The sequence below is a fragment of the Vanellus vanellus genome (assembly GCF_965231255.1).
Source record: "Vanellus vanellus genome assembly, contig: HAP1_SCAFFOLD_63, whole genome shotgun sequence".
NCBI lineage: Eukaryota > Metazoa > Chordata > Aves > Charadriiformes > Charadriidae > Vanellus > Vanellus vanellus.
In genome coordinates, this window is record NW_028127298.1 from 757,366 (window position 1) to 898,550 (window position 141,185).

The 141,185-nt window shown below is 53.8% G+C and overlaps 2 protein-coding genes and 1 long non-coding RNA gene across 3 annotated transcripts in view; all 3 read right to left on the minus strand.

Annotated features, from left to right (window-relative positions):
* LOC309685365 overlaps positions 1-115 on the minus strand; it is a 534-nt gene extending 419 nt beyond the window's left edge. The window contains exon 1 of the long non-coding RNA XR_014270438.1: positions 84-115. This is a non-coding gene — a long non-coding RNA (uncharacterized lncRNA). The remainder of the gene's footprint in view (positions 1-83) is intronic.
* A 767-nt stretch (positions 116-882) lies between these two features.
* On the minus strand, positions 883-5,795 carry LOC309685362 (uncharacterized protein; the record flags this gene model as incomplete). The annotated part of the gene is made up of 6 exons (XM_082501138.1): positions 5,507-5,795; positions 5,219-5,385; positions 1,819-1,860; positions 1,441-1,525; positions 1,282-1,335; positions 883-972 (listed from the first exon to the last, which is right to left on the minus strand). The coding sequence occupies exons 2-6, from the start codon at positions 5,269-5,271 to the stop codon at positions 883-885; spliced, it is 324 nt and encodes a 107-aa protein (XP_082357264.1). The 5' UTR covers positions 5,272-5,385; positions 5,507-5,795.
* Positions 5,796-27,585: 21,790 nt separating this feature from the next.
* Positions 27,586-108,261, minus strand: LOC309685363 (electroneutral sodium bicarbonate exchanger 1-like; the record flags this gene model as incomplete). The annotated part of the gene is made up of 27 exons (XM_082501139.1): positions 27,586-27,673; positions 28,184-28,281; positions 28,697-28,831; positions 28,932-29,105; positions 30,370-30,438; positions 31,888-32,139; positions 32,736-32,897; positions 33,251-33,364; positions 34,067-34,228; positions 35,117-35,222; positions 35,325-35,570; positions 36,460-36,593; positions 36,728-36,900; positions 37,384-37,477; positions 37,642-37,788; positions 38,226-38,313; positions 38,688-38,845; positions 38,977-39,086; positions 39,232-39,420; positions 40,372-40,532; positions 40,724-40,859; positions 41,263-41,406; positions 42,125-42,206; positions 106,396-106,593; positions 107,067-107,212; positions 107,479-107,744; positions 108,083-108,261. 27 exons carry the CDS (start codon positions 108,259-108,261, stop codon positions 27,586-27,588), a joined length of 4,011 nt encoding a protein of 1,336 aa, XP_082357265.1.
* Positions 108,262-141,185: the final 32,924 nt, after the last annotated feature.

Sequence of the window (141,185 nt, forward strand, 5' to 3'; positions counted from 1 at the left end):
CCCCGTCCTCGGCGCTCCTCAGGACACTGCCCCTCCGGAGCAGCCGGAGGGAGGGCTGGGGCCCCCTGTCCAAACTGGCTTACCTGGATGGGCTGGGGCAGCATGCCATCATCCCCACAGAGGGCTGCAAGGGGCTGTCCAAAGAGTGCCCTGTGGCAGTCTGCCTGCCCGGGAGCCTGGGCAGCGAGCGGGGTCCGCCGCAAAGCAAAGGGCCAGGGCAGCCCTCTCCTCCTCCTCCTCCCTGTCCCTCCTGCCACAAAGGAAAACACAGCAAGAGCCCCTCAGTGGAGACCACCGGAGCAGCACTCTTGGAGCCTGCCCTGCCCTGCCCTGCCTGCAGCGCGGTGATGAGTGGTGCAGCAGGACGGGCAGGGAGCCAACAGCTGGAACCGCCTCTGCTGCTCAGCGGCTCCAGCTCGGAGGCTCCTGACAGCCAGCGTGCCACTGGGACAGCCTGGCCCAGCCCTCACCCTGCCCTCCACCCAGCTCTGCGCAGCAGCAGAGGCTCTGTCTCCTCGGAGAACCACATTCAGCAGCCGTTGCCCAGCGAGTGTCCTTCCTCATCCAGGTGACATCCTTCTTTGGGGGGCCAAACCTGCATGGCGACACTCAGAGGACAAGTGAGCAGAGCTCCTGCTGACTCCAGCCGAGGGGCAGAGAGCCATCTGCCTGGCTCTCGGGATGGAGCAGAGGCAGGCATCACCTCGAGCGCGCTGCCCTGCACGCAAGGGACACATGTCAGGTGGGAGCGAAGGGACCTCAAGGGCTCAGCTCTCTCCTGCTCTACAGCGATGGGGACCGACTTGCTCAAGGCGAAGAGCAGCTGCAGCAGCATCCCGTCTTCTGCAGAAGTGCTGGTTGCAGAAGCAAAGGTGCCTTTCCTCACCTTTTTTTCAAAAACTCACCTTCCGAGTGGCAACATCCCCCTTCTTTGCCAGAAGGGACTGGCAGAGGCCCTTGCTTGAGATCATCCTGCAAGAACCAGGCTGTGCTTAGAGAGCAGCCCTGCAGCAGAAAGGGCCACCAGCGAGCTGCCACCCGGCACCAGCAGCCTGAGCGTGGCAGAGCTGGGACCATCAGCCCTGCCAGACTCTCTGCCCCGTGCAGCAGGTTTCCTCCCAGCGTCGCCAGCAAGGACGTGCCAGTGTTCCTGGTGGCTCGCCAACCCTCTCAGCTCCCCAGGTGGCACCTTGGGACCCTCCCGCAGAAGCTCACCCCACTCGCCAGAGATGCCTGCCACTCCAGCACAGCGAGAGGTGGGTGAAAGGCAGCCACTCTCACCTTTGCCTGGCCCTCGATCAGGGTCTCCAGGCTCCTGGTGCTTAATGTCCTCCACTGGGCAAGAGAGAAGGAGTGGAAGAAGGTGAGAAGCGATGCCTCTGCTGCTTGGCTGGAGGAGCAGTGCTCAGGGGACAGAGCTGAGATGAGAGAGACACTCACAGCATGGCGGTTGCTCAGCTTCTTCTCTAGGAGTTTGAGGGAGGGCAGTCGCGTCACCCGGGCTCTCTTCACTCCACCTGGTGGCCTATGCAGCAGAAGAGAAAGAGTGAGCCCCAAGCCACCTCTTCTCTCTCCAGTGAAAGGGATCCTGACCCTCCTTGGGTACCACCCCAGCGCCAAGCAGAGAACAGAGCTGCCTGCAGAGCTCCTGCCTGCCAAGCACTCCACCCTACTTCTCCCTCTTCTCCTCCTTGCTGTAAACAGAGGAAGAAGAGGCTTTCCGTTCCCGCTCATCCCTCGCCTGCCCAAGAGCTGCCCACAGCCATGCACAGCTGTGTTCCCCCATACGGATGCACCTGGAGCATCCCCTCCGCTTACCCCAGCAGCGTGTCTACCCACAGCTCCTTCACCACACATGAGCTGCAGAAAGAGAGGAGAAACAGCGTCAGGCCCCACTGACCCCCAGCCCGTGGGCAGAGTGTGTGCCTGCACAGCCCTGCCCTGTGGGGAGGGACACAGTGGCAGGATGAAGACCCATGGGGCAGGACAGAGGCGCTGCCAAAGCCCTGGCTCCCTCTGTCATGCCAGAGCAGCTGCTTTTGGCCTTCCCTTCTGGTGACCAAAAGGTGACCAGGGGATGCAGGACACAGAAATGCCCCCACCCCTCTCCTTCCAGCTGCCTGCAGGCCCACCCCTCAGCCCTCAGCCCTCACCCGGCCAACCCGGCCTCCCTCCTTCCCTGCCGGTGTACTGCCTGCTCCCTGCCCAGGGTCTGCACGGCGGCCAGAGGCCCTTCACAGGATGGCGTGGGCATGGTAGGGATCCTCTCCTGTTTCTTGCCAGCCCTGACTGCAGCTGCCAGACCCCAGAGACGATGGGGGCCAGCACCGCCCTGCACCGCCCAGCCCGTGGGATGTGGCATCATGACTTACTTGAAAGTGGCAAGGCAGTAGCCAACGGAAACTCGGGGGGGGACCTGGGGGCAGAGCTGGGCTGGGGGTTCTCTCCAGTAGGGCCATGTCTGTCTGGCACTGGGGAGCCCAGGGGTGGACGCAGCAGAAGGTAAGCATCACCTCCCTCCACCTGCTGCTATGGCTTTGCCTATTGCAGCCCAGGACACAGTTCACCTTCCTGGCCCTGAGGGCACTTTGCGGGCTCCAAATCGGTCAGCACGGGGTCCGCTGTGAGCCCAGGTGTCCAGCTGGGTTTCCCCAAGCATATACTGGTGCAAGGGCTCGTTCCTCCCCGCGTGCAGGACTTGGCTCTTCCCCTTGTTGAACTGTACGAGGTTCCTGCCAGCCCCTTTCTCCAGCCTGTCAACCCCCTCTGCTTGGCAGCACCACCCTCCAGTGCATGAGCCTCTCCTCCCGGTTTTGTGCCACCTGCAAGCTGTCTGAGGGGGCGCTGCCCCATCCTCCACATCACTGAATGCCAACAGGACCCACATCGTGCAGCGCAGGGGGTTGCAGACATGCACCTTGATGTGGCACGACTTGTCACAGAAGGTTCAGAAATTTAGGGGAAAAATCCATGTGATTTTTTTATTATCTATACAGTGCTTCCCCTTTTTATTCATTCAAGCTATTAAAAGGTGTTCAAACTGTCTCATTTTTCATTTGAACATCACGTCTCTTCATAGTTCTGATGTTACGTGGAACATCGGATCAGGTTGTATTCTTGCATAGATCGTTAGACAGTAGGTAGCCGAGATTATTTGATAGTAGGTAGCAGATTACCTGCATTAGTTGTGCTAACAGCAGTGGCAGGAGGTTGCATTTAGCGCCTGAGCCAAAGGATAAAAATCCAAGGGCTCCACTGAACTCAGTGGGCTTTTGATCAGCAGATTGAATTCGCCACATTCAGAAAAAGAAAAGGTACATGAGAAAGGCGTGTTCTACCTGGACTGTCACAATGCACGTTTTAGGAGGTATGAAGATAAATTATTCTAGCCCTTCCCTTCACCCCCTTCCAAAAAACACAAAGCACTAGAAAAAAAAAAAACAAAAACAACTTCCAGAGCAATGGGGCTTCTAATAGCCAAGTAATTTTCTCCGTATCATTCCCATTCAACGAGCCACTTTGTCTGCTGGGTACCAACGTAAGACTCTTCCAGGAAAAAGTAAACAAAGAAAAAAACTTGTTGCACAGGCAGTTACCGCTGCTATGCTATGGAAGATGCAGAATTCCTCCCTCATCCAGAACGTTCCACCTACACGCAAAACCGTGCTAACGTTTTCCTCCATCTCAACAACTCACAGGTGCCTCTTCCCTGGGAAAGTCTTTCCTCTGTCACGCTGTGGGGATGGCTGATCATAGGCAATGCAAGCCCCAAGCCTCAGCTGCCATCTGAGGCCACCATCCTCCTTTGGCCATGAGCAACAGCTCAAATTCCTTTTCAGTTTTAGCACAATCTATTCCTGAATAGCCACAGTTGCTAAAAGCTTTCTGTGTCCTGGATTGGTGGTTTGCAGGACCACCTCCTGGCTCCACGTGAACCAAGGCTAGCGACAGCTGGATTTCAGGGAGGTCATTCAGGTTTGATCCTTTGTCCCCCGAACCATCCCCACAGGCCCAGCAGCACTGAAAGTCACAGCGGGCTGTGCGTGAGCAACCTGCTCCACTGGACTTTTGCCTCAGTCTTCACTGGCAAAGACTGCAGCCACACTACCTGTGAGGCAGAAGGCAAAGGCAAGGACTGGGAAAATGAAGAACTACCCACTGTAGGTGAAGATCAAGTCTGAGACCACCTGAAGGTGCACAAGTCCATGGGATCTGATGGGCTCCAAGGAGACCTTAGAGCCCCTTCCAGCCCCTAAAGGGACCCTACAGGAGAGCTGGGAGGGACTTTTTACAAGGGCATGTAGTGATAGGATGAGGGGGAATAGTTTCAAACCGGAAGAGGGTAGATTTAGATTAGATATTAGGAAGAAGTTTTTCACTCTGAGGGTGATGAGGCTGCCCAGGGAAGTTGTGGAGGCCTCATCCCCGGAGGTGTTCAAGGCCAGGTTGGACAGGTGGAGCAACCTGGTCTGGTGGGAGGTATCCCTGCCCAGGGCAGAGGGGGGTGGAACTGGATGATCTTCAAGGTCCCTTCTGACCTAAACTGGTCTGTGATTTTCTGATGATAAGGAAGGAGCGAGACAAAAAGGAGGATGGGTACAGGGAGTGAGACATACAGGATGAGAGAGAAAAAGCAGGACAGGGAAGAGGCCAGAGAGACTGAAAAACAGAGGGATGCAGAGCGGGACAAAGAGGCAGAGAATGAAAAAAAAACATCAATGTGCTTCAGGACAGAGACAAAGAAAGAGAAAAAGAGGAGCAGGGAGCAGGACAGAGAAGGAACAAGAAAAAAAAAAGGGACAGGTAGAATGGAAGAGAAAGAGAGGGGCCAGAGACTAGAGCAGGGGCAGGCTGCAGGATACAAGAATCGCCAGATGAAGAGAGGTACAGGGAAGCAAAAGAGTGACACCAGCAAGGGAAAGGCCGGGAGGCACAGCCACAGGGAGGGACCCGGACGCGGCAGAGGGGCGACACAGCCCCAGGGGCACAGGACTCAATTCAGTTCCTGCTCTTGGTGCTACCAGCAGAATTTGACAGTTCAGGCGCTTCTGTCTCTACCTCTCTCAGCTCTTACAACACGAAGCTTCCCAGAGACACAGCCTCGCACATGCACACTCACACTATATGGCCGTACCATACTTTTGGTTACGGATATGGACCCCACGGTGCATGTTGCGATCAGGTCTGCTGAGGACCACTCACAGGGACCCTTCCTCACCTGGAGAGGGCGGCTGTCTCTTGTCTGCAGCTGGGGGCAGCTTCCAGCTCCATCCCCTTTGTGTCCTTCTCCAGCAGCTTCACCTTTTCTGATCAACTTCAGCCGGAGCCAGAGGCAGCCACCAACATCCCACGGGGAGGGACGGACAACTGAGCCCTCAGCGCGGCCTCAGGGAGAGGGAGAGAACGGCGATCCCCTCAGCCGGCTCCGGGCTGGAGCCCCTCCTGCTGCAGGAGCTGCTGCAGACACCGCTCCTTCCCCGCGCGGGCGCTGACAGCACTGCGTTACCGGGGATGGAGCGCGCCCGAGGCCCAGCTGGCTGCTGCCAGGACAGGCCGTGGGACGGCCTGGGGCTGCGGGAGAGCCCTCGGGGGAGGCGCTGGGGCCGGGGCAGCTGAGGGGGGTGAGCGGGGCCGGGGCGGCTGAGGGGGGCTCAGGGGGTCGGGGGGCCCGCTGCCTCTGCCCGGCTCCGGCTGAGCGGGACCCCATCGCTGCGGGCGGTTCGGGGCAGCCCCAGCCCTCCCCTCAGCCTGCGGGGCCACGGCAGCTGCCGGAGTGCCCCGGGCAGGAACATGGCCGCCGGGCAGCCCCGTGCCCCGGGACTACAGCTCCCGGCATGCCCCGGGGCGCGCCTGCTCCCAGCATGCCCCGCGTGCACTTTCCCGCCCTCGGGCCCTGCGGGACACCGCCCCCGCCCCCCGCAGCAGCCATGGCCGCCTCCCCGGGGCTGCCCCGGCCCAGGGCCAGGCCCCGGAGCCCCGGTGGGGCCGGGAGGAGGGGCGGGAGGGAGGGGGAGAGCGGGGAGAGGGGTGGGACGGGGCGGTGGGGTGGGGTGGGTGGAGAGGGGCGAGAGATTAGAGAGGGAGGGGAGAATACATAGGGGAGAAGGACAGAGCAGAGAGAGAGGAGGGGGACGGGGAGCGGAGAGGGACAGAGGGAGGTGTGAGAAGCGCCCTCACTATTGAATTTTAGTCCGGGGCAAATTCGGTGGAGCAAAGAATATTTATTACAGTGCTGGGAGTTACACAGGGGATTTCTCCTCCTGTGGCTCCTTTTTCCCTTTACAACCGCTTGTTTTTATTTCGTATTCCTTATACTTATTCATGTTTCTTCTTGGAACATAATTTGCATAATCAATGAGTTTTCGGAACATAAACCAACCCTTAATTACATAATCAATCAGTTCTTGAAATGCAACTCAGCCGTCAATTTACATAATCAATAAGTTCTTGCAATGCAGCCCACCCCCGAGCACGCCCCTCCCAGCGGCGCAGGCGCTGTTCCTCAGGGGTCTCCTGGTGGTCGTTGGAGGGAGGTTTGAAGTCTTTATCGCCATGTCCTTCTTGTGGCTTCTTCATTCCTTACACTCCTGTGGTTATCTTAGCTAACAACACCACCCTTTGTTCTGCAAGTTTCTGTACTTCCAACTGTTGCTTTCGTCTGATATCCTGTCTAACACTATCCCTTTCCCAAACACACAGCGAGCACAGACCCATCTTAGCTGAAGCCATAGTGAGCACACATTCATTTGAGCTGAAGCAAAATTCTTTTGCTAAATTATTTATTACAACAGCAACACACACTGACACACCCCCCGACTGCATAGGAACACACACACTGACTACAGACCAACACACACTAACACCCCACACACGCCCCCACCACACATGGAACACCACACGTAATGCACACAGTGCTCGTGCACGTCATGCACAGAGCGTGGAAGGCATGCACATGCAGCACGCACACACACACACAGTGCGGGCACACACAGCCTGCCAGCATACGCACAAAATGCGCGCGCACACGGCACGCGCTCGACCCAGTGAATGCATACCTGCAGTGCGCACGCTCACAGGCTCATCTACACCACACTGCACGTAAACAGTGTGCACCCACCGTGTGGGTACCGGGACACGGAGTGCACCCAGACACCGAGTGCACCCACACACAGGGCACACACGATGCGTGCACACACAGAGTGCAGCACACAAACTGACGCGCCGGCATTTCCCAGTCCCTGAAAGGGCCGACAGGAGAGCTGGGGAGGGACTTTTTACAAGGGCGTGTAGTGACAGGATGAGGGGGAATGGCTTCAAACTGGAAGAGGGGAGGTTTAGAATAGATCTTAGGAAGAAATTCTTGATTGTGAGGGTGTTGGACCCTGGCGCAGGTTGCCCAGAGAAGCTGTGGCTGCCCCATCCCTGGAAGTGATCAAGGCCAGGTTGGTCAGGGCTTGGAGCAACCTGGGCTGGTGGGAGGTGTCCCTGCCCAGGGCAGGGGGGTTGGAACTTGATGGTCTTCAAGGTCCCTTCCAACCTAAACCATTCTGTGATTCTGTGTGTGCGCCCAGGCGTGCGCATAGGTACGGAGTGCAGCATGTGGGGGTGCTGGACTCGTCCCACACGCACATCACTGCTTGCCTGCTGCGGCTGTAGCCAGATGGGCCCCTCAACACCCAAAACCGTGCATGCTGCCTGTAGCACTTCTGTTCTCTGGTGTATGTGTTTTGGGAAGGCCCTGGTGGCACAGGGCTGCAGAGAGCGGGGTGGCAGTGAACTTCCCCAAGAGGCCGCGATGCCACACGGGGTTTTTTGCTGCCAGCTGTCAGCAGGCAGCGCTCGCAGCCAGGCGCTGCTGCCTGCCGCGGGGCCTGCACAGCCGCGTCCCACCGGCAGAGCATTCAGCCGGGGTCTGTCGGGGGTGTGCCATGCCGGCTTCTGCCTCCCCTCCTGCCGGGAACCCCCCATGGTGCCCCCCCTTCTGCCAAGAGGCCACCGGGCCCGGTGCCCGGAACCAGCGACTCTGTGACATCAGCCCCGGGAACAAGAGCACCATGGGCAGCGTGAGCACTGCGGGCACTACGTCGGCTGCGGCACTGGTGGCGACAGGCCCTCGGTTCGCTTCTTGCAGGTGCCACGTGCCGCCACTGGCAGCAATGAAACTGCTCCTCGTCGTCGTCCTGCTGGCCCTGTGCTGGCCTGTGCAAGGCGCGTGGGACAGCTGTGGGTAAGTGGCCCCAGGCTCTGGGGGGGAGCTTGGGCAACCCTGATGGGGTTCACTGGAGGGAGCCCGCTTGTCCCCCGTGGCCACAGCTTCCCCAACCCCGCCTGGGAGCCTCAGATCCTGGCCAGCACCCCGGCTGCTGGCACAGCTCCTCTACGGGGCTCAGGCAGAAACAGGGGCGCCCGCCCGCCCGCCCCAGGGGGTTCCCTGGCCCTGCTGTCCGTGCAGCGCCTTGTGGGGAGGGAAGAGGGCTGACCTTCAGCCTGAAGCGCAGCACGCCGTGGAGCAGGACAGTCATGAGTTTCTGGTTACAGAGGGACCTGCGGGCTCCGGCCCATGGCTTACCAGTACGGCATGTCGCGCGTGGTGGGTGGCACCGATGCCCGTCCAGGAGCCTGGCCCTGGATCGTCAGCATCCAGGACCCCTGGGAAGCAGGCACGGGGCACATCTGCGGAGGGTCCCTCATCAGCCCACAGTGGGTCCTCACGGCGGCACACTGCTTCATCGAGGCCAGGTAAGGAGGGCCAGGGAAGGGGGCTGTCCCCACCACCCTCGCGGGTGCCCTGCGTGCAGCACCGCCTGCTACTCCCATCCCGGTCCCTGCCAGTACGCCCAGTGCCTGGGCACTGCCGAGCCCAGCCCAGAGACTGCTCAGGAGAAGGCTGGGCTCGGGCCACTGCTTCCTAGCAGCCTCCAGCGCCACATGGCTCGTGCCTAAGGCATGCCAGGGCGGTGGCAGCCTGCGTGGCACTGCTCTCCTCTCTGCCCTGGGAAGCAGAAGGCAGGGAACGGCGGGGCTGCTGCAGCGCGTGGCTCCGCTCCCTCTGACCCCCCTCTCCATCTGCCTTCCAGGCACATCAGCATGTGGCGCGTGGTGATCGGGGCCACCCAGTTGACTCGGCTGGGCCCCGGGACCCAAGTGCGCCATATTAAGCGGCTGCTGGTTCACGAGCACTACAGGAATATCACGCAGAGGAACGACATCGCCCTGCTGGAGCTGGACCAGCCGGTCCAGTGCAACTACTACACCCAGCTTGCCTGTGTGCCCGACGCCTCACTTAGAGTGTCAGAGCTGCGCACCTGCTACGTCAGCGGTTGGGGCGCCACCACTGCAAGATGTGAGTTCCCCAAAAGTGCTGGTGTCCTGAGTGCAAGCTCGGCACACTGGGGAGAGGGGTTGGGCTTCCCGAGAGCAGAGGCGAAAGCCGCAGTCAGGCTGCGGGGACGTACGCCTCCGGGGAGAATGGGCTGACCCACCGCCCAAAGCCAGACAGAGGGGAAACACGGGCACAGTGCCTTCAGGACGCAAAGCCAAGCCCTAGGGAAGGGGTTCACCCAGGCAGGGTGGGAGCTGCTGGGGCTTCATTGCTTTCTGTGCTCACAGCTGCAGGGTCAACGGATGTCCTGCAGGAGGCCAAGGTCCAGCTCATTGATGTCAACCTCTGCAACAGCAGCGGGTGGTACAGAGGGGCCATCCACAGCCACAACCTGTGTGCTGGCTATCCGCAGGGTGGCATCGACACCTGCCAGGTAGGACGTGCTGCAAGTCAAGCCCCAGCAGCACCGGCAGCCCTCTCGCAACGCCCAAACATCGCCCGGCACATGCTTGGCCTGGCAAGTCACCCTGCTACTGCTGGGTCTCCACCGCTGCTGGGGCTCACCTCCCCTTCCCCAGCTGCAGGTCCTTGCCCAGTGCCCGCCTTGTCCCAGAGCCCGGGGACGCTGCCCAGAAAGCCCATCCTGTGCTCCCGGCAGCCCATAGGTCCAGATCCCAAAGCATCCCCCTTCCACACAGCCGGGAGCACTGTGCAGAGATGAGAGAGCGCCCGACCTTACAGGCCCTCCACCCCCTCCCACACGAGGCTCTGTAGGCTCCAGCGCCGGAGCAGAGCCGTTGTGTGTAGTGAGCAGAGCTCTGGCAGGTGCTGGGAGAGAGAAGGAGCCGGCCAGAGTGCTGACAGCGGCCACCCAACACCACCTCAACCCTCTCTCCTCCCCTGCAGGGTGACAGCGGTGGTCCTCTGGTATGCAAAGACAACAACGCGGACTACTTCTGGCTTGTTGGGGTGACCAGCTGGGGGAGAGGCTGTGCCAGAGCCAAACGGCCCGGAGTCTACACCTCCACCCAGCACTTCTACGACTGGATCCTGGTCCAGATGGGACTGAGCCCAGCAGTAAGGGGTACTCCAACAGCACGGGCTTGGAGTCATTTTCTCACTGCCTCAACCCCCTATCAGAGGCCAAGGCCAACACCAACACCACCGGGCACGATTAGCTCCTGCCCATTTCCACTCCAGAAGTTGGTGGAATTCTTTACTCGGGTGCAGGAGCTGCTGCAGGTCCTGTGGGGGAAAAAGGCTTGAGCAGCGTGACGAAGAGGCTCCAGAGCAGGCCGCCCTGTTCCACGACCATTTCCTTCCGGGGCAATGCCTGCTGAGCCAAAGGCAGCCTCAGTGCCAAGGCCTGCTCTGTCCTGCCCGCGCTCCTCTGAGCGCAGAAGGGCTGATCTTGACTCGGTTGTAGAAATAAAGTTCCTGATTTTCACAGCTGAGCGTGCTTGAGTCCAATTCAGTCTCCGGTGCAAGGCAAGGACTTGCATGCCCGGCGCCTGCCGACGAGGCTGCAGGCAGACAGCAGGGCACGAAGGGAAAGAGTGACTCCCAAGGGCTGAAACGGTGCCTGGTCAGAGAGGAGGGTGCTCAGAGCCACCATGGGTGGAGAAGACTGGCACATGGAGGATAGGAAACAGTGATGTGCAGACAACTTTAGGCGGACGCTTTAAGGCACACAGCTGGAGATTAGGGTCCAGCGTAAGCCATAGCTAATTGAACATGGGCACAGCAGGTTTAAATCAAGGGCTGGGAGCAAGAGCGGCGTCCAGCATGGGCAGGGGAGCTGGCTCTGCTCCTTCTCCACATGAGAAATGGTGGTTTGCAGGTAGCATCTGGTTGCACTTGCTGGAACACAGAGCAGGAGAGAGTTGTGTCTACTGCCAGGGGAAGTTTCTGATGGATTTGGGACATGGAAGAGTTGACGAGGCTTTGGGTTGGGTTGACTTGGGTTGCTTGCTGCTTTCCCCCCTGTCCCCAGACCAGGTCTTGGGGGAACATCTTCCTCAGCCTTGGCTTTCTCTTCTCTTGGACCTGGAAAAGTGAAACGATGATGGAAATCAGAGCCAAACCAGACATGGTGCTCAGTTCTCGCCAATCCCCTACTTTCTGTGCAGGGGACTGATGGTGGTCACAGCACGGTTTCAGCTTTGCGGGGTTGCGGCTGCTCTGAAAGGCCGTTGGGGCCAGTTTCCCCCTACAAAGGCAGGACACAGGCAGAAACATGGCAGCGGGGAGGAACTGGGGGTACCTGGGTGCCCCCGTCCGCCTCCCAGCCCCGTTGTGCTGGGTTGGGGCCACAGCTCACCCCAATGCACCCTCGGGTGCCCCCGTGCTCCATGAGGGGGGGTTTCAGGGCCTGAAGGGTTGTCCCCGTGTCCCTGCCGGGCTCATTGTGGTGGCACGCTGCTCTGCGTTGGGCTGGGGGTGGCTGGGAAGGGTCTGGCACTCTGGGGCCGTCACTGACCCTCGTTTTCTCTCCCACCATAGAGCTCCTCGGCGTACCTCTCGGGTCTGTACGGAGCCCCCCTGGCCGGCGCCTGCTCCAGGCTGAACAACCCCAACTCTCAGCCTGTCCTCCCAGCAGAGGGGCTCCAGCCCTTCCAGCATCTCTATGGCCTCCTCTGGCCCTGCTCCAGCAGGTCCATGTCTTTCCTATGTTGGGGGCTCCAGAGCTGGACACAGTACTCCAGGTGGGGTCTCCCCAGAGTGCAGCAGAGGGGCAGAACCACATCCATCGCCCTGCTGGCCCACTTCTTCTGATGCAGCCTGGGATACTTTCTGGGCTGTGATCACTCGTTGCCATCTCATGTTGAGCTTCTCATCAGTCAGCACCCCCAGGTCCTTCTCCCCAGGGCTGCACTCCATCCATTCTCCACCCAGCCTGGATTTGTGCTTGGGATTGCCCGAACCCAGGTGCAGGAGCTTGCACTTGGCCTGGTTGAACTTCATGAGGTTGGCATGGGCCCACCTCTCCAGCCTGTCATTAGTAGAAGGCCAGGCCTGCAGCACCCTGGTTATCACCCTGGCTCGGGTGGGAGGGGATGCTCCTGCATGGGGGGGTTGTCCTGCGTTGGGGGGGTACATCCCACCGAGGGAAGGTCTTGCCGAAGTGGGGGCCGCGCTCATGCTCCCTCTCCCCCATCCCTCCCCAGATCGCCCCGGCAGAAGGTCCCGAGGCCAGCGAGCGGATGGTCATCATCATGGGGCTGCCCGAGGCTCAGTTCAAGGTGCGCTGGGTGGAGGCTGTGGGTGGGGGGACAGTAGGGGCCAAGTCAAGAGCGTCCCTGGGGTCACCACTGTGCTGCCAGCCTGGCTTGGCCTCCCTCAGCGCCGGGGGAGCTCTTTGCTGGGTACCATGGTTTTGATGCTGCTGGACGTGGGGACATCATCAGCTTTGGGGATGGAGGGGCACAGCGGGCGCTGCCTGATGGTTTTCCTTCCTGTCCGTCTCCTCCCCAGGCCCAGGGGTGAATATTTGGGAAGCTGAAAGAGGCAAACTTCTTTAACTCGAAAGAAGAAGTGAAGCTTGAAGCCCACATCAAGGTGCCTTCCTTCGCCGCCGGCCGTGTGATACGCAAAGGTGGTGGTGCCCCGGGGACGCAGAGTTGGGCATCACCCATCACCCCTGCCCACCCCAGGGGGAGAAATCCCGGGTGCACAGTGCTTTCAGCAATGTCTTGACCCTCAGCCCCCATGTCCTGGTGGTGGTTCTCGTTGGTCCCAAGGAAGGGGGAGACACACAGGGTGCCTGGTGTCGTGGTGACAGCAGCATTGGAGGATTTTGGGTCTTCCACAACAGAAGCCTCTTGTGATTTGCTCCAGGTGAATGAACTGCAAAACTTAACCAGTGCGGAAGTTCATGTGCCACGAGACCAAACCCCGGACGAGAACGAGGAGGTCATTGTTAAAATCATTGGGCATTTCTTTGCCAGTCAGGTACAGTTTGGCCGTGGCTTTTCCCGATCTTCCCTGGCCGCTTTCATCCACCGAGGAAAGGCGCGGGGTGGCTGAGCCCAGCACCACCCGAGCGACCTGCTGCTCTTCTTTTGGGTGGTCCCTGTGCCCCCAAGAGGCACTGAAGGTGTTTCAGTAGCTCCCCCCAGCTGTGTGAGCGATGAAATTGAAGATTGGCTTGATTGAGCTAAAATTGGGTGTTTTGGATGCCATGCAGAGCAGCACCCAGGGTGTGAATGGACTCCCCGGTGCGGGCAAATCCATGCGCATCCCACCTGGGTGCATCTTCCATAACCTTGTCTCCTGTCCACTTCGGCGGGATGGCGACCCCCCCAAAAATTCAGGCTCTCTCGAGGAGTGAAGCAGAAGTTAAAAAAAAACAAAACAAAACAAACAACCGGAAATTAATTACAGCTTGTTCAGAGTGACAAGTTGGGAGCAGCGAGATGCTCGGTGGGGGCTCGGGAGTTGGTGGTGGGGGGAGAAGCAGTGCCCTGACCCCCACCTCTTGCTTTTCCCCTCTCCTCCCCAAGACTGCACAGCGCAAGATGAGGGAAATGCTCCAGCAGGTGAAGCAGCAGGAGCAGAAACACGCTCTGGGAGCCCCGGCCTCGCAGCACAGCAAGGGAGGCTCCCGCCGTGCCGCCCAGCACCGCCCGATGAATGTAACCCCAACGCCGGACATCCCCCCCCTCCCAAACCCTCCTCCCCCACCCCCAGCAGGTCAGGGGAGCAAACCAAAGACCCCTCCCAAACACCCTCCACCCCCCCCATTCCCCGCGGCGCTGTGAGGATGCACAGCCGAGGGGTACGGGGAGGGCTCTCTCCATCCCACAGCCTCCCCCTTCCTCCTCCCTCGCCTCCCGACGCTCTCCCTTTAGTTGGACTAACGTGGGCAGGTTTGGGTACCTCAGCACCTCACGCTTGTGTCTCCCTTTTAGAGATTTTGTATGCCTTGGAAACCTGAGAGTTGGAGGGTTTTTTTATTAATTTTCTAATAAAAAAAGAACCGAGTTGGACAAAACGATGGGAATAGGCAGCACTCTGGTCATTCTCTCCGGGGCGTTGTGGAGGAAGGCTGCCAGTCTTCCTCCCAGTGTACTTTTCCCCGTTGGCTCCAGACTGCTGCTGGGGCTGAGCTCTGAGCCGCCAGAGCGGTTCTCAGCAGACGGTCACTCGGCGCAGACAATGAGGCCCTGAATAGCCCTTCCTGTGCTCTTGATGGCTCCGGACGGCTCTGCTCCTCTGCTGCTTCTAAGGTGGGGCTGCCCCAGTGCCCTCACTCAGGAGCCCTTTGTCTGTGCAGGTCTCACTTGTGACAGGGGGTGGGGGTGTTGCCAAACTAACTGCTGTGTTGCGATGTGTGAGTGGGTGTTCCTGCCCGTGTCAGTGCCAGAGCTCTTCCGTAGGCTCCTTCTGCCAGCGGAGAGCCAGGGGCCGCTCCTTCGGGAGAGAGCTTGTTTAAAAAGAGAGGAAAAAAAAAAGGGGGGGGGGGGGGGGGGGGGTGAATTGTGGGAAAAGAAAAAAGGGGAAAAAGAGAAAAAAAGGGGAAAAAAGTGAAAAAAGGAGAAAAGTGAAAACGGGGGAAAAGGTGAAAACAGAGAAAAAAGGGGGGGGGGGAGCAAAAAAAAGGGAAAAAGAAAAAAGGGGAAAAAGAGAAAAAAGGAGGGGGAAGCAAAAAACAAAAGGGAGAAAGAAGAAAACCCCACATATTAAAAAAGGTAGAAAGGAAAAAAAAAAAAACCAAACAAACCAAGGAAGGAAAGTGGGAACAGCCGCCGGGCAGGAGGAGGGACAGGAGCCGGGGGAGGGGGGGGCGTGGGGGGAGGTGGCGGTGCCAGCGGCGGCCCCGGGGGCTGCGACACCACGTTTTTGTCCTCTACTGCAAAGTGTTCTGTGAAAAACAACCAACCAAATCCCACCCACCGACAACATCAAAACCCAAAGAGAAATCTCTCCAGCTCACACGAGCCTGAGCTCGCTCTCCATTGCTCTCTTTCCAGTGTCTCGGGGGGGTCACGGCCGAGCTGAGATTGGGGGGGGTGGTGGTGGGAGTTTGCCCCATGGCTGTGATGGGGGGAGAAGGGGTGGGTGGGGAGTGGGGGATGTGGTGTGGGGGTTTTTTGGGGGGTGGTGGTTTTTTGCCAGGCGCAGCTTTACCCAGTGGCTCGGGGAGGTGTTGGCATCAGGAAGCCTGTGCTAAAGCGGGGTGGGGGCCTCGCCGCAGTTGGTTAGCAGAGCCAAAGTGGTTACTAATGGTTATTAACGGCACAGTAATTAGGCCCGTGTAATGGGGAAGCTCAGATGCCCCCTAAACAACCCCCCCCCCCGGTGCTTCTCTAGCCAGGCGAGCGCTGGGCGTCCCCCCCGCAGGAGAGGAGCGCACCTCCAGGGTGGGTGGAAGGGCATCACCCAACAGGGAGAGGACCAAGATGGGGCTTGGGTGTCCCTTGGGGTGGCCGGGTGGCGGGGTAGGGCTGCTGGGGGCTGCCACGATGAGGGACACCCCCACGCCTTTCTCCATGGCTCCCACAGCTCTGCTCCCTCCCTCCCTCCCACCCATCCAGTGCCACCGGAGAGGTGGTGTCCCCCCTCCCGGGGTGGGCAGGGGCTGGTGCCACCCCATCTAACACCTCAACGCACCAAAGCACCTCACTGGGGGAGGGACCCTGTGCCTGGTAGCCCCGTGCACCCCAGCACTGTAAGGATGGGGCTGAGGCCCCACCACGGCCACCCTGTGCAAACCAAAGACCCCCCCAAACACACAGCCCCCCATTCCCCGTGGCGCTGCGAGGATGCACAGCCGAGGGGTACGGGGAGGGCTCTCTCCATCCCACAGCCTCCCCCTTCCTCCTCCCTCGCCTCCCGACGCTATCCCTTTAGTTGGACTAACACAGGCAGAGAGACAGAGACAGGGACAGAGAGGTTTTATTATTCTTTTTTTTATTATTTTTTTATTTCCTAAAAGCCACCGGTTTTCATCCCAGGCATGGCCAGAGGAGCTCGCCCAGCGTTGAGGGGGGGAGGTTGGGCTGCGTCACGCAGCGCAGCGGCTCATCAGTTTTTAGAATTAATGTAACGATAACGAAACTAACGGTGATTTTTAAGTTTTGTAAGGATTATAATTATTTATTTAATTAATTTCAGAGCGGGTGGGGGCAGGGGCAGAGGGGGTGTTTGTTTTTTAGCACAAGCCGGCTTTTCTAGAGGTTAAAGGAAAGGCCGTGCTTGGATATAAATGCTTTGGGGAAAGATCCCGGTTGCAAAGAGAGAAAGGGGGAAGAGCCAGATTTCCAACAGGTTGTCAGCCCAGGGCTGGGGGGAAAAAAAAAAAACAAAACACTAGCAAAATTATTATTTTTTTTTAATTTCAAAAGTAACACACACACAACCCCCAATCCCAGGTGACACACACATCCACACACAAAAACTACCTCAGGTTTTCGTACCTCAGCACATTGCGCTTCTGTTTCCCTTTTAGAAATTTTGTGTGCCTTGTAACACTGATAGCTGGAGCATTATTTTTGTTTATTTTCTTAATAAAAAAAAAAAAAAAAAGAGTTGCAAAACACGCTCTCTACTGAGTGCGAGGCGGGAGAAGGAAAGCAATCCCACGGGTGCCAGAGCTCTTCCATAGTCTCCTTCTGCTGGCTGAGAGCCAGGGGCCATTCCTTCGGAGAAAGCTTGAGAGATGTTTTTTTTTTCTTTTTCTCTTTTTAAACAAAAGAAAAAAATGGGGGGAGAAAAAAAAAAAGAGGGGAAAGAAGAACAAAGAGAAAAAGAGATAAAGGGGGGGAAGAAAAAAGGGGGAAACAGAAAAAAAGGGAAAAGGAAAAAAGGGGGGGGGGAAGATAAAAAAAAAGGAAAAGGAAACAAAACCCCCAAATATAAAAAAAGAAAGGTAGAAAGGAAAAAACAAAACCAAACAAACCAAGCAAGGAACGGGGTGAAAGCCATCGGGAAGAGGAGGGACAAGAGCCGGGGGTGAGGTGGCGGTGCCAGCGCCGGCCCCGGGGGCTGTGACACCACACTGCAAAGTGTTCTGTGAAAAAAACCAACCAAACCCCACCCAACGACAACATCAAAACCCAAAGAGAAATCTCTCCAGCTCACACGCTCAGGCTCGCTCTCCGTTGCTCTCTTTCCAGTGTCTCGGGGGGGTCATGGCTGCGCTGAGATTGGGGGGTGGTGGTGGTGGGAGTTTGCCCCATGGCTGTGATGGGGGGAGAAGGGGTGGGTGGGGAGTGGGGGATGTGGTGTGGGGTTTTTTTGGGGGGGTGGTGGTTTTTTTGCCAGGTGTCGCTTTACCCAGTGGCTCGGGGAGTGTGACAAAACGGGAAAAAGGGCTTCACTGAGAGGTTCAAATTAACAATTTCTTTGGACTTCGCTCACAGGCCCAATACGTCACTATTGCAAGTTCTGTGTGTGTGATGGCGATTACACTATTGCGGTTTAAAAGAAATTAGTGGAATCCACTATTGCGAGCTACAAATGACCCCGACAAGTAGCAACACAAACCACAAGGGCGCTAGATATTAATGCCTTAGAAGAGTGCACCAGTCACAAACTCAATCGCATGCCCTATACCGTACGGATGTTTCTTAGTCACTTACCCTCTCTCTCTCAGGTGAGGTCGCTCCATCCCGGGGAAGTTACCCTGTAACGTCCAGCATCCTGGATGGGGGGGACAGATCTCCTAGGTGCCAGCTGTATCCTTGGAGGATTCCCCATTTGTCTCCCCAGACCCTGCGGTTTATATTTCCTGACTCGGTGAGGGTGCAGGATTATGCCCGAGTGGATTACACTGTCTGGGATATTTCCCTCTGGTGGTGCCATAGCGAAGTCTCTGTTGCCAATTTGTGATGTCCAGTGCTCAACGTCACGGGAAGAGTGGTGGGATGGGACTCGGGGCATTTTGTTTGTTAAGGGCCATTTGGTTTTGGTTGTTCTGTGCCATCTTGAGATAAGCCCGGGCTGAGCTGTTTTGCAGCTCCCCCCAAGTTCTCTCTGCACAGCCAAGGCACGGCGGGGATGGAGCTGAGTGGGATGGCAGCTCCCTGCCTCTCACCTCTGGTGCTCCGAAACCGGCTTGGCTGGCTGCTTCCACACAGTGTGTTACTGGCTTGCCCAGCAGGTAAAGAACCCAGATTTGGGACGCCACTGGGGTGTCCGTAAGGGGTCCTGGGGGGGACTCTTGCAGGCCAGAGGGTGTCTGGGGCAGCCCTTCAAGGATCTGGGGGTCCCCTCTGGTGCCTCTGGGGAGGCTTTTGTGTCTGGAGAGGGCCGAGCTGGTTGCAAGAGGTGCTTCCTCCCTTTCTCCAGCCCACCCAGCTCCCCTGACACCACCCCCCCCCCAGGTTGGTGGGTGCCAGCAGTGCCAGCCTGTCCCACTGGGTCGGGCACTGAGGGGGGCACAGCCCCAGCTGCGGGATGGCAGGATGAACCACAGCACCAGGGATAGAGACCGACATTTTATTTCTTTAACATTTCCCATGGGGGGCACCCCAGGGTTGCGCGGCTGCACCGCAGCTGGTGCCAGGAGGGACTCCAACGTCCCCCCCACAGCTCACCTGGCTCCGCTCATGATGCTTTTGATGGGGCTCAGTGCGGTCTCTTCTGTGCTACGGACCAAGCGGCTCCAGGTAGGCGACTGCTGCACCGCACTGTGCCGCAGCGTGGGGAGGGGTGGGGGGCTGCGGCGCGGGGCTGGGAGCTGCTCCCGTCTCACCCAGCTCCCGGGGTCCTGCAGAGGGACTGGAAGAAGCCAAAGCAAGGGACGACGGACGCGAGAGCCCGCCCAGAGGAGCAGAGCAGTGAGTGGCCCTGGCACCGAGCACCATGCAAACAGCCCACACCCCACGGCAGCCCTGAGCCGGGGCTGTGCCGGGGGCTGCCGGCCGCTCACTCCGTCCCCTCCCTCAGCAGCTTCTCGGCTAGCGGATGAAGGATGGGAGGCTCAAGTCGACACAGGAGAAGCAGGGAGTGTGGGGGAGACCCCCAGATCCTGCCCCAGACCCTCAGCCCGTGCCCTGCCTGCGCTGGGCAGCCCTGCCTGCCTGCTGAGGAGGGGGTGCTGCCCGCGGGCCCCGACGGAGGAGACGGGGTGCAGCGGGTCTCTTCTCTCTCCTCCTCTGCAGGGCAACCGAGGAGGGAGCACCGGGCCCCACAGGACCCACTGGGCTCCCTGCCAACCATATACCATCTGAGCAGTGATGCCTCTCTCTACCCCCCCCCCCCCCCAAGCCCCCAGGTCCCCCTGCCCTCCTCTGCCGCCTATAGGTCCTATCAGTGGGGACAGCTCCTTCTGGTCCAGGGAACCCCCCGGGATCCTGGGCCCCCCAAGGGCTACCGCAAGAGCCCCTGCAGCCTGTGCTCGCTGGCCAACTCGGAGGACTGCAGCAGCCTGTTGAGGAGCAGCTCCTCTCCCCAGAGCTCCCTCTACCACTTCCTGGAGCCCTGGCCCAGTGCAGCAACAGAGCCAGTGGTGCTCACACACTCAGGACACCCCCGCTCTCCCATGGCTGCTGGTGGGGCAGTGGGGAAACTGGGGCTGGTCCTCGGCCAGGAGCCTCCACAGGAGCTGCCAGCAGGGACCAAGAAAGAGCGGGTTCCCAGGCAGGGAACGGAACTGAGCGTGGAAGCATACGCTGTGGGGCTCTGAGCTGCTGCGTGGTGCCAGGTCTATCCAACGTCAGGCAGTATGTTCCCAGGAGACATCACCGCTGACAACTCTTCCAAGGAAGTGGGGCCATTTCTGTAGTCGTAGCCTGCCTGGAGAAACAGCCCCACGGAGCCAATAGTCTGCTGAGCAGCAAGGGAGCAGAGTCGCTGACTCTCAACCAAGGACTGAAGTACAGCAACTCACTCTATTGCCTTCCCCCTTCGCCCGCTGCCTCCCACAGTTTGGAAGAAACCAACCAGGGAGCTCCAAAGGAAGGGACCACTCCCCCACTCTCCCAAATCTGCCCAACATCCCCAAAGCTCCCCAAACATACGGGACTCCTCCCACACACCTCCACTCCCCACACCGCCAACCCTCCCCCTCCCCCAACGCTCCAAAAAGCAGCAGTCCTTAGGGCAGACTCCTTAAGCTGACTCCACAGCTACGGCTCCCCGTCGGCTCTGGGGGAGACAAGGGGGCCCCGGGGGGTCTCCGTGGGATTTGAGGGGGTCCCAGGGCTGCCCACGGGCTCCCAGCAATGCCCGTGCCCACCACCCACCCCCGCTTCAGGGGGCCCAGCGCTGACACCCCCCGACCCATCTCGGGGGTACCTGGGGGGACTCGGCCGTGGGCTGGAGGCGGGCGAAGGGGGCACGGCCGGGCTGACCTGCCGGGGGGGGCTGAGAGCGGAGCCAAGCGCCCGGCCAGGCCGGCCCCGGGCACCCTGCGCTGCGGCCGGGGCTGCCGCCACCTGCGGGGAGCGAGCGGGGGGTGAGGGGGCGGCAGCGGGGGACGGGGGAGCCTGAATCGGCCCTGTTCTCCCCGGGGACCCCCCACTCGGCTCTGTCCCCCCCAAAGAGACCCAGGCCGCACCCCGAGCCCCCCAGCCCGGTCCCGCCACCCCACAACCCCCCGAACTGGACCCGGAGACCTCCGCACCGCTCCTGCCGCCGCCGCCGCCCCACCCCCACCCCGCTCCCGCCCCCACCCCCCTCGGCCCCGGTCCCCCCGTCTCTCCCGGTACCAAACGCCGCAGCTCCCGACCACCGCCGCACACCGGAAACGTTCTCCTTCGCGTCCGCCCAACCGCGCATGCGCCATGGGGCAGATCCGGGCCACGCCCCCCAACGTCGCCGAGGCAACGGCGGGCGAGAGGGGCGGGGCCGCGCCGAGGAGAACGAGGCCCCCTCAGCCCCGCACCACCGCTTCTTTCCGCCCCGGGCACTGCGAGGCCGAAAACAGCGCAGCCCTCCCCCAAATGCGCCGGGACCCCCCTAAACCAGCCCAATCCTCCGCAAAATGAGCCGGGACTCCCTGAAATCAGCTCAGCCCTCACCAAAATGAGCCCCACATCTGCCTGCAGAGCTCCGCCAGCCCTCCCGACGGACATCACGGGGATGGGGGGAAAGAAAACAACCAGAAAGGTACTGAAAACAACGTGGAGACGGTGCTTAGAGATCCTTCTGAGAGGCAAAACTCGGCCTTTATCCTCATTTTTGAACACGGGGTTTCGCAGTGCTTCGCGGGCAGTGGTTATCCAGAGGCATCAGCTATCCCGGGAAGCGAACGTTCCCATCCCGTGTGGCAAAAGTCCACTCGCATGAATAACTTAGACAAAACCAGCCCACAAAAGGGCAAGAGGCACCTTTGGTCACCTTTTCCTTGAAGCTTCGCTAAAACTGTATACTCAGATTGGCCCTGTCCTGCAGTTTCTTTCCCAGAGTTTTGCCCCAAACCCGCGCTTCTAGCCCCGCTCCCCAAGCCCTCCCTCGGGGCCCACCACCTTTCCCCAGCCCAGCCTGTCCTTAAAGCTTTTCTTTCCACACACAGCCCTTTCCACTCAGCTCCCCCCGGGGCCTCCTCTCTCACAGACACCTCACAGCCCTGCAAACCTCCGCTCCTTCACCTCTCCCGCTCACGAAAATCTATTCCCCCCTCACAAACATCCATTCCCCTCACTCCCCCCTCACACGCTCACTCCCACACCCCCAACCATTCCCCCCACCATTCTCCCCTCCCCCCTCGACCCACCTCTTCTCTTCTTCTCCTTTTTTCTTCTCCTACCCCTCTCTCTGCCCGTGGGCAGCCCTGGGACCCCTTTAAAGCCCACGGAGACCCCCGGGGCCCCCTTATCTCCCCCAGAGCCCACGGGGAGCCGTAGCTGTGGAGTCAGCTTAAGGAGTCTGCCCTAAGGACTGCTGCTTTTTGTAGCGTTGGGGGAGGGGGGAGGGTTGTCGGTGTGGGGAGTGGAGATGTGTGGGTCCCTTCTGCCAAAGTGCAGTGAGAACCACGTTCACTGAACCCCCATTCTACATGGACAGGGTCAGTTGGATGTATAGGACCAAGTTGTTGGAATAACCTCAGCTCTTTTATTAGCAATTCCAAGGCATTGGTATGTTGGTCAGTCCATTCCCAGGATTTTCCCTTCCTGAGCAAATCATCAAGGGGCGAGCAATGATGGAAAAGCCAGGGGTGTGTTTACGCCAACAGCTTAAAGTTCCTAGAACTTGCTGTAACTCCTTCACACTGGGTGGATTCTGCCCCTGTTCTGTTTTTTTTAGGGTATCTTGAGGGACCGAAGCAGCTCCTTTAATCCACCAGAGCCCCAGGAATTGCACTTCCTGCGCCGGTCCTTGACACTTGGTGGGGAACGGCCCCAGTTTCAGATCTGACCTTGGGGGACGAAACCAGGCTTGGGTCTAGTGGGAGGTGTCCCTGCCCATGGTGGGGGGGTGGAACTCCATGATCTTCAAGGTCCCTTCCAGCCCAAACGGTTCCGTGAGTCTATGATGGTGTCTGTCCAGCTGATGAGCTCCCACCCGAGTTTCACTCGGCGAAAAGCAGCAGCCGGTGCTTGGGTACCCAAAGGCTTCTTTTACATTTTCCCTCTTCTTTGTTTCTTAACTTTTTCAACTCAAACCAAAGGTGTTGGAAAGGGCGGCCCCGTGGGCAGAGAAATCATTCCTCCCTGCGAGATGGGCTGTGGCACCACAGGGCCATCTCACCTGAAAGGAGGAAACCCACAGGTCACTCCTTTGGTCCAAAGAGTGGAAAAAAATAGAAAAGAGAACCACCACCACCACCACCACCACCCCCCACCCCCCACCACCCCCCACCCCCCCACCCCCAACCACCAAACCAGCCCCTCGCTGAAGGCGTAAGGTGGGAAATACTGCAACAACTGTATTTTTTGCAACAGCCCCACTTAAAAAACGCTGTAATGATTCATAACGACCCATCCGACTAAAACCAGGAGTAGCGGTGACCTACCCGTCAGCTTTTAGCATCCTGCTAACCAGCTTAAAGGCACCGGTGAGGAGAAGAGTTCAGCCACAACCAGCTCGAAGGAGGAAAAGAGGATCTTGCTTTTAGGGGAACGGCTGTCTTTGCAGAAGGTAAGTGCCCCCGCGGCTCGACCACCCCTTCAAACCTCGATTTCTCCAGCTCAGTTTTCTCTGTAACTGCTCCCACAGCACTGCGGATCCTGCAGCTTTCCCTAAATCATAATAAAACCTTCCCTAAATCCGGCTGCCGGTTTCTGACGTCTCCAACGCCTCCGAGCATCGCGTGGGGATCCCGCACACCACCGGTCTCCTGGGATTTCCAGGCTCTGACCCCTGGCTTGGCTCAGGTGCCCTCTTTTTTCACTCAATTCCTCAAGTTTTAGGTAAAAGGGCACTGGGGATGCGCCTGCCTGACCCCACAGACCTGTGCCAGAGGGGGGGTTGAAAGAAATGAATAAAAAAAATACTATATGAAAGATAACTAGAATCTCTTTGGATTTAATGTAATGCTAATTAACTATTGCAGATGGGCAAAAATATACCCCCAAGAACGTAGGGAGGAAGAAATGCTCAATTTCTGTTGTGCGCCAGCCCCTCCCTCCCCCCAGTCCCCTTTCTGAGCTCCCTGAGCACCCCACGGTCTGGCAGAGGGGACACGTGTGACACTGCTGTCCCCTCCCTCCTGCAGCACAGAGCTCATTGCAATTACTTGCACAGAGAAACAACCAAAATTATATAAAAAAAAAAATTAAAAAATTTAAAACCCCAAATTAAAGTAAACAACAAAATTTAAACCCCCAAATAACCCAAATTAAAAAAAAAAAAAAACACAAAATTTAAAAACCAAAACATAGTTAAGTCATTAAATTTTTCAAACCCCAGACCCGCTAATTTCAGCCCTTTCCCCAGTCAGCTGGTTCCCCACCCCCAGGCAAATGGGCTTTCCCCCAAAAATCAGTGCTGCCCACTCCCCCGTCCCCTCCAGCCCCCCCCCAAAAAGCTTCGCAGCCCCCTCCGCCTCCTCCCCGCCCTCCCAAAGACAAGGCAGCGGCACAGTGAGACAAACGAGAGGTTTATTCCATTATTTTTCCCATAACGTTCAATGGGCAACAAGAGAAAAAGGGCCGACAGTCCCGGCTCCGGCGGGGGGAACCCCTCAGTCCACAGTGACGCTCCACCGACGGGACCCACGTGACAGCAACAGGGATTTGTGTCATTTGTGTTCCACAGAATGAACCCAAAATAAATTAAAAAAACCCAATGAAACAAAAAAACTAAAACCAAACACAAAACCACACAAAGATTCAAAGTGATAACTAACACAGATTCGCTTGGGGGATTCCCCCACCCCCAGTTTTATTTACAACACGGAGCCTTTCCAAACTAGGTCATATCTTACAATAAAAAAAAAATATATTTCAGCATCTGCGCAACAAAAAGAATTGCTGTATTTCGACATGTAGTGCACTGGGGGGGGGGGGGGGGGAGGGGGGGGAATTAAAATAATTAAAAAAAAAAACCACCCTTTTTTATTACCTTTTTACATTACCACCCCCCACCCCGCTTAAGGATCTCTATTATGCGCATCATTTTAGGAAACTTCTTTTGAGGGGCCCCCGGGGGTGGGAGGAGCTGTTTGAAGGCACCGAAGCGCACAGCAGCCCCCGTCCCGCCTCGCTGGGAAGGGGCTTTGCTGCCAACTAAAGCATTGCGGGGCACTGCAGGGATATCTCTTTTGATTCCTAAAGCGACTCCAGGAGCAGCTTTGAGAGGGATTTTTCCTCCCGACTCCTCCCCGTAAAATTCTCCTCTGCACAGGGAAATATTAAATCCTCCCAAAATACGGAACCGGCTGTGGGATCACGGGGCACGAAGGGGGGGACAGGCGCAGTACTGTGTCCCACAGTCAGCCCGGGGGGTTACAGCCGCCTTTTAGGTGGCTCAGAGTCACGTTGTTAACCAAGGCCTCAGCTTTCATTTAATTAAATACATAAATACATAAATAAATAAAAGATCTTACCCTGTAAGCAGCAAAAACCCCCGAGCTTCGAATGCAGAAGAGGGCCGCGCCGGGGAAATCTGCTTTGCTTTTTAAATAAGGAATTTTGGAGGCAGCCGCCAAGGTTTTGTGGCCCCTGGGGAGGGGGGAGATGTAGAGCCGGACTCAGCCCGCTCTGCCCCAAAACCGTCCGCGTTTTCCCTCCAGGGTGATTTTCTTCCTTTCTGTCTCTGCCGGAGTGATGCCCGGCACGTGCTGAAAACCATCCCAGGCTCTGGCCCCGGTCCCGGCCAGGAGGGAGTGAAGCTCAGCCCCGCTCCCTCCTTTTACAGGGAGGAAAACAAAATGGAAGAAAAAAACCAAATTGTCCTATATTCGAAGTGTATAATTCCGTTTTAGAAGTGTATAATTCCATTTTAAGGGCAGGGCAGCAACAGGGCTGGTACCACAGCCCCACAGCCACTGTGGGTCACCAGCGTAACGATTAAATTAAAGTTTCTTTTGGGAAGGGGGGAGAGACGGGGACTCTCCTGCTCTGGGACCTTTCCCCTCCGGGGAGGCAGAGCCGGAGCAGCGAGCACGGTCCTGCCCGGAGGGCAGCGTGGAGGGGACGCGCACGGGCATCCCGGAGGAACAGCAGCAAGGAAACCCGGTGCTGCACCTTTCCCTTCCTCCGAGCCTTTTTCTTTTCCTCTTTTTAAGGGCTCAACCAGTTTCTTCCCCCTCCGACCGTCACCGTGGGGCACTGGCACCAGCCGCTTTGCAAAACCCCATCCCGTAAAAGCCGCCTGATTTTGGCCCTGTTTGGGGATGCGCCGCTTCCATCCTTACAGAGCAAACTGATAGATGATTTGTTTTTCTCCCCCCTCCCCATTTAGCAAGAAGCACCAACGTGCCGTTGTCGCTTTGGGTCGGTTTGCTGCAGAAAAAGGCTCCCGCAGGGGACGGGATAAGCCGATGGCAGGAGGGTCCCTGCACCCATCCCACCGCTGCTGGTGGAGGGCGGCAAGGGGACCTTTTCTTCGGGGTTGTCCTCTCCTCCCGGGCTCCGCGGCCCCACACCGCAGCCCAACGACCCCCCCGAGACGGGAAGAGAGCACGAGAACCATCTCTGCTCAACAGCTTCTTCCTGCAAAGGGGCAGGAAAAAGGAGGAGGAAAAGGCACCTTCCCACTTGCCTCCGGGCTCATCCCACCCTGGAGAGAGACGCGGCTTTGTGAGGAGAGGGGAGGAGGAAAAAACACCACAGCGAGAGAGCCAGGGAGGGAAAAGGAAGGAAAGCGGAGGGACAGCGGAGGGGCCGCCCGGGGACACAGAGCCCCAGGTCTCGCCTGGCCGCTCCCGCCACCACCCGGCGGATTGGAGGGGTTTGATCTGAAGCGCTGCCTTATATTAATTTAACAGCCGGGGGAGGAGAAGGCGCCGTTTCTGCCTTTTGCAGCTTCCAGGCTGACGGCAGAGCCGAAGGAAGAAAAATAATTATAATAAAAACAAACAAACAAACAAACAAAAATTCCGAAAAAACTCCAATGTAAAACTGGAGCGCAGGGAGCAAATGCTTTTCCTTCGCCTCGGCCCAACCGCTCGGGCACTCCGCGCTGCCCCCCCACGGAGGGCATATCCCTCTCCTGCCAGGGAGAGACAGGAGGGCGAACTGAAGGCAGGACCCCAAACCAGACCCGAGAACCTGGTCGCGATGAAGAAGAAAGTGGAGAATGCGTCACATACAACAGAAACATTCAGAGTTTATTTTGGGGGAACAAAAAAAAAAAGAGAAACAGAAGAGGAGGAGTGAGATATTAAAAAAATAGCACTGAACGATGAAGCGGCAGCAGTCCCTCTACCGCTACAAAACGGCAACAACCCACACACGAACACGCGAGGCGGAACACCACTGAACTCCCACTGACTGTCATGTGCACCTCAGTTTGCTGCTCTGGAGAGAGGGAATGCCTGAAGCACACCAAGGACAGCTGAAACCATCGCCGTGGCTTAAAGGGGAATCCGCCAACTGGAAAACAAAATAAAAGCGGTTTCTGCCCATGTCTGCGTGGGCACATCCCCGAGTCACATTCTCACGCCTCTCCTTCAAAGTCAAGATTCCTACACATGAAAACTGGAGTCGGGGGGGAGGGAGGAGAGAGAAAAGGAGGGAGAGCGTCATCAGTGGGGCTGTTGCCCCGCTCGTGGGACCGCGCCGGCAGAGAGGAGCTGGTTCGTGTGCCGCAGCCCTCGCCGCTTGCGCGGCATTGCCAGCAAAAAAATACAAAAAGCCGTAGGCACGTGCCACTGCTTGCAAAGGAGCACGGCCACGTTCCCACGCGATCCTTTACCTCTTTCCTCCCCAAATTCAGACTGTTTCCGTGCTCATAGTGAGAGCCTTCCACACGGGTGTTTTTGATATCTCATCCGAGATATTAATCTCCGAAGGATCAGTCCTGCAATAAATATTTGAGACAGCAATCTGTGACTGTGGGAACTGACGCCACCCAGCGCATCAGCACCAGCAACAGGAACGGGGGGGAGGAGAACCAAAGCTGCGCATAAGCACAGCGGGTTGGGCGGGATGAGGAGGTTTGGAAGGCGAGCCGGAGAGCCGCAGAGCTACAGCTCTGTGCAAAGGCTCTGCACAGAATCCCAGACTGGTCAGGGCTGGAAGGGCCCTCTGGAGCTCACCCAGTCCCACCCCTGTCAGAGCAGGGGCACCTACAGCAGTGGCACAGGACACCTCCAGGCGGGTTTGGAATGGCTCCCGAGTGGGAGACTCCCCCACCTCTCTGGGCAGCCTGTGCCAGCGCTCTGCCGCCCGCCCTGCCCATAAATTTGCTCTTCCCACCAAGCTGAGTGCATGGCGCTGGGATGCTCAGCAAAGATAAACGTGGAGAAAATTCTGCCAACCCCCTTCAGGCTAATCTTGCCGGGGGTCCTGCTGCTTGGTGGGGCTTTACCTGTCGCTGCTTGGCTTTGGGATATCCGCGCTGCTGGTCTTGCCCAGCTGCAGCCGAATGGAGTTTGCAGCAGCAGCTTCCATCATCTCCTGGGACTCCTGACATAAAAAGGGACAAATCAAAGTTGTCTGTCTATGATCGAAGTGGAGATAAACTAAAGACCCAGCAAAGCCCACGTGCTGCCCTCTCCTTCTGACCTTCTGTTAGCGCAGCCGGGGAAAGACCTTTCACTCCAAACATTTTGGGGGGGGTTAAAACCACCCTTATGAGCAAATCTTTCCATCATAATGATAATGTTTATTATAAATGGCACCTTTAAAAATTATACCGCTATTCAAGTGTTAAGCTCACTGCTAATTTAAAAACAAGGTTATGATGCGGGATCCAGGCTGTCAGGATCTATTTCTATTGAGTTCGGATCTTCCCCCAACATTTCAAGAGAAGCTCTGACAGAAAGAGGCAATCTCAGAGCCCGAGGGAGACATCCAGCCCCGAGCACCCAGCAAGCATCACCTCTTCTTCTTTGGCTTCATTTTTGGCATCGGACAACTTCTTCCTGCTTTCTGGCATAAGGTCATCCAAAAAGCTGAGCTCCCGCTTTGAGAAGCAGAAGTCCATCACTTTCCGGACAAACACGAGAGCCAAAACCTTCACAAAATAAGAAGGAAGAGGGGGTGAGGTCTGAGATGATGCTACGTCTCACTCCGACGCTGCAAACGTCCCGCTGCTGAGCAGCACCGGCTCTTACCATCATGGGAAAGATGATGGCAGCACGGGACACCTTGATGGCCCAGAGCAGGACGAGGCAGATGAGCTGGATCAAGGTGAAGAAATGCACCTTCCGCAAGGGAACGTGCCGCAGGTAGATGAAATCCGGCTGGTGTTTTGCCGGCATCCAAAAGAGCTTCAAGCGGTCAAAGAACTGCAAAATAAAAGCGGAAAAGTTACCCCTTGGGGCTGCGGAAAGTTTCCGGCCCTGTTGGGACATGGAAGGAGTTTTCAGGATCTCGCGTGCAGTGAGAAATCCTGGATCCCACTTTGTTCCTCCCAGGAGCAGCACCCGTTTTCCCTTTGCTCCATCTATAAACCAGTGTGTCCATGAGAGCTGCCCACCAAATTGCAATTATTCCACATCCTTCTATTATAGAATCACAGAAGGGTTTAGGTTGGAAGGGACCTCGAAGACCAGCCAGTCCCACCCCCTGCCCTGGGCAGGGACACCTCCCACCAGCCCAGGTTGCTCCAAGCCCCGTCCAACCTGGCCTTGAACACCTCCAGGGATGGGGCAGCCACAGATTCTCAGGGCAACCTGCGCTGGTGCCTCACCACCCTCAGAGTGAAAAATTTCTCCCTGATATCTCATCTCAATCTGCCCTCTGTCAGTGTCAAACCATACACCCTCGTCCCATCGCTCCCCTCCCTCATCCAGAGTCCCTCCCCAACTCTCCTGGAGCCCCTTTAGGCACTGGACTCCCCGGAGCCTTCTCTTCTCCAGGCTGAACACCCCCAACTCTCCCAGCCTGTCCTCCCAGCAGAGGGGCTCCAGCCCTCCCAGCATCTCCGGGGCCTCCTCTGGCCCCGCTCCACCAGGTCCATGTCTCTCCTGTGCTGCAGCCCCCCGAGCTGGAGGCAGCACTGCAGGGGGTCTCCCCAGAGCAGAGCACAGCAGAGGGCACAATCCCCCCTCGCCCTGCCGGCCACACTGCTGATGCAGCCCAGGATGTGGTCGGCCTTCTGGGCTGCGATCGTGCATTGCCGGCTCACGGTGAGCTTCTCATCAGTCCGCACCCCCAGGTCCTCCTCAGATCATCTCACCCCCCCTCCCTGTTCTTCTATAAAAATATATTTTTAATATATTCTATTCTTCTGTTTGTTATTTGGCATTTCTCAGCCCACTGAATCCCCCAGCGAGGATTCCCACCGGCAGTAGAAATCGCCTTCGCTTTGCACTGAATTCCCCCATTTTCACCACACCAAACACTGCCCTGTCCCAAACCGTGACGCAGAGTGCGCTGAACTTGCCTGGTCCTCCCACCCTACGTACCTCCTGTGCCCCCACCAATCTTTTCCTTATACAAAATACTTTCACTGCCTGCTTTTGGGGAGGTTTTCTCCCACACCACTGCTTTTTTCCTGCTTCTCTGGAGATGACACAGCAGGGAGCTGCACGCTGTAAGAGTCCGTACCTGAATCCCTCTGAGCGATGACACGCCCATGTAGAGAAAGACACCGTAAAGCACAGGCATGGGTATAAACTGGGAAATTAAAAAAAAAAAGAATGCAATAATTTATTTTTTAATTGCTTTTTCAGTATTAGTGCTTTCTTCTAGAGGCACTGCCTAAAATTGCCTAAAACTTTCCAGTTTCCACAGGGTTGGAGATGTGTCACCTCTTAACCTGTAGAGGTTTTGTGCGTGCGAGTGAGTGAGTGAATGCTCTGCTTTAGGCTGAGCTTCTGAGTTACGTTTCATTAGAATAATCCTATTTTCCTGAAAGGTTGGAGGAAAATAGACCATTTCACCCATGCTACTGTACACCACGTTCTGTGACGGCAGAAGAACATTTCTACACATTCTTGCGGCAACACCCAAAAGCGAAGTGCCTCCTTTTAGCCTAGAGCTGAGGTGACTTTGTGGGAGTGTCCTGGTTTGAGAGACACAGGACTAATTTCTCTTCTAATGCTTGGGAAAATCTTCGCTTTTTTAGAAGACTCCAGTGTCTGAATTTGTGAAAATATTTACTTTACAGCCAGCTGTGGTGTGTGGGTCTCAAGGTCTCAGTGTTTTCGAGCTCGCCAGGTGCAGGGATGAGGAGGAACGAGACCCGGGCACTTGACCCAAGCTGGCCAACAGGATTATTTCATACCATCAACATCACACTCATTATAAATTAGAAAGTTTGCTGCGAAGTTCTCTCTCTCCCTTGATGGCTGCCATCCTGAGAACTTCGTGCCCTGGTGCCGGAGCCCTGAGGCCTTCCCTTCCTCCTGAAGCCGTAGCACTCGCAGTGTCCGACATTTGCTGTCCACTGCTGGGAGTGCACAGCTTCCTACTGATAGAATTGGCTGAGTATAATCTTTGCATATTCTGTATTGGTGTCGGGATCAATATCAGTTCTTTAGTGCTGTTAATGTTAATTATCTAATCTTATTCTATTAAATCTGTTTATACTTCAGCTCTCGGGTTTTCTTGTTTTTCCCAATTTCCCTTTCCCAGGTGGGGAGGGGTCATCGGGTGATAGAATGATTGTCTAAATGACAACAAATTGTTATGGGTCTCTCAAACCGTAACAGGGAGGAACACACAAGGAAGCCCACGGGGATGATTTTGGTGTGTTTAGCTACTGGGAAAGGCTGTTGGGAGGCATTTGGGGGAGCAAATTGCATCCCATAAGGTGCTGCCTGCTTGAAAGAGAGCAGTGTACTGGTCTGAATCCGCTTCATCGGAACCCATAAACACAGGTGGGCCTGAGAGACACCTGGGAATTAAAGCAGTTGTCCTGCTCGCTTGCCTCGAGGACACCAAACTGGGGTGTGAAGGGCTGGAAAGGGTAACTGAGGCTGCTTCCCACCGTGGGCCAAGCCTCAAGGTTTGGGATTGCCTCCTCCTCTGCTCCACACCTACTCAGGCCTGGATGGAGGGGATGTTTTTTGTATAACCTCCAAAAAGTTCACGCTTGTTGGGCGTTTTGCATTTTCCTCTTACCTTTAACACCGAAGTGAAGAAGACAGAGCAGCCCATGAGCACAAAGATCATCAAGCCGGTGACTCTCTGCTCTCGTATCCCCAGAAACTTGGGTTGTTCTCCTGGAGCTGAGCAGCCAGACTCCACTTTGAGGCTATTGACGTGGGTGATGGACAGGACAGTCGCAGCCACAAACCAGGGCAGCCCCATCACAGAGCACACCCCGAGCATCACGGCCACCATGAAAAGGTCCAGGTGGTACCCGCATCCTTTCTGTGGGCAGCAAAACAAGGAACAGAGCATCCCACAGCACAAGAGCGAGGACAACGTCGCGACTCAGACTCAAACCCTACTTGGGCGCAAGTCACCCTCTTGAAAATTTAAGAGAAGAATTGGCAAAAATAAGGATGGATCCGGTCTTTGCGCAAGCACCTTGCATGAAAATCTGGCAGGAGTTCAGACCAAGTGGATTTGGGAGGTTTGTGCAATAGCTACTTCTCAAACAAACACACAAACAAACAGACTATTTTCATTCATAAAGAAATTTCTACTGCTTGTAAGCAAGATGTGACCCTGAGTTATCCCTGGCAGTGCGTCAAAACAGTTCGTTCCCCCAGCTCCTGCTGGCGTTTTGAAACAAAAATACGCTTCTATAGTGCTCGAAAATTAATTTGCTCCTCCAAAAGATTGCTCATCTGAACTGCCCTCGTTTGCTCCCTGTGACATCACTAATCCAGCAGAGCATCCTGCCACACAGCCTGACATTGTCCCAAACCAACGCCTTCACAAAGCACTTGGCATAGGAGCTTCTCCCCACACCTGCAGCCCAGAGTGGGGTGGGGATGGGGTCAGCTCTTGCAGCCCCTTACCTTCAGCTTGTGCTCCTTCCTGTTGACAATGACAGCCGTGATCTGCTGGTCCATGAATATCAAGATGGTGCAGAGCAGAGCTGGGATGGGCGCGGCCAACACCGTCCACCAAGGGTTGGGCCCTATGGGGTTGACCAACCACCCGCGGTCGTCTCTGGTAGGCTGCAACAAAGCCAAAACACACATCAGGATCAACTCCCAGCCCAGCCACTTCACTGGCTTTGATTTTCCTCTCCATCGCTGTGCCGCCTCATCTCCTGGCCCTGCCTTCATGTCACCCTCTCCTACGGGGTTCAGCAGTGCCAGCGTCCTCATCGCAAGCACCTATACATACTTCTGTAGGTATCAAGTTTTGGGGCTGGCGTCTTCTTTCCAGAAGGAAACGATGCATTCGGAGGTGGAAGAGGAGATGGTAACACCACCAGCATCCCCAGACTCAGCCCTGTCCTGTCCCAGCATCACCCTGTGGCATCCCCAAGGGCCGAAAGCGGCTCCACACCAAAACACCCCATTACCTTGAACATGTGGGGGACGTGGAGCTTCGGCGACGGGATCCCAACCAGGAAGTCAATGAGCACCATGATGACGATGGTGAGGAAGACACCAAAGTCACTTACTGTGGACCGTACCTGGAGCAAGAAAGCAGAGCTGAAAGGGACAGCACAAACGGGGCCATACCGTGAGATGGAAAAGTTAAAGACATCAACAGCATTAAGGCTGGTTAACAAATTCCCACCACTCTGAGAAGATGCAGCCAAATCCCTCGGTTAGATACTGTTGCTGTGTTTGTACCTGCGAGATCTGGTGTCAGGCAATAAAAAAAGTTTAATTAGGTGGAAAAGGGTGGTTTAAATTCAAACTTAAAAAAAAAGCCAATAAATATTAAAAAATAACGGAACAGACGTCTGCCACTACAGCTGCACTCACAGCTACAACGGGAATAAGGCACTGAGGCATCATTTGCTCCTCAAAAGGAAGAAACGGTGTCTTTTGTGTCTTTTTCTATGGCAGTTCCTCATTTGAATCAACTTTCCCCTTGGGCACACCAGGTGAAAAACACCACAAATGAAAATACAACAAACAACCAACTTTGGAAGACCGATTTCCCACTGCCTGGGCAAAATACCACTCCGGGGCAGGTCGCGAGGCAGGTGGGAAACGCTACGATCGTTTTGCACTCCTGGAAATGAGTGAGGGACATCCAAGTTTGGCCTTCAAGGTCCAATATTTCCCAGTTTGACCAAGCGGTGGCAAACACTGCTTAGTGCTCCGGGAAAGCCATTTTGGGAAATGAGTGTGGAGACTGCTGCTGGCCACCGTCTTCTACCTACTCTGGTCGGGAAGTAGCGGCTGGTTTTAAACTTCTTCAATAAGCCCGACAGGACAAAGGTGGAGAAGAAGAGGATGCAGCACCAGAAGAGGACATCGGGCGTGTAGGGGCCATCGTGTCCACAGGCAGGTCCACGAAACTCTCCATGCAAATACCGACATTCCTGGGGAAACAGAGCATCAGGACACAAAGGTAGTGCACATGCGTCAAGGAAACCTCGGATAACTTGGGGGTTTGGAGGATCTTGCTCCAAGATCTGTGACCTCGGGACTGCTGCAGCTAGCGGAGATTTATATTTAACGATCAACAGCAGCTGAATAAGTGACACATGGAACTACACAGACAGCAGAGAGAGGAGATGTGATGGGACACTGTACCACAGACCTATGGCACATCCTCCGCTTGAACGGCAGGTAACCGTGGCTGAAGACACCAGAGGGGAAGGAAACACTGGGAACTCTTGGGGAGAGCGAAAGAGGGAACGGGGAAGGAGGGCTAAGACAACAGCGACAGGAAAGGAGAAGAGACAAATTGTCCCTTCCCAGGGGCGGGTTCACAGGACACGGCCAAGGGGGGTGAAGATGTCCATAAGAGCGTCCCACCCTGTGCCTGAGCTCTGCTTCCAGCAACAACGGCCCAAGGGGCTGCTCAGACATGCAAGTTTATGCACGTACCTTCAGACAGCGCTGAGTAAGAAAGCAAGGCCTGGAGTTACTAGGAACCAATTAAGGAAGCTAATTACAGCCTTCAAGCATGAACTTAAGTCCTCCAACTTCTCCAATAACCAAAGCACCCACTGAACCTTGCTCCCAGACAGAACCGCTGTCCTGAGGATAACAGTTATTGCCCACCATGTCGGGGATGAGGTGGAGAGGTGGACTCTCCTTCCCAGGCCCAAGGAGGTTAAACACACTGAAGTAATGACTTTTCAGAGCAGCACTGGCACAAGTTGAAGCCCACCATCACCTGAAGGGCTCTGAGCTTTGCACCAGGCCAGTGCCCCTGGACCCCGCGGCCGCAGCACGAGGAAGCAGTGACTCGGGGCACTTACAGTCACCGTGAGGTTCTCCCAGGTGATGCCAGACACATTGATCTTGTTGCTCTCCCAGAACTGCAGGGTTTCATTGCTGGGATGGGTCGGTGCCTCACACTTACAGCTGGGAGGAGAGAAGCCAAGACGGGGGTGAGGGGAAGGCGATGGAGGTGCAGCCCTGAGCTCCTGCCAAGGGGCAGCGGTGTTTTAGGAGGAAGAAACCCACTAGGAGACGGTGAGGAAGTCCAGCTTGCTGTGCGTGTGCACAGGGTAGGTCTCTCGCAGGTGACTCAGCTTCTCCAGAGCCTCATAGATGAAGATGATGCAGATGAGGGAGGCGAAGGCTTCTTCGGTGAAGCGGGTGATATAGCACACCAAAGAGCTAGCATCAGTGGCCACCAGCACTATGCAGAAGAAGGCGGTCCACAGACCAATGCATGCCCGGAGAGAGAGATAGGAGAGCGCGTAGTCCCTGGGAAAGCAAAAGAAAACGCAGGGTGGAGAGGGCAGCAAGAGGCTCCGAGCCGTGCCTTCCTTCCGGGAAAGTCGGCAGCAATTCAGGAGCGTGTCAAGGCTGCGGATGGTAAATGCAGTTTCCACGTCCTACGACAGACAGCCTCAGGGCTGCGGCACAGGGTGTGGGCCCGCAGGAGGAGAGGCTAATTATTTAATTATCCTTATTTAACAACGACCTTGTGTTAATGCCTCGGAGGCTAACTGAGGTCAGGTCCCTGTTGTGGAAGGTGGTGTTCTCCCACATCACCCCGATGCCCTAACAGCAAAACCGGCTGGGTTTGCACCCAGTTACCTGCTGCCAGCAAGTTGGGGCTTCATAATAAATTTAATTGCAATAAGGGGGTTAATCTCCCATCACAGTTGCCACAACAAAAAGACTGTCATGGAAAATATCCATTTTGCCTGAAAAGCTCCTGCTTTCTCAAAAATCATCAAAACATTTGACCAGAAAACTCTTTGGATATGTGGGTAAAATATATTTCCACTTCCAGCAAAAATCATGCAAAAAAGTGCCCAAGTTTGTACTGAGAGGAAAGCAAATCTTCCCTCATTCCCAAACCAGAGTAATTTGTCTCATCTTCCCTGTGCAGCCCATCTCGGCCATCCACATCCTTGTGGTTTCTCCTCCTCCTGCTCTTTCACTTTAACCCTAAAAAACCCGAACCACCCATCCATCCTTCAGAGACCGAGGGCTCCTGCACCGTCACATACTAAAGCAGCAGCGCGTGATGTCTGTGACACAGAAGACAACTTCAATCTACCAACTACCACTAAGAAAAACATCTTTTCTCCATCCCTGCCTTCCAAAGGCGCTCGCAGCACCTGGCCGCAGCAGTCAGCCTTACTTGCAGAATTTGTAGAGGATCTTCTCGAACACGAGGACGGGGCCGGTGCTGCCGAGGATGGTGAGAGGTTGGCCAGCAAAGAGGGAATACACCACGCCGGTCATGGATGCGCCCAGCAGCGACTCCATGGCACTCTGTCCGGGGAAGAGAGGCAGCAGTGAGTAATTAAGTCATTAGAGGGAAAAACACAAGTGCAAATTCACTGCAGCAAGGACTTTTGCATGAGTTTTGTCCTCCCCCATGCCACCCAACAGAGAGAGGTGCTCACTATGTGGCCGTTGGTCGCCTCCCCCAGCAGTCCCCCGAAGGTGATGATGGGGGACATGCAGGCACAGTAGAGAAAGAGAAAGGACGCCAGACACTGCAGGCTCAGACCATCCCGAAAGTCACTCCAGAACCAGGGGGCTTTTCGCTTCACATCCCGGATCAAACCTCCAAAGAGCCCGGAGGAAGGAAAAAAAAAAAAACACAACATTTTCGTGGAAGACCGCGTTAAGTTTTCTTGGCTGAGGAAGGACAATCATAAGCACAGAGTAACTTCCGTTGCTAAAAAGAAGTCTCCTTCTCCCATTTTAGCCCCAGTAGAAACTGAGGCATACAAAAAACCCCTCCAACAAAAAGAGACCAAACCTGAGAGCCCGTCCCCTCTTATTGCAACAGTCCCTCACTTTGAGAAGCAGCAGAGCTCTACCTGGAGGTACTTACACATCTGCTTCCACCCCAAAGCAAGAAAACCTCTGTGCAACCACGGTGCGGCTGAGCCCAGCTGCCCAAATCTCCCACCCACCCAGCCCAGGGGACCAAGCTGGGAACCTGGAGCCCCTTCACTGACCCAGTTCACCCCAAAACTCTGCTAGAAGGGAGGTGCACACTCAGATTTTAGGGGCAAACAGAAAAACACCCCACCAAACTATTTCAGTTCACACCTTCCTGTCCGCTCCAGTTCAGGACCGCTGTGCTTCTCCGGCTTGCTGTGAGAAGCGCTGTCATCGAGAGCTTCTGGCACCTTCCTTTTTTCCTGTTAAAATGGAAATAAGATAAAGATATGTCTTTGCAGCCACTGGCTTGTTTTGCTTTTTGGGCTGGGTACGTGACCTGTGAAGTTGGGCCCCTGAGCAGCACCCCCAGCCGTGCTGCCCTCCTGCCCGTCCCCCTCGTGCCTCCTTCTGCTGCAGCACCCACCTGCGAAGGGACGTTTTTCGGGGGCTCAATTCGGATGGAGGGATCCCACTCTCCTGGCGGCAAAACCATGACCTGATCCAGAAACTCATCGATGCCAGCCACCAGGTCAGCCTGGTTCTTGGCTTTATAGGCAACATCGTGGAAAACCTGCCGTAGGAGACAACCTGGTGAGAGCATGACCCATCTCGGATGTCCTAACCAGTGCAATAAGCTCTTGGCTAAATGCAAGGTCATTTCCCCCAAATCGCCTGTTGGAAGTGGCAGGAAATATTCCCCCCAAAGCAAAAATCTGTGCATCACAGTATTTGTAACCATCTCCACCAGGCTCCCGTCCCCCATGGCACACCACAGCCTTCTGCTTCAAGCAGAGAAGTTTCACTGGCCCTGGCAATGCCACCACTGGGGACAGCGTGCTGGGGACTCTGGGGAGAAGGATGAGGCGCGGGCTGCAGCCCAGGTGGGATTTTAGCCTCCAGCAGGCAGCTAACAGGGACAGCAAACCCTCTTCCTCACTACTACAGAGACAGGGAGAGGTGAAGAAAGCCCCAAAAAATGACCCGGAGATATCTCTTATCTCGTCACACCTCATCCGTCATGATAGTAGCCATGGACCTGCCGATCTCATGGTACTGATGGGCTTTTCCTCCTGGTCCAAGCAAAACAAACAGGAACCTAGGCAAGAAAACCAAAATGAGAGAGAAGAACATGGCCTCACTCAAAGGGCGCCCAAGGAAATCCCTGGGAGCTCCCAGCCCAGAGCGTGGCTCCAGGGGGGACGTGTAGGCTCACCGACTCCGGTGATGAATTTGAAACGCATCAAAACCAAACACAAATTTGAGGTTTGGGCCAACTTTCATTAAAATTGGCCAATGGGTTTAAAAGCTCCAGCAGGGAAGGGAGGAATGAAAGCACGGAGATGTGGGTGGGAGAAACGTGCTTGCTCCCACTGGCTGTGTTCTCCTGGGACGCCCAACTGATGCATGAATTTGGTGTTTTGTTGTGGTGTTTTTTTTTTTAAATAAAAACTTTGCGCTTCTCATTCAGACCTCGTTGGGATGGGAACTTCCATCATGCCCGAGAGGAGGACAGCTGGGGTCAGGCGGACAAATGCCACGATGGGCTGGCGAAGGAAATCCAGCTCTCCTACGAGCACGCTGCACGCTTCAGCCCCGGTAGGAATTTTCTTCATGAAGCGCAGCTCCGCCTGGGCATGACAAAGGATTTTCAGGCCATTACCCCAAAAGTAAAGCCCACCGCACTCTGCAGAACACTCTGCAGCCAAGTTTGCAAGAGCAAATCTGGCCTAAAAGCGTAAGAAAGCTACGAGTGTCTCACCTTGCTTAGATCCATCGGATGGCTGTCATGGTTCACCCCATTTTTAGCTTCTGCAGTGGTGGGAGATGGATGAGGAGTGAGTGTTTGGGTTGGGAGGAGAAAGAAAGACACTGAGAAAGACAGGCAAGGAGCAATCGGGACACTTCTCCTTTGCTGGGAGAAGTCTAATGGGGCCAAGCCCTGCAGAAACCTTCACCTGGTGCCAAAGCCTGGCAGAAACCCTCACCGGGTACCAAACCCTGCAGGAACCCTCACCTGGCTTGTCAAGGGGATGCAGGTCTAACTGCTTCTTGCTCATGTCAGCAAATGAGCAGACGATGGGGAGAAGGTTGTTTCTTTTCTTCTCGTTCTGATGGTGATGCTTCTTCAAAAGCACTTCTCGAACTTTCGCCCGCATGCGCTCATCAAACCCCGCGGACTGCTCTTGCTGGCCCAGGATCATATCTGGAGATGGCAACGGGAAACGAAGCCGTCAGAGCAGAAAGTCCCCAAGCCCCGACCCCTCAAGCCCCCAGCGAAGGCTGCGCCACGCAGGATACCCTAACGCGGGCTCAGCCTTGCTTAGCAAGACGTTTTAATGCAGTTCAGCCTTTGCAGCGAAAGGAAGAATTCTCTTTTGCTAAAAGCCATCATCAAAGTGCTTATTCATCACTCCGCTCAGATAATTATTCCCCATCCTAGATAATGACATTTTTTTGCCCAATCTGGCGTTTCTAGACAGACTCTCTAGACTCGACACATTTCAACAAATTATAAGCAATCTCTAGCACAGACTTTCCCAGAGTTTCCTTTGCCCATCAACTGCAATTTGCCAAACACAGGGAGAAACGTGCTAAGAACGGCTCCGACTTCTCCAGCTCTTGCAAGGGCTGAATGGAGACCTGCCAGTCAAAGATAATTTCTCCAAAGCCGCTTTTTCAATTAACTTCAATTATCTTCCCCACAGAAATATGCTGCTTGGTCACCTGCCAAATAAACTCTGCCTTTAAAGCTCTTAAATCCTGGATGTTAAGGCAAGAGGAAAAAAAAAAAAAACAAAGAACGGGAGGAAACAGCTTGTAGTAAGCAGTTTATTTAAGGAGGTTCAGCTCTTACACAGACTCCGTGTTCCTGAGAGCAGCCTGCCAAGCCCTGACACTCCTTTCTGGCAAGAGAATATTCTCTAATCGCCTCTCTGACCCCACAAATTGCTTTCAAAAGGCTCCCATACTGGGAGAAAAAGCTGATGTGACTGTTGTACACCCAGTCTACATCCAAAAAGCAACCCACCATTTAAAAACACAGCGGAGGTTCTGGAAAAGGACGTGCCATTGGGGCAGGGTTTGATACGGGAGTGAAGGGCACCGCGGCAAATTGAGCTCGGCTGTTCCCGGCGGGACGCAGCGTGCTCAGTACCTGCGATCTCTTCAATGCTGTTGGCACAAACGTCCAGCAGCACCATCCCGTTGCTGATGCAGCTCCGCAGCTCAAAGAGGCTGTGCAAGGACAGCGTGGCCACGTAGGGCTTGCTCCAGCGCTCGCCGCCATCTTCCACGTCCTCCTCAAACTTCAGCCACCTGCGGACATTGGGCACGATCAGCCCCGTTACAAGAAAACAGCCTCAGCTCTGCAACCCCTTCGGTGCAGCTACGGGGCGGCAAGAGGAGAAGGCTCCGCGCATCGGCACCTGCAGCTGCAAAAGCTTCACGTCCCGGAGAGCGGAAGGCAGAGCCCACGGCCGCCACCGCAGCCGGCGGCAGGGATTTACCTTGCCGTTTCCTTCCACTCGGCATCTTCACCCTCCTTCAGGAAGATCTCATCCAGCTCAGTGAACAAGTGGTGGGGAACGTGCTGCTCATCCTCCTCGGTGCTGAGGATGAACTGCACCCGCTGGGATGGGGTGTCTGGGGGCAGAAGATAAATCCCGTTACCACACCTGCATTCGACCCGTCACGCTCACACGCAAAGTGGCCATCGATCGGCACCAGTTCAGCCCTAAATATTGGGCTGGCCCCTCTCCCCCAGGTCTGGCCGGGCTTGCACAGAGCCACGGAGAAGGAGAAGCATCTATTGCACCTCTGCATAAGGACGGGCCACTTTCCTTCCCCACGTTTCCATTTTTAATGGCAGGATCCCTCTAAGGAAGACCAGCCTCAATCCATTATGCCTTCAACTGCCTCCCAAATAATGCCACTTTCCCTCAGAAGAACAGCAAACCACACAAATCAGCCACACGGACCTGCTTGCAGAGGACCCCGGCACCCACGCAGCCCCGAGAAGGCTCGTGAACGCTGCGGCGGGACTTACAGTGGTAGCCCTGCTCCATCGGGGCACAGTCCTTCTCCCGTTCCTTCTTCCGATGCTTCTGGCGGTGGGGTCGGTGGTGCCGGTGGCACCGGTGGCTTTGCCTCACCAGTGGCATCTGCACGCCCACGGACAGGGTGCGGTGGCCTGCGAAAAAAGCAGTGTTCGCATCACTCTCGATATTGCGGAGATGGTTGACACCGCTGCCACGATTAAACCAGCGCATCCATCCCAGGAGGAAACACCAACTTCTCTTCATTTTAGTTTCACTGCATCCCTGAATGTCAGAGACCCCTCCCTTTTTCCAAGCCTGTTTTACTCTAACTTTGCAACAACAGAGCAACAACAAGCGATGGCTCCGGGTCACCTAAAAGTGCCCTGAAAATATCAACCCTTGTCTAAAATTCCAGCTTTGGCTGGACAACACTCAGACCTGCTCATTAAGCAGCCACAGAAGGTAATTATTTTTAAAATCTTTGTATGGCACAAGGCAACAAGAGGAGATCCAATCAGTCCTGTGATAATGAAGTCTGGAACAAAAAAAAAAGAAAATCACAGCCCCGTGTCTGCAGCCATCAAATTATTCTCCTGACCTCTCCAAGCCAAGAGCAGCCTCTGAGAAAACAAGCTGGGAACTACCAAGCTCTGTGGCCAACGCTCACACCGCAGATGCCATGGGGGCTTTTTCCCCTCTGTCTAAAAGCCATAATATTAAAACAATGTGAAAATAACTGTGCTTGCTTATTTAGAAGCATGCCACGTTTCGCTGCAGGTGATGCATACGCTGAGCACAGGACGCGGCAGGGACTTAGCGCGACGGAAAACGGAAAAACGCGTGGGGCTGGTGGCACCTCTCCCGACTCACCTTCCAGCTCCTCCTTCTCATAGTGAATAGTGACAGCGGTGCTCGTTCTTCCCTGGTCAATCACCGCCTCCTCGTCGTGTCTCTGTTTAGTGAGGAGAAGAAGATACAAGTTGGGACCAGGTGAGGAGAGCTCCCTTACGTCTTCCCAGTCATCACCCATCCCTGCGGCCACGTGAGCCCAAGAGCATCACACCTCTGCGTGTCTCCTCCTCCAGGCACAGCCCTAAAAACACGGACTTGGAGGTTTTTATTCCCATACCCAAATAAAACCACCTGTAATGTCACCTGTATTGTATATACCGTGAGTCTGGAAGGATTTACTAAAAGGGGAGACAGTTGAGTGTTTCAAACCAAAACCAAACCTCCTGCTTCGTTCTTGTGGTTCCTTTCGAAAAATTAAAAATTAAAAAAGGGATTTCCAAACTGGGGTGGAGTGGGGTGGGGGAACCCAACTCCACACTTTTGAGCACAGCCAGTTTCATTCTCCAAAAGTGATACCTGCAGATACTCACTAGATGGCACTTGGCCACAGGACATGGCCACCATCAACCTCCAAAGGCCCTCAAGAACCTGCAAGGGTGAAGCTGCGACTTCAACCCAACCAGGCTCGGGCTTCTCTTGCTGCAAGCCTGCTTTCCACACAAAACTGCGTTTTTCTCCTCAAAAGAAAAGCCAAAGACTAACAGCTAATGCCCTCCTTGGCTGAAATACCACTGCCAGTGCTGCACAAAGAGCATCTGTGCCTTAAAAGCTGAAGGAGAATTACAGGCGTTCTCTTCTCCCCTTGCCCCTGGGCTGGGGAAGGGCATCACCGGGATTACCACGCTCAAAGAAATAAAAACCCAACCACGTCTCACACTCGAGTCACAACTGCAACTTTGAAAGGGCCTCCAGGAAACCCTTCTCTTTAGAGAAGAGCAAAATACCGGAAATCTGCTTTTTATCCTCCAAATCCCTGCTTCGACTGAATGGCATCATCTGCTGCCGCGCAGCAGCGACACTCGGGAAGCTCACACCTCCCGCTCACCAGTTAATTTAATGAGCAAAAGGAACAAATGTTCCCATCTGGGAATGAGTTTTTTCTGGCCCCCGAGTACTAATTTCAAAGCTGACTTGCTGCGACCTCCCCGCCACCTCCCGGCACTCGCCCGCGTCACCCGGCAGCCGGATTATGACACGCCTGTGGCTTTCCCGTCCTCTCTCCCACGACGATCTCCACCACCCTCCGTCCCTTCTTAGCAATGCGTCTGCTCCCCTCCAGATTTACCGGAAAAAAAACTCAAAAACCCAAACCCCATCCTCAGAAAAGGCACGGGACAAAAGGGGCTTAATCAAATCGCTTTAAATGGCAATTTTAGTAAAATCATTACTTAAGTAAAACACCAATTTGAATTAAATCACAATTTAAGTAAAATCGCCACCGAAATAAAACCCCAATTTGAATTAAATCACTGTTTAAATTAAATCGCAACTTAGATACAATCACAATTGAAATAAAATCGCAATTTAAATACAATAGCGAGCTTGAGTGTGTTACAGGGGTGTCAGAGTGGGAATAAACGGAGCGATTTGGGCATCACAGCTCCCCAAATCCCCCCCGAGCAACATGGGGAAAGTCTGCTTCTCTCTCAGAAACCATTTTGGCTCCGTGCTCCCACCCACGATGCTAAACCTGCCCCCGGCAGGGCACAAAGCATCGTCCCCCCGCATCCTTCCCTGCTCTGGCGACATGCCAGTGGGATTTTGGGAAGTCTCCCCCCCTTTTTGGGGGATGCGCAGACCCTTGGCACAGCCCTCCCACCTGTAACTCTTCCAGAAGTGTCATTTTGGGACGCTCCTCCTGCTTCATCCTCAAGTCGGTCACCGGTTTTGGGGGATAACTGAGCCTCCAGATCAATCAGAGGACCAAACCCTCCGACTGCAGCCCAGTGACTCCCAGTTTGCACCATCTCCAGCACATAAACAGCGACCGTTGCTGGGATCGGAATGTTCAGGGTGACCCTGGCAGTTATTTAAAGCTATACACCCCAATACTGATCCCGCTTGGAAAACTTAGCGGATGGGGAGAAACCTGCTCTGTTTTGAGGAAAAACTATCCAGAATAGAGAAAAGGGGTGGAAACGCTGCATCTCGGCAGGGCAAAAGGTGTTACACAGTGTTTGGGTGTATTTGAAAGCCCAAACTGCCAAAAGACCACGTGAGGCACAAACCCTTGGGGAAATGCCCGTTATGGGGCAGCCCTGATTTTCATCAACATTTCCTGCATCAAATCAGGGTGTTTCAGGGAGGTCTCCCTTCGGCACAGCCTCCGTCCCTTCGCGGCTTCCATAAACCCTCGTTAGCCAGACCAAGTCCTACGCCGTACGGAAATGGCCAGAGAAGCCCCATGTTTTACTCTCCTCGCTTCCGCCAGCTATCTCCAGCCCTACTTTATGTTCCGAGTGGAGCTAATCCCTCATTTCCAGCCTACAGATTCATTTGCTGTCATGAACTTCCTCCCCGGCGCTGCTCAGCACAAAGGTTAACGGCCCCGGCTCGCCCTGAAAGGTGACATGGGATGTAAAATAACACAGCGAAGGAGGGTGACAATGAGGTCTAATCCGTTAAAATCCCATCGGGATCCAAGCTCAGATCTCTGCTGCTTTTTTATTATTTAGTATTAAAGCTTCAGGCGCAAATACAGGAGAAAGAAGCCAAGCGGGTCCGTGGCAAGACACTCCGAGAATCCCATCGCCCTTCCCCAGTTGTTGCAGCAGAAATCGCGGCAAACCTCGCACAGAGATGCCACCGAAGGAAACGGTGCCACTCAAAACCCTCTTTTTCCCAATTAAGACACCCAAATGGACTCAGAAAGGTTATTTCATTGAGGAAATAGCTGGAGGATTTAAGGATTTAATAAGTCTATGGGATCTGTGGACGTGTGGGCTTGGGATGGGATGGAGCAGGATGGAGAGATGCCTCCAGAAAGCAAATTATCCCATCCCAGGATGGGTACCAGCACTTGCAGACACTTCGCCTTCCCTCTTTGTCCTTCTCCGCTGCTGCCAGGCGCCTGGAAAACATCAAATCATCGAAACTGGGCTGGGAAAGGGGATGGCGAGCTCACTTTTGACTTTCGGAGCAGAGAGTGTTGTTCCCTCTCAAGAAAACTTCTCCAAATTATTATTTTGCTGCAGGGTTTTTTTTGTCCCAGCAGGAGAGAGAGGGATTTTTGACTGTCCTGCCTCAGTTTACCTGTCTCAGTGCAACTCCTCCAGTTAGAAAGAAAAATCTTTCCCTGGGGAAGCTTTGGTGTAATTGAGGATGAGGAAAAGCACAAAGCAGAGGTTCAGGTCCGGCTTTGAGTCCTCCCGGTGCCAGGGGAGGCCAAAAGCATCGCACGAGCAGGCAAACTTCCCATCTCAGCCCCCTCATTCCGTCACTCGCAAGCTGGACTGGCCACCAGCAGCAGGAGGGAGGATTGATGTAATTAATCTCGCGCAAAGTGTAATTAATAACACTGATCCCAGTGTTATAAGGGGATGAGGGGCCAAACCGGGGGAGCTGCTCTAGTGGTGGAGCAGGAGACCCCCCTCCTCGCCCCGCTCCATCTCCATCCTACCCAGACAAAGCCACCAGTCCTGTGGCTCCCTCCTTTGCTATCGTGGGGGTCAGCACCATCCCCTGCAGGGACCCCTCCGGCTCCTGAGCCAGGATTTGGGCTGTGACGGGGACTGGACCTGGGAGAGGACACATCTCCAGAGCCCCAAAGTGGGGCTGTGAGGGGGACACACACGCAGGTCACAGCTGAGCATCACCAGGACGTGACCGTCTTCCCTTGCTGGCAGAGACGCAAATTCCTCTCAGTCTTTCCCGTGAGCTGTAATTTCAGGGCAGATTAATTAATTCCCCACCTCTCGTTTGCCCCCGAGAGCACCTCCTGCAGCTGGGTCCCATGGGTGCAGCGGGGGGGCGGACAGGCCCTCCCCCGGGCCAAGGAGATGCAGAAAGAGGGGGGGACCACCCAGCCACCTCCTGCCTGCACCCCAACACCGGGCGCATCCGTGCAAGCGCCCGGTGGGACAATAGCTGAGGTGACCGGGTAGCATGGGGCTCTGTGGGGACAGTGGCCTTTGTCCCCCTGCTCTGAAGGGCCACAGCATCACCAGGGGGTCACATCGAGATGCGGAGGAGGGGGGGTCTGGTGGGGAGACCCCCAACAGGCATTGCCCAGGTGCCTTCCTCCCCTCCTCACATCCCTCCCGCACCCAACTTGGGTACCCCTCGCCTCCCCCTTTGAGCCCCCACCCCTCTGCCTTGCAGATGCCTTGCTGATGCCTTACACCCCCTTTCAGCGGCCTGCTGTCCCCCCTCCTTGCACACCCCCAGCACCCTATTTTAGACACCTACCACCCTCCTTACCCCCTCCAACCTTGCAGATGCCCTTCACTCCCCTTTCCATGGCCCTCACAGCCCCTTGCAGATGCTTTGCCTCCCCCATTCACCCCCACCCCCTGCTCCCAACGTGTTTCCCCCCAGCCATGAGAAATGCCGCAGTGAGCAGCCATGGAGCATTCTCCAGCCACACCGTCGGCATGGCCCGCCCGGGGGTACCAGGCATCGCCCTCCCTGCCCTGGTGCCGCTGCCCCCCACCTGACAGCTGAGGATCCCATCGGCCCGTTGCTGCTGGTGGGCATGGCGGGGCTGGGGGGGAGATAATTGCTTGATAACGATACTCTTAAGACATCCAAACAAAACACAAACAAAAATCACTACGATCACAAAAATGAGTAGGTTTCACAATAGGCTTTGCAGCTGTCAGCTCAGGGCAAAATCAAAGCCATGCAAGATTTTGTTCAACCATCCGACTTCTATTGCCTCTCGTAGATTTCTGCCATCCAAGTAGAAAACAAATTAATTTTTCTTATTTTCTCTTTTGACTGATTCCCTGTCCAATCAATACACCAAGGAGGAGATCGCGTGTAATGCCATTCTCCGTGTTCTGCCGTCTTCCAAACTGAAGGGAACTGCATTCGAGAAAGTGCTCGAAAGCCCAGCAGTTATCGCCTCTGTTTTGGACCCGCGCTTCAAGGAGATGCAGTTTCTCAGCCCCAGCCTGAGAAGCGAGTTGCACCAGTCAGTGAGAACCACGCTGTTGTGGGTTTGCAACCACCAGTCCCCATCTGCCACCCAGTCTGGGGTGCCAAACTCAGATTCCAAAGCCACGGGCGCAGATGCCGGCAGCCAGCTGCCTGCTCGCAAGGACCCATGCGCCAGCGCCCCGTCTCAGAGTAGCTACGACATCCTTCTGGGGTAGGACCCGATGGAGAGCATGCCTGAGATCCACCAGCAACTGGAAAACTACATCCTGGAGCCCCTCTGCAAGTACAGCACCAGCTGGTGGAAGAAGAACGAGCATCGCTTCCCGGCCGTGGGGCGGCTGAGCCGGCAGTACCTCGCCATCCCCGCCACCGCCCTCCTGCCAGACCAGGCCTTCGCTGCTGGGGAAAGCGCCCTGGAGCATCGGTGCACTGTCCTGGTGCCGGAGAATCTGGTCCAAATTCTGTTCTTGCATCCACATTCTGATTTTTTAGAATCAATGTGAAACAGCAACAAGACTTGGAACAGGAACTGGCACGTGGAGCCCTTCCCTGGGTCAGTGGGGGGTTAAATCGACCCACGGGGTTTTGGACACCACAGTTAGATAGGGTGCCGGGTATTTTTCCCAAACTCCCGCCTTTTTGGCATCGCTTGGGCAGCACCGGCAGTGAGGAGCAGGCTTAGGGAAGAGGTGTGAACACGCCGATGGCTCTTCTGACTTTTAGGGTAGTTTTTTTATAAATACAAGTGATGGGAAACAAAAGGAGAATGTTCGTACCCGCTCTGCAAAGCGGGCGCTTCAGGGAAAGAAGTTTACCATGGCCCAGACCTGAAGATCAATACTTTAAAGACAAAACAGAACCAAAATACAGATTTGCCTCAACCGGGCGGGAATATTCAGCCACACAAAAAAAAAACCAAACCAAACCAAAACAAAACAAAAAAAAACAAACAAAAAACCAAAGCCATGAAAATCAGGTGGCCTGGCAACGAAAAGTAAACCTTTTCTCCCTCCCGGTACACCGCCAGCAGAGACCAGCCCCCTTCTTTAGATGTCATTCCCTGAACTAACCCAACCACCATTGTCACTGCCAAACGCTGCGTTATTTGTGCAAACAAACACCGATGGGCGCTACAGCGCAGCACGAAAGGCCAACGCCGACTCTGGCAAATAACCAAGAGGCCTCGCAGACATCCAATGCCTTCACCCGCCCCAATCCTGCTGCTGGCTTTGTCATGGCAGTGCCGCTGCGCTCTCCAGTGGGAAAACCAACCCGGGAACAGCACTGTGTGGCGCAGGCCCAGGTTCTCCTTTGCTTCGCACCACCAACCGCACAGAATGGGTTTTGACGGCTTCGATTATTTCTGGCTCAAACCCAGCAAGAGCAGCCCCAGGACTTGAACGTTCAACAGCTCAATTTAATAAATTGAGGAGAACACATAAAAAAAAACCTTACTCCTCTCAGAAGAACAACAAACCTTACTCCTATCAGAACAACACTAAAGCCTAAAACTAAGAGCTAAAAGATGCCTAACTAAGACCGAAAATCTACACGTCACTATCACCTAAGGGGGAAACACTATTAAATACAATACCTTATTCTCTGCTGTTCTTATCTTCTGGGTCTTTCTGGAGTGGGGGTGACCTCGTGGTGGTGGACCCTCCGCAGAGCTCAGGCGCTGCTGGAGGCGAGAGATGGTGGGTGAGGTTTTCTTAGTGGTGGAAAGGGACCTGGTTGCTGGGCTGCACCGGCAGTTGCCCAGTTGCCAACGGGAGGAGGTCACCCTCTGGGCTTCTGCCGGCTTCGCCGCCCTTTGAAGACGTCCCCAGGGCCTTCCGATCCTCCCGTGGGCGATGGTATTTCACATGCGCGTTCCTCCCGTTGACTGTCCCAAACACCCTGGAAGGGAAAAAACAAACGGGGATTTTTAACTCCTTTTCTAAGAAAAAAAAATTTGTTAGACGACGTTTTATTACTTCTAATTTTGTGAGTTTCTTGTGCGTTTTGCTGCGTGGTGCCACACAGTCTCTGCCGGTACCCCCGGCTGGGTGGGACCTCGTTGGTTAAACACGGCAGATCATTGGGGATTAAAATAGGAGAATTAACATCACGATGGATCAAAATCGGGTCGGACTGAAACTCGAGTGGCTCTGCGTGGCACGAGCAATGTCGCTTGGCACGAGCGACTGCAGCGCAGGAGACCTCGGGCCGCAAACCGCAAGAAGGAACTTCAGTGGAACCTTTTTCTCAGCCAAACAAAGGAGAAACGCTGGGATTCTCGCCCAAGGAGATGAACCGCCCCGAGCCTGTAATGGGAGGAAAGGGCCTTCAAAGAGAGAGAGAGAAACCGTTGAGGCTGCAGTCAGCGGGAGACGGAGGAGCCCCGAGTGCAGGGGAGACGGGAGGAGGATGGAACTGAGCAGGAACAATCCCGACAGGTTCGTTGCTCCAACAGGCGCAGAGGAAAAGCGGCTATTAAACAAATGGTGGTGACAACACGTGGCCATGTGCGGCATGGGACAGGTGCCCCAACACCTCAGGGAAGAGACCGTGAGGCCTTCAAAGGCACAGGAAAACACAGCGGTTTCAGCTAAAAGTCCAACAAAAGCAGCAGGTGGCGGCGGGACAGGGGGAATCCTCCAGCTGCCCTTAGTTCTGCTCCCCCCCAGACATCTCGGAGAGTTTCCATCTGTTTGAGCCCAAAGCAGTGAGTTTCAAGAAGAAAAAGCGAGCAGCTCACCTTCCACACTGCCCGCAGGGAAACCCAGCTGCATCGCCTGCGCCTCCAACCCCGCGCGGAGCGTCCCCGGGATGGCGGGAGGGACTGCCTGTGCCACGGGGCGTCTTTTCGCTGCTCTTCTGCTTCTTGGTGGGCCCAAGCTGGCGCCTCTTCTTTGGGCTGCAACCAGCCTGTAAACCAGACAGCTTGTGCTCATTTCTCCTGCTCCTCAGCAAGGGGGACAGCTAAAGCGAAAAACTGGCTGGAAACATCCCCAAACGGCCCAGGCAGTGAGGGGTTTATTTGTGTGCTGGGTGGAACGCGTTCTATCAGCCCCAGCCTGCCCCGCTGAGCTCCTCCGAACGCTAAAACAGCCAAAACAATGCTGAAATTCGACGGGGAGGATGGGGTGCAAAGACAGATGGTGAAAGAAAAACCGTATTATTTCTACTGTCCTCAGCAGAACAGTAGAATTACAGAGAACTGAAGTGACATGCTTACCCAGTGGCTGCCATCAAAAAAAAAACCCTAAATAATATGTATTTCTGTGAGCCACATTTCTGCTTCCTGGCAAGGAACATTTTGGCAACACCCACACAGAGGCGGATCACCGGCAGTTCCTGTGACGGAGCACTGGGACGTCATGAAACATCCCCGAAAATCATCAGAAGCAAGTTTAATGCGAAGGGGATCGTTTCCCAGAGCCCGAGACAATGCGTCCATGGGGCATCTCGCACCCACCCCCGGCAGTTCTCTTACCTTCTCTTCAGCCGCCTCCACCTCATCCGTGCCTCGCTGGAGCCTTTTGGCTGTCTGTCCTGGTCGGGTGGCGCCAAACCTGACGTGTTTTTTCCAGGTGTAGTAATATTCCACACACTGGGCCACGGTCTTCGTCTGAATCTGTCAGGAAAAAAACAGAAGCGATCGATGAGGGAAATACTGCAGGAAAACACTGAAGGCACAGATCCACAACAAATCTATCCAGTGCTCTTTGTCTGTCCCCCCCTCTGTCTGCAGTCCCCACAGCACAATGAACAGGTGAGATCAGGCCGAAAACGAGCCCCCTTCTTCTGAAAGGGCCGTAAAGAAGCCTTGGGAGGGCAGAACTGTACGTTATATGCCGATGGTCAGCGGAATGTGTCATTATTCTTTTAATATTTCCCATATTTTGTACCGGAGAGATTCAATTTCTTTGGTAATTACACATTAGGAAAATTATGTTTCGTACCGGTGTCTTTTTAGCATGAAGCTGCATCCCAAGGACAGGATTCCGACACGCCGTTCAAAAGATGACTTTTCTGGGTTAAAACTCCCCTCCACACTAACAACCCGCAACCCGCCTTGGTCTAACGGCTTTACCTTCTTCTGGATCAGGTGGAAATTCTTCTTATGCACATAAAAAGCCTCTTTAAACAACTGCTCCTCCAGGGGCGTCCAAGTGTCTGAGCCTGGGAAGAAATAGCCACGTGCAAATGATTAGACCACTCGCAGCCTACCTGAAATCCGCACAAGTTATTCATCACACATCCACATCTCTCCTCCTGTGGAAAGTGATTAGCCAATGCCGCAGGGAGTTCGTTAGCACGAGCAGTTATGGCTGCCAGCAGAGCTGCCGTGAAGCCGGCGTGTGAAAGGAGAAGCGTACAGCAGCGTGGGGCATCACTGTACAGGACAGCAGTGGGCTGGAATACAGGGACAAGGCACTCCCCATGCCAAAAGACCCCCGGAACAGATTAAAACAACTATTTTCCCTGCCCCGAAGAACATGAACCGTTGCTCGCACGTTTTTAAAAATCACTTCTTTCAATCAGAACAAAGGGAACGGCAGTACCCGCTCGCATTCCTGGAGAAGCAACAAGCTCTGCTTCCGCTTTACCTGCGTAATGATAATCAGCCAGGGGATGGGATTCAGGTCGCTGGGGTGCCCCAGACTGCAACATCTCCAGACCCTCCTGCAGGAGTTCAGAGAACAAGACTTAGATTCCCCCTCAGGAGGGACCTCAACTCTTCAGCCCACTGTAGGAAGACGGTGCTCAGTCGATGCTCAGCAACAGCGCGTCGGGGTCACCTCCGCCCACGGCAGTCGATGGGAATATTTCCTCAATCCACACTGATGTGTTTTAAGAAACTAGAACCCGCGCAGATCTCCGGGGACCAAGCTGTGGCACCCCAACGGCCACTGCTTGCTGCTGGAGTCCTTCTGGGCTCGTCCCCGCTGCAGGCAGAGCTGCCTGCAGGAGTAGGAGGACTTCTATTCTCCAAATTGTCAGAATTGACAAGAGACAGAACAAGCTCTTATTGATACACAGGGTCTGTCATCCCACAAGACCTTAATGCAGACGGCGGCCAACAGGCAGCACGCAAGAACTCTGCCCCTTTAGCAAAGGGATTCGAGCCTGCGGAACAGAAAACTCAGGAGCGACTCCCAGCTCACCCCAGTAATTAAGTCTGTCCTACTCCAGCAGGAATTCGAAAATAGCTGCTTCTTACCAGGGCTTCATGCAGGCGGTGCAAGGCGTGCTCCAGGTTGCCTCTTCCCCCCGGCACCACATTGGAGCAGGCGAAATTGAGCAGATTTGTCACTAGAAATGCAACAAAAAACAACAGAAAGTCAGTTCCCATCAAGAAAGAGGAAAAGGTACGATACAAGGCCGAGGGCAAATAGAGCACACAGACTGGAGACCCAGAAAAGCCACTGCAAAAAAGGCAGGTTATCCACTATCGCTCTCTCTCCCTTCAGAGCAGCTTTGGGACCAGAAGCTCCAGAGACAGATCTCCCCTCTACCGAGGTCGCTGCAGTTGAGGTGGGACAGCTACAAACACCCCTGACCGTCTCTCCCAGAGGACGCGACTGAGAGTGCCACCTGTTATCTGTTCACTGTCCCATCAGATCTGAGCACCCTCGGGTGCTACCAGCCACGAAGGCAGTCAAGGAAAGGAGGGAGAGGGTCCCAACGGACAAACAGCTGCTGTGAAAACGTGCAGTTTTCGACCCTTAGTATCTCGGGGGGGAACTGACAAGAAAAGCATTAAGAGAAACCTCTGTCCTGTGTTTCCGGGTTCGTTGCGATGTCTCCCCAGGGCTTCCACACTAGCGACGCTCCCTCCTCCTCCTCTTCCAACCGGGATCTGTCCTGCAGGTCTGGGATCTCGGCCTGAAAGTCGCTGCCAATGTTGACATGACTGAAATTGTTAAGGCAGAGGAGGTGAGAAAGCAGAGCTGGGAACAGCACGCTAGCACGCACCCGCTTCGAAGGAGGGGACGTGTCAGGTATGGCAGTTATTTCCCAGCACAGCATCACCAACTGCCCTCTGACAACTCCCACAGCCCCTTCTCGCCACCAACAGCATTACCGTTCCACCACGTGAGCCCTTTTGCGCCCCATCGGGCAAGAAAATTGCCGCTTCCTTCCTCAAAAGCCTGAGCAAACTCGCAAAGTTCACTCCGAGACCGACAGCCAGCAGCAGAAGAGCTGCAACGGTGGGCCAAGACCACCGTCGGAATGTTGTGTAGAAGGCGGGAGGCCGGCAACCGGCATCATGAGGTCAGCCTGAGTGGCAAGCCCAGCCTGGGCTAGCTCTGGCCATTTCTGGCCAGCACAGGGGTATACTCCAGCCAAAAATAACCCTCCATGACCCTCCGCAGTGCTGTGGGGCAGTGGGAGAAGTGGCCGATCCACAGGGAGAAGGTCAACGGCAACAGCGACGGCTGGCAGAGCCCCGGCGCCGAACCAACCACGCACCCGCTCCTCAGCCCCCTTTCCCCAGGGTTTGCAGTTATTCTGACCGCTGGGCTGGAACTCATGGCCCAATGCGGATTTTAGAGTTGACCTTCATCGGCCTAAACACAAAGTCCCCGGCCATTCTGCCCAAAAGATATATGAAAAAACCCACTCACGGTAAAAATCATCAAGACCATCCTTTAGCCTTCCTCGCCACCCTCATCATTGCACCACTCCCCATTCTCCCAGAACTTCCCTCTTTTCGGGGAAATCTCTCACTGGACACGGAAGGTGTGGAGATGGACCCTCCGGATCTCCTGGCACAGCTGCCCCTCACCTGGGTCACAGTCGGCCCCACAGGGATTGAGCCGTTTCGGGCTTTTTCCAAGCCAAAGCCAGGAGCGGAGCAAAAGCCCGGTGGGCTGTTTCCATCCCCTCTGACACAAAAGCAATCCCAAAGGAGAAAGGCACATCCTTTTTCACTTTTCCAGACTTTCTTTGGAAGGCAGGAGTCTTTTAACAATATAGTTTAATCACAGTCAACGTTAGATCTGCACTCGCATTCCCTCCGTAGAGCTCACTGCCTGTCTAGCTGGAAAATCTCTGCCGCTCAATTAGCCGCAAAAGATGGGAACTGGAGAAAAATCTCCAGCGGGACATCAATCCCTGGCGTTATCAGGATACAGCCTGAAATAAGAGATGCGGTTAAGATCCCTTCTCCTTCCAGCGACTACGTGAATTGCACCCATTGACAAATATGTACAAATATTTGTTTCAAAGTTACAGACGTCACTTTTTAATTGCGACACCAAAAAGGAATGACCTGCATTAAAAGTTCCAGGAGCGTTTTCTTCCCATACCGTGCTGGAATTTCTGAAAAATCCTGTTTCCTGCACAGAAAATCGCATCATTTGTGGATAACAAATGGCAAACTCAGCGTTTGGGGAAGGTGAGCTCCAAAGTGCTGAGGATCCATCTCTCCATTCACAGGAGGAAGATAGCAAAGGCAGTCAAAGCTTCCCAGCACAGCATCCTTACTGCCTGCCTGTTCCTATAGCCCGGGAGATCCTCGGAGCCTTCCCACAGGGAAAGGGAGGAGGGGGCTGACCACTAAGGCCGGCTGGACCGGGTAACGATTGTCACCATATTCATTTCTTGCCAAAGAACAATAAAATTCATCCATCTAACAACATAGCAGGTCCCTTCCCTGCCATGGTTCCAGCGCTGGAGGAAAGGTGCCTCTCCCAAGGCTGCATTGGGATGGCAGTGCTGCACAGAAGGACAGAGATTTTTAAATCTCTTTTTTTCCTTCCAGGGAAAAACTTGCTTTCTCATTCAGTAAAGGACAAGCTCCCCAGGCCGGGCAGGAAGGCGGCACAGCCACGATTTACTTACAGAGAAAGGACCAGAGGGGTGTGCAGTCCCTGTGCCCAAGGAAAGCGGCCATTGCCAAAGCAGAGGGAAGGACGTGTCTCATCTTCAGCAGAGAGAACCGAGTCACAGACTCACTCTAAAGGAAAAAAGCATTAACCACAAAATTAGCTAATGGCTTCCCAAACCTAAACTCAGGGCCTGTCTCTGTGGTTATAATGCAGTAACGGTCTTAACAGGCAGGCAGCTCACCAGGAATGAGATGGAGAGTGACCCCTGTATTCCCCTGGAAACCCTTCGATGAGGCAAATCCCTGAACGCCCTCCCAGATTGTCGGTTCTTTACCTCCACGAGGAACTTGTGGCCTTTTATTGTCATATTGGGTGACCAGAACAAGCCCTGCCATTCCTTATTCCAGCCTTAACAGCCTTCAGCGTTTCACTCCGGTCACCTCCCTGTCCCACTTCTGTCCCTGCACAGTTTTTAAGACGGCAACTGAGAAATTAGGTCTTGTGGTTCCCATTGAAACACCCATTAATTCATACAACCAAAAGCTAGGCAAATGAAAAGGCCATGTTAAACCTCAGCCCCCCCCAGGGAAAAGAAATGTGCCCAACGAGGTGCTAAAAGGCGCTCTGGCAAACCACCCCCCTCTCCAAACTGCAGTTTGCTCCAGGAAACTGACAAGTTTTCTTCCTCTGCGGCCTTAGCGAGGCTATAGAATTTTCCCACCCCGCAGGGAAAGAAACAATCCTCAAAAGCAGATGTCATTCTGCCTGCAAGGAAAGCTTTAAAATAGGCATTCTGCCTTTAAAAAAAAGAAAAATAAAGGGAACATCTGAGCTGGTTTCTCCATGAAAATAACACTTTGCACTTGCGCAGCAAAGCAACGCTCATTAACCAATCTCGTAAAGCTTCACAGGCATTAAGAAACACTCCAAGTAACACACGTGCGTGCACCCTGTAAGCACACGTGCACAGAGGAATCCCCGTTTACACACCCCGGCTATATCAAACCGCACTATTTCCCTCACAAGCTGTGATGGAAACGGGCCACGCTCCCATTCCTCAGCTCCAGAGCTCTGTCGATGCCGGGATCATGCCGACCCTCAGCTGCTGCGGGCATCAGCTCTGCTAACACCCCGCTGACGGGTCAGTGACAGGAATCTGGGAGCAGGAAGGGGATTGTACCACCCAGGCTCCCCAAAATCCCCCGCACTTAAGAGGAATGCAAATCTCAGGCTCCCCTAAGCCAACACATTTCTCACCGTGACCGCCGCACTAACACCCAGAGCAGTTTTTAAGCAGCACACACTGGGTTTAGCCTCTGCACTTGAGAAAGTCCCTGTCCTGAAGGCTGCCGGTCCCCTCGGCCCAATGCAGGAGGCAGCAGCAAACCCCTCCAGACAGGGCAAGAGGTGCTTCTAAGAGTGACATCCAGCTAATAACCAAAGAGCACTTAAACCAACCCCAAACTTTGGAGACATTTAGTCTCGGGCCGGCAGCAGCATGTTGCTCAGTAAGGCACGCTTCCACGACTCCCCTCAATTAACCGTCACCTCCAGAGTGCGACCTCTGAAGGTGAGAAGTTCCTTTAGGTTGACTCTTGACGTCCCTTTCCCTCCCACAGGCAACGAGACCCCAAGTATTTCCACTTGAGAGTGCAGTTCCCCTTCCACGGGCACCCAGCTCGCTCTGCAGTTTTGGATTATCACCGACCTCTGTGCCAGCTCCACCAAGAAGCCAGGTGAGAGGCTCCGAATCACGTTACTAAAGATCCCAAGGCTTGACCTTGTTCCATTTATTTCTAAACCTTTGGCCCTGGATTAATGAGTTCATTGTTTTCAGGGAGTTCCAGATGTAAGCGCTGAGTACTGTTATTGGTGAATCCAGAACTGTCAACAGTGATAAAAAACAGAGTGCAGGAAGACAGTAAGGCCTCCGAGTCCCAAACTCAAATAACAGATGGCTAAAAGGGAAGGAGGAGCACACAGACATACTCAAATCCTGCTGAAAATAGTCAGCCATGGCCAACAGGAGCCGAGGAGGCAGTGGCCATGGCCACCTGGCTCGGGGGAGCCGCGCAGCTCAGCACGTATTTCGAGAGCTTTTCAGAACAAGTAATAAAAGCTTGACAGCAGCAGGGAGTGCGGGAGTCGCGGCAGCAGTTGCATCGATAAGCAATCTGTGCAACACTTCCTAAAACAGGGGCTGCCCACAATCAGAAGTTGACTCTTTGGTACAAACTCCCTCCACACCAGTCATCACACAGGGGAAAAAAAAACAACCAAGCTATTGTAGGGCTCAGTATTACCCATTTCTCTGCAGCTGGACAGAAATACACACTTCTGCGGCTTTTCCCACACTGGAAAATTCAAAGCACCCAAACAGGGCGCGCTTTTAGAGACATCAGCAATTAAGTTCTCTGTCCCCTCCAGAAAAGCCTTTTCCTAAAGGCGCTCTCCTCCCAAGGGCAGACCCACAAAAAGAAGCCCTCTCTGCTTAATCCATTTCACAGAGAATTTGAAATGCAAACAAGAATTAAACAGGACGTCTTTTCCCCGCTTCAGGAAAAGCCACTAATATAGACCTCGGCAACATATTTAGCAAATCTGTCATTGTAATGCCTTTGCATTGCCCATTTCCACCTGGAGAGCAGGCTGAAAGGACTCATAAAAAAAACCCAAACCAACCACAAAACATATTCCTGTCTAGGGGGTAATTTTATGAAACGATTTGAACACCTTAACGATTTGAACATCTTTTTACAGGTACAAGGCAACAAGAAACATTCTCGAGGTGAAAAAAAAAACAAACCACCTATTCACCTCTTTACCCCAAAGATCTTTTCACCACACGGATTCCACCACCAATACACAGCTGCTAAATATCCCCACTGCTGCCGATCCGTAAGAAACCCTTCAAAATACAAGAGAACGCTGAGCCCAGCACGCTGACGGTGCTGCCAGGGCTGTGAGTCGGAGCCCCTGAGGACGGAGTCGCAGCCCCTGAGGTTGAAATCAGCCCCACACTCAGGCACAACCCGGGGTTTTAAGCCTCGCTACAAACCAGCCCCCCGCTTTTCAAGAAAAACAGGGAGATTCACCTCAAAATAAACCACGTTCTCGACGCCAAAGGGGCGCTGGTCCATGGCCGCCGCCGCCCTTAGGGCCAGTTCCATGGGGCTTCGCTTGACCTGGAGCAGAACTCGCGGGCGTGAGGACAACGAGCCCCCTACACAAAATCTGAAAAAAAGGAAAAGTTAAATAAGATTTGCTGTTACTCACCCACCAAAGCCTAACCACTACAACTGGCCCTTTCACAACCATGCCTGATGGCAGAAGAAAACTGAAATATCCCAATTCCTGCTTCAAACACAAGGCGTGGAGCTGCCCAGACCCTACGTGTGGGCTGGGCAGACGGGGGGCTCTTCTTCTCAAAAGCCGCAGGAAGAGAAAGGGCAGGAGTGTTTTCCCAGCCCTGGAAGAGGCTGTGGGGAGAAGGTGGGAGGGAGGAAAAGGCTGCCCAGGAGTGGGGTAGGGGGAAGGAGAGGGCTCCATCCATGGGGGAAACGCCGTTCCTGGCCACACAGGCGGCTGTGGGACCACCCTGGGGATGGATTTGAGGGCTCTCCCTGAGGGAAACACTGCTCCCAGCCATGCAGAAGGCTGTGGGACCACCCTGGGGATAGGTTTGGGGATGAGGGGGGATCTATCCCTGAGGGAATCACTGCTCCCAGCCATGCAGGAGGCTGTAGGGCAATGACAGAGATGGATTTGGGGGCTCTCCCTGAGGGAAACCCCATTCCCGGACACACAGGAGGCTGTGGGGCCGCCCAGGGGACAGATTTGGGGGCTGTCCCTGAGGAGAGCCTGTGGGGAGGAGGGAGGCGGGGGCCGCCCCAGGGAAGGGGGGGGATCTCCAGCCGCCCACGCGGGGCTGCCCGAAGCCTGAGGAGATGAAAAGAAGAAGAAAAAAAATTCCCTCCCCGCCATCGCCTCTCACAGCCCCGGCCCTCCCCGCCGCGCCTCATGGCGGCTGTGTGCGGTGTCACCTGAGCGGGGGGCGGGGGCTGAGGCAGGAAAAGGCGGGAGGGGGAGGGAAGGGCCATTTTGAATGGGAGGAGAGGGGAAGGGGGGGTGAAAGATGGGGGGAGGGGGAAGGGAGGAGAGAGGATGGGGGGAGGGGTGGGAGCGAGTGTGTGAGGGGAATAGGTGTTGCGTGAGGGGGGAGCGAGGGGGGAATGGCTTTTCGGGAGAGGGAGGTTTGCAGGGCTGTGAGGTGCCTGTGAGAGAGGAGGCCCCGGAGGGAGGTGAGTGGAAAGGGCTGTGTGTGGAAAGAAAAGCTTTAAGGACAGGCCGGGCTGGGGAAAGGCGGTGGGCCCCGAGGGAGGGCTTGGGGAGCGGGGCTAGAAGCGTGGGTTTGGGGCAAAACTCTGGGAAAGAAGTGCCCGCGAAGCACTGTGAAACCCCGTGTTCAAAAATGAGAACAAAGGCCGGGTTTTGCCTCTCAGAAGGATCTCTAAGCACCGTCTCCACGTTCTTTTCAGTACCTTTCTGGTTGTTTTCTTTCCCCCCATCCCGGTGATGTCCGTCGGGGTGCTGGCGGAACTCTGCAGACGGATGTCCGGTTCATTTTGGGGAGGGCTAGGATGGTTTCGGGGGGTCCCGGCTGATTTTGGGGAGGGCAGGGATGGTGTCGGCTTCGCATTGCCCGACGCGGAGAGAAGCTGTGATGTGGGGCTCGTTCTCCTCGGCGCGGCCCCGCCCCCTCGCTCGCGTTTGCCGCGGCGACGCAGGGGGGCGTGGCCCGGGTTTTCGCCTCGGCACATGCGCGAGTGGGCGGACACGAAGGGGACCACTTCCGGTATGCGTCGGCGGTCGGGAGCTGCGACGGTTGGTACCGGGGGAGAGGGAGGAACCGGGGCCGTGGAAGGCGGGAGCGGGAGCGGGAGCGGGAGCGGGAGCGGGAGCGGGCGCGGGCGGGCGGCGGCGGCGGCGGCGGCAGCGGCAGGAGCGGTGGTGCGGAGGTGTCCAGGGCCAGTTTGGGGGGTTTGTGGGGTGCCGGGACCGGGCTGGGGGGCTTGGGGGGCGGCCTGGGCCTGTTTGAGGGGGGCAGAGCCGAGTGGGGGGTCCCCTGGGGGAACAGGGCCGATTCAGGCCCCCCCCCCTCCCCCGCTGCCGCCCCTTCACCCCCCGCTCGTCCCCGCAGGTGGCGGCAGCCCCGGCCGCAGCGCAGGGTGCCCGGGGCCGGCCTGGCCGGGCGCTTGGCTCCGCTCTGGGCTCCGCTCTCAGCCCCCCCCCCGGCAGGTCAGCCCGGCCGTGCCCCCTTCGCCCGCCTCCAGCCCACGGCCGAGCCCCCCCAGGTACCCCCGAGATGGGTCGGGGGATGTCAGCGCTGGGCCCCCTGAAGCGGGGGTGGGTGTTGGGCACGGGCATTGCTGGGAGCCCGTGGGCAGCCCTGGAACCCCCTTAAAGCCCACGGAGAGCCCCGGGGCCCCCTTATCTCCCCCAGAGCCGTCGTGGAGCCATAGCTGTGGAGTCAGCTTAAGGAGTCTGCCCTAAGGACTGCTGCTTTTTGGAGCGTTGGGGGAGGGGGAGGGTTGCGGTGTGGGGAGTGGAGATGTGTGGGAGGAGTCCCGTGTCTTGAGGGAGGTTTGGGGATGTTGGGCAGATTTGGGGGAGTGGGGGAGGGGTCCCCTCCTTTGGAGCTCCCTGGTTCTTTTCTTCCAAACTGTGGGAGGCAGCGGGCGAAGGGGGAAGGCAATAGAGTGAGTTGCTGTACTTCAGTCCTTGTTTGAGAGTCAGCGACTCTGCTCCCTTGCTGCTCAGCAGACTGTTAGCTCCGTGGGTTGTTTCTCCAGGCAGGCTACGACTACAGAAACGGCCCCACTTCCTCGGAAGAGTTGTTAGCAGTGACATCTCCTGGGAACGTACTGCCTGACGTTGGATAGACCTGGCACCACGCAGCAGCTCAGAGCCCCACAGCGTATGCTGCCGCTCTCAGTTGGCTCCATCAAATCCTCCGACCTGAGAATGCCAAAGGTACGGAGTTGAAACGGGCCATTCCTCACCCGCTGAGTCAGATGAACCTTTTTGCGCCCAAGTCGGCTGGGGACTGCTCCTGCCTTGCCGCCTTCAGGTGGAGCATGGCTGTGAGCAGGGGAGCTCAACACACAGTGCTTGCTGATTGCAGCCTGCTCCCTCGGGGGAGCACCCGCAGCCGTGGGATGGGAGGAGGGAGGACTGCACGAGGGCTAGAGACAAACATTTTATCTTTAATGTTTCACATAGGGGGTACCCCAGAGGGGTTCCCGGCCCCACACGCCACAGCCGCTCAGTATTCGGGGCACTGTTGGTCTTCTGGGCCTGGCGCTGTCACCACTTGCAGGGCTGGCGGAAGCAGACACATCTAGTGGCATCTCCACCAGCCCTTCAGGTAGCCCCACAGCTGGGCGCAGCCCTGCCGCAGGCACCTTCCTGCCCTGCACAGCCCTGGGTCTGCCTGGCCACACTCCCTGCCGATGGTCTTGCAGGACTCCTCCGTCTTTGCGTTCAAGGCCTGGAAAGCATACGTGATCTCCCGCACCCGCTCCACCTTGTCCATGTCCATGGCTGGGGGGCTTCCGGGGGACAGGTGCTCGTCCATGGGCCTCTGTGCCCTGTCCATCCCCTGCCGGGGAACCCACTCTTTCTTGGTCCCTGCTGGCAGCTCCTGTGGAGGCTCCTGGCCGAGGACCAGCCCCAGTTTCCCTACTGCCCCACCAGCAGCCATGGGAGAGCGGGGTTGTCCTGAGTGTGTGAGCACCACTGGCTCTGTTGCTGCACTGGGCCAGGGCTCCAGGAAGTGGTAGAGGGAGCTCTGGGGAGAGGAGCTGCTCCTCAACAGGCTGCTGCAGTCCTCCCAGTTGGCCAGCGAGCACAGGCTGCAGGGGCTCTTGCGGTGGCCCTCGGGGAGCCCAGGAGCCCAGGGGGTGCCTGGACCAGAAGGAGCTGTCCCCACTGATAGGACCTATAGGCGGCAGAGGAGGGCAGGGGGACCTGGGGGCTTGGGGGGGGGGGGGGGGTAGAGAGAGGCATCACTGCTCAGATGGTATATGGTTGGCAGGGAGCCCAGTGGGTCCTGTGGGGCCCGGTGCTGCCTCCTCGGTTGCCCTGCAGAGGAGGAGAGAGAAGAGACCTGCTGCACCCCGTCTCCTCCGTCGGAGCCCGTGGGCAGCACCCCCTCCTCAGCAGGCGGGCAGAGCTGCCCAGCGCAGGCAGGGCACGGGCTGAGGGTCTGGGGCAGGATCTGGGGGTCTCCCCCACACTGCTTCTCCTGCATCGACTTGAGCTCCCATCCTTCATCCGCTAGCCGAGAAGCTGCTGAGGGAGGGGACGGAGTGAGCAGCCGGCAGCCCCCGGCACAGCTCCGGCTGTTTGCATGGTGCTCGGTGCCAGGCCACTCACCACTCTGCTCCTCTGGGTGGGCTCTCGTGTCTGTCGTCCCTTGCTTTGGCTTCTTCCAGTCCCTCTGCAGGACCCCGGGAGCTGGGTGAGACGGGAGCAGCTCCCAGCCCCGTGCCGCAGCCCCCCACCCCTCCCCACGCTGCGGCACAGTGCGGTGCAGCAGTCGCCTACCTGGAGCCGCTTGGTCCGTAGCACAGAAGAGACCGCGCTGAGCCCCATCAAAAGCATCACGAGCGGAGCCAGGTGAGCCGTGGGGGGGACGTTGGAGTCCCTCCTGGCACCAGCTGCGGTGCAGCCGCGCAACCCTGGGGTGCCCCCCATGGGAGACGTTAAAGAAATAAAATGTTGGTCTCTATCCCTGGTGCTGTGGTTCCTCCTCCCATCCCGCGGCTGGGGCTGTGCCCCCCTCAGTGCCCGACCCACTGGGACAGGCTGGCACTGCGGGCACCCACCAACCTGGGGGGGTGGTGGTGTCGGGGGAGCTGGGTGGGCTGGAGAAAGGGAGGAAGCACCTCTTGAAACCAGCTGGGCCCTCTCCAGCCACAAAAGCCTCCCCAGAGGCACCAGAGGGGACCCCCAGATCCTTGAAGGGCTGCCCCAGACTGCCTCTGGCCTGCAAGAGTCCCCCCCAGGACCCCTTACGGACACCCCAGTGGCGTCCCAAATCTGGGTTCTTTACCTGCTGGGCAAGCCAGTAACACACTGTGTGGGAGCAGCCAGCCAAGCCGGTTTCAGAGCACAAGAGGTGAGAGGCAGGGAGCTGCCATCCCACTCAGCTCCATCTCCGCCGTGCCTTGGCTGTGCAGAGAGAACTTGGGGGGAGCTGCAAAACAGCTCAGCCCGGGCTTATCTCAAGATGGCACAGAACAACCAAAACCAAATGGCCCTTAACAAACAAAATGCCCCGAGTCCCATCCCACCACTCTTCCCTTGACGCTGAGCGCCGGACATCACAAATTGGCAACAGAGACTTCGCTATGGCACCACCAGAGGGAAATATCCCAGACAGTGTAATCCACTCGGGCATAATCCTGCACCCTCACCGAGTCAGGAAATATAAACCGCAGGGTCTGGGGAGACAAATGGGGAATCCTCCAAGGATACAGCTGGCCCCTAGGAGATCCGCCCCCTCCATCCAGGACGCTGTACAGGGTAACTTCCCCGGGATGGAGTGACCTCACCTGAGAGAGAGAGGGTAAGTGACTAAGAAACATCCGTACGGTATAGGGCATGCGATTGAGTTTGTGACTGGTGCACTCTTTTAAGGTATTAATATCTAGTGCCCTTGTGGTTTGTGTTGTCAATTGTCGGGATCATTTGTAACTTGCAATAGTGGATCCCGCTAATTGCTTCTAAACCGCAATAGTGTAATCGCCATCGCACACACAGAACTTGCAATAGTGACGTATTGGACCTGTGAGTGAAGTCCAAATCAATTGTTAATTTGAACCTCTCAGTGAAGCCCTTTTTCCTGTTTCGTCACACTCCCCGAGCCACTGGGTAAAGCGACACCTGGCAAAAAAACCCACACCACCCTAAAAAACCTGACACCACATCCCCCGCTCCCCACCCACCCCTTCTCTCCCCATCACAGCCATGGGGCAAACTCCCACCACAACCCCCCCCCCACTCTCAGCTCCGCTATACCCCCTTCCCCTTCCCCTTCCCCCCCCCCCCCCCCCCGAGTCACTGGAGAGAAAGCAACAGAGAGCAAGCTCAGGCTCTTGTGAGCTGGAGAGATTTCTCTTTGTTTTTTGATGTTGTTGTCGTTGGGTGGGTTTTGGTTGTTTTTTTTCACAGAACATTTTGCAGTGTGGTGTCACAGCCCCCAGGGCCGGCGCTGGCACCGCCACCCCACCGCTGGCTCTCGTCCCTCCTCTTGCCGGACGGCTTTCACCACTTACCTTGCTTGGTTTGGTTGGTTTATTTTTTCCTTTCTACCTTTCTTTTTTTTATATTTGGGGTTGTTGTTTTTTTTTCCCTTTTTTTTTTTCTTCCCCCCCCCCCCCCCCTTTTTCCTTTTCCCTTTTTTCTTTTTCCCCCTTTTTATCTTTTTCCCTTTTTTCTTCTTTCCCCTCATTTTTTCTTTTATTTTTCTTTCTTTTTCTCTTTTTAAACATTTCTCAGTCTTTCTCCGAAGGAACGGCCCCTGGTTCTCAGCCAGCAGAAGGAGACTATGGAAGAGCTCTGGCACCCGTGGGATTGCTTTCCTTCTCCCGCCTCGCACTCAGTAGAGCATGTTTTCCAATTCATTTTTTTTTTATTAAGAAAATAAACAAAAATAATGTGCCACTTATCAGTTTTGTAAGGCACACAAAATCTCTAAAAGGGAAACAGAAGCACAGTGTGCTGAGGTATGAAACCCTGAGGTAGTTTTTGTTTGTGGTTGTGTGTGTGTCATCGGGGGTTGAGGGTTGTATGCGTTTTATTTTTGAAATTAAAAAAAAAAATTATTTTGCTAGTGTTTTTTTTTTTTTTTTTTTCCCCAGCCCTGGGCTGACAACCTCTTGGAAATCTGGCTTTCCCGCCCGGCCCCTCTTTCCCCCTTCTCTCCTTGCAACCGGGATCATTCCCCAAAGCGTTTACGGCCGAGCACGGCCTTTCCTTTAACCTCTAGAAAGGCCAGCTTGTGCTAAAAACAAACATCCCCCTCCCGCCCCCACTCCCTCTGAAATGAAATAAATAAAGAATTAAAATCCTTACAAAACTTAAAAATCGCCGTTAGTTTTGTTATCATTGCATTAATTCTAAAAACTGATGAGCCGCTGCGCTGCGTGACGCAGCCCAACCTCCCCCCCTGAACACTGGGCGAGCTCCTCTGGCCGTGCCTGGGATGAAAAACCGGTGGCTTTTAAGAAATAAAAAATTTAAAAAAAAAGAATAATAAAAACTCTCTTTCTCTCTCTCTGCCTATGTTAGTCCAACTAAAGGGATAGCGTCGGGAGGTGATGGAGAGAGCCTTCCCCACACCCCTCGGTTGCGCATCCTCACAGTGCCATGTGGAATGGGGGGGGGGGGGGGGCTGTTTGGGAGGGGTCTTTGGTTTGCTCCCCTGACCTGCTGGGGGGGGGGGGGGGGGGGGGGGGGCGAAGTCTGGCAGTGGGGTTACACTCATCGGGCAGTGCTGGGCATCATGGCGGGAGCCTCCCTTGCTGTGCTGCGAGGCCGGGGCTCCCGGAGCGTGTTTCTGCTCCTGCTGCTTCCCCTGCTGGAGCATTTCCCTCATCTTGCGCTGTGCAGTCCTGGGGAGGAGAGGGGAAAAGCAAGAGGTGGGGGTCAGGGCACTGTTTCTCCCCCTACCACCCACCCCCATGCCCCCACCGAGCATCTCGCTGCTCCCAACTTGTCACTGCAGACAAGCTGTAAGTAATTTCAAGGGGTTTGTTTTGGTTTGGTTTTTTTGTTTGATTTTTTTTTTTTTTTTTTTAAACCTGCGCTTCCTCCATCGCTCCTCAAGAGCACCTGAATTTTTCTGGGGGGCCACCATCCCTCTCAAGTGGACAGGAGACAAGGTTATGGAAGATGCACCCAGGTGCGATGCGCGTAGCTTTGCCCGCACCGAGGAGTCCATTCACACCCTGGGTGCTGCTCTGCACAGCATCCAAAACACCCATTTTTAGCTCAATCGAGCCAATCTTCAATTTCAGCACTCCCACAGCCGGGGGGAGCTACCGAAACACTTTCAGTGCCTCTTGGGGGCACAGGGACCACCTGAAAGAAGAGCGGCAGGACACTCGGGTGGTGCTGGGCTCAGCACACACTGCGCCTTTCCTCAGTGGACGGAAGCAGCCGGGGAATATTGGGTAAAGCCACGGCCAAACTGTACTTGACTGGCAAAGAAATGCCCAATGATTTTAACAATGACCTCCTCGTTCTTGTCCAGGGTTTGGTCTCGTGGCACAATGACTTCCACACTGGTTAAGCTTTGCAGTTCATTCACCTGGAGCGAACCACAAGAGGGTTGTGTTGTGGCAGAGCCAAAATCCTCTGCTGCCGGTGTCACCACGGCACCAGGCACCCTGTGTGTCTCCCCCTTCCTTGGGACCAACAAGAACCACCACCAGGATATGGGGGCTGAGACATCGCCGAAACCACTGTGCACTCGGGATTTGTCCCCCTGGGGTGGGTGGGGGTGATGGCTGATGCCCAACTCTGCGTCCCCAGGGCACCACCACCTACCATCTTGCCACCTTTGCCTATAACATGGCCAGTGGCGAAAGAAGGCACCTTGATGTGGGCTTCAAGCTTCACGTCTTTCGCGTTTTCCTCTTCCAGCTTCCCAAAATATTCACCCCTGGGCCTGGGGAGGAGACGGACAGAAGGAAAACCATCAGGCAGCGCCCACTGTGCCTCTCCATCCCCAAAGCTGATGATGTCCCCATGTCCAGCAGCATCAAAACCACTGTACCCAGCAAAGAGCTCCCCTGGCGCTGAGGGAGGCCAAGCCAGGCTGGCAGCACAGTGGTGACCACAGGGACGCCCGCGACTTGTCCCTTACTGTCCCCCCCACCCACAACCCCCACCCAGCGCACCTTGAACTGAGCCTCGGGCAGCCCCGTGATGATCATCCACTCACTGGCCTCGGGACCTTCTGCCGGGGCGATCTGGGGAGGGATGAGGGAGAGGGAGCACGAGCGCAGCCCCCACTTTGGCAAGACCTTCCCTTGGTGGGATGTACCCCCCCCAACGCAGGGCAACCCCCCCATGCAGGAGCATCCCCTCCCACCCGAGCCAGGCTGATAACCGGGGTGCTGCAGGCCTGGCCTTCTACTAATGACAGGCTGGAGAGGTGGGCACATGCCAACCTCATGAAGTTCAAGGAGGCCAAGTGCAAGGTCCTACACATGGGTCGGGGCAATCCCCAGCAAAAATCCAGGCTGGGCGGAGAATGGATGGAGAGCAGCCCTGAGGAGAAGGACCTGGGGGTGCTGATTGATGAGAAGCTCAACATGAGATGGCAAGAGAAGCTGTGGCTGCCCCATTCCTGGAGGTGTTCAAGGCCAGGTTGGTCAGGGTTTGGAGCAACCTGGGCGGGTGGGAGGTGTCCCTGACCAGGGCAGCAGGGTGGACTGGATGGTCTTCAAGGTCTCTGTCAACCGAAACCATTCTATGATAATTTGGGGAGCAACACTGTAACCCGCAGACTCCCATTCCCTGCCCTCGGCAGTGGGGAGGGGAAACTGAGGCACAAAACACAGGACCAGCCCCGCGGCCTCTTCCTCACCTTGATGGAGGCACCCAAAAACCACACCAGCTGCTTGATGTGCTGCCCCTTCTTCCCGATGATGGCCCCCACCGCCTGCGTCCCGATGAACAGGTTCACAAACTCTTGCTCCGGCAGCTGAAGGGGCACAGAAGAGCGAGAGGGTCAGGGGACCGGCCGGACAAGGGACAAGGGAGGTGGCTGTCCCCATGCTACCATCCCATGGTAGTAGCTGCTCACCCTCCCAAGGTGCCCAAGCGAAGATCTCCTGGAAAGGGGTACCAGGCACTTACTGGGTGCTGATGGCAGAAGGCACCGGCCGGTGGGGGCTCCATACACACCCAAGAGGTACATCGAGGAGCCCTATGGTCGGAGAGAAAACGAGGGTCAGCGACGGCCTCAGCGTGAGACCCTTCCCGGCCACTCCCAGTCCCACGCAGACCAGTGTGCCACCACCGTGAGCCCAGCAGGGACACGGGGACAACCTGTTGGTTTTCTATCATGTTCTTACATGGCCTGTCTTTGTTTTTTAGATTATTCCATCTCTGAACAGAAAGAGAAAGTTTCTGCTGTGGTGCAGTTGCCGACCAAGGCAACCAAACGCCCGGCGGCATCCGTCAGCGAAGATGCTCCATTCACAGAGTGTACGGAAGAGGTTAGCGAGGGGTTTGAAATATTAGGGTCTGTGCAAGGTGCGAGAGCAAGCGGCTCTCCCTAATGCATCTTGAGGTTGAGCCTGCTCTGAGCCTGTACAGCTGTAGGTGGTTCTTTTCCATTTCTAGCAGGCAGCTATAATGTGGGCTGGGTTTGCCTTACTCAAGTCTGCGTTATTCTCTTTCTCGAGTTTGTGGTTAAGGAATCAAAATACACTACCTTACAAGAAAAACTGCGTACTTCCTGTGGATAAACCTCTTTCTGCTCATTAGCCACCAGCCCAGGAGAGGATTCCTGTAGGACTTTGGCTCTGTAAAAATGAGCCACCTACTGCTTGACTCCCTAGTTTGGTTCAAAGGTGTAGTGCTATTTTTCTTATTACCCCATGGAATTAGAGGCCTAAGAGACTGTCGGGCTCTAATTCTTCATTCCTGAGAGAGTCGTTAACTCTTATTTGTACAAAATATATTTTTCAAGGGCTGAATTATCACACTTTGGAATGTTTAGGAGCTGACTGCACGTATGAGAGCCTGTATTCAAAAATTAAAGCGTACCTGTCAAAGGTCCTGCAAAGATTGGCATTCTTCTGCAATCTGACCCAGCAAGTCATGGTCCGCAAGTCATAGCAGAGCTGACTAAGTCTCAGGAAGTGTGTTTGCTTGGATTCTCATTCAGGTTATACTCACATTGGTACTTTTTTTTTGTTTTCTTTTAAGATTCGGTCCACTTCTTTTGAGCCTTCAAGTAAAAGACCAAGATTTTCATTGCTCGATGTAGCAATGCTACAAATTGGTAAGGCTGACATCAAGTTATACGACTTGTTTCATTTTCACCCTACCTTGTGTACCGTCCAAGCCTACCCCTGGGGTTCTGTACAGATTATTGCAGGCACAGGACGAGGCGGCATCTGGGAAGACTTGAGCGTGACCTCTGTTTCTTACCTGCATCCTTGCATTGCTTCTGGAGTGGGGCCGGGCATTTATCTTGTCATCTCAGTACCAGAGCTGCCTTGGATGCAGTCCTTCCATTCTGATAGGTCCACTGTTAGCTTGCCAGAAGTAAATTGTTTTCAATGCTTCTTTTAGGTAGTAGATCCCGAGAAGCCTTTTGTATTTCAGGTTTTGGCTGGCAATACCTTGTGCGCACAACTTGCTGTAGTTGCCGGTGTGAAAACCTGAAAATGTCCTCAAGTGACATAACAGAAATAATATGATGATGTGAGAGAGAAAATGACAGTTTATCTTTGTTGAAGCTCGTTACTGTAAACTCATGAACCTCTTCAGTTTCCTTTTAGAGTTCCTGATGCCTTATGCTCTTCCCTCGTAGGTCAGATGCCGTGTGGAACCCATGCTCACCTGACGAAGGAACCACTATCCCATCCTCACAAGATAATTCCACGTCTGAGGTAAAAATCCTTCTGTTTTCTTTGACTTCTTCCCCAAAAGGTTTACTGCCTATGGTAAGGGAGGTCTCCAGCTGCTTCCCCCCTGAAGAACCAATTTTCAACTTTTTCTTTAAACCCAGCTACTTAATTGACGCAGGAGATTAGGTAGAGATTAAAGGTCTGCGGTAAGAGGAAGTGTTGAACTTGAGAGGAGGCTGAGGACACAATCAACAGCGTATCTTCATCTGAAAGTCATGAACATCTCGTGTCTGTCTCCATCATCATCGGTGTACGTGCTTGACAAAGTAGTTGGTGGTGGAGGTGCATATTGGAATGTTCTCTGGATACCATTTCTTTTGCCGTTGATGTTTTCAGCACAATCCGGAATGGCAAACAGAGCATCAAAGCTGGTCCAGACAGCTTCTTACCCCTGAGGCCGCCCATTAAGGAGCGCGCTGCGCCAGAATCCGCCACTTCAGATGAAAATCCATATCATGAAAATGATACAGAAAACAGTTTCTCATGTAATTTTGTGTGCACTGAGTTTAAGCGCACTGCATTTGAGAGCGGGTCAAGACTCTGCTTTGGGCGTCTCATCTGCCAGTCGTTGCTTATTGTGGTTTGGCTCATATTTTGGAGCAGATCTGGAGCATGAGAAAGAGATTCCTTTCAGAGGAATGTAAACCAGAGAAGGTTCCTGGGGAACGTGTCTAATGCACTCCAACTGCTACTGAGCATATAGTCCCTGAGGTCAGAGCAGGGCAGGTCTGAAGTAAAATGTCCCAGCAGTGTGGATGTTGTGGACATTGCCATTCTCAGCGTCAGCATAACCTTTAACAAATAGATTGAGCAGAATTGGTCAAGGCTGGTTGAAATGAACGCTGTCTTGTCCCGCAGAGTAAAGTGGCCTCCTCAGGTTGATGCAGATATTTGTCGGATGTGCAAAGAATATTTTTTTCTTTTCAAAGAAAAACCCCAAAAGCCACCGTGAATTGGTATACACTGATAACAAATGCCCCACATATAAAAATTGTGATTCTCCTCTGTTGTTCTTTCCTGCCCCAAAGTGTTCAAGCCTCCTCTAAGGAACCAGTGACGACTGTGAGTCACCTGGAAGAACCAAAATACGGAGGAGAGGTCTATCCACGTGCAACACTCAGGACCGGTGAGTATCCCCATGATTCCAATCCGTTCCACTTTGTAGGTAGACTTCAAATCGGAATAGGGCATTTCTTATACACTGGCAGATGATGTTCAAAGCGCTTGCCAGAATTCAAACTTCCTGACCATACAGTCAGCATTCAAAGTTTCTTGTTTTCTTACTACTGCTTTCCTGTGCAGGTGTCGAATGTATAGATGTTTGCTGCCCGCAGTGGTCGCAGAGAGGTGATACGATCAGGTAGAGTCTCTTTTAATGTAGTAATGAGTAGCTACCTTGCGGCTCCGGAATTGCTCGCAAGCCAGTTGCATCTCCAACACAGCTGCCATGTGAGAGCCGTGCTGCGTGACAAAGAGGGTTGTGCTGGTGTGGTGTTTGCTGTGGGAAGAAAGCCAGTAAGGGTGCGAGTGGTGGCCGTCCCAAGTTGTCCTTGGATGTGCAGAATCCGTTTTTGTTTGTGAGTCGTTCTGCCGAGCCATCAATGAGCTGACATTTCATTTCTTTCACTTGGAAACTCGCATCCTGAGCATAAGGATTAGAGAGCTTGTAAACCCTGGTGGGACTTGAGGCAGTTTTTGGGACTTAGAGGATGCGTGGGGTTTGACTAGGAGGGGGAAAAAAGCAGCGTGCGGTTGGGTTTGAGAGGCCAGCAGCCTCTCTCAAAGGGGTCTTTTGGTGACAATGCGAATTCTTGTTTTTGAAGCAGGGACATATATCTGGACAACTTTAATGTCTGTGTATTTGTTTGCTCTTCAGAGTCTGTGTGGTTTGAATGACAATCCTCTCCAAATGGGGATAGTCACTCTCTTGACTGGCCTGTAGAAGGCAAGTAAACATCCTGTCGCTGTCCCATTTGGAATTCAGTGTGCTGGCCTTAGTTTCCCGAAGCTCACTCTGTTTGGATGCAAGTCTAGTTGCAGATGTTCCTGTTATACCTTGCAGTAGAACACCCAGCGTGCAGTGTTTATCAGCAGTAGATCACAAAGCACTCGATAGAGGAAGTGCTGGTTGCTTCTCTGTTTTCTAAATAATGCAACTGATAAAGAGAAGGAAAAGGAGTCTTGTACAAGTAAATGGGAAAAAAAAAAATTGCAAAGCTCCCAGCTCTTCATTCTATCCCAGTCCTGCTGCTAAGAAAGAATGGTGCTGGACGTTGAGGCGATATTGTCACGTGTTGATGTGTGCAACTGGGGCTGTAGTCAGAATAAGCCTTGAAAAAGCCTTTCTTGTCCAGAAGGTGAATTCCTGAGAATTCCATGGGAGAGGACAGATACAAAGCTCACTTCTCTCTCTCCCTCTCCTGGCAGGTACTGCACACCAGAAGAAAACTCTCAGGAAGAGGAAGGAGCAGCGAAACAAACCATCGCGGGGGTAAGCTTGCGTTATTCACAAGGAAAATAGAGCTATTTGTGATCAGAAACTTCAGCACTCTCCACTTCACGTGACTTCCTCAACAATATCTGTATTTGCCCAGGTTGTTTTTCCCCGGGAAAGCGGGAGCGTTATTTGATGAGTAGCGCTATGGCAAAGTGTTTTCCGCTACCGTTAATTTTGTTTCTGGACTATTAGGAGCACGCTACACTATAGCATTTTGATTCTTCCCCTTTCATGTGTTGGGTATAGCCTCAAAATCTTTACTGCACAGCCTTAGTTGACCTGCAAAGCTGGACTGGGGTGTCTTTAGTCTTGCTGGGATGGGAAGTACATCCCTGACTTCCATCTCTGGTCAGGATTGAGGTCAAAAATAAAATTTTAATCATGGAAATCATAAATAGTAGTCTCACTCTCAACTTAATACCTACACGTGGAGGCTTTGCTGGGGTTCTTAACGCTAGCCCAAGCCAAACGAGCTCTCTGCCTCTCTTGCCTCCAAGTGCAGCACTCCATGGGTGCACAGTTGGAATGCAGTCGTCAATAAAAAGTCACTTTGGGGTTTGCTGTTTGGATGTGTGTACAAAAACTCTTCCAGTTTTCTGTCCTGTCCCCAAGCAAACAAATCTGTGCTTGATTGCTAGCTTAATGTCCGTTTGTCTAACAGAGGCAGCATGGAGCTGAAATCTCAGAAGATGCGTTATTCCAAGGACATCCTATACCTGTTCGGTCCAAAAAGTCAGCCAGCCTCACCGTGGAAGGAAAGAAAGTGCCAAGCTTGGGAAAAACAGCGGAACGCTTTCCTCCGCTCACAGAGGTACCACAGCCGACAGTCTGTTAGACAAAAGAGAAGGTTGTGACAGAGCTGCAGGGAACTCCTCTTATTCTCGGTGGTTCTTGAGGCTTTTTGAAATCTGAAGAACTTGCATTGAACCTGTTAGCGAGTGACTGCGGCTGTGACTTTGCAGTGCGAGGGTCAGCACTAAAGCTGGTTTGAAGGATTTCGTGTGCTCCAGCGCTCCTTCAGTTGTGCTGCCCTGAGGGTTTGTGGGCCTTCTGTTAGCAGGACAAAAAATGAGTCCAGGTTGAACACCAGTCTCCAGAGCAGTGCTAACCCGACTCATCCAGTTATATTGGATGTGCCTCTTGTCCTACCGTGGTGATAGAACCTGAAAGATCAGCTTGTGCTGGTCCGTGATGCCGTTCCCCAGGGAGTGGGAGTTCAGTTTCCCCTGCTTGTATGAATTTTGGCTGCTTTTATTCTTTGGAGTTGCAGTCTAATTGAGCTCCCCCCACCTTTTCCTGCCTGTTGAGGATGGACTTGGAAAGGGCGGGCAAATGCAGAGTTTACAAAGTCTGCAGAGTTGATGCTGGGTACAAGGGAAACCGGGTGGTTTTCTTATTTTGCTCGCCCAGATTCAAGCAAGAAGGAGATGCTATTGCAGATCAGAGTATTTTATACCACCATCCGTAGTGGTTTCTTTGCATTCCCCGCTGGGATTGGCTTAAACCTGGGTATTGCGAGGGCCGCGGCAGCACGTGGGAAAGGGGTTTGCCAGAGTTGTGTTCCATTTTCAGCTGCTTTAGCGTGTTTGCTGAGTTGACGGGTTTTATCCCCACGTCCTTGGTGAAAAGAAACGGCAGCAAGCCTGGGCTGTGAAGTTCAAAGTTAGGATGCTGAAACCAACCAAGCAAGGCAAAAGCGCTATCGCTCACTGAGGCAGGAAACCGTCGGAGGCAGTTTCTCTGTCACCTGAGCTGAATTTACAGGCCGTGTTTCAGTGGAAAGCTGCCCCCAGGTCAGCGTGCTCCATGCGCTGTTTCACAAGTCCTTCCCCATTGAATTGTTCCTTTCAGGCCATGGAGAGAGAGGTCAGTGCCGCATTTGGCAGAGGTGAGCCAGATGAGATCATGAGCAGTGCCTTCAAACTAAAGGTCACTCGCGAAGACATCCGCACGCTCAGGAACCTTTGCTGGCTAAACGATGAGGTAAAACCAGCTGCAGCACAGGGCTAGTCTCACTCAGCCTTTATTGAAAAATACCCCTCTGCCGTGTACAGAAGTCCCGTCAACGTTCTTTGACGACCTCCGTGGCAGAGCCTAAAAACCTCTGTAGAAGTCTTATTTGAGGTGTTGAAGGGTCGAGCGTTTCTGGAAGTTCCGTTACTTCTTGTATGACGCAGCTTCCCGGAGTTCGTCCGGGTTTTTGGTGTGGGGGGCAGGTGTTTTGATCAAACTGACGATGTAGCCCCGTGTGAAATCCTGGGAACAAAAGCTGACAGCTGAGGCTGGAGTTCTCTCCGCTGCGTGCTTAAGGGTGGCCAGAACAGAGGTGGTGCTGTATTTTTCGTTGGGGAAGGCAGCGTCTTATTTTGACACCTCACGTTTCCTCTTTATGGTACAGGTGGTTAATTTCTACATGGGTCTTCTGATGGAAAGAGGCAAGAAGGAAGGATATCCAGCGGTCCACGCTTTCAGTACTTTCTTTTATGCCAAACTAAGATCTGGTGGCTACGATGCAGTAAGAAGATGGACCAGAAGTGTGGATGTCTTCAAGCAGGACATCATCTTCGTGCCTGTGAACTCGCGAGCACACTGGACACTAGCCGTGAGTCCCACGGGCTTTTTCTTTAGAATTGGACGGGGAGCAAAAACTGGCAAGAGAAGTCATTTAGGTGTTGGGGGGTGTGCGGCAGAAGGTTGTGCTTTGTCTAATGGTCACCTTTTAATAACAGGTCATAGATCTCAGGAGGAAGACCATCATGTACTTGGACTCGCTGGGCCAGAAAGGGGACAAGATTTGTCAGACTTTGCTGTAAGTAACCGCTCCGTCACTGCTTTTATGGTGTGAATGAGGAGAGGGATTTTAGATTGAGTCCCTGTAAGGCGACTGCAAGTTTTCACATGGCTTGTAGATAACCAACCCGGAATCTTGGCGTTGCTTGCTGCGACTTGTCTGGCATCGGCTGCTTATCTGGTGTCACAGCGTCCCCTCCGCCCAGGGTCTGGGGTGCCTGGATTCTGCCACCTTCCCGTGAGAGGCACAGCCAAATCCACCATAGCCCCGTGGCACACGTCTACCGGCTTTGTTAGTTGGATCCCAGTATGTGGGATGAAGGCACACGGTGGAATTATGGCATTACAGTTCCTTGCTTGGTTTGTCTCTTTGTCTTCTGATAACATGTGATTTGGGGCTTTTTGACCTCTCTGAAGCAATGGAATCATTGGCCTTGTTCTTGACCATTAGCTCACAGCCTCTCCCCGTGTTTGTAAGTTTCAGATTGGGATTTTTCCTCAAAATCAGCCTTAAATCAGCTGCTGTGAGGATCCTCTGACATTTTACTGTCCTGCCGTTTGTCTTCCTGTGATCCTTCAGCCACTTTATTTTGTTGTTGGCCTAAATTACAGAGATGAAAAGGGATTTTTTTTTCCCTTTTGTTTTAACCAGCCAATACCTGCAAAAAGAAAGCCGGGAAAAAAGAAACCTGGAGCTGGATGTTTCAGAGTGGACTCTTCACAGCATGGAGCCACGTGTACGTGAGCACCACTTGGGTTTGAAATGGGAACTGTAAGTGCTTCTTTGGGGCCCAGATCCTGGCCCGTGACAAAGAAAGGGTTGAGCTGATGTTCCTCGAGGAGTTGATAGTAAAAAGCAGTCCCTAAAGACCGGATTTAAGAAAGGTCACTTAAGAAAGAGGCGGTGCGAACCTTGAGACACCTCGCAGGGGGGAGGGCTGCTGCACCTTCTGGGCCTGCCAAAAATTTGGATCGTAGTGTCCGAGTCCGGGAGGCAGAGGGGAGGGATGGTGAGCAGTGAACTGGGTCTGTTCCTCGTGGGCGGGAGTGGGTATTGGGGATTACGCAAGTAGGGTCAGGAGTGTGCGGTGAGCGCAGTGTCGGTGTGGGTAATGTGCGCTGCTTCCAAGTTGCTTTTCTTTTGAGACAGAGGGAAATCCTCCATCTTCTTTGCATTCCTTAGGAGATCCCTCAGCAGCTGAACGGAAGCGACTGCGGCGTCTTTATGTGCAAATACGCAGAGTACATCGCCAGAGAGAAACCGTTCAACTTTACCCAGGTGAGTGAAGGTCATAAACCCCTCCAGCCCCTTTCGCGCAGGGACAGGAGCCGGGGAGGTTACGCAGCAGCTCTTAATTGTGTCCGGGGCAGGGGCTGAGGTTTCGTGCCCCGTTTCGGTGCGTAGTTGCTGGGATCAGAACTTCCAAGTGGCCTGGGCAGGGCAGAGCTGTGGTTCTCCATCCCCGCCTTTGGGAGCTGCTGCCGGTGAGATTCCTCTTGGGCAAGGTACTGCCGCCAGCAGGTTTGGCATATCTGGGCTCGTATCTTTTGGAGAAATGGCTTCTACCCTTTGACCAGTCAAGACAGCGCTTATTTTTATTGATTTCATTTTACACCGGTCTTTTATTAGCGTGCTTGTAAGCTGTCGCACAGTCAAGTCAATCTGGTTTTGTCGGGTTGTCGTGTCACCCTCTTAGGAGCCGCGTGGGGTGTTGTACCCAAACGGTTGACAGTTCTTAAAGGGAACTTCATATTAAGGACTCCGCTGGGCGTTTATGCCTGTTTGCCGCCTCTTTCTACCGTGATGTCATTATTTAATGGATTTCTCTTCTCTTTTCAGACTCACATGCCATACTTCCGCAAGAAGATGGTGTGGGAGATAATCCACCAACAGCTGCTGTGACACATGGACTATTAGAGTTCTTATTTTAATTACGTTTCTTAGACCTTAGTTACTTTTCTTAGACCTTTAGTTAGTTTTCTTAGACCTTTAGTTACATTTCTTAGATGAATTTTCCTCTTTAGGTTATGAAGTAGAAGTTAAGATGGTTTGTTCCCCCCACCTCCCTTATTTTGGAGACAGTAACTCTGGGGTTTTGGTACACAAGTTTTCCTCTTCAAGTTATGAAGTAGTGGTTAAGACAGTTTATTTCCCCACCACCACCCCCCACCCCCCCCCCCTTATTTTGGAGACAGTAACCCTCTTTGAAATTAGCTAACGCACCTTAAGCAAGAGCCAGAAAGATGGGTGTGACCTCGTTAAGGGCAGAGTGAAGAAGGAACATCGTCAACTTCCATGGCTGAGCCGCACGCTCGCGCCTCGCAGCGCACGCGACCACGTTACAGACAAATGGGAAACATCTGTGGTGGTGGTTACAGTTGTGTTTGCCCAACTTACCTTCCCAAGGACAACGTGCTGAACTACCGTCTCCTCAAAGAGAGTTTTCCTCTGTTTCTGGAATATCTACCGTCTACTTGATTCCTAAAACTGGATTTGTCATGACCACGGAAAGAAAGCGTTTACCATCTCTTGATTTCTCACCAAAGCCCCTGTCCTTTGGGCTGGTTTGGGGTTGTTTGTTTTTTGCTGTCTCCAGGGAGTTATCTAATGTGAAAAGAGAAGTATTTATTTCTTTATATAATATAAATATTTATTTTAATAAAAAGAGCCTTAATGGAAGGAAACTCTCCCTGTGTCCTGGTTTGAGGTAAAAGAGAACCAATTTTGTTCAGTAACTTGGCTTCTTAGCTGGGCCTCTTCTACCAACTGAAATTAACTGCCTATTGTGCCGTCAGCGTTCACTCTCTCAGAGCGATAAGAGCAATGTTTACAGCTGATGCCCAGGCATGGGATGCAGAGAGGCTCTTGCTTATACTCATTGCTATAACCCCCACGGCCAACCAGCTTTGTTATTTGCCCCGTTGGAGGGTCGGAAGCGGAAAAGCATAGTGGGGTCCCACCTGCGGGGAGGAGCGACAGGACAGGTGACCCAAAACTGACCAACAGGGTATTCCATCCCATCTGCCTCATGCTCAGTAGAAAAGAGACCAAAGGGATCAAAGGGTTCTTCTACCTGGGGAATGTTTACTTCGCCCTTTGATAATTATGCTGATGTGACCCCATCAGAGCTGGGGCATGGCAACCTTCTGGGCTCTGAGGATAAGGACTGGTACCTTGTTAAGATCGTGATTTTGTTGTTGATGCTCCTGAATGTGGTGCAGGGGTGGTTTCTTGTGAAACATCTGTGCAGGGGCTGCTGGAGGGGACCGTGCGCTGCCGCCACTCAGACCCGCGCAGCCGCTCGGCGATCTGCAGCGGCGCGAACCGCGGCCCCGCCCGGCCCGGCCGCAGCTGTCCCCCCCGGAGCAACGGCACCACCGGCAGCCGCCTCCCCCACGGCACCGGCGCCACCGGCAGCTGCCCTCCCCCGGAGCAACGGCACCACCGGCAGCCGCCTCCTCCACGGCACCGGCGCCACCGGCAGCCGCCCCCCCCACCGCCACGGCACAGGCGCCTCCGCCGCCGCCTGCACCGGCACCGGCACCCGCACCACCGGCAGCCGCCCCCCCCATCGCAACACCATCGGCCCCTCCGCCGCCCGTCCCGGCACAAGCCGCGCCCCCCCCTGCAGCGGCACAAGCCACGCCGCCGCCTCTCCCGGCACAACCTACTGCAGCCACTACAACCAGTACCAAAACTACTCCAACTCCATCAAAATCGGTACAAGCCGCCCTGGTAACCAGGAGCAGGAAGAGGAGGTCAACTCCTTCCCCTGCCCCTTACCACAAAGACCACCTCAAGTCACATAGCTTGGGGGAGAGTTCTGAACAAGATCCAGGGGAGGGTCCTTCAAGACCACAGAAGGGAAAGAGACCTTTGAAAACAGACAAAGGCCAGAGTCCTTCTAGAGCAGATGCTGGAGAGGCCCCTTCTGGGGCAGCCTCACCACAGGAGGACTCAGATGTAGAGGGAGTTGTTCAATCCTTCTCCGTGAAAGATCTGAGAAGTATCAGGAAGGACTTTAGTCGTCATGAAGGCGAAACACTTGTCTCCTGGTTGCTCCGATGCTGGGATAGCGGGGCAGATACCCTAGACTGAGATGGCAGAGAAGCTAGGCAATTGGGAAACCTGTCCAAGGATGGGGGGATTGTACCTGAAAGAAGTGCCTGTGCGAGAGGTGATTTATAGTGATGGGCAAGCGATAGTAGACCCTGATGAAATGCCATGCAAACGATCTCTGCTCAAAAAGTTTGTACAAAGTGCACCATCAACATATTCCCACACATTGTCAACAATGGTCTGGGGAGGATCCGATACTGACACACCAACTGTAAATGAAGGGGTTAAGAAGGTACGACAGTATGAAGACAGTCTCTCTGGTCCCTTCTCTCTGGCAGCCATAGAAAAGCTGACTGTGACCACCGAGAAAATGACTGAGAAACTGACTGAGAAAATAGAGCAAATGACCCAGAGATTAGTTGAGCAAACCCATAAACTGTTTGATAAACTAACCAAGGTGGAGGAAAAACTCCATGCTTTCCCTGTACAGACTCATGTTGCAGCTGCTAAGAGGAAACGCCCTCCTACTCAAGAGAAAAACCACCCTCCGACTCAAGACAAATCAAAGCTGATGCGAGATATCCTGTGGGTTTGCCTCTGTGAATATGCAGAAGACATGAAGAAGAGGGATGGAGAACCTACCTCAGCCCTACAGGCACAGGTGCTTGAGTTGCAAAATGAAGCCGATAGAAGAAAGGATTCTTACAGGAAGAAGGTTGCTCCAACCTACGGTAGGCGATCCTACGGACCAGGTAGGAACCAATCTGATAATCGTAGGTACTACGGTCAACAGTAGAGGTGCCCTGCCTCCAGCCAGGAGGAGGAGAGGGACAACCGACTTTATTGGACTGTGTGGATTCGATGGCCTGGCACATGAGAGCCACAAAAGTATAAAGCCCTGGTGGACACTGGTGCACAGTGGTGTTGGGTTGTTTTTTGCTGTCTCCAGGGAGTTATCTAATGTGAAAAGAGAAGTATTTATTTCTTTATAGAATTTAAATATTTATTTTCATAAAAAGAGCCTTAATGGAACGAACCTCTACCTGGTAATGAGAGAGGGTGATTTATTCTTTTTTTTTTATTTAACTGAAAAAAAGTTGGATGTAGCGATGTGGATTTTCGCTCCCTCACAATCCCCCAGGAAGAGGATTGGAGCCAGGAGGAGCATCGGAGCACAGAAGCCGCGAAGCGATGGTCACACAGTGCTGCAGGGGCAATCGGGGTGTCGTTCAGTGATGAGATGAGCAAGCAGCATCCCGAAAATCCGCCCCTGGAGAGGGGTCAGTGGTGTACGGACGCTCTCTGTGTTCTGTAAGCCCCCTTTGGGGAGCCCCTGCTGCCCCCTTGGCAGCGCCCGGGTGGCTGTGACTGCTGAAAGCTGGTTTGGTGTGTTGAGGTGTTAGGTGGGGTGGCAGCAGCCCCTGCCCGCCCCGGGAGGGGGGACACCACCTCTCTGGTGGCACTGGATGGGTGGGAGGGAGGGAGGGAGCACAGCTCTGGAAGCCATGGAGAAAGGCGTGGGGGTGTCCCTCATCGTGGCAGCCCCCAGCAGCCCTACCCCGCCACACGGCCACCCCAAGGACACCCAAGCCCCATCTTGGTCCTCTCCCTCTTGGGTGATGCCCTTCCACCCGCCCTGGAAGTGCGCTCCTCTCCTGCAGGGGGGGACGCCCAGCACTCGCCTGGCTAGAGAAGCACCGGGGGGGTGCTTAGGGGGCATCTGAGCTTCCCAGTTACACGGGCATAATTAGGGCGCCCTTAAGAACCATTAATAACCACTTTGGCTCTGCTAACCAACTGCGGCGAGGCCCCCACCCCGCTTTAGCACAGGCTTTGTGATGCCAACACCTCCCTGAGCCACTGGGTAAAGCGACGCCTGGCAAAAAAACACCATCACCCAAAGAAAACCCCACACCACATCCCCCACTCCCCGCCCACCCCTTCTCCCCCCATCACAGCCATGGGACAAACTCCCACTACCACCACACCCCAATCTCAGCTCGGCTGTGACGCCCCCAAGACACTGGAAAGAAAGCAACCGAGAGCAAGCTCAGGCTCCTGTGAGCTGCAGAGATTTCTCTTTGGTTTTTGATGTTGTCCTTGGGTGGGTTTTGCTTGGTTGTTTTTCACACAACACTTTGCAGTAGAGGACAAAAACGTGGTGTCGCAGCCCCCGGGGTCGGCGCTGGCACTGCCACCTCCCCCCCCCAGCTCCTGTCCCTCCTCTTGCCCCGCAGCTGTTCCCACTTTCCTTGCTTGGTTTGGTTGGTTTTTTTTCCTTTCTACCTTTCTTTTTTAATACGTTTTCGCTTCCCCCTTTTTTCTCTTTTACCCCTTTTTTCTTTTGACCTTTTTTGCTTTTTCCCCCTTTTTTTCTTTTTCTCTTTTTTCTTTTCCCACTTTTTTTTTCCTGCTTTCCCTTTTTTTTTTTCCCCCTTTTCTCTTTTTAAACATTTCTCAAGCTTTCTCCTGAAGGAACGGCCCCTGGCTCTCCGCTAGCAGAAGGAGCCTACGGAAGAGCTCTGGCACTGACATGGGCAGGAACACCCACAAGTGAGAACTGGATAGACAAAAGGCTCCTCAATGATGACACTGGGGCAGCCCGACCTTAGAAGCAGCAGAGGAGCAGAGCCACCCAGAGCCACCCAGAGAACAGGAAGGGCTATTCAGGGCCTTATTGTCTGCGCGAAGTAACCATCTGCTGAGAACCGGTCTGGCGGCTCAGAGCTCAGCCACAGCAGCACTCTTGAGCCAAAGGGGAAAAGTACACCGGCAGGAAGACTGGGAGCCTTCCTCCACAACAACCCACAGATCATGACCAGAGTGGTGCCTATTCCCAGCCTACACTAATGAATACGTACGCCTTTGCATCAGAAAGGAACGCTTGCTTTACCAGCCCCTGGGCGAGTTGGGAGCCATCCCCCTTGCACCCAGCGCTGCAATAAACATGCTGCTTTGTAACTCGCCCCGAGTTGGGGAGTTTCTTTCCGCACGTCAGCACCCCTGGGATTGCTTTCCTTCTCCCGCCTCGCACTCGCTCGACATGGTTTTTTCCAACTCATTCTTTTTTATTAAAAAAATTAATGAAAAAATGCTCCAACTCTCAGTTTTACAAGGCACACAAAATCTCTAAAAGGGAAACACAAGCGTGAGGTGCTGAGGTACCAAAACCTGCCCCTGTTAGTCCAACTAAAGGGACAGCGTCGGGAGGCGACGGAGGAGGAAGGGGGAGGCTGTGGGATGGAGAGAGCCCTCCCCGTACCCCTCAGCTGCGCATCCTCGCAGCGCCTCGGGAATGGGGGGCTGTGTGTCTGGGCGGGTCTTTGGTTTGCTCCCCTGACCTGCTGGGGGTGGTGGAGGAGGTTGGAGGGGGTTGTCCGGCAGTGGGGTTACATTCATCAGGCGGTGCTGGGCGGCACAACAGGAGCATCACTTGCTGTGCTGCGAGGCCGGGGCTCCCGGAGCGTGTTTCTGCTCCTGCTGCTTCACCTGCTGGACCATTTCCCTCATCTTGCGCTGTGCAGTCTTGGGGACGAGAAGGGAAAAGCAAGAGTTGGGGGTCAGGGCACTGTTTCTCCCACCACCACCCACCCCTGAGCCCCCACCGAGCATCTCGCCGCTCCCAACTTTTCACCCCGGACAAGCCCTAATTAATTTCAGGTTTCTGGGTTTTTTTAACTTGTGCTTCCTCCATCGCTCCTTGAGAGAGGCTCAATTTTTTGGGGGGGGCCGCCATCCCGCTCGAGTGGACAGGAGACAAGGTTATGGAAGATGAACCCAGGTGGGATGCGGGTGGCTTTGCCCGCACCGAGGAGTCCATTCACAATGTCCTCACGTCCAGCAGCATCAAAATCATGGTACCCAGCAAAGAGCTCCCCTGGCGCTGAGGGAGGCCAAGCCAGGCTGGCAGCACAGTGCTGACCACAGGGACGCTCTCAACTTGGCCCTTACTGTCCCCCACACCCACAGCCCCCACCCAGCGCACCTTGAACTGAGCCTCGGGCGGCCCTGTGATGATGACCATGCGCTCGCTGCCCTTGGGACCTTCTGCCGGTGCAATCTGGGCAAGTATGGGGGAGAAGGAGCGTGAGTGCAGCCACCGCTTCAGCAAGACCTTCCCTCGGTGGCATGTCCCCCCACAACGCAGGGCAATCCACCCATGCAGGAGCATCCCCTCCCACCCGAGCCGGGCTCATAACCAGGGTGCTGCAGGCCTGGCCTTCTACTAAACACAGGCGGGAGAGGTGGGCCCATGCCAACGGGTACAGGAGAGCTGGGGAGAGAATTTTTACAAGGGCATGGGGTGACAGGACGAGGCGGAGTTCCTTCAAAGTGGAAGAGGGGACATTTAGAGGAGATAACAGGAAGAAATTTTTCACTGTGAGGGTGGTGAATCACTGGCCCAGCTTGCCCAGAGAAGCTGTGGCTGCCCTAGCCCTGGAGGTGTTCAAGGCCAGGTTGGACGGGGCTTGGAGCAACCTGGGCTGGGGGGAGGTGTCCCTGAACAGGGCAGGGGGGTGGGACTCCATGATCTTCAAGGTCCCTTCCAACCTCAACCGTTCTGTGATAAGTTGGGGAGCAAAACTGCTCCCCGCACACTCCCATTCCCTGACCTCGGTAGTGCAGAGGGGAAACTGAGGCACGAAGCGCAGGACCAGCCCCGCAGCGCCTTCCTCACCTTGATGGAGGCACCCGCAAACCGCACCAGCTGCTTGATGTGCTGCCCCTTCTTCCCGATGATGGCCCCCACCGCCTGCGTCCCGATGAACACGTTCACAACCTCTTGCTCCAGAAGCTGCGGGGGCATGGAAGAGTGAGAGGGTCAGGGCACCAGCTGGACAGGGGACAAAGGAGGTGGCTGTCCCCATCCCACCATCCCATGGTAGTGGTTGCCCACTCTCCCAAGGTGCCCCAGCAAAGATCTCCCGGAGAGGGGGGACAGGCACCTAAAGGGTGCTGATGTGGGAAGGCGCTGGCTGGGGGAGCTCCGCCGAGAGCTGGCTGAGAGCTCCGCAGAGGAGCTCTATGGTGGGAGAGAAAATGAGGGTCAGTGATGGCCCCAGCATGCCAGACCCTTCCCGGCCACCCCCAGACCCACGCACAGCAGCAAGACACCACCATGGGGCTGGGAGGCAGACGGGGGCTCCCAGTTACCCCCACTCCCCCCACGCTGCCACCTTGCCGCCCGTGTCCCGCATCTGCAGGGGAAAACCACGACACAACTCTCTCCTGCTCTGCATTCCAGCAAGTGCAACCGGATGCTACCTGCAAACCACCACTGCTCAGCTGGAGGACGAGCAGACCCGGCTCCCCTGCCCAGCCTGGACGCCGCTCTCGCTCCCAGCCCTGGAAAAAAAGCCTCTCCAGGACGGGGCTGCAGCAACAGCCGCACATTTCCACCCCACAGGAAACAGCTCGTTAACGAGGGGCGAGCACCGCATTTCAAAGCCCCCTTAGGAGCAAGGCAGCGCCCCAAGAGCCAGCCCAACCCCCCAGCACACAGCTCAGCACTCACCACACGCTCGCCGGCCCCCGCAGCAGCGGCTCGAGCGGGGCTGCCTGCGGCCGGCGGTCGGGCGCCGCTCCGTCACAGCCGCTCACCATGGTGGAACGCCGAACGCAGTCCGCGTCCTTCCAGTCGCACCGCAGCCATGGCGCAGCCGGGTGCAGCGAGCGCAGCTCCCCGCCAGAGGGGCGCAAAGCGCCGTGCGAGCGCGCAGGAAAGGGCTCGGTAAGCCCGGGATTGGCATTCCCTCACCCACCGCGGGCAGAGGAGGCAGGAGGGGGCGCGCGAGAGCCCGCGCCGCCGGGCGGTGCCGCTCGCCTCAGGCCTGCGGGACGCCGAAAGGCTTCTCCGCTCTCCGAGGGGCCCCTCCGCTCTCTGGGAGGCTTCTGGGGGGCCCCTCCGCCTCTGGAGGGCTTCTGGGGGGCCCCTCCGGCCTCCGTGGGGGCCTCTCCCCGAAGGCCTCTTCCCCTCCTCCGGGCACTCCCCGGCCTCCCGGCGCCCAGCTGCCAGCCGGGGCCCGGCTCGGGGCTTCCGGAGAAGGGCAAGCGCCTCCCCCAGACAGAGCAGGGACGGGCGGGACGGCGCCGGCCCGGCCCCACCGCAGGGCAGGGGCAGAAGCGGGCCGGGCGGCCGCTAACGGCTCCCTCAGGCAGAGCACAGACGGCGGCGCGCCTGCGCGCGCGCACCCACCGCCCCGCCCCTCTCTCCCCCCTCAGCCTCCCCTCCACTAATGGCTGCGGGGGGCCCTCGGCGCCCTCCTCGCCGCCCCCGGCCCCGCCGCCGCGCAAGAGGCCGCCCCCCAGGGCAGCGAGCCGCCCCGCCGCCTCAGGGCCGCCCCCGGGCATCGCCCCGGCGCCCACTCCCCCCCCATCTCCCCGGCCAGAAGCAATGCTATCAGCAGGGGTCGGGGGCATAACAGTTCAAGAGAAATTCCTTTGTGTAAGAAAGACCAAAGAGTTCTTCAAAGGATCCGGCTGTCCTGACATTTGGGGGGGCAAAGAGAGGAAAAAACCCACCTCGGACCAACCTGTGTGCTCCATTCCCAAAGGACAAAGTGATTGAAGTGGGTGTATGCCCGAGTTGCTTTCCCACCTTTTATGTCCTGTCCTCCTTAGACTTTTCTTTGCAACTCAGTGTAGGGATTTCCGAAACGAACTTAATTTGTTGGCGATAGGAAGAAAGGTAAAATGTTGGGAAGCATTAACGGAATGAGCCAAAGAGGCCTAATGTGCTGCAGCGGGATCATTAGCTCTCTGCGAGCGGTCGTTGGCTGGGAGAGGTTGGGGGGTGTTGAGGAGGGCTGCAGTTAGGTGTATGTGCCTGAGATGATCCCAGGGGCGCTTGGAGGGGGAGACCTTTGGGATAGGAAAAGTAACTTGGGAAGTTTGGGCCCTGTGAAGGGAAGTCAGCCTGCTGGGAGCTTCCCTAGGGCTGCAAAACACTGTTGTGTGTGTTCTTTCCTCAGCGTTTGCATAGTTGTGGATGATGATGATGACGAGACTCCGCTGAAAAAGCAAAAATCAGGTATCGCGCATTACACAAGTACTGAATATGCCCGATTTTTCTGAGGTTTCGTGTCCCTTGGAAAAGTCTGGCTTTTGTGCTCTGGCATTGTTCCTGAAACGGTGGCTTTTCAAGCTGTTGGCTTCTTGCCTTGTGGCTCTCTATGCCTATAGCCAATGGCTTGAGGGTGTCCGGTAGGGCTTAGCCCTATAGATGACGGACGTTCTCTGCGGTGACTGTGGCAGGGCCCAATACTTTTACTGCCAGCAGGAGATAGCCCAGGTCTCTGGCGCTGAGCCCGCGCCTGTCAGCAGAAAGAGTATCTTAAATCCAAGCTGTGTGCTCCCTCCTGTCTGTATTCGCAATGTACCTCTGTTGGTTTTCTAGCCTGTTCTTATACGGCCTGTCTTTGTTTTTTAGATTATTCCATCTCTGAGCAGAAAGAGAAAGTTGACGTTTCTGCAGTGCTGCAGTTGCCGACCAAGGCAACCAAACGCCCGGCGGCTTCCGTCAGCGAAGATGCTGCCGGCACAGAGTCTGCGGAAGAGGTTAGCGAGGGCTTTGAAATGTTAGGGTCTGTGCAAGGTGCGAGAGCAAGCGGCTCTCCCTACTGCATCTTGAGGTTGAGCCTGCTCTGAGCCTGTACAGCAGTAGGTGGTTCTTTTGCATTTCTAGCAGGCAGCTCTAATGTGGGCTGGGTTTGCCTTACTCAAGTCTGCGTCCTCTGCTCCGGCACTGGCAGCTGCAGAAGGAGCAAAATGTTTGTTGTCTTCCAGATACTTGACAATCGTTCAAGTTTATAGTTTTAGTGTGTTTGTAAACTGTTATTCTCTTTCTCAAGCTTGTGGTTAAGGAATCAATATACACTACCTGACAAGAAAAACTGCATACTTGCTCTGGATAAACCACTTTCTGCTCATTATCCACCAGTCCAGGAGAGCGTTCCTGTAGGACTTTGGCTCTGTAAAAATGAGCCACCTTGACTGCCTAGTTTGGTTCAAAGGTGTAGTGCAGTTTTTCTTATTGCCCCATGGGATTAGAGGGCTAAGAGACTGTTGGGCTCTAGTTCTTCGTTCCTGAGAGAGTCGTTAACTCTTATTTGTACACAATATATTTCTCAAGGGCCGAACTATCACCCTTTGGAATGTTTAGAAGCCGACTGAGTGATAACTCAGTGACAAGACTGTATTCTTTTAATTGCTGCACATATGAGAGCCTGTATTCAAAATTTAAAGCGTACCTGTCAAAGGTCCTGCCAAGATTTGCCGCCTTCTGCAATCTGAACCAGCAAGTCATGGTCCCCAAGTCATAGTAGAGCTGACTACGCCTCAGGAAGTGTGTTTGCTGGGATTCACATTCAGGTTACACTCACGCTGGTGGTTTTTTGTTGTTTTCTTTTAAGCCTGGGTCCACTTCTTTAGAGCCTTCCACTAAAAGACCACGATTTTCGTCACTCGAGGTAGCCGTGCTGCAAATTGGTAAGGCTGACATCAAGTTATACGACTTGTTTCATTTTCACCCTACCTTGTGTACTGTCCAAGCCTACCCCTAGGGTTCTGTAGGGATTATGGCAGGCACGGGACGAGGCAGCATCTGGGAATACTTGAGCGTGACCTCTGTTTCTTACCCGCATCCTCGCATTGCTTCTGGAGTGGAGCCGGGCGTCGATCTGGTCGTCTCGGTACCAGAGCTGCCTTGGATGCAGTCCTTCCGTTCTGATAGGTCCACTGTTAGCTTGCCAGAAGCAAATTGTTTTCAATGGTCCTTTTAGGTAGTAGATCCTGAGGAGCCTTTTGTATTTCAGGTTTCGGCTGGCAATACCTTGTGCGCGCAACTTGCTGCAGTTGCCGGTGTGAAAACCTGAAAATGTCCTAAAGTGACATAACACAAATCATATGATGATGTGAGAGAGAAAATGACAATTTATCTTTGGTGAAGCTCGTTACTGTAAACTCATAAACCTCTTCAGTTTCCTTTTATACTTACCGATGCCTTACGCTCTTCTCTCGTAGGTCAAATGCCGTGTGGGACCCATGCTCGCTTGACTAAGGAACCACTCTCTCGTCCTGACAAGACAATTCCCCGTCTGAGGTAAAAATCCTTCCGTTTTCTTTGACTTCTTCCCCGAAAGGTTTACTGCCTATGGTAAGGGAGGTCGTCAGCTGCTTCCCCTCCCGAAGAACCAATATTAAACTTTTTCTTTAAATCCAGCTACTTAATTGACACAGGAGATTAGCTAGAGATTAAAGGTCTGCGGTAAGAGGAAGCGTTGAACTTGAGAGGAGGCTGAGGACACAATCAACAGCGTATCTTGAAGGCAGTTGTTGTGATTTTCACTTTTACTTCTCTCTACTTCCCCATTAGCCAGTTGAAGACAGCAGGTCTTCATCTGAAAGTCATAAACATCTCGTGTCTGTCTCCATCGTCATCGGTGTACGTGCTTGACAAAGCAGGTGGTGGTGGAGGTGCACATTGGAATGTTCTCTTGATACCGTTTCTTTTGCCGTTGATGTTTTGAGCACAAGCCGGAAGGGCAAACAGAGCATCAAAGCTGCTCCAGACAGCTTCTTACCACTGAGGCCACCAGTTAAGGAGTGCGCTGCGCCAGAATCCGCCACTGCAGATGAAAATCCATACCATGAAAATGATACAGAAGAGAGTTTCTCATGTAATTTTGGGTGCGCTGAGTTTAAGCGCACTGCATTTGAGAGCAGGTCAAGACTCTGCTGTCGGCGTCTCATCTGCCAGTCGTTGCTTATTGTGGTTTGGCTCATATTTTGGAGCAGATCTGGAGCCTGAGAAAGAGATTCCTTTCAGAGGAAGCTAAACCAGAGAAGTTCCTGGGGAAGGTGTCTAATGCACTCCAACCGCTACTGAGCATATAGTCCCTGAGGTCAGAGCAGGGCAGGTCTGAAGTAAAATGTCCCAGCAGTATGGATGTTGTGGACATTGCCATTCTCAGCGTCAGCATAACCTTTAACAAATAGATTGAGCAGAATTGGTCAGGGCTGGTTGAAATGAACGCTGTCTTGTCCCGCAGAGTAAAGTGGCCTCCTCAGGTTAATGCAGATATTTGTCGGATGTGCAAAGAATATTTTGTTCTTCTTAAAGAAAAACCCCAAAAGCCAGCGTGAATTGGTACGCACTGATAACAAATGCCCCCCGTATAAAAATTGTGATTCTCCTCTGTTGTTTGTTTCCTGCCCCAAAGTGTTCAAGCCTCCTCCAAGGAACCAGTGGCGACTGTGAGTCACCGGGAAGAACCAAAATACGGAGGAGACGTCTATCCACGTGCAACACTCAGGACCGGTGAGTATCCCCATGATTCCAATCCGTTCCACTTTGTAGGTAGACGTCAAATCTGAATAGGGCATTTCTTACACACTCGCAGATGACGTTCCGAGTTCAAAGTGCTTGCCAGAATTCGAACTTCCTGACCATACCGTCATCCTTCAAAGTTTTTCCTTTTTTTTTATTTATCACTCAGAAATGGAGAGCTGTGTACATCTGATGGTGATTGAAAGTCGACTTCTTGTTTTCTTACTACTGCTTTTCTGTGCAGGTGTCGAATGTATAGATGTTTGCTGCCCGCAGCGGTCGCAGAGAGGTGATACGATCAGGTAGAGTCTCTTCTAATGATGCTTCTTGTTCCTTTTGGCTCTGCACGTGTATCTCTTTCAGCCGCTGGTAGAGTCTCGAAGATGACCAACGGTCTTTGATCGTCTCAGTGCTGTGAAAGAGAAGTAGCTAGCTTGCGGCTCCGGAATTGCTTGCAAGCCAGTTGCATCTCCAACACAAGCGAGAGCCGTGCTGCGTGACAAAGAGGGTTGTGCTGGTGTGGTGTTTGCTGTGGGAAGAAAGCCAGTAAGGGTGCGAGTGGTGGCCGTCCCAAGTTGTCCTTGGATGTGCAGAATCCGTTTTTGTTTGTGAGTCGTTCTGCCGAGCCATCAATGAGCTGACATTTCACTTCTTTCACTTGGAAACCCGCATCCTAAGCAGAAGGATTAGAGAGCTTGTAAAGCCTGGTGGGACTTGAGGCAGTTTTGGGGACTTTGTAAGTCCCAAAGGATGCCTGGGGTTTGCCTAGGAGGGGGAAAAAGGCAGCGTGCAGTTGGGTTTGAGAGGCCAGCGGCCTCATTGGTATTGGCTGTCTGAGCTGGCAGGACTGTGAGTTGCGACGGCTTTGCGGTCTTTATGGAAACAGGTCTTGGTTTCCCGAAGCTCACTCTGTTTGGGTGCAAGTCTAGTTGCAGATGTTCCTGTTATACCTTGCAGTAGAACACCCAGCATGCAGTGTTTATCAGCAGCAGATCACAAAGCACTCGACAGAGGAAGTGCTGGTTGCTTCCCTGTTTTCCAAATAATGCAACTGATAAAGAGAAGGAAAAGGAGTCTTGTACAAGTAGATGGGAAAAAAAAAACAAACTTCCAAAGCTCCCAGCTCTTCATTCTATCCCAGTCTTGCTGCTAAGAAAGACCGGTGCTGGAAGTTGAGGCGATATTGTCACATGTTGATGTGTGCAACCGGGGCTAGTCAGAATAGGCCTTGCAAAAGCCTTTCTTGTCCAGAGGGTGAATTCTTGAGAATTCCATGGGACAGGACGGATATAGAGCTCACTTCTCTCTCTCCCTCTCCTGGCAGGTACTGCACACCAGAAGAAAACTCTGCGGAAGAGGAAGGAGCAGTGAAAGAAACCATCGCAGGGGTAAGCTTGTGTTATTCCCAAGGAAAATAGAGCTCTTTGTGGTCAGAAACTTCAACAAATCTGTGCTTGATTGCTAGCTTAACGTCCGTTTGTCTAACAGAGGCAGCGTGGCACAGAAATCTTAGAAGATGCCTTATTCCGAGGACACCCTACACCTGTTCCGTCCAAAAAGTCAGCCAGCCTTGATGTGGAGGAAAAGAAAGTGCCAAGATTGGGAAAAACAGCGGAACGCTTTCCTCCGCTCACAGAGGTACCGTAGGCGACAGTCTGTGAGACAAAAGAGAAGGTTGTGGCAGAGCTGCAAGGAAGTCCTCTTCTTCTCGGTGGTTCTTAAGGCGCTTTGAAATCTGAAGAACTTGCATTGAACCTGTTAGCGAGTGGCTGTGGTTGTGGCTTCACAGTGCGAGGGTCAGCACTAAAGCTGCTTTGAAGGATTTTGTGTGCTCCCCGCGCTCCTTCAGTTGTGCTGCCCTAAGGGTTTGTGGGCCTTCTGTTAGCGGGACGGCTGCCTCAGTTTCCCCCTTTGCCGTTCCCTTTGAAGTCCCCCACCTTCACGTTCTTTCAGGCTCCTGGCTTAGCTGCCTCGGTACGGAGGATGCCCGCTGGGGTTGGCTTAAACCTGGGTATTGCGAGGGCCGCAGCAGCACCTGGGAAAGGGGGTTGCCAGAGTTGTGTTCCATTTTCAGCTGCTTGAGCGTGTTTGCTAAGTTTACGGGTTTTATCCCCACGTCCTTGGTGAAAAGAAACGGCAGCAAGCCTGGGCTGTGAAGTTCAAAGTTAGGATGCTGAAACCAACCAAGCAAGGCAAAAGCGCTATCGCTCACTGAGGCAGGAAACCGTCGAAGGCAGTTGCTCTGTCACCTGAGCTGAATTTACAGGCCGTGTTTCAGTGGAAAGCTGCCCCCAGGTCAGCGTGCTCCATGCGCTGTTTCACAAGTCCTTCCCCATTGAATTGTTCCTTTCAGGCCATGGAGAGAGAGGTCAGTGCCGCATTTGGCAAAGGTGAGCCAGATGAGATCATGAGCAGTGCCTTCAAACTAAAGGTCACTCGCGAAGACATCCACACGCTCAGGAACCTTTGCTGGCTAAACGATGAGGTAAAACCAGCTGCAGCACAGGGCTAGTCTCACTCAGCCTTTATTGAAAAATACCCCTCCGCCCTGTACAGAAGTCGCGTCAACGTTCTTTGACGACCTCCGCTGCAGAGCCTAGAAATCTCTGTACACTTCTTATTTGAGGTGTTGAAGGGTCGAGCGTTTCGGGAAGTTCCGTTACTTCTTGTATGACGCAGCTTCCAGGAGTTCGTCCGGGTTATTGGCGTGGGTGGCAGGTGTTTTGATCAAACTGCCGATGTAGCCCCGTGTGAAATCCTGGGAACAAAAGCCTCCAGCTGAGGCTGGAGTTCTCTGCGCTGCGTGCTTAAGGGTGGCCAGAACAGAGGTGGTGCTGTATTTTTCGTTGGGGAAGGCAGCGTCTTATTTTGACACCTCACGTTTCCTCTTTTTGGTGCAGGTCGTTAATTTCTACATGAGTCTGGTGATGGAAAGAGGGAAGAAGGAAGGCTATCCAGCAGTCCACGCGTTTAGTACTTTCTTTTATCCAAAACTAACATCTGGGGGCTACGAGTCGGTCAGAAGGTGGACCAAGAGTGTCGATGTCTTTAAGCAGGACATCCTCTTCGTGCCTGTGAACTCGCGAGCACACTGGACACTAGCCGTGAGTCCCACGGGCTTTTCCTTTAGAATTGGACGGGGAGCAAAAACTGGCAAGAGAAGTCATGTAGGTGTTGGGGGGTGTGCGGCACAAGGTTGTGCTTTGCCTAACGGTCACCTTTTAATAACAGGTCATAGATCTGAGGAAGAACACGATCACGTACTTGGACTCGCTTGGGCAGAAAGGGGACAAGATTTGTCAGACTTTGCTGTAAGTAACCGCTCCGTCACTGCTTTTCTGGTGTGAATGAGGAGAGGGGTTTTAGATTTAGTCCCTGTAAGGCGACTGCCAGTTTTCACGTGGCTTGTAGATAACCAAGCAGGAATCTTGGAGTTGCTTGCTGCGACTTGTCTGGCATCGACTGCTTATCTGCTGTCACAGCGTCCCCTGCACCCAGGGTCTGGGGTGCCTGGATTCTGCCACCTTCCCGTGAGAGGCACAGCCAAATACGCCATAGCCCCGTGGCACACGTGTGCCGACTTTGTTAGTTCTTGACCATTAGCTCACAGCCTCTCCCCGTGTTTGTAAGTTTCAGATTGGGATTTTTCCTCAAAATCAGCCTTAAATCAGCTGCAGTGAGGATCCTCTGACATTTTACCGTCCTGCCGTCCGTCTTCCTGTGATCCTTCAGCCGCTTTATTTTGTTGTTGGCCTAAATTACAGAGATGAAAAGGGATTTTTTTTTTTCCTTTTGTTTTAACCAGCCAATACCTGCAAAAAGAAAGCTGGGAAAAAAGACAGCTGGAGCTGGATGTTTCAGAGTGGACTCTTCACAGCATGGAGCCACGTGTACGTGAGCACCCCTTGGGTTTGAAATGGGAACTGTAAGTGCTTCTTTGGGGCCCAGATCCTGGCACGTGACAAAGAAAGGGTTGAGCTGATGTTCCTCGAGGAGTTGATAGTAAAAAGCAGTCCCTAAAGACCGGATTTAAGAAAGGTCACTTAAGAAAGAGGCGGTGCGAACCTTGAGACACCTCGCAGGGGGGAGGGCTGCTGCGCCTTCTGGGCCTGCCAAAAATTTGGATCGTAGTGTCCGAGTCCGGGAGGCAGAGGGGAGGGATGGTGAGCAGTGAACTGGGTCTGTTCCTCGTGGGCGGGAGTGGGTATTGGGGATTAGGCAAGTAGGGTCAGGAGTGTGCGGTGAGCGCAGTGTCGGTGTGGGTAATGTGCGCTGCTTCCAAGTTGCTTTTCTTTTGAGACAGAGGGAAATCCTCCATCTTCTTTGCATTCCTTAGGAGATCCCTCAGCAGCTGAATGGAAGCGACTGCGGCGTCTTTATGTGTAAATACGCAGATTACATCGCCAGAGAGAAACCGTTCAACTTTAGCCAGGTGAGTGAAGGTCATAAACCCCTCCAAGCCCCTCTCGCCCAGGGACAGGAGCCAGGGAGGTTAGGCAGCAGCTCTTCATTGTGTCCGGGGCAGGGGCTGAGGTTTCGTACCCCGTTTCGGTGCGTAGTTGCTGGGATCAGAACTTCCAAGTGGCCTGGGCAGGGCAGAGCTGTGGTTCTCCATCCCCGCCTTTGGGAGCTGCTGCCGGTGAGATTCCTCTTGGGCAAGATACTGCCGCCAGCGGGTTTGGCATATCTGGGCTCGGTATCTTTTGGAGAAATGGCTTCTACCCTTTGACCAGTCAAGACACCGCTTCTTTTTCTTGATTTCGTTTTAGACGGGTCTTTTATTAGCGTGCTTGTAAGCTGTCGCGTGGTCAAGTCAATCTGGTTTTGTCGGGTTGTCGTGTCACCCTCTTAGGAACCGCGTGGGGTGTTGTACCCAAACGGTTGACAGTTCCTAAAGGGAACTTCCTATTAAGGACTCCGCTGGGCGTTTATGCGTGTTTGCCACCTCTTTCTACCGTGACGTCATTATTTAATTTCTCTTTTCTTTCTCTTCTCTTTTCAGACTCACATGCCATACTTCCGGAAGAAGATGGTGTGGGAGATAATCCACCAACAGCTGCTGTGACACGTGGACTCTTAGAGCTCTTCTTTTGATTACGTTTCTTCGACCTTAGTTACTTTTCTTAGGCCTTTAGTTAGTTTTCTTAGACCTTTAGTTACATTTCTTAGACGAATTTTCCTCTTTAGGTTATGAAGTAGAAGTTAAGATGGTTTATTCCCCCCACCTCCCTTATTTTGGAGACAGTAACTCTGGGGTTTTGGTACACAAGTTTTCCTCTTTAGCTTATGAAGGAGAAGTTAAGGTGGTTTGTTCCCCCCACCTCCCTTATTTTGGAGACAGTAACTCTGGGGTTTTGGTACACAAGTTTTCCTCTTCAAATTATGAAGTAGTGGTTAAGACAGTTTATTTCCCCACCTCCACCACCACCACCACCCCCCCCTTATTTTGGAGACAGTAACTCTCTTTGAAATTAGCTAACGCACCTTAAGCAAGAGCCAGAAAGGTGGGTGTGACCTCGTTAAGGGCAGAGTGAAGAAGGAACATCGTCAACTTCCATGGCTGAGCCGCACGCTCGCGCCTCACAGCGCACGCGACCACGTTACAGACAAATGGGAAACATCCGTGGTGGTGGTTACAGTCGTGTTTGCCCAACTTACCTTCCCAAGGACAACGTGCTGAACTACCGTCTCCTCAAAGAGAGTTTTCCTCTGTTTCTGGAATATCTACCGTCTACTTGATTCCTAAAACTGGATTTGTCACGACCACAGAAAGAAAGCGTTTACCATCTCTTGATTTCTCACCAAAGCCCCTGTCCTTTGGGCTGGTTTGGGGTTGGCTTGTTTTGCTGCCTCCAGGGAGTTATCTAATGTGAAAAGAGAAGTATTTATTTCTTTATATAATATAAATATTTATTTTAATAAAAAGAGCCTTAATGGAAGGAAACTCTCCCTGTGTCCTGGTTTGAGGTAAAAGAGAACCAATTTTGTTCAGTAACTTGGCTTCTTAGCTGGGCCTCTTCTACCAACTGAAATTAACTGCCTATTGTGCCGTCAGCGTTCACTCTCTCAGAGCGATAAGAGCAATGTTTACAGCTGATGCCCAGGCATGGGATGCAGAGAGGCTCTTGCTTATACTCATTGCTATAACCCCCACGGCCAACCAGCTTTGTTATTTGCCCCGTTGGAGGGTCGGAAGCGGAAAAGCATAGTGGGGTCCCACCTGCGGGGAGGAGCGACAGGACAGGTGACCCAAAACTGACCAACAGGGTATTCCATCCCATCTGCCTCATGCTCAGTAGAAAAGAGACCAAAGGGATCAAAGGGTTCTTCTACCTGGGGAATGTTTACTTCGCCCTTTGATAATTATGCTGATGTGACCCCATCAGAGCTGGGGCATGGCAACCTTCTGGGCTCTGAGGATAAGGACTGGTACCTTGTTAAGATCGTGATTTTGTTGTTGATGCTCCTGAATGTGGTGCAGGGGTGGTTTCTTGTGAAACATCTGTGCAGGGGGAGCTGGAGGGGACCGTGCGCTGCCGCCACTCAGACCCGCGCAGCCGCTCGGCGATCTGCAGCGGCGCGAACCGCGGCCCCGCCCGGCCCGGCCGCAGCTGCCCCCCCCGGAGCAACGGCACCACCGGCAGCCGCCTCCCCCACGGCACCGGGGCCACCGGCAGCTGCCCCCCCCCGGAGCAACGGCACCACCGGCAGCCGCCTCCCCCACGGCACCGGCGCCACCGGCAGCTGCCCCCCCCGGAGCAACGGCGCCACCGGCAGCCGTCTTCCGCACCGCCACGGCACAGGCGCCTCCGCCGCCGCCTGCACCGGCACCGGCACCCGCACCACCGGCAGCCGCCCCCCCCATCGCAACACCATCGGCCCCTCCGCCGCCCGTCCCGGCACAAGCCGCGCCCCCCCCTGCAGCGGCACAAGCCACGCCGCCGCCTCTCCCGGCACAACCTACTGCAGCCACTACAACCAGTACCAAAACTACTCCAACTCCATCAAAATCGGTACAAGCCGCCCCGGTAACCAGGAGCAGGAAGAGGAGGTCAACTCCTTCCCCTGCCCCTTACCACAAAGACCACCTCAAGTCACATAGCTTGGGGGAGAGTTCTGAACAAGATCCAGGGGAGGGTCCTTCAAGACCACAGAAGGGAAAGAGACCTTTGAAAACAGACAAAGGCCAGAGTCCTTCTAGAACAGATGCTGGAGAGGCCCCTTCTGGGGCAGCCTCACCACAGGAGGACTCAGATGTAGAGGGAGTTGTTCAATCCTTCTCCGTGAAAGATCTGAGAAGTATCAGGAAGGACTTTAGTCATCATGAAGGCGAAACACTTGTCTCCTGGTTGCTCCGATGCTGGGATAGCGGGGCAGATACCCTAGACTGAGATGGCAGAGAAGCTAGGCGATTGGGAAACCTGTCCAAGGATGGAGGGATTGTACCTGAAAGAACTGCCTGTGCGAGAGGTGATTTATAGTGATGGGCAAGCGATAGTAGACCCTGATGAAATGCCATGCAAACGATCTCTGCTCAAAAAGTTTGTACAAAGTGCACCATCAACATATTCCCACCCATTGTCAACAATGGTCTGGGGAGGATCCGATACTGACACACCAACTGTAAATGAAGGGGTTAAGAAGGTACGACAGTATGAAGACAGTCTCTCTGGTCCCTTCTCTGTGGCAGCCATAGAAAAGCTGACTGTGACCACCGAGAAAATGACTGAGAAACTGACTGAGAAAATAGAGCAAATGACCCAGAGATTAGTTGAGCAAACCGATAAACTGTTTGATAAACTAACCAAGGTGGAGGAAAAACTCCATGCTTTCCCTGTACAGACTCATGTTGCAGCTGCTAAGAGGAAACGCCCTCCTACTCAAGAGAAAAACCACCCTCCGACTCAAGACAAATCAAACCCGATGCGAGATATCCTGTGGGTTTGCCTCTGTGAATATGCAGAAGACATGAAGAAGAGGGATGGAGAACCTACCTCAGCCCTACAGGCACAGGTGCTTGAGTTGCAAAATGAAGCCGATAGAAGAAAGGATTCTTACAGGAGGAAGGCTGCTCCGACCTACGGTAGGCGATTCTATGGACCAGGTAGGAACCAATCTGATAATCGTAGGTACTACGGTCAACAGTAGAGGTGCCCTGCCTCCAGCCAGGAGGAGGAGAGGGACAACCGACTTTATTGGACTGTGTGGATTCGATGGCCTGGCACATGAGAGCCACAAAAGTATAAAGCCCTGGTGGACACTGGTGCACAGTGGTGTTGGGTTGTTTTTTGCTGTCTCCAGGGAGTTATCTAATGTGAAAAGAGAAGTATTTATTTCTTTATATAATTTAAATATTTATTTTCATAAAAAGAGCCTTAAGGGAACAAAACTCTACCTGGTAATAAGAGAGGGTGATTTATTCTTTTTTTTATTTAACTGAAAAAAAGTTGGATGTAGCGATGTGGTTTTTTGCTCCCTCACAATCCCCCAGGAAGAGGATTGGAGCCAGGAGGAGCATCGGAGCACAAAAGCCACGAAGCGATGGTCACAATGTGCTGAAGGGGCAATCGGGGAGTTGTTCAGCGGTGAGATGAGCAAGCAGCATCCCGAAAATCTGCCCCTGGAGAGGGGTTAGTGGTGTACGGACACTCTCTGTGTTCTGTAAACCCCCTGTGGGGAGCCCCTGCTGCCCCCTTGGCAGCGCCCGGGTGGCTGTGACTGCTGAAAGCTGGTTTGGTGCGTTGAGGTGTTAGGTGGGGTGGCAGCAGCCCCTGCCCACCCCGGGAGGGGGGACACCACCTCTCCGGTGGCACTGGATGGGTGGGAGGGAGGGAGGGAGCAGAGCTGTGGGAGCCATGGAGAAAGGCGTGGGGGTGTCCCTCATCGTGGCAGCCCCCAGCAGCCCTACCCCGCCACATGGCCACCCCAAGGGACACCCAAGCCCCATCTTGGTCTTCTCCCCGTTGGGTGACGCCCTTCCACCCACCCCGGAGGTGCGCTCCTCTCCTGCGGGGGGGACGCCCAGCGCTCGCCTGGCTAGAGAAGCACCCGGGGGGGGGGGATGGGGGTGGGTGACTGGGGGCATCTGAGCTTCCCAGTTACACGGGCGTAATTAGTGCACCATTAATAACCATTAGTAACCACTTTGGCTCTGCTAACCAACTGCGACGAGGCCCCCACCCCGCTTTAGCACAGGCTTCCTGATGCCAACACCTCCCCGAGCCACTGGGTAAAGCTGCGCCTGGCAAAAAACCACCACCACCCCAAAAAAACCCCACAGCACAGCCCCCACTCCCCACCCACCCCTTCTCCCCCCATCACAGCCATGGGGCAAACTCCCACCACCACCACCCCCCAATCTCAGCTCGGCCATGACCCCCCCGAGACACTGGAAAGAGAGCAACGGAGAGCGAGCTCAGGCTCGTGTGAGCTGCAGAGATTTCTCTTTTTCTTGTGATGATGTTGTCGTTGGGTGGGGTTTGGTTGTTTTTTTTTCACGGAACACTTTGCAGTAGAGGACAAAAATATGGTGTCACAGCCCCTGGGGCCACACTGGCACCGCCACCTCACCCCCCCCCCCCTTCGCTCCCGTCCCTCGTCCCTCCTCTTCCCAGCGGCTTTCACCACTTTCCTTGCTTGGTTTTGTTTTCTGTTTGGTTTTTTTTTTTTTTTTTTTCTTACAACCTGTTTTTATATTTGAGTTGGGGTTCTTTTTCCCTTTTTTTTCCGCCTTTCTTCCCCCCCTTTTTTCTCTTTCTCTTTTTTTTTTTCTTTTCTCTTTTTTTCTTTTGCTTTTTTTTCTTTTTCCCCTTTTTCTTTCCACCACTTTTTTCCCCTTTTTTTTTCTCCTTTTTAACATTTCTCAAGCTTTCTCCAAAGGAACAGCCCCTGGCTCTCAGCTAGCCAAAGGAGACTACGGAAGAGCATTGGCACCCGTGGGAGTGGTTTCCTTCTCCTGCTTCACACTCGGTCGAGATCGTTTTTTCCAACTCGTCTTTTTTTTTTTAACAAATTAAACAAAAAAAAAAGCTCCAAGTATCAGTTTTACAAGGCACACAAAATCTCTAGAAGGGAAACACAAACGCAAGGTGCTGAGGTATGAAAACCTGAGGTGTTTTTTTCTGTGTGGATGTGTGTGTGTCATCTGGGGTTGGGGGTTGTGTGTGCTTTATTTTTGAAATTTAAAAAAAATAATAATTTTGCTAGGTTTTTTGTTGGGTTTTTTTTTTTTTTTTTTTTTCCCCAGCCCTGGGCTGACAACCTCTTGGAAATCCGGTGTTTCCCCCGTCGTGGTTTGGCCTCAGCCGGCAACAAAGAACCACGCGGCCGCTCGCTCCACTCCCGCAGCCGGGGGCAAAATCGGAAGAAAAAGGCAAAAAACTCGCGGGTTGAGATAAAGGCAGTTTAAGAGAAGAGCAACGGGAAGGGCAAACAATCCCAATAACAGCGGTAAAGGAATAGACGGACGCGATGACAGCGCCTCCGCGCACCGACCGGCCCCGCACCGCCGCAGCCCGCTCCCAGCCGCGACTTCCCGCCCCCTCCCCCGGCGAGCTCCCCCCAGCCCCGGGCATGGCTCACAGGGGATGGGATACCTGTGTCCCTGCCGGCTCCTCGGGGAAATTAACCCCATCCCTGCCGGAACCAGGACACCCCCCGCCCCTCTTTCCCCCCTTCTCTCCTGCAACCCGCATCTTTCAGCCGCGTCGGGGCGGTGATGGAGAGCGAAGGGACAGAGGGACAGCCGGGACAGGGGGACGCAGCAGATGCCAACCCCAGTTTGGGACTCAGGGAAGCAAAGAGGAAAGGGCGCGTGAAAGAGAAATGCCTCTTTGAGGAGACGGGATCCCTTCTCTTGGCTCATACAGGCACTGCTCTTCTCAAAGCCCTTAAGAAATCGCTTTTTAACGCTCCTTTAATTATTATGGGGGGTTTCACCCCCTGCTGGCAATCCTACATCCCTGCTCTACTGGGCATTAGAGAACCACTGGACTAGTTCCTGTCCTTTAACCTCGAGAAAAGCCGGCTTTGGCTAAAAACCAAACATCCTCCTCCCGCCCCCACCCCCTCTGAAAAAAAAAAAAAAAATTAAAATCCTTACAAAACTGAAAAATCCTCCGGCTCCTCCGGCTGTGCCTGAGGTGAAAAACAGGTGGCTTTTAGTAAATTAAAAATAATAAAAAAAGAAAAATACTAAAAACTCTCTCTCTCTCTGCCTCTGTTAGTCCAACTAAAGGGATAGCGTCGGGAGGCGAGGGAGGAGGAAGGGGGAGGCTGTGGGATGGAGAGAGCCCTCCCCGTACCCCTCGGCTGTGCATCCTCACAGCGCCGCGGGGAATGGGGGGCTGTGTGTTTGGGGGGGTCTTTGGTTTGCTCCCCTGACCTGCTGGGGGTGGGGGAGGGGTACTGGGGAGGGGGGGAGGGAGATGTCCGGCGGCAGGGTTACATTCATCGGGCGGTGCTGGGCAGCACGGCGGGAGCCTCCCTTGCTGTGCTGCGAGGCCGGGGCTCCCGGAGCGTGTTTCTGCTCCTGCTGCTTCACCTGCTGGAGCATTTCCCTCATCTTGCGCTGTGCAGTCTTGGGGAGGAGAGGGGAAAAGCAAGAGGTGGGGGTCAGGGCACCGCTTCTCCCCCCACCACCAACTCCCGAGCCCCCACCGAGCATCTCGCTGCTCCCAACTTGTCACTCTGAACAAGCTGTAATTAATTTCCGGTTGTTTGTTTTGTTTTTTTTTTTTTTTTAACTTGTGCTTCACTCCTCGAGAGAGCCTGAATTTTTGGGGGGGTCGCCATCCCGCCGAAGTGGACAGGAGACAAGGTTATGGAAGATGCACCCAGGTGGGATGCGCATGGATTTGCCCGCACCGGGGAGTCCATTCACACCCTGGGTGCTGCTCTGCACAGCATCCAAAACACCCATTTTTAGCTCAATCGAGCCAATCTTCAATTTCAGTTCTCGCACAGCCAGGGGGAGCTACCAAAACGCCTTCAGTGCATCTTGGGGGCACAGGGACCTCCCAAAAGAAGAGTGGCAGGACGCTCGGGTGCTGCTGGGCTCAGCAAGCCCTGTGCCTTTCCTCGGTGGATGAAAGCGGCCAGGGAGGATCGGGTAAAGCCGCGGCCAAACTGTACCTGACTGGCAAAGAAATGCCCAATGACTTTAACGATGACCTCCTCGTTCTTGTCCGGGGTTTGGTCTCGTGGCACAAGGACTTCCGCGCTGGTTAAGTTTTACAGTTTGTTCACCTGGAGCGAACCACAAGAGGCTTCTGTTGTGGCAGAGCCAAAATCCTCCACTGCCACAGTCACGACGGCACCAGGCACCCTGTGTGTCTCCCCCTTCCTTGGGACCAACGAGAACCACCACCAGGACATGGGGGCTGAGGGTCAAGACATCGCTGAGACCACTGAGCACCCGGGATTTGTCCCCCTGGGGTGGGCAGGGGTGATATCTGATGCCCAACTTTGCATCCCCCGGGCACCACCCCCCACCGTTTTGCCACCTTTGCCTGTCACGTGGCCGGCGGCGAAGGAAGGCACCTTGATGTGGACTTCAAGCTTCACTTCTTCTTTCAGGTTAAAGAAGTTATCCTCTTTCAGCTTCCCAAATATTCACCCCTGGGCCTGGGGAGGAGACGGACAGGAAGGAAAACCATCAGGCAGCGCCCGCTGTGCCCCTCCATCCCCAAAGGTGATGATGTCCCCACGTCCAGCAGCATCAAAACCACGGTACCCAGCAAAGAGCTCCCCTGGCGCTGAGGGAGGCCAAGCCAGGCTGGCAGCACTGTGGTGACCACAGGGATGCTCTCGACTTGGCCCTTACTGTCCCCCCCACCCACAGCCCCCACCCAGCGCACCTTGAACTGAGCCTTGGGCGGCCCCGTGATGATGACCATCCGCTCACTGGCCTTGGGACCTTCTGACGGGGCGATCTGGGGAGGGATGGGGGAGAGGGAGCATGAGCGCGGCCTCCACTTCAGCAAGACCTTCCCTCGGTGGGATGTCCCCCCCCAGCGCAGGGCAACTCCCCCATACAGGAGCATCCCCTCCCACCAGAGCTGGGCTGATAACCGGGGTGCTGCAGGCCTGGCCTTCTACTAATGACAGGCTGGAGAGGTGGGCACATGCCAACCTCATGAAGTTCAACCAGGCCCAGTGCAAGGTCCTGCACCTGGGTCGGGGCAATCCAAGCACAAATCCAGGCTGGGCGGAGAATGGATGGAGAGCAGCCCTGAGGAGAAGGACCTGGGGGTGCTGACTGATGAGAAGCTCAACATGAGATGGCAATGCGTGATCACAGCCCAGAAAACCACACATATCCCAGCCTGCATCAGAAGTGTGGCCAGCAGGGTGAAGGATGGGGTTCTGTCATTCTGCTTTGCTCTGGTGATACACCACCTGGAGTACTGCATCCAGCTCTGGAGCCCCCAACATAGGAAAGACATGGACCTGCTGGAGTGGGGCCAGAGGAGGCCATGGAGATGCTGTGAGGGCTGGAGCCCCTCTGCTGGGAGGACAGGCTGAGCGTTGGGGTTGTTCAGCCTGGAGCAGGCGCCGGCCAGGGGGGCTCCGTACAGACCCGAGAGGTACGCCCAGGAGCTCTATGGTGGGAGAGAAAATGAGAGTCAGTGATGGCCCCAGCATGCCAGACCTTTCCCAGCCACCGCCAGCCCGACGCAGAGCAGCGTGCCACCACTGTGAGCCCGGCAGGGACACGGGGACAACCCTTCAAGCCCTGAAACCCTGGGGTGATGTGCAGCCCCATCCCAGCGCGATGGGGCTGGGAGGCGGATGGGGGGTCCCAGTTACTCCCAGTCCCTCCCCACTGCCACGTTTCCACCCATGTCTTGCCTTTGTAGGGGAAATCCAGGACACAACTCTCTCCCGCTCTGCGTTCCAGCAAGTGCAACCAGATGCTACCTGCAAACCACCATTTCTCACATGGAGAAGGAGCAGACCCAGCTCCCCTGCCCATGCTGGACGACGCTCTCGCTCCCAGCCCTCTAGTTAAACCCGCTGTGCCGAGGTTGTGCTCCCTCTCACATTGAGCCCATGCTCCCCGTGTCCACCCTCTGCTTCTGGCCACGGGCTGCTCCATGGCTCCTACACCAACATGTCCTCTCCTGCCCAGCCACTCCTCAACGCCAGCGTGGACACTGCACCTCCTCACTTCCCTCCCTTCACCAGGAGCCTCATTCCTTCTCCTCCATCCTTGCCAGGTCTCTACAGCTCCACAGTTGAAGCTAATGCCACCGGCCCCAGGTCCTGCTGAGGATGCAGTCAGAAATGACCACTCCACGGTGTGAAACGTAAAGTACTTGGGTGGAAGGAGCAGAGGCCTCACCAGGGTGGCTTCAAAAAGGTCCCACAAAGCTTTGGGGTGAAGGACGTCCCACCAAAGGCTGCCCTTTGGGACACCTGCCCAGCTCTTCTCCAGCACACCAACAAACGCTCAACCAGACGGTTCCCCAAGGCCGCGCTTGCTCGGGCCGTCGCTGCAGGCAGAGCATCCCCCTGCACAGCCAGACCAACCGACCCTTCTCAGTGCCCTCCGGGGCCACCGCGCACATCACACTCACACGCCCCTCCGCACCACCAGCCTGGCACTCACCCTTCTCCTCCGACCGCTCTGCTGCTGGCGTTGCCAGGAGAAGAAAACAGCACAAGTAAATGAACCTGCACGAAACTAGAAGTTAAAGAGGACCAGCCAGTAAGGATAAAACAATATCCCGTATCTTATGAGGGGAGGAAAGGTCTAAAACCAGTAATTGATTCATTGTTGAAGGATGGATTGTTGGAACCCTGGATGTCACCTTACAATAGTCCAATTCTACCGGTCAAGAAGGCTGAGGGGAGATAGAGATTAGTCGCAGACCTACGAGAAGTCAATAAACGAGTACAGACTCAGCAGCCTGTGGTTTCGAACCCATATACCCTCCTGAGTAAAATATCGCATAATCATAAATGGTTTAGTGTAATAGACCTTAAAGATGCCTTTTGGGCCTGTCCATTAGCAGAGGAGAGTAGAAACTTATTTGCCTTTGAATGGGAAGATCCGGACACCGGGAGGAAGCAGCAACTCTGCTGGACCTCCCTGCCTCAAGGGTTCACAGAATCCCCAAATCTATTTGGACAGATGCTAGAGAAAATTTTAGGGGAGTTCCAGGCAGAACCCCCAGTAAGAATCTTGCAATATGGAAATGATCTGTTGGTATCGGGAGAGAAAGAGCAGAAAGTCAGAAAGAGACATCGATACGTTTGCTGAATTTTTTAGGAGAACAAGGATTAAGAGTGTCAAAGGCAAAACTGCAGTTTGTACAAAAGGAAGTAAGGTATTTAGAGCATTTAATTAGTGGAGGAAAAAGAGAAATCAATCCAGAACGAATTTCTGGGATTACAGCTTTAAGTGTCCCAAGAACAAAAAGAGAAATAAGGAAGATTTTAGGGTTACTAGGGTACTGTAGACTATGGGTTGAGGGATACACTCAATTAGTAAAATTTCTGTATGACAAACTAGTAAAAGAAGGTCCACTACAGTGGACAGAAGACAAACAGGAGCCATTACAAAAACTGAAGCAGAAGCTAATAAAAACCCTGGTTTTAGCCCTCCCCTCCCTAGAAAAAAAAAAAAAGAAACCAAAATCATTTCACCTTCTTGTAAACGTGGCAGAAGGGATAGCGCATGGAGTCCTAATGGAGGGACGGGGCGGAAAAAGGAAACCAGTGGCATACCTATCCAAATTAATGGACCCAGTACGTGGGGGTGGCCCACATGCATGCAGGCAGTGGCGGGGACCGAGGCAGTCCCAGGCGACCGAGCTACCAGCACCTGAAACACCCCATCTCTTCAGCGATGGAGCAAACCTTCTTCTGTGGGTACTCTGCTATTCCAGCACCACGTTTGGCAGGTGGTCAAGGAGGAATGATGAGAGTGGCCACACTGCACAGACAACTGGAGGAATGGTTGGGGTCCGTGTGGGCAGAGGCATCTAGCAGGGCCAGCAGTGCCCAGGAAGCCGCATCAGTAATGCCATGGCGGTCCCAGGCGACCGAGCTACCAGCACCTGAAACACCAAATCTCTTCAGTGATGGAGCAAACCTGGGAGGAGAGGGAGGAAGTGACCTGGGGTGGGTCCCTTGTTTGGGAGGAGAGACAAGGGAGGAGAAAGGGAGGAGTCAAGGAAGATGAGGGGGATGTTCAAGCAGGGAAAATGGAGACAAGGGGGGATCAATCCCCCGTTAACTACCCCTGAAATCCAGCTCTTCCTTCTGGGACTGAGAGCCCTGTTGGCTTCTCACTCTTTGCTGTGGTCAGCAATTTCTCTTGTCACGCTCAGGAGTTTCACACCGTCTGTTCGATTAGCTACGGCTTACACTGGGCCCTAATCTCCAGCTGAGTGCCTTAATGCATAGCCCCAAAGTTGTCTGCAGGTCACATCACTGTTTCCTATCCTCCATGTGCCAGTCTTCTCCGTCCCATGGTGGCTCTGAGCACCCTCCTCTCTGACCAGGCACCGTTTCAGCCCTTGGGAGTCACTCTCCCTTCGTGCCCTGCTGTCTGCCTGCAGCCTCATTGGCAGGCGCCGGGCATGCAAGTCCTTGCCTTGCACCGGAGACTGAATTGGACTCAAGCACACTCAGCTGTGAAAATCAGGAACTTTATTTCTACAACCGAGTCAACATCAGCCCTTCTGCGCTCAGAGGAGCACGGGCAGGACAGAGCAGGCCTTGGCACTGAGGCTGCCTTTGGCTCAGCAGGCATTGCCCCGGAAGGAAATGGTCGTGGAACAGCGCAGCCTGCTCTGGAGCCTGTTTGTCATGCTGCTCGAGTCTTTTTCCCCCACAGGACCTGCAGCAGCTCCTGCAGCAGCTTAAAAAATTCCACCAGCTTCTGGCGTGGAAATGGACATGGTGCAAACCCGCCCGACTGTGTGGGTATTGGCCTTGGCCTCTGATAGGGGGTTGAAGTAAAGACTGGCTGTGGTGTTGTAGTAGCCGATGGTGCTGGGCGCAGTCCCATCTGGACCAGGATCCAGTCATAGAAGTGCTGGGTGGAGGTGTAGACTCCGGGCCGTTTGGCTCTGGCACAGCCTCTCCCCCAGCTGGTCACCCCAACAAGCCAGAAGTAGTCCGCGTTGTTGTCTTTGCACACCAGAGGACCACCGCTGTCACCCTGCAGGGGAGGAGAGAGGGTTGAGGTGGTGGTGGGTGGCCGCTGTCAGCGCTCTGGCCGGCTCCTTCTCTCTCCCAGCACCTGCCAGAGCTCTGCTCACTGCACACAACGGCGCTGCTCCGGCGCTGGAGCCTACAGAGCCTCATCTGGGAGAGGGTGGAGGGCCTGTAAGGTCGGGCGCTCTCTCATCTCTGCACAGTGCTCCCGGCTGTGTGGAAGGGGGATGCTTTGGGATCTGGACCTATGGGCTGCCGGGAGCACAGGATGGGCTTTCTGGGCAGCGTCCCCGGGCTCTGGGACAAGGCGGGCACTGGGCAAGGACCTGCAGCTGGGGAAGGGGAGGTGAGCACCAGCAGCGGTGGAGACCCAGCGGTGGCAGGGTGACTTGCCAGGCCAAGCACGTGCCGGGCGATGTTTGGGCATTGCGAGAGGGCTGCCGGTGCTGCCGGGGCTTGACTTGCAGCACGTCCTACCTGGCAGGTGTCGATGCCACCCTGCGGATAGCCAGCACACAGGTTGTGGCTGTGGATGGCCCCTCTGTACCACCCGCTGCTGTTGCAGAGGTTGACATCAATGAGCTGGACCTTGGCCTCCTGCAGGACATCCGTTGACCCTGCAGCTGTGAGCACAGAAAGCAATGAAGCCCCAGCAGCTCCCCCCCTGCCTGGGTGAACCCCTTCCCTAGGGCTTGGCTTTGCGTCCTGAAGGCACTGTGCCCGTGTTTCCCCTCTGTCTGGCTTTGGGCGGTGGGTCAGCCCATTCTCCCCGGAGGCATACGTCCCCACAGCCTGACTGCGGCTTTCGCCTCCGCTCTCGGGAAGCCCAACCCCTCTCCCCAGTGTGCCGAGCTTGCACTCAGGACACCAGCACTTTTGGGGAACTCACATCTTGCAGTGGTGGCGCCCCAACCGCTGACGTAGCAGGTGTGCAGCTCTGACACTCTCAGTGAGGTGTCGGGCACACAGGCAAGCTGGGTGTAGGAGTTGCACTGGACCGGCTGGTCCAGCTCCAGCAGGGCGATGTCGTTCCTCTGCGTGATATTCCTGTAGTGCTCGTGAACCAGCAGCCGCTTAATATGGCGCACTTGGGCCTCGGGGCCCAGCCTAGTCAACTGGGTGGCCCCGATCACCACGCGCCACATGCTGATGTTCCTGGAAGGCAGATGGAGAGGGGGGTCAGAGGGAGCGGAGCCACGTGCTGCAGCAGCCCCGCCGTTCCCTGCCTTCTGCTTCCCAGGGCAGAGAGGAGAGCAGTGCCACGCAGTCTGCCACCGCCCTGGCATGCCTTAGGCACGAGCCATGTGGCGCTGGAGGCTGCTAGGAAGCAGTGGCCCGAGCCCAGCCTTCTCCTGAGCACTCTCTGGGCTGGGCTCGGCAGTGCCCAGGCACTGGGCGTACTGGCAGGAATGGGGATGGGAGTAGCAGGCGGTGCTGCGCGCAGGGCACCCGCGAGGGTGGTGGGGACAGCCCCCTTCCCTGGCCCTCCTTACCTGGCCTCGATGAAGCAGTGTGCCGCCGTGAGGACCCACTGTGGGCTGATGAGGGACCCTCCGCAGATGTGCCCCGTGCCTGCTTCCCAGGGGTCCTGGATGCTGACGATCCAGGGCCAGGCTCCTGGACGGGCATCGGTGCCACCCACCACGCGCGACATGCCGTACTGGTAAGCCATGGGCCGGAGCCCGCAGGTCCCTCTGTAACCAGAAACTCATGACTGTCCTGCTCCACGCGTGCTGCGGTTCAGGCTGAAGGTCAGCCCTCTTCCCTCCCCACAAGGCGCTGCACGGACAGCAGGGCCAGGGAACCCCCTGGGGCGGGCGTGCGTGCGCCCCTGTTTCTGCCTGAGCCCCGCAGAGGAGCTGTGCCAGCAGCCGGGGTGCTGGCCAGGATCTGAGGCTCCCAGGCGGGGTTGGGGAAGCTGTGGCCACGGGGGACAAGCGGGCTCCCTCCAGTGAACCCCATCAGGGTTGCCCAAGCTCCCCCCCAGAGCCTGGGGCCACTTACCCACAGCTGTCCCACGCGCCTTGCACAGGCCAGCACAGGGCCAGCAGGACGACGACGAGGAGCAGTTTCATTGCTGCCAGTGGCGGCACGTGGCACCTGCAAGAAGCGAACCGAGGGCCTGTCGCCACCAGTGCCGCAGCCGACGTAATGCCCGCAGTGCTTACGCTGCCCACGGTGCTCTTGTTCCCGGGGCTGATGTCACAGAGTCGCTGGTTCCGGGCACCGGGCCCGGTGGCCTCTTGGCAGAAAGGGGGGGCACCATGGGGGGTTCCCGGCAGGAGGGGAGGCAGAAGCCGGCATGGGACACCCCCGACAGACCCCCGCTGAACGCTCTGCCTGCGGGACGAGGCTGTGCAGGCCCCGCGGCAGGCAGCAGCGCCTGGCTGCGAGCGCTGCCTGCTGACAGCTGGCAGCAAAAAACCCCGTGTGGCATCGCGGCCTCTTGGGGAAGTTCACTGCCACCCCGCTCTCTGCAGCCCTGTGCCACCAGGGCCTTCCCAAAACACATACACCAGAGAACAGAACAGAACTGCTACAGGCAGCATGCACGGCTTTGGGTGTTGAGGGGCCCATCTGGCTACAGCCGCAGCAGGCAAGTGGTGATGTGCGAGCGGGACGAGTCCAGCACACCCACATGCTGCACTCCGTACCTATGCGCACGCCTGGGCGCACACACAGAATCACAGAATGGTTTAGGTTGGAAGGGACCTTGAAGACCATCAAGTTCCAACCCCCCTGCCCTGGGCAGGGACACCTCCCACCAGCCCAGGTTGCCCAGAGCCCGGTCCAACCTGGCCTTGATCACTTCACGGGATGGGGCAGCCACAGCTTCTCTGGGCAACCTGCCCCAGGGTCCAACACCCTCACAGTCAAGAATTTCTTCCTAAGATCTATTCTAAACCTCCCCTCTTCCAGTTTGAAGCCCTTCCCCCTCATCCTGTCACTACACGCCCTTGTAAAAAGTCCCTCCCCAGCTCTCCCGTCGGCCCTTCAGGGACTGGGAAATGCCGGCACGTCAGTTTGTGTGCTGCACTCTGTGTGTGCACGCATCGTGTGTGCCCTGTGTGTGGGTGCACTCGGTGTCTGGGTGCACTCCGTGTCCCGGTACCCACACGGTGGGTGCACACTGTTTACGTGCAGTGTGGTGTAGATGAGCCTGTGAGCGTGCGCACTGCAGGTATGCATTCACTGGGTCGAGCGCGTGCCGTGTGTGCGGGCATTTTGTGCGTATGCTGGCAGGCTGTGTGTGCCCGCACTGCGTGTGTGTGTGCATGCTGCATGTGCATGCCTTCCACGCTCTGTGCATGACGTGCACGAGCACTGTGTGCATTACGTGGGGTGTTCCATGTGTGGTGGGGGCGTGTGTGGGATGTTAGTGTGTGTTGGTCTGTAGTCAGTGTGTGTGTTCCTATGCAGTCGGGGTGTGTGTCAGTGTGTGTTGCTGTTGTAATAAGTAATTTAGCAAAAGAATTTTGCTTCAGCTAAAATAGATGTGTGCTCACTATGGCTTCAGCTAAGATGGGTCTGTGCTCGCTGTGCGTTTGGGAAAGGGATAGTGTTAGACAGGATATCAGACGAGAGCAACAGTTGGAAGTACAGAAACTTGCAGGGCAAAGGGTGGTGTCGTTAGCTAAGATAACCACAGGAGTGTAAGGAATGAAGAAGCCACAAGCAGGACATGGTGGTAAAGACTTCGAGCCTCCCTCCAATGACTATTAGGAAGACTCGTGAGGAAGCACAGCGCCTGCGCTGCTGGAAGGGAGGGGGCATGTTCAGGGGTGGGCTGCATTCCAAGAACTCATTGATTATGTATTTGGGGGTGGGTTGTGTTCCAAGAACTCAAAGAGGAATCGCCGATGGAACAGTTGAAGAGGCTCTGAAGGAATATTCAGCAGTTTTCTGGGACTGATCCAGAGACTTTTGCTGGCCAGGAATTATTAAAAAATAAATTTTGTCACCCATGCCTGGCCAGCTATTAGGAAAAAAATGGAAAAGATGGAAGACTGGCATGAGAGAGGAATCAATGAGCTGTTACGAGAAGCACAAAGAGTGTATGTGAGGCGCGATGAGGAGAAGCAGAGGGCAAAAGCAAAACTAATGGTGGCGACTGTAAAAGAAATAACAAAGACTAAAGATAAAGCGCCCCAGAATCCAGGGCCAGGGATGAGAGCACACAAGATACAGGGAGCCCATCTGCTGTCGCTCAAAAAGCCCATGTGAATGAAATCAGGAGCCCCAGAGGGCGGAAAGTGTTACCATTGTGGGTAGGAAGAACATTTTAAGAGAGAGTGTCCCAGGCAAAAGAGAGATCAACGAGTGTTTAAAATCTGTCAACAGGAAGAATAAGGGTGTCAAGGGCTCTACCTGCTGGGGGAAGAAAGAATTAGTGAGCCCTTGATAAATTTAAAATCAGGCCCCCAGGAGGAAATTTACACCTTTTTAGTAGACTCAGGAGCTGAGAAGTCTTGTATTATGAAATTGCCTTTGAATGGGAAGATCCGGACACCGGGAAGAAGCAGCAACTCCGCTGGACCTCCCTGCCTCAAGGATTCACAATATACCCAAATCTATTTGAACAGACACTAGAGAAAATTTTAGAGGAGTTCCAGGCAGAACCCGCAGTAAGAATCTTGCAATATGGAAATGACCTGTTGGTATCAGGAGAGAGGGAGCAAAAAGTCAGAAGGAGACATCGATACGTTTGCTGAATGGTTTTTTTTGGAGAACAAGTGCTAAGAGTCTCAACGACACAACTGCAATTTGTACAAAAAGAAGTATTTAAGGCATCTAATTATCAATAGAAAAAGAAAAATCAATCCAGAACGAATTACAGCATTAAGTGTCCCAAGAATGAAATGAGAAATAAAGAAGATTTTAAGGTTACTAGAGTACTGTAAATTATGGGCTAAAGGATACACTCAATCAATGAAATTTCTGTATGACAAACTTGTAAAAGACAGTCCAATACAGCGGACAGAAGACAAACAAGAGCAATTTAATAATTAAAGCAGAAATTAATAGAAGCCCCGGGTTTAGCCCTCCCCTCCCTAGAAAAAAAAAAAAAAAAGAATTTCACCTTCTTCTAAACACAGAAGAAGGGATAGTGCATGGAGTCGTAATGCAGGAACGGGGCGGAGAAAGGAAACCGGTGGCATACCTATCCAAAATGAATGGACCCGGTAAGTTGGGGGTGGCCCACATGCATACAGGCAGTAGTGGCCACAGCAATATTAGTAGAAAAAAGCCCAAAATTAACCTCTAGAAGAACCCTAATCGTACATACCCGCCCCCACTGTAAGAACTATCTTATCTCAAAAGTCTGGCCAGTGGTTAACAGATTCCAGAACTTTGAAGTACGAAAACATTTTAATAGAAAAGAATGATTTGACCCTCGTAGTAGACGGAAACCTGAATCCTTCACAACTCCTGTAGGAACAGGCAAGTGGGGAGCCGCATCATGATTGATTAGATTTTATAAATTACCAAACCAGGGTAAGAGAAGAGCTAATAAACACACCAATGCCCTATGTAAAAAAAACCCAAAAACCAAAACCAAAACCAAAACCAAAAAACTATCCAACAACTTTTTATAGACAGTTCCTCCTGATGTATAGATGAAAAGAGAGCAAGTAGTTATGTCATCATTTTGGGGGAAGAAAAAGCAGTAATTGAAGAAGGAGGATTACCAGCAAATTAGTCAGCCCAGAGTTGTGAACTATACGCTCTGAAGAGAGCTTTAGATTATCTCCAGGGAAAAGAAGGCATTATCTATACAGATTCAAAGTACGCATGTGGAAATTAACCATGAGAAGGAAGTCTGGTGTTTTTGCTTTGACAGGAAAAGGCCCTGGAGAGCCTTCAGAAGGCGCATAAGAGTCAGTACTGCTGCATGAGAGCAACAGACAGCAAAAGCCTCGAAAGTGCCTTCGGACTCAGGCAGCACCCAACCCCTTCGACCCTACTTTGCTGCGATTGTAATTGTTGCGTGTACCTACGGGTTAAGTGTAATAATTGTAATAAGGTCGTTTTAGGTCCCCATTGCAGACAGGAGCAGTACCTCTCCCAAGTCTTTGATCTTTAGTGTATCCGATGTGAGTATACAACCCCAATAGATAAGTGTAAGTGGATTAGACATTATTGTCGCAGAACCCACAGAGAATTACGTAATGTGGACCGACCCAACCAGAATGTTCACATATCCTCGAAATATCAACTCCAATATGAGTTCCTGAAGAAAGGACCTTATTGTGCCACAAGAATCAGAGATACCGGACTAAAGAGAATGGAGGGCAAGACCAGGTTGGCCTCTGGACTCGCTGCCAAGAAGAACTATTTCTCGGCTGTTGGAGGCACCCCAATAGGCACGAGAGGTAGGAGTATAAGCCATGCTGGACCTCCACTGCCAGTGGTATTATCACTAGTGGTATCTCTAGTATCTGGTGACGAATGCCGGAAGTGCTCTCAGACCTTCTCCTGGGGTAGGTTTTATACTATGACTGTGCACACGCATATCAATCACCAGTGTTATACCCGTGAGAGTTTAAAAGTGTGCAAATACGGCGGACAAGAATATTGGGTTGGACAGAATTTAGGAATAGGCGGAACAAGATTAGGAGTAGGGTGTCCTAAAAGGAAAAAATGGCTCTGCTTCACTAAGGCAGGTCACTGGGATATTCCAGACGGAGGGGGAGTACAAGAGATGGTGAAGGAAGAACTAGTGAAGAGCGTGACAAAGGTCACAAAACAGAGAAGAAAAAAATTAGAAGTACAAAACGAGAGCATATACCAGAAGCTGCAAAAACAGTTACAAAAAGAGTTAGGATTCCCCACTCTTGGGCAAAACTTGTTTTTAAATCTAGCAACAGACATAGCTAAAGAATTAAATGTGACTGACTGCTGAGTCTGTGGGGGAGCTTGAATGACTGAAGAGTGGCCGTGGAGAAGTGCAAGTTTGAGTCCGATTGAAATCCTGGAATGGAATTATACCCTCACCATGAGAAAAAAAAAAAAAAAAAGGAGGCCTAACAAGTGGGTGATAAGTTCCACAGTAATTGGAAAAGTCTGTTTGACCTGGGAGGGGGGGAACTTTTCAGATCGAATGGGGGAGACACCATGTAAAAAAATAAAGTCTTAAAAATAGATTCAAATTTCACCCGAACTTGGTTTCCTTGAAAACCAAAGTCATACCTAACGTTTCAAAATGAAACCAAAAATTGTACCCGGTGTCCTGGTTTGAGGTAAAACAGAACCAATTTGGTTCAGTAACTTTGTTTCTTAATTAATAAAAACACTCTGTCGGTCCCATCTGGGGTCCCCCATGTCCCCAGTAGCGGATTTTGGCCTAAACCACGATACCTGGGTACCAAAAAGTAGTCTCTTTAAACGTAAGAAGGAGGGTATGAATCCATTCTCAGGAATGAAAAACAGCTCACAATATTAAGAAAATGTAGAAGATACAATGAAAGAGTTTTGGCAGGCACCGGATGCGTTGTTCTGGATATGTAGAAACTGGGCATTCCCAGAATTACCACCTCACTGAAGAAAGACCTGCACCTTGAGAATAATTCAACCAGGACACACAAACCAGCCACATGGGCCCAAGACGGTAGCTGGGGATATAAAACCCCATCTATATACTGAATCAAATTATAAGACTACAAGCAGTAGTTGAGCTGATCACTAACAAAACGGCTTCAGGACTAAAACTGTTAACCCACCAACAACCTCAGACAAGGGCAGCGTTCTACCAGAATCGGCTCGCACTAGACTATCTGCGAGCAGTAAAAGGAGAGGTGTGTAGAAAATTTAACATACCTGATTGTCATTTAAAAATTGATGATAATGAAAAAGCAGTATGAGAAATCGCTGCTGATATCCAAAAAAATAACACGTGCTGGTGCAAAAAGGAAATTCAATGGTAAATGCCAGTTGGTGAAATGAATTACTGAAAATCGCTTGGTGGAAGAAATTAAGACTGATTCTGCTGTGTGCCTTTTGAAAGTTTCTTATTTCTGCCTTGTTTAAATACCCCGTTTCATAAGATTAATTCACAGTGTAGTCCAAAGACTGCAAGTGGCAGCCACTCCTCAGAAAATCACGATCTTGAGAAAAGCCAAAAAAGAAGAAAACCTCGAAGAAGCCACTCAAATTCTTGCCAAAATAGAAGAATCCTGCGAGATAAATGTAAAACGCTTCAGCAAAATTAGATGATAAAAAGAAAAAGGGTGGAATTGTAATAAGTAATTTGGCAAAAGTTTTGCTTCAGCTAAAAATGAATGTGTGCTCGCTATGGCTTCAGCTAAGATGGGTCTGTGCTTGCTATGCCTTTGGAAAAGGGATAGTTTTAAATAGGATATCAGACGAAAGCAACAGTTAGAACTACCGAAAATTTGCAGAACAAAGGGTGGTGTAGTTAGCTAAGATAACCACAGAAGTGTAAAGAATGAAGAAGCCACAAGAAGGACATGGTGATAAAGACTTTGGCCCTCCCTCCATGGACTATCAGGAAGACCCCTGAAGAAGCATAGCGCCTGGGAGGGGGGCATTTGCATTCCCAGAACTCATTGATTATGTATTTGGGGGTGGGTCACGTTCCAAAAACTCATTGATTATGCAAACTATGTTCCAAGAAGAAACACAAATGATTATAAGGAATATGAAATAAAAACAAGCGGTTGTAAAGGGAAAAATGAGACACAGGAAGAGAAACCCCCTGTGTAACTCCCAGCGCTGTAATAAATATTCTTTGCTCCACCGAATTTGCCCCGGACTAAAATTCAATACAGTGAGCGCGTTTCTCACAAAGGGAGAAAAGGCAAAAAAAAAGGGAAAAAGAAGAAAAGGGGAAAAAGGGAAAAAAGGAGGGGGAAGCAAAAAACAAAAGGGAGAAAGAAGAAAACCCCCACATATTAAAAAAGAATGGTAGAAAGGAAAAACCAAACCAAACCAAGGAAGGAAAGTGGGAACAGCCGCCAGGCAGGAGGAGGGACAGGAGCCGGGGGGGAGGGGAGGGCGTGGGGGGAGGTGGCGGTGCCAGCGCCGGCCCCGGGGGCTGTGACACCACGTTTTGGTCCTCTACTGCAAAGTGTTCTGTGAAAAACAACCAACCAAATCCCACCCAACGACAACATCAAAACCCAAAGAGAAATCTCTGCAGCTCACACGAGCCTGAGCTCGCTCTCCGCTGCTCTCTTTCCAGTGTCTCGGGGGGGTCACGGCCGAGCTGAGATTGGGGGGTGGTGGTGGGAGTTTGCCCCATGGCTGTGATGGGGGGAGAAGGGGTGGGTGGGGAGTGGGGGATGTGCTGTGGGTTTTTTTTGGGGTGGTGGTGTTTTTTTGCCAGGTGTCGCTTTACCCAGTGGCTCGGGGAGGTGTTGGCATCAGGAAGCCTGTGCTAAAGCGGGGTGGGGGCCTCGCCGCAGTTGGTTAGCAGAGCCAAAGTGGTTACTAATGGTTATTAACAGCACAGTAATTAGGCCCGTGTAATAGGGAAGCTCAGATGCCCCCTAAGCACCCCCCGCGGTGCTTCTCTAGCCAGGCGAGCGCTGGGCGTCCCCCCCGCAGGAGAGGAGCGCACCTCCGGGGTGGGTGGAAGGGCGTCACCCAACAGGGAGAGGACCAAGATGGGGCTTGGGTGTCCCTTGGGGTGGCCGGGTGGCGGGGTAGGGCTGCTGGGGGCTGCCACGATGAGGGACACCCCCACGCCTTTCTCCATGGCTCCCACAGCTCTGCTCCCTCCCTCCCTCCCTCCCACCCATCCAGTGCCACCGGAGAGGTGGTGTCCCCCTTCCCGGGGCGGGCAGGGGCTGTGCCACCCCACCTAACACCTCAACGCACCAAAGCACCTCACTGGGGGAGGGACCCTGTGCCTGGTAGCCCCGTGCTCCCCAGCACTGTAAGGATGGGGCTGAGCCCCCACCACGGCCACCCTGTGCAAACCAAAGACCCCCCCACAGACCCCCCCACCCCCATTCCCCGTGGCACTGCGAGGATGCACAGCCGAGGGGTACGGGGAGGGCTCTCTCCATCCCACAGCCTCCCCCTTCCTCCTCCCTCGCCTCCCGACGCTATCCCTTTCGTTGGACTAACACAGGCAGAGAGAGAGAGAAAGAGAGGTTTTATTATTTTTTTTTTTTAATTTTTTATTTTTTATTTCCTAAAAGCCACCGGTTTGTCCTCCCAGGCATGGCCAGAGGAGCTCGCCCAGCGTTGAGGGGAGGAGGTTGGGCTGCGGCACACAGCGCAGTGGCTCATCAGTTTTTAGAATTAACGATAACAAAACTAACGGCGATTTTTAAGTTTTGTAAGGATTTTATTTATTTATTTATTTATTTCATTTCAAAGGGGGTGGGGGCGGGAGGGGGATGTTTGTTTTTTAGCACAAGCCGGCTTTTCTAGTGGTTAAAGAAAGGCCGTGCTCGGCCGTAAACGCTTTGGGGAAAGATCCCAGTTGCAAGGAGAGAAGGTGGGAAAAGAGGGGCAGGGGGGGAAAAACAGATTTCCAAGAGGTTGTCAGCCCAGGGCTGGGGGAAAAAAAAAAAAAACAAAACACTAGCAAAATTATTATTTTTTTTTTAATTTCAAAAATAAAACACACACAACCCCCAACCCCAAATGACACACACACATCCACACACAAAAACTACCTCAGGGTTTCATACCTCAGCACATTGCGCTTCTGTTCCTTTTAGAGATTTTGTGTGACTTGTAAAACTGATAGCTGGAGCATTATTTTTGTTTATTTTCTTAATAAAAAAAAAAATGAGTTGGAAAACACGCTCTACTGAGTGCGAGGCGGGAGAAGGAAAGCAATCCCACGGGTGCCAGAGCTCTTCCATAGTCTCCTTCCGCTGGCTGAGAGCCAGGGGCCGTTCCTTCGGAGAAAGCTTGAGAGATGTTTTAAAAGAGAAAAAGAAAAAAAAACAAAAGAAAAAAATGGGGGGAGAAAAAAAAAGAGAGGAAAGAAGAACAAAGAGAAAAAGAGATAAAAGGGGGGAAGAAAAAAGGGGGAAACGGAAAAAAAGGGAAAAGGAAAAAAGGGGGGGGGAAGAGAAAAAAAAAGGAAAAGGAAACAAAACCCCCAAATATAAAAAAAAAAAGGTAGAAAGGAAAAAACAAACAACCAAACCAAGCAAGGAAAGGGGTGAAAGCCATCGGGCAAGAGTAGGGACGAGAGCCGGGGGTGAGGGGGCGGTGCCAGCGCCGGCCCCGGGGGCTGTGACACCACACTGCAAAGTGTTCTGTGAAAAAAACCCAACCAAAACCCACCCAACGACAACATCAAAAAACAAAGAAAAATCTCTCCAAAGAAAAATCTCTCCAGCTCACAAGAGCCTGAGCTCGCTCTCCGTTGCTTTCGTGTGTGTCTCGGGGGGGGGGTCACGGCCAACCTGAGATTGGGGGGGGGGGGGTGTGAGAGTTTGCCCCATGGCTGTGATGGGGGGAGAAGGGGTGGGTGGGGAGTGGGGGATGTGGTGTGGGTTTTTTTTTGGGGTGGTGGTGTTTTTTTTGCCAGGTGTGGCTTTACCCAGTGGCTCGGGGAGTGTGACGAAACAGGAAAAAGGGCTTCACTGAGAGGTTCAAATTAACAATTTCTTTGGACTTCGCTCACGGGTCCAATACATCACTATTGCAAGTTCTGTGTGTGCAATGGCGATTACACTATTGCAGTTTAAAAGCAATTAGCGGGATCCACTATTGCGAGCTACAAATGCCCCCGACAAGTAGCAACACAAACCACAAGGGCGCTAGATATTAATGCCTTAGAAGAGTGCACCAGTCACAAACTCAATCGCATGCCCTATACCGTACGGATGTTTCTTAGTCACTTACCCTCTCTCTCTCAGGTGAGGTCGCTCCGTTCCTGGGAAGTTACCCTGTACAGCGTCCTGGATGGGGGGGACGGATCTCCTAGGGGCCAGCTGTATCCTTGGAGGATTCCCCATTTGTCTCCCCAGACCCTGCGGTTTATATTTCCTGACTCGGTGAGGGTGCAGGATTATGCCCGAGTGGATTACACTGTCTGGGATATTTCCCTCTGGTGGTGCCATAGCGAAGTCTCTGTCGCCAATTTGTGATGTCCAGCGCTCAACGTCACGGGAAGAGTGGTGGGATGGGACTTGGGGCATTTTGATTGTTAAGGGCCATTTGGTTTTGGTTGTTCTGTGCCATCTGGAGATAAGCCCGGGCTGAGCTGTTTTGCAGCTCCCCCCAAGTTCTCTCTGCACAGCCACGGCACGGCGGGGATGGAGCTGAGTGGGATGGCAGCTCCCTGCCTCTCACCTCTGGTGCTCTGAAGCTTGGCTGGCTGCTCCCGTACAGTGTTACTGGCTTGACCAGCAGGTAAAGAACCCAGATTTGGGACACCACTGGGGTGTCCGTAAGGGGTCCTGGGCGGCCCTTATGGGGTCCTGGGGGGGACTCTTGCAGGCCAGAGGGAGTCTGGGGCAGCCCTTCAAGGATCTGGGGGTCCCCTCTGGTGCCTCTGGGGAGGCTTTTGTGGCTGGAGAGGGCCGAGCTGGTTTCAAGAGGTGCTTCCTCCCTTTCTCCAGCCCACCCAGCTCCCCCGACACCACCCCCCCAGGTTGGTGGGTGCCAGCAGTGCCAGCCTGTCCCACTGGGTCAGGCACTGAGGGGGGCACAGCCCCAGCCGCGGGATGGCAGGATGAACCACAGCACCAGGGATAGAGACCAACATTTTATTTCTTTAACATTTCCCACGGCGGGCACCCCAGGGTTGCGTGGCTGTACCCTGCAGCCTGTGCTCGCTGGCCAACTCGGAGGACTGCAGCAGCCTGTTGAGGAGCAGCTTCTCTTCTCAGAGCTCCCTCTACGACATCCTGGAGGCCTGGCCCAGTGCAGCAACAGAGTTAGTGGTGCTCACACACTCAGCACAACCCCGCTCTCCCATGGCTGCTGGTGGAGCAGTGGGGAAACCGGGGCCGGTCCTGGGCCAGGAGCCTCCACGGGAGCTGCCAGCAGGGACGGAGAAAGAGCGGGTTCCCAGGCAGGGGATGGGACTGAGTGTGGAAGCATACGCTGTGGAGCTCTGAGCTGCTGCGTGGTGCCAGGTCTATCCAACGTCAGGCAGTATGTTCCCAGGAGACATCACCGCTGACAACTCTTCCGAGGAAGTGGGGCCGTTTCTGTAGTCGTAGCCTGCCTGGAGAAACAGCCCCACGGAGCCAATAGTCTGCTGAGCAGCAAGGGAGCAGAGTCGCTGACTCTCAACCAAGGACTGAAGTACAGCAACCCACTCTATTGCCTTCCCCCTTCGCCCGCTGCCTCCCACAGTTTGGAAAAAAAGAACCAGGGAGCTCCAAGTGAGGGGATCCCTCCCCCACTCCCCCAAATCTGCCCAACACCCCCAAAGCTCCCCAAAGATACGGGACTCCTCCCACACACCTCCACTCCCCACACCGCCAACCCTCCCCCTCCCCCAACGCTCCAAAAAGCAGCAGCCCTTAGGGCAGACTCCTTAAGCTGACTCCACAGCTACGGCTCCCCGTGGGCTCTGGGGGAGACAAGGGGGCCCCGGGTCTCTCCGTGGGCTTTAAGGGGGTCCCAGGACTGCCCACGGGCTCCCAGCAATGCCCGTGCCCACCACCCACCCCCGCTTCAGGGGGCCCAGCGCTGACACCCCCCGACCCATCTCGGGGGTACCTGGGGGGGCTCGGCCGTGGGCTGGAGGCGGGCGAAGGGGGCACGGCCGGGCTGACCTGCCGGGGGAGGCTGAGAGCGGAGCCCAGAGCGGAGCCAAGCGCCCGGCCAGGCCGGCCCCGGGCACCCTGCGCTGCGGCCGGGGCTGCCGCCACCTGCGGGGAGCGAGCGGGGGGTGAGGGGGCGGCAGCGGGGGACGGGGGAGCCTGAATCGGCCCTGTTCCCTCCGGGGACCCCCCACTCGGCTCTGTCCCCCCCCAAACAGGCCCAGGCCGCCCCCCGAGCCCCCCAGCCCGGTCCCGCCACCCCACAATCCCCCGAACTGGCCCTGGACTCCTCCGCACCACCGCTCCTGCCGCCGCCGCCGCCCCGCCCGCCCGCCCGCCCACCCACCCACTCTCCCTCTCCCGCTCCCGCTCCCGCTCCTGCTCTCCTCGGCCCCGGTCCCCCCCGTCTCCCCCGGTACCGACCGCCGCAGCTCCTGACCGCCGACGCACACCGGAAACGTTCTCCTTCGCGTCCGCCCAACCGCGCATGCGCCGAAGGGCAAACCCGGGCCACGCCCCCCAGCGTCGCCGCGGCGAAAGCGGGCGAGAGGGGCGGGGCCGCGCCGAGGAGAACGAGGGGGCCCGGCCCCACCGCAGCCCCGCACCGGGCACTGCGAGTTCGAAACCATCCCTGCCCTCCCCAAAATCAGCCGGGACCGCCCGAAACCAGCCCAGCCTTCTCCAAAATGAGACGGACGTCCGCCTGCAGAGCTCCGCCAGTCCCCTCGACGGACATCGCGGGGATGGGGGCAAAGAAAACAACCAGAAAGGTACTGAAAATAACGTGGAGACGGTGCTTAGAGATCCTTCCGAGAGGCAAAACACGGCCTTTGTTCTCATTTTTGAACACGGGGTTTCGCAGTGCTTCGCGGGCAGTGGTTATCCAGGGGCATCAGCTATCCCGGGAAGCGAACGTTCCCATCCCGTGTGGCAAAAGTCCACTCGCATGAATAACTTAGACAGAACCCGCCCACAAAAGGACAAGAGGCACCTTTGGTCACCCTTTGCTTGAAGCTTCGCTAAAACTGTATCCTCAGATTGGCCCTTTCCTGCAGTTTCTTTCCCAGAGTTTTGCCCCAAACCCACGCTTCTAGCCCCGCTCCCCAAGCCCTCCCTCGGGGCCCACCACCTTTCCCCAGCCCGGCCTGTCCTTAAAGCTTTTCTTTCCACACACAGCCCTTTCCACTCACCTCCCTCCGGGGCCTCCTCTCTCACAGACACCTCACAGCCCTGCAAACCTCCTCTCCTTCGCCTCTCCCTCTCACGAAAACCCATTCCCCCCTCACAAACACCCATTCCCCTCACTCCCCCCTCACACAGTCGCTCCCGCACCCCCCACCATCCTCTCTTCCTCTCTCGCCCCCCCTTATCTCTCGCCCCCCCCTTTCCCTCTCCTCCCATTCAAAATGGCCCTCCCCTCCCCTCCCCCTCCCCTCCCCTCCCACCTTTTGTTGCTTCAATGACGTAACTACTTACTCTCTTTCCATCTATACATCAGGAGGAACCGTCTATAAAAAGTTGTTGGATAGTTTTTTGGGTTTGGTTTTTTTTTTTTTTTTTTTTTTTTTTTTTTACATAGGGCATTGGTGTGTTTATTAGGTCTTCTCTTACCCTGGTTTGGTAATTTATAAAATCTAATCAATCATGGTGCGGCTCCCCACTTGCCTGTCCCTACAGGAATTGTGAAGGATTCAGGTTTCCGTCTACTACGAGGGTCAAATCATTCTTTTCTATTAAAATGGTTTCGTACTTCAAAGTTCTGGAATCTGTTAACCACCGGCCAGACTTTTGAGATAATATAGTTCTTACAGTGTGGGGGGGGTATGCATGATTAGGGTTCTTCTAGAGGTTAATTTTTGGCTTTTTTCTACTAATATTGCTGTGGCCACTACTGCCTGTATGCATGTGGGCCACCCCCAACATACCGGGTCCATTCATTTTGGATAAGTATGCCACCGGTTTCCTTTCTCCGCCCCGTTCCTGCATTACAACTCCATGCGCTATCCCTTCTTCCGTGTTTAGAAGAAGGTGAAATTCTTTGTTTTTTTTTTTCTAGGGAGGGGAGGGCTAAACCCGGGGCTTCTATTAACTTCTGCTTCAATTCTTTAAATTGCTCTTGTTTGTCTTCTGTCCGCTGTATTGGACTGTCTTTTACAAGTTTGTCATACAGAAATTTTATTGATTGAGTGTATCCTTTAACCCATAATTTACAGTACTTTAGTAACCTTAAAATCTTCTTTATTTCTCATTTCGTTCTTGGGACACTTAATGCTGTAATTCGTTCTGGATTGATTTTTCTTTTTCTTTTGTTAATTAGATGCCTTAAATACTTTACTTCTTTTTGTACAAACTGCAGTTGTGTTGTTGAGACTCTTAACTCTTGTTCTCCAAAAAAAACCATTCAGCAAACATATCGATGTCTCTTTCTGACTTTTTGCTCCCTCTCTCCCAATACCAACAGATCATTTACATATTGCAAGATTCGTACTGCGGGTTCTGCCTGGAACTCCCCTAAAATTTTCTCTAGCATCTGTCCAAATAGATTTGGGGATTCTGTGAACCCTTGAGGCAGGGAGGTCCAGCGGAGTTGCTGCTTCCTCCCGGTGTCCGGATCTTCCCATTCAAAGGCAAATAAGTTTCTACTCTCCTCTGCTAATGGACAGGCCCAAAAGGCATCTTTAAGGTCTATTACACTAAACCATTTACGATTCTGCGATATTTTACTCAGGAGGGTATATGGGTTCGAAACCACAGGCTGCCGAGTCTGTACTTGTTTATTGACTTCTCGTAGGTCTGTGACTAATCTCTATCTCCCCTCAGCCTTCTTGACCGGTAGAATTGGACTATTGTAAGGTGACATCCAGGGTTCCAACAATCCATCCTTCAACAATGAATCAATTACTGGTTTTAGACCTTTCCTCCCCTCATAAGATACGAGATATTGTTTTATCCTTACTGGCTGGTCCTCTTTAACTTCTGCTTTCGCGCGGGTTCATTTACTTGTGCTGGTTTCTTCCCCTGGCAACGCCAGCAGCAGAGCGGTCGGAGGAGAAGGGTGAGTGCCAGGCTGGTGGTGCGGAGGGGCGTGAGTGTGATGTGCGCGGTGGCCCCGGAGGGCACTGAGAAGGGTCGGTTGGTCTGGCTGTGCGGGAGGATGCTCTGCCTGCAGCGACGGCCCGAGCAAGCGTGGCCTTGGGGAAGCATCTGGTTGAGCGTTTGTTGGTGTGCTGGAGAAGAGCTGGGCAGGTGTCCCAAAGGGCAGCGTTTGGTGGGACCTCCTTCACCCCAAAGCTTTGTGGGACCTTTTTGAAGCCACCCTGGTGAGGCCTCTGCTCCTTCCACCCAAGTACTTTACGTTTCACACCGTGGAGTGGTCATTTCTGACTGCATCCTCAGCAGGACCTGGGGCCGGTGGCAGTAGCTTCAACTGTGGAGCTGTAGAGACCTGGGAAGGATGGAGGAGAAGGAATGAGGCTCCTGGTGAAGGGAGGGAAGTGAGGAGGTGCAGTGTCCACGCTGGCCTTGAGGACTGGCTGGGCAGGAGAGGACATGTTGGTGTAGGAGCCATGGAGCAGCCCGTGGCCAGAAGCAGAGGGTGGACACGGGGAGCACGGGCTCAATGTGAGAGGGAGCATGACCTCGGCGCAGCGGGTTTAACTAGAGGGCTGGGAGCGAGAGTGGCGTCCAGCCTGGGCAGGGGAGCTGGGTCTGCTCCTTCTCCATGTGAGCAATGGTGGTTTGCAGGTAGCATCTGGTTGCACTTGCTGGAACGCAGAGCGGGAGAGAGTTGTGTCCTGGATTTCCCCTACAAAGGCAAGACATGGGTGGAAACGTGGCAGTGGGGAGGGACTGGGAGTAACTGGGACCCCCCATCCGCCTCCCAGCCCCATCGCGCTGGGATGGGGCTGCACATCACCCCAGGGTTTCAGGGCTTGAAGGGTTGTCCCCGTGTCCCTGCCGGGCTCACAGTGGTGGCACGCTGCTCTGCGTCGGGCTGGGGGTGGCTGGGAAAGGTCTGGCATGCTGGGGCCATCACTGACTCTCATTTTCTCTCCCACCATAGAGCTCCTGGGCGTACCTCTCAGGTCTGTACGGAGCCCCCCTGGCCAGCGCCTGCTCCAGGCTGAACAACCCCAACTCTCAGCCTATCCTCCCAGCAGAGGGGCTCCAGCCCTCACAGCATCTCCGTGGCCTCCTCTGGCCCCACTCCAGCAGGTCCATGTCTTTCCTATGTTGGGGGCTCCAGAGCTGGATGCAGTACTCCAGGTGGGGTCTCACCAGAGCAAAGCAGAGTGACAGAACCCCATCCTTCGCCCTGCTGGCCACACTTCTGATGCAGGCTGGGATATGTGTGGTTTTCTGGGCTGTGATCACGCATTGCCATCTCATGTTGAGCTTCTCATCAGTCAGCACCCCCAGGTCCTTCTCCTCAGGGCTGCTCTCCATCCATTCTCCGCCCAGCCTGGATTTGTGCTTGGATTGCCCCGACCCAGGTGCAGGACCTTGCACTGGGCCTGGTTGAACTTCATGAGGTTGGCATGTGCCCACCTCTCCGGCCTGTCGTTAGTAGAAGGCCAGGCCTGCAGCACCCCGGTTATCAACCCGGCTCGGGTGGGAGGGGATGCTCCTACATGGTGGGGTTGCCCTGCGCTGGGGGGGACATCCCACCGAGGGAAGGTCTTGTTGAAGTGGGGGCCGCGCTCATGCTCCCTCTCCCCCATCCCTCCCCAGATCGCCCCGTCAGAAGGTCCCAAGGCCAGTGAGCGGATGGTCATCATCACAGGGCCGCCCAAGGCTCAGTTCAAGGTGCGCTGGGTGGGGGCTGTGGGTGGGGGGGACAGTAAGGGACAAGTCGAGAGCATCCCTGTGGTCACCACGGTGCTGCCAGCCTGGCTTGGCCTCCCTCAGCGCCAGGGGAGCTCTTTGCTGGGTACTGTGGTTTTGATGCTGCTGGACGTGGGGACATCATCAGCTTTGGGGATGGAGGGGCACAGCGGGCGCTGCCTGATGGTTTTCCTTCCTGTCCGTCTCCTCCCCAGGCCCAGGGGTGAATATTTGGGAAGCTGAAAGCGGATAACTTCTTTAACCTGAAAGAAGAAGTGAAGCTTGAAGTCCACATCAAGGTGCCTTCCTTCGCCACCGGCCACGTGACAGGCAAAGGTGGCAAAACGGTGGGGGGTGGTGCCCCGGGGATGCAAAGTTGGGCATCACCCATCACCCCTGCCCACCCCAGGGGGACAAATCCCGGGTGCTCAGTGGCCTCAGTGATGTCTTGACCCTCAGCCCCCATGTTCTGGTGGTGGTTCTCGTTGGTCCCAAGGAAGGGGGAGACACACAGGGTGCCTGGTGCCGTTGTGACTGTGGCAGTGGAGGATTTTGGCTCTGCCACAACAGAAGCCTCTTGTGGTTCGCTCCAGGTGAACAAACTGTAAAACTTAACCAGCGCGGAAGTCCTTGTGCCATGAGACCAAACCCCAGACAAGAACGAGGACGTCATCGTTAAAGTCATTGGGCATTTCTTTGCCAGTCAGGTACAGTTTGGCCGCGGCTTTACCCGATCCTCCCCGGCCGCTTTCATCCACCGAGGAAAGGCGTGGGGCTTGCTGAGCCCAGCACCACCCGAGCACCCTGCCACTCTTCTTTTGGGAGGTCCCTGTGCCCCCAAGATGCACTGAAGGTGTTTTGGTAGCTCCCCCAGGCTGTGCGAGCACTGAAATTGAAGATTGGCTTGATTGAGCTAAAAATGGGTGTTTTGAATGCCGTGCAGAGCAGCACCCAGGGTGTGAATGGACTCCTCTGTGCAGGCAAAGCCACGCGCATCCCACCTGGGTGCATTTTCCATAACCTTGTCTCCTGTCCACTCGAGCAGGATCGCAGCCCCCCAGAAAAATTCAGGTGCTCTCGAGGAGCAATGGAGGAAGCACAAGTTAAAAAAAAAAAAAAAAAAAAAGAAAACAAAAAGCAACACCCAAAACCGCCCCCCGAATTAATTATGGCTTGTCCAGAGTGACAAGTTGGGAGCAGCAAGATGCTTGGTGGGGGCTCGGGAGTGGTTGGTGGGGGGAGAAGCGGTGCCCTGACCCCCACCTCTTGCTTTTCCCCTCTCCTCCCCAGGACTGCACAGCGCAAGATGAGGGAAATGCTCCAGCAGGTGAAGCAGCAGGAGCAGAAACACGCTCCGGGAGCCCCGGCCTCGCAGCACAGCAAAGGAGGCTCCCGCCGTGCCGCCCAGCACCGCCCGATGAATGTAACCCCACTGCCGGATATCCCACACCCCCCCTCCCCAAACCCTCCTCCCCCACCCCCAGCAGGTCAGGGGAGCAAACCAAAGACCCCCCCAAACACACAGCCCCCCATTCCCCGCGGCGCTGCGAGGATGCACAGCCGAGGGGTACGGGGAGGGCTCTCTCCATCCCACAGCCTCCCCCTTCCTCCTCCCTCGCCTCCCGACGCTGTCCCTTTAGTTGGACTAACAGAGGCAGAGAGAGAGAGAGTTTTTAGTATTTTTTTTATTATTTTTAATTTACTAAAAGCCACCTGTTTTTCACCTCAGGCACAGCCAGAGGAGCCGGAGGATTTTTCAGTTTTGTAAGGATTTTAATTTTTTTTTTTTTTTTTTCAGAGGGGGTGGGGGCGGAGGAGGATGTTTGGTTTTTAGCAAAAGCCGGCTTTTCTCGAGGTTCAAGGACAGGAACTAGTCCAGTGGTTCTCTAATGCCCGGTAGAGCAGGGATGTAGGATTGCCAGCAGGGGGTGAAACCCCCCATAATAATTAAAGGAGCGTTAAAAAGCGATTTCTTAAGGGCTTTGAGAAGAGCAGTGCCTGTATGAGCCAAGAGAAGGGATCCCGTCTCCTCAAAGAGGCATTTCTCTTTCACGCGCCCTTTCCTCTTTGCTTCCCTGAGTCCCAAACTGGGGTTGGCATCTGCTGCGTCCCCCTGTCCCGGCTGTCCCTCTGTCCCTTCGCTCTCCATCACCGCCCCGACGCGGCTGAAAGATGCGGGTTGCAGGAGAGAAGGGGGGAAAGAGGGGCGGGGGGTGTCCTGGTTCCGGCAGGGATGGGGTTAATTTCCCCGAGGAGCCGGCAGGGACACAGGTATCCCATCCCCTGTGAGCCATGCCCGGGGCTGGGGGGAGCTCGCCGGGGGAGGGGGCGGGAAGTCGCGGCTGGGAGCGGGCTGCGGCGGTGCGGGGCCGGTCGGTGCGCGGAGGCGCTGTCATCGCGTCCGTCTATTCCTTTACCGCTGTTATTGGGATTGTTTGCCCTTCCCGTTGCTCTTCTCTTAAACTGCCTTTATCTCAACCCGCGAGTTTTTTGCCTTTTTCTTCCGATTTTGCCCCCGGCTGCGGGAGTGGAGCGAGCGGCCGCGTGGTTCTTTGTTGCCGGCTGAGGCCAAACCACGACGGGGGAAACACCGGATTTCCAAGAGGTTGTCAGCCCAGGGCTGGGGAAAAAAAAAAAAAAAAAAAACCCAACAAAAAACCTAGCAAAATTATTATTTTTTTTAAATTTCAAAAATAAAGCACACACAACCCCCAACCCCAGATGACACACACACATCCACACAGAAAAAAACACCTCAGGTTTTCATACCTCAGCACCTTGCGTTTGTGTTTCCCTTCTAGAGATTTTGTGTGCCTTGTAAAACTGATACTTGGAGCTTTTTTTTTTGTTTAATTTGTTAAAAAAAAAAAGACGAGTTGGAAAAAATGATCTCGACCGAGTGTGAAGCAGGAGAAGGAAACCACTCCCACGGGTGCCAATGCTCTTCCGTAGTCTCCTTTGGCTAGCTGAGAGCCAGGGGCTGTTCCTTTGGAGAAAGCTTGAGAAATGTTAAAAAGGAGAAAAAAAAAGGTGAAAAAAAAGTGGTGGAAAGAAAAAGGGGGAAAAGAAAAAAAAGCAAAAGAAAAAAGGAGAAAAGAAAAAAAAAGGATAAAGAGAAAAAAGGGGGGGAAGAAAGGTGGAAAAAAAAGGGAAAAAGAACCCCAACTCAAATATAAAAAAAGGTTGTAAGGAAAAAAAAAAAAAACCCAAACACAAAACAAAACCAAGCAAGGAAAGTGGTGAAAGCCGCTGGGAAGAGGAGGGACGGGAGTGGGGGGGGGGGGGTGTGAGGTGGTGGTGCCAGTGTGGCCCCAGGGGCTGTGACACCATATTTTTGTCCTCTACTGCAAAGTGTTCCGTGAAAAAAAAAACAACCAAACCCCACCCAACGACAACATCATCACAAGAAAAAGAGAAATCTCTCCAGCTCACACTGGCCTGAGCTTGCTCTCTGTTGCTCTCTTTCCAGTGTCTCGGGGGGGGTCATGGCCGAGCTGAGATTGGGGGGTGGTGGTGGTGGGAGTTTGCCCCATGGCTGTGATGGGGGGAGAAGGGGTGGGTGGGGAGTGGGGGATGTGCTGTGGGGTTTTTTTGGGGTGGTGGTGGTTTTTTGCCAGGTGCAGCTTTACCCAGTGGCTTGGGGAGGTGTTGGCATCAGGAAGCCTGTGCTAAAGCGGGGTGGGGGCCTCGCCGCAGTTGGTTAGCAGAGCCAAAGTGGTTATTAATGGTGCACTAATTACGCCCTTGTAACTGGGAAGCTCAGATGCCCCCAGTCACACACCCCCACCCCCCACCCCCACCCCCGGTGCTTCTCTAGCCAGGCGAGTGCTGGGCGTCCCCCCCGCAGGAGAGGAGCGCACCTCCAGGGCGGGTGGAAGGGCATCACCCAACGGGGAGAGGACCAAGATGGGGCTTGGGTGTCCCTTGGGGTGGCCGTGTGGCGGGGTAGGGCTGCTGGGGGCTGCCACGATGAGGGACACCCCCACGCCTTTCTCCATGGCTCCCAGAGCTGTGCTCCCTCCCTCCCTCCCACCCATCCAGTGCCACCGGAGAGGTGGTGTCCCCCCTCCCAGGGCGGGCAGGGGCTGTGCCACCCCATCTAACACCTCAACGCACCAAACCAGCTTTCAGCAGTCACAGCCACCCGGGCGCTGCCAAGGGGGCAGCAGGGGCTCCCCAAAGGGGGCTTACAGAACACAGAGAGTGTCCGTACACCACTAACCCCTCTCCAGGGGCGGATTTTCGGGATGCTGCTTGCTCATCTCGCCGCTGAACGACACCTCGATTGCCCCTTCAGCCCGTTGTGACCATCGCTTCGTGGCTTTTGTGCTCCGATACTCATCCTGGCTCCAATCCTCTTCCTGGGGGACTGTGAGGGAGCGAAAAACCACATCACTACATCCAACTTTTTTTCAGTTAAATAAAAAAAGAGAATAAATCACCCTCTCTCATTACCAGGTAGAGTTTCGTTCCATTAAGGCTCTTTTTATTAAAATAAATATTTAAATTATATAAAGAAATAAATACTTCTCTTTTCACATTAGATAACTCCCCGGAGACAGCAAAAAAACCCACCACCACTGTGCACGAGTGTCCACCAGGGCTTTATACTTTTGTGGCTCTCATGTGCCAGGCCATCGAATCCACACAGTCCAATACAGTCGGTTGTCCCTCTCCTCCTCCTGGCTGGAGGCAGGGCACCTCTACCGTTGACCGTAGTACCTACAATTATCAGATCGGTTCCTACCTGGTCCGTAGGATCGCCTACCGTAGGTCGGAGCAGCCTTCCTCCTGTAAGAATCCTTTCTTCTATCGGCTTCATTCTGCAGCTCAAGCACCTGTGCCTGTAGGGCTGAGGTAGGTTCTCCATCCCTCTTCTTCATGTCTTCTGCATATTCACAGAGGCAAAACCACAGGATATCTCGCATCGGGTTTGATTTGTCTTGAGTCAGAGGGTGGTTTTTCTCTTGAGTAGGAGGGCGTTTCCTCTTAGCAGCTGCAACATGAGTCTGTACAGGGAAAGCATGGAGTTTTTCCTCCACCTTGGTTAGTTTATCAAACAGTTTATCAGTTTGCTCAACTAATCTCTGAGTCATTTGCTCTATTTTCTCAGTCAGTTTCTCAGTCATTTTCTCGGTGGTCACAGTCAGCTTTTCTATGGCTGCCATAGAGAAGGGATGAGAGAGACTGTCTTCATACTGCCGTACCTTCTTAACCCCTTCATTTACAGTTGGTGTGTCAGTATCGGATCCTCCCCAGACCATTGTTGACAATGTGTAGGAATATGTTGATGGTGCACTTTGTACAAACTTTTTCAGCACAGACCGTTTGCATGGCATTTCCTCAGGGTCTACTGTCGCTTGCCCATCACTATAAATCACCTCTCGCACAGGCAGTTCTCTCAGGTACTTAATACCTTTTCCCATGTTGGTCCATTTACTTGGACGGCATTCGATATCGTCCTTAAAGGGATACCTGCGCTTTATGGCTGACACCAGTCGCCTCCAGAGACTGAGAGTGCTTGTCTTTCTCCCAATTTCTTTATCAATACCTCCATCCTTGGCCAGGTTTCCCAATCGCCTAGCTTCTCTGCCATCTCAGTCTAGGGTATCTGCCCCACTATCCCAGCATCGGAGCAACCAGGAGACAAGTGTTTCACCTTCATGACGACTAAAGTCCTTCCTGATATTTCTCAGATCTTTCCTAGAGAAGGATTGAACAACTCCCTCTACATCTGAGTCCTCCTGTGGTGAGGCTGCCCCAGAAGGGGCCTCTCCAGCATCTGTTCTAGAAGGACTCTGGCCTTTGTCTGTTTTCAAAGGTCTCTTTCCCTTCTGTGGTCTTGAAGGACCCTCCCCTGGATCTTGTTCAGAACTCTCCCCCAAGCTATGTGACTTGAGGTGGTCTTTGTGGTAAGGGGCAGGGGAAGGAGTTGACCTCCTCTTCCTGCTCCTGGTTACCGGGGCGGCTTGTACCGATTTTGATGGAGTTGGAGTAGTTTTGGTACTGGTTGTAGTGGCTGCAGTAGGTTGTGCCGGGAGAGGCGGCGGCGTGGCTTGTGCCGCTGCAGGGGGGGGCGCGGCTTGTGCCGGGACGGGCGGCGGAGGGGCCGGTGTTGTTGCGGTGGGGGGGGGGCGGCTGCCGGTGGTGCGGGTGCCGGTGCCGGTGCAGGCGGCGGCGGAGGCGCCTGTGCCGTGGCGGTGGGGGGGGCGGCTGCCGGTGGCGCCGGTGCCGTGGGGGAGGCGGCTGCCGGTGGCGCCGTTGCTCCGGGGGGGACAGCTGCCGGTGGCGCCGGTGCCGTGGGGGAGGCGGCTGCCGGTGGTGCCGTTGCTCCGGGGGGGACAGCTGCGGCCGGGCCGGGCGGAGCCGCGGTTCGCGCCGCTGCAGATCGCCGAGCGGCTGCGCGGGTCTGAGTGGCGGCAGCGCACGGTCCCCTCCAGCTCCCCCTGCACAGTTTCACATGAAACCACCCCTGCACCACATTCAGGAGCCCCAACAACAAAATCACGATCTTAACAAGGTACCAGTCCTTATCCTCAGAGCCCATAAGGTTTCCATGCCCCAGCTCTGAGTGTGTCACATCAGCATAATTATCAAAGGGCGAAGTAAACATTCCCCAGGTAGAACCGAAAGTATAATTAATAACAGAATCCATCACCTGATGCCCGAGATATACAGGTAGAGCCGTTACCCAACTCATCGTGTTACACATCTGAATTGCGAACCACACCAAAACAGCACCTTTAAACCTTCGCATAAAAAGACAACGAATAAATGAACTTTGTAACACATTTGGCAGGTTAGACCAAGTTGACTGCATTAAGGTCCAACAAAGCTGTTTAAAGGCATGATACACGATTTCGTCTAAGAACGACATGATGCAAGCTGTCTGTTCTAATCTCTGAGCAAACTGGAATTCAAACTATTTGGACAATTTATCACAGCTCTGGTGGACCACTGCTCGGGCCCCACGTTGGGCGCCAATTAATCTGTCGTGGTTTAGGCCAAATCCACCACTGGGGACCTTGGGGACCCCAAACGGGACCGACAGATGCTCCCCTCTACCCCTCTTCAAAGAGAGAGGCAGAGGAGGAAAAAGAGACTTAGGAGTTTAGAAGGAACTAAACTACTTTAATGAAATATTAATAATAAAATAAAAAGAAATAATGAAAAATATATACAAAAAATATATACAAAACCGTATCAAGCTCCCGAGATGACAATCATGTCACCGGCTGGCACTGGGGCAGTCCCAGGCTGGGAACTGGATTCCGGATCTGCATTCAGGATGGGGATCACAGGCAGACAAACAGAGTCCCCCTCAGACATCGGCCATTGAAGGAAGAGCACTGACCCTTTGATCCCTCAGCTTTTATACTGAGCATGAGGCAGATGGGATGGAATACCCTGTTGGTCAGTTTGGGGTCACCTGTCCTGTCCGCTCCTCCCTGCAGGTGGGACCCCACTATGCTTTTCCGCTTCCGACCCTCCAACGGGGCAAATCACAAAGTTGTTTGGCCGTGGGGGTTATAGCAATGAGTATAAGCAGAGCCTCTCTGCATCCCACGCCCGGGCATCAGCTGTAAACATTGGTCTGATCTCTCTGAGAGAGTGAACACTGTCTGCACAATATGCAGTTAACTTCAGTAGTTAGAAGAGGCCCCGCTAAGAAGCGAAGTTACTGAACAAAATTGGTTCTGTTTTACCTCAAACCAGGACACAGGTAGAGTTTCGTTCCATTAAGGCTCTTTTTATTAAAATAAATAAAAATTTAAATTATATAAAGAAATAAATACTTCTCTTTTCACATTAGATAACTCCCTGGAGACAGCAAAAAACAAACAACCCCAAACCAGCCCAAATGACAGGGGCTTTGGTGAGAAATCAAGAGATGGTAAATGCTTTCTTTCCGTGGTCATGACAAATCCAGTTTTAGGAATCAAGTAGACGGTAGATATTCCAGAAACAGAGGAAAACTCTCTTTGAGGAGACGGTAGTTCAGCACGTTGTCGTTGGGAAGGTAAATTGGGCAAACACGACTGTAACCACCACCACAGATGTTTCCCATTTGTCTGTAATGTGGTCGCGTGCGCTGCGAGGCGCGAGCGTGCGGCTCAGCCATGGAAGTTGACGACGTTCCTTCTTCACTCTGCCCTTAACGAGGTCACACCCATCTTTCTGGCTCTCGCTTAAGGTGCGTTAGCTAATTTCAAAGAGAGTTACTGTCTCCAAAATAAGGGGGGGTGGGGGGTGGTGGGGAAATAAACTGTCTTAACCACTACTTCATAACTTGAAGAGGAAAACTTGTGTACCAAAACCCCAGAGTTACTGTCTCCAAAATAAGGGAGGTGGGGGGAACAAACCATCTTAACTTCTACTTCATAACCTAAAGAGGAAAATTCATCTAAGAAATGTAACTAAAGGTCTAAGAAAACTAACTAAAGGTCTAAGAAAAGTAACTAAGGTCTAAGAAACGTAATTAAAATAAGAACTCTAATAGTCCATGTGTCACAGCAGCTGTTGGTGGATTATCTCCCACACCATCTTCTTGCGGAAGTATGGCATGTGAGTCTGAAAAGAGAAGAGAAATCCATTAAATAATGACATCACGGTAGAAAGAGGCGGCAAACAGGCATAAACGCCCAGCGGAGTCCTTAATATGAAGTTCCCTTTAAGAACTGTCAACCGTTTGGGTACAACACCCCACGCGGCTCCTAAGAGGGTGACACGACAACCCGACAAAACCAGATTGACTTGACTATGCGACAGCTTACAAGCACGCTAATAAAAGACCGGTGTAAAATGAAATCAATAAAAATAAGCGCTGTCTTGACTGGTCAAAGGGTAGAAGCCATTTCTCCAAAAGATACGAGCCCAGATATGCCAAACCTGCTGGCGGCAGTACCTTGCCCAAGAGGAATCTCACCGGCAGCAGCTCCCAAAGGCGGGGATGGAGAACCACAGCTCTGCCCTGCCCAGGCCACTTGGAAGTTCTGATCCCAGCAACTACGCACCGAAACGGGGCACGAAACCTCAGCCCCTGCCCCGGACACAATTAAGAGCTGCTGCGTAACCTCCCCGGCTCCTGTCCCTGCGCGAAAGGGGCTGGAGGGGTTTATGACCTTCACTCACCTGGGTAAAGTTGAACGGTTTCTCTCTGGCGATGTACTCTGCGTATTTGCACATAAAGACGCCGCAGTCGCTTCCGTTCAGCTGCTGAGGGATCTCCTAAGGAATGCAAAGAAGATGGAGGATTTCCCTCTGTCTCAAAAGAAAAGCAACTTGGAAGCAGCGCACATTACCCACACCGACACTGCGCTCACCGCACACTCCTGACCCTACTTGCCTAATCCCCGATACCCACTCCCGCCCACGAGGAACAGACCCAGTTCACTGCGCACCATCCCTCCCCTCTGCCTCCCGGACTCGGACACTACAATCCAAATTCTTGGCAGGCCCAGAAGGGGCAGCAGCCCTCCTCCCTGCGAGGCCTCTTGAGGTTCGCACCGCCTTTTTCTTAAGTGACCTTTCTTAAATCCAGTCTTTAGGGACTGCTTTTTACTATCAACTCCTCGAGAAACATCAGCTCAGCCCTTTCTTTGTCACGTGCCAGGATCTGGGCCCCAAAGAAGCACTGACAGTTCCCATTTCAAACCCAAGTGGTGCTCACGTACACGTGGCTCCATGCTGTGAAGAGTCCACTCCGAAACATTCAGCTCCAGGTTTCTTTTTTCCCGGCTTTCTTTTTGCAGGTATTGGCTGGTTAAAACAAAAGGGAAAAAAAAAATCCCTTTTCATCTCTGTAATTTAGGCCAACAACAAAACAAAGTGGCTGAAGGATCACAGGAAGACGGATGGCAGGACGGTAAAACGTCAGAGGATCCTCACAGCAGCTGATTTAAGGCTGATTTGGGAGGAAAAATCCCAATCTTCAATTTATAAACACGCTGAGAGGCTGTGAGCTAATGGTCAAGAATGAGGCCAACAATTCCAACAGAGACTTCCACACAAACCTAAGTTCATTGCTTTGGAGAGGTCAAAAAACCCCAAATCACATGTTATCAGAGGACCAAGAGACAAACCAAGCAGGGAATTGTAATGCCATAATTCCACCGTGTGCCTTCATCCCACGTACTGGGATCCGACTAACAAAGTCGGCACACGTGTGCCACGGGGCTATGGTGGATTTGGCTGTGCCTATCACGGGAAGGTGGCAGAATCCAGGCACCCCAGACCCTGGGCGGAGGGGACGCTGTGACACCAGACAAGCAGCCGATGCCAGACAAGTCGCAGCAAGCAACTCCAAGATTCCGGGTTGGTTATCTACAAGCCATGTGAAAACTTGCAGTCGCCTTACAGGGACTCAATCTAAAATCCCTCTCCTCATTCACACCATAAAAGCAGTGACGGAGCGGTTACTTACAGCAAAGTCTGACAAATCTTGTCCCCTTTCTGGCCCAGCGAGTCCAAGTACATGATGGTCTTCCTCCTGAGATCTATGACCTGTTATTAAAAGGTGACCATTAGACAAAGCACAACCTTCTGCCGCACACCCCCCAACACCTACATGACTTCTCTTGCCAGTTTTTGCTCCCCGTCCAATTCTAAAGAAAAAGCCTGTGGGACTCACGGCTAGTGTCCAGTGTGCTTGCAAGTTCACAGGCACGAAGATGATGTCCTGCTTGAAGACATCGACACTTCTGGTCCATCTTCTTACTGCTTCGTAGCCCCCAGATGTTAGTTTGGCATAAAAGAAAGTACTGAACGCGTGGACCGCTGGATAGCCTTCCTTCTTGCCTCTTTCCATCAGCAGACCCATGTAGAAATTAACCACCTGTACCATAAAGAGGAAACGTGAGGTGTCAAAATAAGACGCTGCCTTCCCCAACCAAAAATACAGCACCGCGTCTTTTCTGGCCACCCTTAAGCACGCAGCGGAGAGAACTCCAGCCTCAGCTGTCAGCTTTTGTTCCCAGAATTTCACATGGGGTTACATCGGCAGTTTGATCAAAACACCTGCCCCCCACGCCAATAACCCGGACGAACTCCTGGAAGCTGCATCATACAAGAAGTAACGGAACTTCCAGAAACACTCGACCCTTCAATACCTCAAATAAGAAGTGTACAGAGATTTCTAGGCTCTGCAGCGGAGGTCGTCAAAGAACGTTGACGCGACTTCTGTACAGGGCGGAGGGGTATTTTTCAATAAAGGCTGAGTGAGACTAGCCCTGTGCTGCAGCTGGTTTTACCTCATCGTTTAGCCAGCAAAGGTTCCTGAGCGTGCGGATGTCTTCGCGAGTGACCTTTAGTTTGAAGGCACTGCTCATGATCTCATCTGGCTCACCTCTGCCAAATGCGGCACTGACCTCTCTCTCCATGGCCTGAAAGGAACAATTCAATGGGGAAGGACTTGTGAAACAGAGCATGGAGCACGCTGACCTGGGGGCAGCTTTCCACTGAAACACGGCCTGTAAATTCAGCTCAGGTGACAGAGCAACTGCCTTCGACGGTTTCCTGCCTCAGTGAGCGATAGCGCTTTTGCCTTGCTTGGTTGGTTTCAGCATCCTAACTTTGAACTTCACAGCCCAGGCTTGCTGCCGTTTCTTTTCACCAAGGACGTGGGGATAAAACCCGTAAACTCAGCAAACACGCTAAAGCAGCTGAAGACGGAACACAAGTTTGGCAAACCACTTTCCCATGTGCTCCTGCGGCCCTCGCAATACCCAGGTTTACGCCAACCCCAGCGGGCATCCTCCGTACCGAGGCAGCTAAGTCAGGGGCCTGAAACAGTGTGAAGGTGGGGGACTTCAAAGGGAACGGGAAAGGGGGAAACTGAGGCAGCTACACTGGAGTCAGGCAATGGGGAGTCCAGCTTGTGCACACAACTGGTCCCAATTTGCACGTTCCCATCTAAGTCTGCCTAGGGAATGCAAAGAAACCACTACGGATGGTGGTATAAAATACTCTGATCTGCAATAGCATCTTCTTGCTTGAATCTGGGCGAGCAAATTAAGAAAACCACCCGGTTTCCCTTGTACCCAGCATCAACTCTTCAGACTTTGTAAACTCTGCATTTGCTCGCCCTTTCCAAGTCCATCCTCAACAGGCAGGAAAAGGCGGGGGGAGCTCAATTAGACTGCAACTCCGAAGAATAAAAGCAGCCAAAATTCATACAAGCAGGGGAAACTGAACTCCCACTCCCCGGTGGACGGCACCACGGATCAGCACAAGCTGATCTTTCAGGTTCTATCACCACGGTAGGACAAGAGGCACATCCAATATAACTGGATGAGTCGGGTTAGCACTGCTCTGGAGACTGGTGTTCAACCTGGACTCATTTTTTGTCCTGCTAACAGAAGGCCCACAAACCCTCAGGGCAGCACAACTGAAGGAGCGCTGGAGCACACAAAATCCTTCAAACCAGCTTTAGTGCTGACCCTCGCACTGCAAAGTCACAGCCGCAGACACTCGCTAACAGGTTCAATGCAAGTTCTTCAGATTTCAAAGAGCCTTAAGAACCACCGAGAATAAGAGGAGTTCCCTGCAGCTCTGTCACAACCTTCTCTTTTGTCTAACAGACTGTCGGCTGTGGTACCTCTGTGAGCGGAGGAAAGCGTTCCGCTGTTTTTCCCAAGCCTGGCACTTTCTTTCCTTCCACATTGAGGCTGGCTGACTTTTTGGACTGAACACGTGTTGGGTGTCCTCGGAATAACGCATCTTCTGAGATTTCAGTGCCACGCTGCCTCTGTTAGACAAACGGACGTTAAGCTAGCAATCAAGCACAGATTTGTTTGCTTGGGAATAGGACAGAAAATCTTGCTTATATAGGAAACTGGAAGGGTTTTTGTACACACATCCAAACAGCAAACCCCAAAGTGACTTTTTATTGACGACTGCATTCCAACTGTGCACCCATGGAGTGCTGCACTTGGAGGCAAGAGAGGCAGAGAGCTCGTTTGGCTTGGGCTAGCGTTAAGAACCCCAGCAAAGCCTCCACGTGTAGGTATTAAGTTGAGAGTGAGACTACTATTTATGATTTCCATGATTAAAATTTTATTTTTGACCTCAATCCTGACCAGAGGTGGAAGTCGGAGATGTACTTCCCATCCCAGCAAACAAGATAAGACTAAAGACACCCCAGTCCAGCTTTGCAGGTCAACTAAGGCTGTGCGCTAAAGATTTTGAGGCTATACCCAACACATGAAAGGGGAAGAATCAAAATGCTATAGTGTAGTGTGCTCCTAATAGTCCAGAAACAAAATTAACGGCAGCGGAAAACACTTTGCGACAGCGCTACTCATCAAATAATGCTCCCACTTTCCCTGGGAAAAACAACCTGGGCAAATACAGATATTGTTGAGTAAGTCATGTGAAGTGGAGAGTGCTGAAGTTTCTGATCACAAAGAGCTCTATTTTCCTTGTGAATAACGCAAGCTTACCCCCGTGATGGTTTGTTTCGCTGCTCCTTCCTCTTCCTGAGAGTTTTCTTCTGGTGTGCAGTACCTGCCAGGAGAGGGAGAGAGAGAAGTGAGCTTTGTATCTGTCCTCTCCCATGGAATTCTCAGGAATTCACCTTCTGGACAAGAAAGGCTTTTTCAAGGCTTATTCTGACTACAGCCCCAGTTGCACACATCAACACGTGACAATATCGCCTCAACGTCCAGCACCGTTCTTTCTCAGCAGCAGGACTGGGATAGAATGAAGAGCTGGGAGCTTTGCAATTTTTTTTTTCCCATTTACTTGTACAAGACTCCTTTTCCTTCTCTTTATCAGTTGCATTATTTAGAAAACAGAGAAGCAACCAGCACTTCCTCTATCGAGGGCTTTGTGATCTACTGCTGATAAACACTGCACGCTGGGTGTTCTACTGCAAGGTGTAACAGGAACATCTGCAACTAGACTTGCATCCAAACAGAGTGAGCTTCGGGAAACTAAGGCCAGCACACTGAATTCCAAATGGGACAGCCACAGGATGTTTACTTGCCTTCTACAGGCCAGTCAAGAGAGTGACTATCCCCATTTCGAGAGGATTGTCATTCAAACCACACAGACTCTGAAGAGCAAACAAATACACAGACATTAAAGTTGTCCAGATATATGTCCCTGCTTCAAAAACAAGAATTCACATTGTCACCAAAAGACCCCTTTGAGAGAGGCTGCTGGCCTCTCAAACCCAACCGCACGCTGCTTTTTTCCCCCTCCTAGTCAAACCCCACGCATCCTCTAAGTCCCAAAAACTGCCTCAAGTCCCACCAGGCTTTACAAGCTCTCTCATCCTTCTGGTCAGGATGCGAGTTTCCAAGTGAAAGAAATGAAATGTCAGCTCCTTGATGGCTCGGCGGAACGACTCACAAACAAAAACGGATTCTGCACATCCAAGGACAACTTGGGACGGCCACCACTCGCACCCTTACTGGCTTTCTTCCCACAGCAAACACCACACCAGCACAACCCTCTTTGTCACGCAGCACGGCTCTCGCTTGTGTTGGAGATGCAACTGGCTTGCGAGCAATTCCGGAGCGGCAAGGTAGCTACTCATTACTACATTAAAAGAGACTCTACCTGATCGTATCACCTCTCTGCGACCACTGCGGGCAGCAAACATCTATACATTCGACACCTGCACAGGAAAGCAGTAGTAAGAAAACAAGAAGTCGACTTTCAGTCACCATCGGATGTACATAGCTCTCCATTTCTGAGTGATAATTAAAAAAAAAAAGAAAAACTTTGAATGCTGACTGTATGGTCAGGAAGTTTGAATTCTGGCAAGCGCTTTGAACATCATCTGCCAGTGTATAAGAAATGCCCTATTCCGATTTGAAGTCTACCTACAAAGTGGAACGGATTGGAATCATGGGGATACTCACCGGTCCTTAGTGTTGGACGTGGATAGACCTCTCCTCCGTATTTTGGTTCTTCCAGGTGACTCACAGTCGTCACTGGTTCCTTAGAGGAGGCTTGAACACTTTGGGGCAGGAAAGAACAACAGAGGAGAATCACAATTTTTATATGTGGGGCATTTGTTATCAGTGTATACCAATTCACGGTGGCTTTTGGGGTTTTTCTTTGAAAAGAAAAAAATATTCTTTGCACATCCGACAAATATCTGCATCAACCTGAGGAGGCCACTTTACTCTGCGGGACAAGACAGCGTTCATTTCAACCAGCCTTGACCAATTCTGCTCAATCTATTTGTTAAAGATTATGCTGACAGTGAGAATGGCAATGTCCACAACATCCACACTGCTGGGACATTTTACTTCAGACCTGCCCTGCTCTGACCTCAGGGACTATATGCTCAGTAGCAGTTGGAGTGCATTAGACACGTTCCCCAGGAACCTTCTCTGGTTTAGCTTCCTCTGAAAGGAATCTCTTTCTCATGCTCCAGATCTGCTCCAAAATATGAGCCAAACCACAATAAGCAATGACTGGCAGATTAGACGCCGACAGCAGAGTCTTGACCCGCTCTCAAATGCTATTGCCAGCGCACTTAAGATTACATGAGAAACTGTTTTCTGTATCATTTTCATGATATGGATTTTCATCTGAAGTGGCGGATTCTGGCGCAGCGCGCTCCTTAACTGGTGGCCTCAGTGGTAAGAAGCTGTCTGGAGCAGCTTTGATGCTCTGTTTGCCATTCCGGATTGTGCTGAAAACATCAACGGCAAAAGAAATGGTATCCAGAGAACATTCCAATATGCACCTCCACCACCAACTACTTTGTCAAGCACGTACACCGATGATGATGGAGACAGACACGAGATGTTCATGACTTTCAGATGAAGATACGCTGTTGATTGTGTCCTCAGCCTCCTCTCAAGTTCAACACTTCCTCTTACCGCAGACCTTTAATCTCTACCTAATCTCCTGCGTCAATTAAGTAGCTGGGTTTAAAGAAAATGTTGAAAATTGGTTCTTCTGGGGGGAAGCAGCTGGAGACCTCCCTTACCATAGGCAGTAAACCTTTTGGGGAAGAAGTCGAAGAAAACAGAAGGATTTTTACCTCAGACATGGAATTATCTTGTGAGGACGAGATAGTGTTTCCTTAGTCAAGTAAGCATGG